The 130,725-nt window shown below is 42.3% G+C and overlaps 1 protein-coding gene across 5 annotated transcripts; it reads left to right on the forward strand.

Annotated features, from left to right (window-relative positions):
• Window positions 1-39,219: 39,219 nt before the first annotated feature.
• On the forward strand, window positions 39,220-120,755 carry SNRK (SNF related kinase). Of its 5 annotated transcripts, none has more exons than XM_037890353.2 (8): window positions 39,220-39,549; window positions 43,211-43,426; window positions 44,063-44,205; window positions 49,885-50,578; window positions 98,468-98,609; window positions 102,472-102,684; window positions 107,772-107,906; window positions 116,845-120,755. In XM_037890353.2, exons 4-8 carry the CDS (start codon window positions 49,990-49,992, stop codon window positions 118,061-118,063), a joined length of 2,298 nt encoding a protein of 765 aa, XP_037746281.1. In that variant the 5' UTR covers window positions 39,220-39,549; window positions 43,211-43,426; window positions 44,063-44,205; window positions 49,885-49,989; the 3' UTR covers window positions 118,064-120,755. The 5 variants fall into 5 exon arrangements, with proteins under 5 accessions (XP_037746281.1, XP_037746283.1, XP_037746284.1 ...); XM_037890355.2 differs by having other exon boundaries at window positions 39,263-39,549; window positions 43,334-43,426; XM_037890356.2 differs by having other exon boundaries at window positions 39,263-39,549; window positions 43,337-43,426.
• Window positions 120,756-130,725: the final 9,970 nt, after the last annotated feature.

Below are 130,725 nucleotides of genomic sequence, written 5' to 3' on the forward strand. Positions count from 1 at the left end.
CCGCTACACCAACATTCCACACAAAGATGGACTACAAGCTATCAGGAACAGTATCCCCGATAATGTCAAGGCAAACCTTGTGGCTGACCTTTGTGACTTTGTCCTCACCCACAACTATTTCACATTTGGGGACTATATATACCTTCAAGTCAATGGCACTGCTATGGGTACCCGCAGGGCCCCACAGTATGCCAACATTTTTGTGGCTGACTTAGAACAATGCTTCCTTAGCTCTCATCCCTAACGCCCCTACTCTACTTGCGCTACATTGATGACATCTTTATCATCTGGACCCACAGAAAAAAAGCCCTTGAGGAATTCCACCATGATTTCAACAATTTCCATCCCACCATCAACCTCAGCCTAGACCAATCCACACAAGCGGTCCATTTTCTGGACACTACTGTGCTAATAAGTGATGGTCACATAAACAGCACCCTATACCAGAAACCTACTGACCCCTATACTTACCTACATGCCTCCAGCTTCCATCCAGGACACACCACACGATCCATTGTCTACAGCCAAGCTCTACGATACAACTGCATTTGCTCCAATCCCTCAGACAGAGACAAACACCTACAAGATCTCTATCAAGCATTCTTACAACTACAATACCCACCTGCTGAAGTGAAAAAACAGATTGACAGAGCCAGAAGAATACCCAGAAGTTACCTACTACAGGATAGGCCTAACAAAGAAAATAACAGAACGCCACTAGCTGTCACCTTCAGCCCCCAACTAAAACCTCTCCAGCACATCATCAAAGATCTACAACCTATCCTGAAAAACGATCCCTCACTCTCACAGCTCTTGGGAGACAGACCAGTCCTCACTTACAGACAGCCCCCCAACCTGAAGCAAATACTCTCCAGCAACCACACACCACACAACAAAAACAGTAACCCAGGAACCTATCCTTGCAACAAAGCCCGATGCCAACTCTGTCCACATATTTATTCAAGTGTCAGCATCACAGGACCTAATCACATTAGCCACGCCATCAGGGGCTCGTTCACCTGCACATCTACCAATGTGATATATGCCATCATGTGCCAGCAATGCCCCTCTGTCATGTACATTGGCCAAACCGGACAGTCTCTATGCAGAAAAATAAATGGACACAAATCTGACATCAGGAATCATAACATTCAAAAACTGGTAGGAGAACACTTCAACCTCTCTGGCCACTCAGTAACAGACTTAAAGGTGGCAATTTTGCAACAGAAAAGCTTCAAAAACACACTCCAAAGAGAAACTGCTGAGCTTGAATTAATATGCAAACTAGATACCATTAACTTGGGTTTGAATAGAGACGGGAATGGCTGGGTCATTACACATATTGAATCTATTTCCCCATGTTAAGTATCCTCACACCTTCTTGTCAACTGTCTAAGTGGGCCATCTTGATTATCACTACAAAAGTTTTTTTTCTCCTGCTAATAATAGCTCATCTTAATTAATTAGCCTCTTACTCCACCTTTTCATGTTCTCTGTATGTGTGTGTACATATAATATAATATAATATAATATCTTTTTACTATGTGTTCCATTCTATGCATTCGATGAAGTGAGCTGTAGCCCACGAAAGCTTATGCTCAAATAAATTTGTTAGCCTCTAAGGTGCCACAAGTCCTCCTGTTCTTTTTTCATTACAGTTGTCAGATAAAATTTAAAAAAACTCAGAGGCTAGAAAAAGCCTTTGTCTAGGCTAAAGAAAATCTTTTCATGCAGGCGCAAGTTCTGCTAGGCTTCCAGGGTAAATTTAGTCTTGACAGACTGAAACAGGCCCCTGCCTAAACCAGCTTCACTAAGGCTATGCCTCCACAACAGATCTTACAGCAGCACGGCTGTGCCACTGCAACTGTGCTGCTGTAAGGTCTCCCACGTAGCTGCTCTATGCCGACGGGAGAGAGCTCGCCCATCCACATAATTAAACCGTCCCCAACGAGTGACAGCAGCTATGTCGGCGGGAGAGCGTCCACGGGGTGGCAATATAGCACTGTCCACACCAGCACTTCAGTCAGTTAAATTTATGTCGGTCGGGGGGTGTTTTTTTTTTCCACACCCCTTACAGACAAAAGTTTTACCGACAAAAGTGTTAGTGTAGACGTAGCCTTGGATTTCCAAAGGCGGAGCAAGCCTCCTACACTAAGGGCTTGTCTACACACACAGTGCTGCGGTGGTGCAGCGGCATTGATGCCGCTCTGCTACTGGAGTGTGTCTGGTGAAGACGCTGTGCAGGTCTGCTCACCTCCAGATCTCCTACCCAAGTGAGCTAATTCCCTGTCTTTTAATTCAGCCAGCAGATGGTGCATTTGCTGCAGGTGTGGCGGAGCAGGGCTGGCTGAGCCCAAAATAATCCCTTAACCCCTTGTTGCTCAGTGTGGGGTGTGTACACCCCATCACAGATGATAGAAGGCCAGGGAGTTTGGAGGGGGGCTTCCATAGATTTGAATTATTCTTCTGATAAATAGCCAGACTTCTAGATGCTTTTCTGAACTTTTAGAGGTTCCCTCATAAACTAGCTTCTTCTCCTTCCCCCACAGCACTGAGACTTGCTTATACTTTTACATGTATCATGTGATGGGGAAGCTGTGTATTAAACCCTATTTCATATAGATGGGCAATACTGACAGTTTTTATATACAGGGGGAGCCTGACTTACCATGTGCTTAAGGAGACCCCATGCCCTTGAATTCCAGGAAAGTCTATGCTAGGGTGCTTGATGGTTTTACAAAACTCAGTATTTTGTCCCAGTTTTTGCAACCTCATGAAGTCAGTGGCCAGCTGAGGCAATGAAATTAAGACCAGCCTGGTTATGCCCATTGACTGTAATGGGGCTTTGCTGATTTACACGAGCTGAGGATGTAGCCCATGTGTCTCAAGAGCTAACACATACAAAGCGTTTCACAAGACACCATCTTGCCCTTTCCCCTCTATAAGTGTGCTAAAATCCCTGATTGTTTAAAGAATAGGCCTTTTCATGCATTCAAGAAGCAAAGAACTCCACTTATGCCCACACACACACAGGGGGGCAGCACCAGGCCAAAACCTGCTCAGTAAATCCAAGCAACAAACCCCAACCTCTGACATTTTGTGTGCCTTTATCTACTTAATAATAGGCTCACCACTGGAAGTGCAATTCATAGATTCCAAGACCAGAAAGGACCTATGTGATCATCTAGTCTGACCTCCTGTGTAACACAGGCCAGAGACTTTCCCCAAAATAATTCCTGAGGACTGCAAAGCACTATAATTGCCAGAGTATCATAATTAGGGCAGTGATTTTTTCGCTTATGGTGTGGGGGGTTTTGGGGTTTTTTGTTTGTTTGTTTGTTTTTTTGTAAAATTGCAAACTGTTCACATTGTTTTAAAAAATGACACTTTAGGCCTTGTGCTGGCCCGCTGCACAGGGTGAATTTCACCCTACATGAATAAAAGCACTGCGTTAGGCTAACTCAGGGGTGAATTTCACTCTATATGGACAGCCATCTAAAATAAACCTTCAGCACCATATTAGTCCCATGTAAGCCCTATTTTGAGGTCTTGAGTGGTGCACAGGCCTTGTGCTGGAGCTTTGCACAGCTGCAAATTGCGCCATTTGATTCTTGAGCTCATTTGTGACACCAGACTCTGCCACTTGCCATGAGTGTAAGCCACAAGTGAACTGTAAGGCACAGATCCTCAAAGGTATTTAGGCAGCTAACTCTCACTTAAATCAATGGGAGCTGGGTGTCTAAATACCTCTGAGGATGTGAGCCTAGTGTCTAGGTACACTAACTAAGTAAATATTTATATATATGAATAACCGATTTTTGGCTCTTGTAACACCTGCTTATCCTTATCCCAGGCATCTGAAAACCACTTATATTATTAAAGAAAATAATAGAACTGGCATTTCCCCACAACCACAGGTATTTAAAATATTTAAGAAAATAAGATAGCATGCATAAGCACTCTGATGGCCATCTTGCAGCCTTAGGGCAAGAGCAAAAGATTTCTTCCTGAGGGATAATTTTGTAAGAGTTTAGTATTAGAAATTAGTATGTCCCCTCCCCACCCACAATGGTAGAGACTTTGCAAGTATATTGATGATTTTCAATAAACTTCATTTACTTTTGTGCAAAAATATAAGAGATTGATAACCAATTTAAAGTTCCCAATGCAAAGTGGGAAATAATTTTCACTAGGAAGTGATTGGCTGATGAAAGTTCCAATTGTGTTGGTATCTGGTAGAATTACAGGTGTGGGGATTGGCTTGTTGAAGGGATTGGCAATAGAACACTGAGCCCTTCACTGCTAGATCACAGTGTGAATATGTCCCAGAGCAGCACCAATTGCAAAGCACCTTCTGCTGTCCTGTCTGAAACATGTTACTAGGGCTCATTCCAGTTCCTAAACGGTAAGAGCCATTGAAATCAAAGGAAGTTTATTCCATGAGACACCTATCTGCATCTTTAGGCTAAGGCCCAGACTCACAAAGGTAGTTAAGTGTCTAAACTTCAGATTTAGGCACCTATGTCCCAGTATTGGCTTCACTGCGATCCACAGAATTCCCACTAAACACTGTAGGGGCCTAAACTCACCCAGCATCCAGGTTTTCAAAGTAAGAGTTTCCTAGATAGCTGAGTTTCAGCTTCTGGGTAAATGTCCCGCTGACCCACTCTAGGCATCCAGATATCTATCTCTCACCTAAGCCTCAGAGTGATGCACAGAGCAGGGAAAGCTAGGCATTTGGCCACCTAACTCACATACAGGGGCTAATCTGGGAGGTATGCCCACAGGCTGCCTTTCAAATCAGATCAAGGAGGAGGTGGTGACACCCACCATACATATCCCAGCAGTTAGAGCACTTGCTTGGGAAACTAAGATTCAGCTCCCTGTCGCTGCGGGAAGGATTTGAACAGGGGTTTCTTACCTCTCAGGCAAGTGCTTTAACCACTGAGCTACAGGACGGTCTGTTGGGAGAGTTCCTCAGTCCCCCCTTTTGCAGCTATACCGTGACTAAATAATGAAAGAGTCATTGGAGCAGAGGGACTGGCCCCAGGATCTTCTACCTGGCAGGTGGGTTCCCTAGCCACTGGACTACAGTGTCTCTCACTCTTGCCCCATGACTTTTCTACTGTGAATAAATATTTAAACAGGCATTGGGCCAGAAAGAGTGAGAGAGAATGACTCTGTAGTGCTAAGGGCATCCACTTGAGAAGTGGGAGACCCTGAGTCCAGTCCCTCTGCTCAAATCATCCTTTTATGATTTATCCACACTGAAACAGCTTCCACAAAAGAAGCCCAATATGAGATTAGCCCAGTAGTTAGCAAGCTCTCCTGAGAGGTCAGAGACCCCTTGTTCAAATCCTCCCACCCTCTGCCAGTGAGGGGAATTGAACCGGGGGCTTCCACATTCCAGGCTAGTGTGCTAGCCACTGAGAGAAAAGTTTTAAGATGGGTTTCCCCCACCCCTATTTTGTGTGCAGCAAGGCAGGGACCTAACTTATTCCCTCAAGAAGCAGCTTAGGCAAATAAACCACCTGAATCTAGGTGGTGGGTTCCCATTTGTGGATCATTAAGCACAGATAGGTGCTTCCCCGCAGTCCAGATTTAGGTACCTATCTCCAAGAGAGGGGTGGGCTTAGCGCACACCCTTATTGTCCGCACCTTCCATTGGCTAACTTAGGCGGGGAGCCTCCAAGCATAATGGCTTTTGTGGATCACATTCTTAGGTGCCTGTCTCTCCCCACTCATAGCATAGGGCACCTAGATATCTAACTCAGGCTTTGTGAATCTCAGAGTTGTTCTTCTGAACTTCTAGGTGCCTAAAACTTAGGCGCTGTTGTACTCAGTGTTACAACGCTTCAGTCTCTTTGTGGATCTCACCTGAAGTGTCCACATCACAATGACCATAATTACAATGGACACTAACTGGCTCATTTGTTGGTCTAAGATGGAAATAACATTAAAAACTAAACTACCATTTTATCACTCACGTACATCATTTATTCATAAACATAGATTTATGCATCAAGATGTCTGCCTTCAGTTATCATTTAACAGTTTTGCTAAACATGGTGTTTCATTTAAATGATAAACTCTGTACTGGACCTTTATCTATCTAACAAGGAATGGCAGGAGCCTTATTAAATAAGGACTACAAATGGACTAAACAGAATTCTGGATTTGATAGGCAATATTACATAGCAAAGAGTAACTAATTCCACTGCAGGAATTATTGGGTGAAAATCTATGGCCTGTATTAAGCAGGAGGTCTGACTAAATGGTTATAGTGGTCCTTTCTGGCCTTAAAATATATTAATTTATTCACTTTGCAGTAACAAACAATTCAATCTATACATATTGGATTAAGAGGAATTAATTTGCTGGTCAGGAAAGATACATTTTAGGCAAGTTTTCTTTAGATATAAAATGAAAATAATGGGTTTATAGATTACTAGTTGATCTGAGCTGTGAATCCCAGGTACATTACACAGTGTGGTGGCTACCACGCAAAAAAGACTTCTTTTGATATGGTGCTGTGAAACTGAACCACAATATGAATTCTCAGTCCAAGAAAACCAAAAGTAGCTTTGTAAATAGAAAAACTCCTAATTGTTGTTCTGCCTATTAGAGAATTAATAATATTGGATTTCTAGAACTTCAACAAGGTTCTTTGACAATGCAAAAGAAATATGTAGGTGGCAATACCCAGGGAATGATCAAGGAAAACCTGGATATAAGAAAGTTGCCCCCTATATTGTCTCCTACAGACTGGACACTGTGCGTTAACTGATCAATCTACAAGTTTTGGGAAATTACTATATGATGGAACAAAGCTTATGCGCATAGTAAATACACATGAACATTTGTTATACATCCTACCTTCTTAAAAATGCCAACGCCAATTTTTTAAACAATGGTTGGCATCTTACCAAGAAAAAATTTGCCTACCATAATGTTCAGAGTGAGTAAGACACTAATCGAACATGCTGACATCAACTAAAAAGGCCAACCATCAACCCAACCCTGCTTTTTACAAGCCTTATGAATATAGTGTGTTGGTGTGAGGCAATATTTAAGAGATCCTATCATCAGACAATAAACAAGCTCCAAGGCAGCCCCTTTGGTGAACCATGAAGTTCAGGATTCTCTCTTGGTTCAGAATTTTTTTTTGCTGGTATGTTGCACAGAAGATAAATCACACTATGTGGCATCTGGTGGTCCAAGCAGTGCAAGAGATGACAAACAAATGACTCTTCCATGTTCCTTCTTTTCTTTTTAAATACTGTATTTTTATGTCATCCACAGTTGTGCAGTGACATTAAGTAGAACAATAGCATTCAGGTAATAGGTCTGCCTATACAGTACCCAATCCCTGGAGATAGAAAGGTTACAGATCTGTTTTAACAATAAAGACAGATTTGCAAACAAACAAACTTGGTTAAAAGAGAGTGAAGGTTGGAATACCCAAAAGCAATATTACATCTGCTCTAAAACACTTTACACCTTTAAAGAACAAATAAAAACAAAAAACTTAGAATGTCTGGAAATGAACAACTAAAAGATCCAGTCTAGTCTCCACTGCCATATAGCCTTTCATTGCTCATGTACACTATCTACTCAGATTTAACTTTGCCCCCTTGTTTTGTTCTGTTATGGAAATGTGCTGTAGGGTATATACAGTAGATGCTGTTATTACTGACATTGCTGTTTGCAGGCAGAGATACAGATTGTAAAACCCAGATCTAAGGAAATATCTAGTCTAACTACCTGCCTACTTTTCCCTCAATTGTTCAGGTGAAATTGATGTCCCCATTCAGGGAATTCTTCCTTAAAAAAAAGTCTTTCACATTAGCAGACCTCTGAAAATAGTTTAAAACAATAACAAACAAAAGCCTCTTGAAATCAAAAGTCAATGCATGAAACACCGAGAAAGCAATCACACAAGAATGGTGCAGGCTTTCATTTCTTTCCAGCAAAGTTTGGCTGCTTATTAGAAAGAAATGTGGAGGGAAATGTTATTTGTATGAGGTACCATGCTTGGAGTTTCAACCTGTTTAGTTCTGAGCTCCCAATGTTCAGAAAGATGCCTGGCTGAGTGGAATAAGATATATGGAGCTAAATTCTGTTATCATGAGTGGGGCTGCATGTGTATAGGTGAGTGGAGAATTTGACCTACTGAGTGCATTCTGATTTACAAACATTTAAGTGCCAAACTCTCTAACTATTCTCCAAAACCTAGCCTAGATACATCTCCCAGTTTGATAGCAAACCATTGATAACTACTCTTTGACTATAGTCTTTCAACCAGTTGTGCACCCACCTTATAATAATTTCAGTTAGATGAATTTCTCTAGCTTGCTTCTGAGAATGTCATGTGGGATTTTGTTAAAAGCCTTACTAAAATCAAGATCCTGTATATCATGTCTGCAGCTTCCTCCAAACCACTAGGCAAGTAACCCGGTCAAGGAAAGAAATTAAGGTGGTTTGGCATGATTTGTTCTTGAAAAATCTATGTAAATCTAATAAAATCTAAAATTTATTATCCTCTAGGTGCTTACTTCATTCCAGTATCTTTCCAGGTGTCTAAGATAGGCTGACTGCTCTTTAATTCCCCAGGTCCTCTTTGTTTCCCTTTTTAAAGTTAAGTACTCTGTTTGTTCTCTCCAGTCCTCTGGAACTTCACAGCCCTACACAATATAAGGTTTATGAAGATTAAATTGATAAGCCAAATGATATAATAGGACAAGTGTGTTTGCAAAAAAAGCCTTACAGGATGTAGTGTCATATCTGATGCTTCTGAGGCTTTCATTCTGGGTATGAACATGATTTCAGTGGGTACAATACATTTTTAGCCATTTCAGTTATAAAGCTACAGAAAGTGCCCAGTTCTTGACAGTTCTATTTTCTAATGAGCAGGGAAGAGCATTGTGCATAAACAGCCAGTCATTAGCTTGGTTTTAACCAAGACAAGTGACTATGGACCAGCCATGTGCTGTCCCCTGCCATAGGCCCCACCACCTTGGCACAACTTGCCCTAAGAAGGTTCCCTGATGAAAGGGAAAATCAGTGAGTTCAGACCTCCAGGGGTTGCCTAGAGAGGCCTCTCAAGATCAGCTGAAAACAGAACTAGAGAGAGTTGGTCCTCTAGCACCTAGAAGGGCCAAGAGCAGGCAGAGACCAATCAGAGCCCAACAGGCAAGCTAAAAAGGTCTATTTCCTTTTACTAGGAGCCCCAGTTCTGGGTGAAGCCAACACAGGACAGGGCAGCACAGCCTAACCCAAGTTACCTGGCCAACTCAGGTTCTTAACCTTGGTAACATTGACCTTGGGTTTCTATGAAGGACTAGGGTTTATATTATGGACTTTAACACCCAAGTGGCTATTTTGAGTTGAGATTTAATTTGTCTTCCGCTAATCCTGGAGGAGGTCTGGACTGAGAGCTGATCTATCTGGAAAGTTAGGCCATGGAGTTGGCAGACCAATGTGGAATCAGGACAGGAGGCAGTGTTCTAGAGGAAGAGTTCCTGTCATGCTGCGTCCTGCCACTAGGGGCTGCTGTGTTGGTGAGTACACACTATAATAGGAAGCCTTTTAAAAGTTATCCCTTTAGTTGCCATCACACTGAATATACACAGCCACTTGAAAACATGGATGTTCTTTCTATCTCCATTGAGACTATCAGTTAACAAAACCATCAATATCACACTGAGTTAATTTGACAAGATAAGAACAAAGCTGAGTGTTAGTCCATGAGATGCTGGAGTAGAGATGTCTGTCTTGAATTACCCATTAGGTGCTTCTGTCCATTACCTGAAGAAAAGTGGGACATCTGTTTGGTAGCAAACACACTGTCAGCAAAACCTTAAGCAAGTAACAGATCTAGTTCTGTGGTACTGCTGTTTATACTGTGCAATAATTACTTTAGGGAAAGTTAAGTCACAATTACAATTGGTTGAAAGATGGTAATTAAGTGACATATTCACTCCTTATGAGCAACAAAAATGTTGAGGTCTGGTACTGAAACAGACAAGGATCTCACACATGATCACAGGTAATTTTCGAACGTTGTTAATCTTGTGCATTAACTCAAATGGAAAGTGTGTTTATTACAAATACTTCAGTTCAGGCCTGCATAAATTCTCCTGCTCTGATTCCAGCATAGCCTGCAGGAGACATAGTCAGTGAGGGCAAGCCACATCTTGCAAATCATGGGTGCACAAAACAATGCTGCTTGGCCACCTCTATCATTATCATTGCACAGTATATTGATACTGCCTTTTAATAGGTGTATACTTTGGCAATTCTAGTAACAGCTGTACAGTCAATAAAAGGAGTGTTGACTAGGTGCAAGATTCAACGCAAGATAAATGTTTATCACTGAACACGTCCTTGCTGAGGTTTGCTGTTTGACTACAGCTAACCTGTTTCTAAGATCTGTTCTTGCTCTTGCCTTTTTCAGAGCTTTCCACATATTTTGATGTAATCTACGCATGCATTTTAGTGAAGCCCATATTTCAATAAACAAACATTTCCCATTAAGGCAAAAGCAAATCTCCCACTGATTCCAAGGAGTGCACATTCAAGCCCAGGCTGTAGATGTAGTGCCAGGAGAACTTCAAAAGGTCCAACAGATTCAGTTCAGATAAGGAGAAAAAAAATTCAGACACTTATCTATTTAAAAAAACTAGATAAGTTCATGGAGGATAGGTCAATCAATGGCTAGTAGCCAGGATGGATACGGATGGTGTCCCTGACCTCTGTTTGCCAGAAGCTGGGAATGGGCAACAGGAGACGGATCACTTGATGGTTACCTGTTCTGTTCTTTCCCTGGGGGGGCACCTGGCATTGGCCACTGTTGGAAGACAGGATACTCCTGACTGGACCTTTGTTCTGACCCAGTATGGCAATTCTTATGTTCTTCTACTTTTGGGTCCAGAAACTAGGCTGGAAATACCATGAGAACATCCTCTTTCACTGTATTTTGGCTCTTCTATTTCCATCAGGAAACTTTTATGAATCTTAGAAATAATTCAGTTTGGTTCAAATTATGGGTGAGTGTTCAGGTCAGTGTTGATTTAAGATGAACAGATTTTATCCTCCCTAACAGATGCATTTATAGGGAAGAGAGCGGTAAGCAGTGGGACTCAGATTCCACCTGAATTATAAGAGCAGCTCTGATCAGTTTTCTTGGTGATGGAGGGCAAAATCCTGTGCTCCCATGCACTTCACACAGTAATGGAATTGCCTGGTTGTAAATGAGAGCAGAATTTGACAGGAACTTTTACCTGAAGTTCCTTATAATATTAAAGTTGTTAATGGAGATTGGGAGAAGTTTTTATAATCCATACATTACACTAATGGCTGGTCTACATGGGGAGTTAGTCTAGAATAGCTATTAATTCAATGTGTGGACTCTCTTATTCTGCAATGAGTTCCTTGTTCCAAATTAGTTTACAGATCAAGCTACTTCAGAATAAGGGCACTCTTATTCCAGAATAAGCATCCATATATGGAGTTAATCAAGAATATTTAACCTGCTTTAAATTCACGCCCTGCCTGCCAGATTCCAGATTAATTTTCATGTGTAGACAAACTGTCAAATATACCTGAGCCAAGTTTAGAAAATCAGATTCTAGAGGGTAGTAGTGTTGCCTCAGAGTTTAGATTGCTATTGGAACAAAATAAATTACTCTATTCAACAGTAAAAAAAAGCATGAATAACACTATCACATACTGTAACAAGTTTGACCATTACTGTAAAATCTTACGGTATTGTTATAAGGGATGGGTGATGTTAGATTTAAAGGAATGATCTCCAGGCTGAGTTACAAAAGTTTTTGTCTCCTGCTGATAATAGCTCATCTTAACTAATTAGCCTCTCACAGTTTGTATGGTAATTTCCAACATATCTGTATGTATATATATCTTACTATATGTTCCATTCTATGCATCCGATGAATTGAGCTGTAGCCCACGAAAGCTTATGCTTCAATACATTGGTTAGTCTCGAAGGTGCCACAAGTCCTCCTGTTCTTTTTGCAAGAAGCTGCTGTTCATACACATGATAAACAACCACTAGCCAATATCATCGTTGGCGTGTTGTCAAGAAAAACACTTGCCTGTTCGAGCACAGTCGCTTGAATGGGTGCAGGCGAATGTACATCATCTGCTTAGCCGTGTCGTGAAAGGCAGGTGGGGAAACGATTATTATGGGATATATATTATGTCTAATCAGATCTCAGCATATGGGACGACAGAGGTGTAATGTATATATTTTTTAAATCCAAAAGTAGTATATTATCCAATCAATAGGCATAGGACACTTCTGAGTCCATTTATGCACTTTACCAATATCATCCTGCGTAATAGCTGTATCCCTCTGATTTTCTTTGGTTTGCATCAGGTTAAAAAAATGTAATCAACATTAAAAAAAAAATGAACAGGAACTTTGATCCAGGCTTTCAGCTACAATTATACAATTTGTGTTGATAAGGGCTGACGTTTTTCAAGAGTAGCCATTGATTTTGAGTGCCCAGCCTAAGACATCATTTTTCAATGTGCTGAGTACATGCAGCTCCCATTGACTTTAACTGGAATTGCAGATGTTCAGCGCCTGCCTGAAAGTTTGAATTTGGGCACCAAAAATTAGTGTCTATTTTTGGCCTAAATCCTTTCTTCCCAAATTATTGCTTGTGTCTAAGGAAACACTATAAGAAGTTATTTTGCAATTATTTACTAATGACTTAGGAAACCAAGCATATAGATGACTGAATCTTCACTGTACCGAACCTATATATCTCATTAACATATTTCCATTACCATATTCCATAATGAATGGGTAAAGGAACCAGAAAGCTTTGATTAGTTGTTCAAAATGCTGCAACTTTCTTACTTCTAGCAACAAACAAAAAACCAGTCTAGCCTGGCACATATACATATCATTTATACCTGCTTTAAAACAAGGAAATTTATCTCCTAGACTACAGCAATGACTTAGTGACACTGCCCGGATCTTGGTCTTGGTCTCAGCTTGACTCCCCAGGCCAACAGTTGCTGAAAGTGCTGCTGAAAAGTACTGGTCAGCGCTGAAAAGGGAAGGAATGCCACTCAACAGCAGCCCCTCAAACTGACTACACTTTGGGTGGAATCCACAAAGAGATCTGGGTGTTGCAATGCTGAGCGTTTGAATGCCTAACTTTAAGGTGCCTCAAAAATCACAGAAACAACACAAAGCCAAGTTAGGTGCCTCCTAGCCTCCTACACAATGAATGGAGAGAGATAGGCACCTAACAGATCCACCAAAGCCAGCATGCAAGGCGGGGAGCCACCTAAGCTAGCCAAGGGGGGTGCATCCTAAGCCCTGCCCCTCTCTCAGAGAGAGACACCCAAGTCCAGGCTTTAGAGAGGTGCCTAGCTCTGCATGTGCTCCATGAACTGGGAGAAGATAGACTGGCTAAATTGCATGCAGGGTTTGAAACAAAACAGATGCAGCCTGGAGAGAAGCACCCTTATAACCTTTAGCCTCCATGTGGGACACCCCCAGGTAAAGTCCCTCTCCTCCTGAGCAGGGATTTGAACCAGGTATGCTACCGCCAAAGAGCATGAATGCTCTGTTGTGGGACTCCTGCAATCTTCTCTACTGAAGTTGTTCCACTGTGATTAAACAATGGACTACTTAAATGTTAATTGGACCAATGAACGAGTTAGAATGACTTTGTAGCCTAGTGGATGCTGTGGCCTGAGAGATCCCAGATCAAATCCCTTCTCCTGCCCACATCCTGTGTAAATACTCAATCCACTACGCTAAAGATTATAAGGAAGTTCTCCCCATTGCCCACTGGGTGTTTTGTGTGAACTTGCCTGGGGGGCTTGATTCAGTAGGCACCCTCTGAGCATGACTATTAGATTGGGCCCCTGCATGAGATTTAGGTGGCCGAACGCCCCTCTTTCCTGGTTTGTGAATAGCTCAGGGGCTTAGGCAGGAGAGAGGCATCTGGACACCTATTATGAAGCACCAGTGCACATGCTCAGGCAGGAGATAGGTGCCTAGTGTGAGGCTGCAGCATACATACCCAGAGGAAAAAAATTTAGGCACTAAGCGAGTTGAGGCATCTGCCAGATCAGGTGGCAGCCAAGCAGGAGTTTTGTGGATCGCAGTGGTGCCTAAAACATGGACTTAGGCATCTAAGTACCTTTGTGGGTCGCACCCTTAGCCTCACATTGCTTAAATAGCTCAGCTGACAGTCTCCACATGTAGTCCTGTTCAGTCTTTCTTGGATAGCAGAAGAAATGTGGGTTTTCAAGTGTGGTGGGGGAAAATGAAAGGAATGTACAGTGTTCATCAGGGAAAGACCCAACTCCCAGGGAAGCTAAACATAATTAATTAGTTTGAGACAGTTGTGCTGTATCATTGCATGAGGTCACTAGTGGCTCTGTATTTGGATACAAGACAACACAGTTTTGCTACCTCCTATTTCTGTTCTGTCTCACCAGGGTAAAATTGCCATTATACTCCCCACAAGACAAGCACTGGCAATCATGCCAACTAAACCAGATTAGTGTTCAGGGGTATTTGCTGTACAAGATGCCAAATTCATCCTTGATCCTAATTATATGAAATATGCTCCAATAATTTTCCACTCGGTGAATACAAATAATGCCAGAACTGCTGCCTTTTACTAAACCTCTGTTAAAGAGGCATTCACTAATCCCAAGACATATCATAGCTTCTTCCTGTGTGATTACATTCCTTTTTTATAAAATGGTGTTTCCCCAAAAGGAGATGATTAGCTCTGTTCCTGGCACCAAAATTCTAGGGAGAGAGAGAGAGAGAAATTATTTCAAGCCTAATTTGTCTGGGCCAAATCCTGAAGTCTTTATTCAGGCAAAATCCCCATTTGTAGGTTGGTGTTCACATACAATTTAAACCAATAAAAATTTCAAGACATACCTCTCTATACAATACTTCTTCCTGAATCAAAAGAAGGAAAAACACCTTAACTTGGGAAATAAAATCAAAATACACAAATTAGCATTTAGTACTTAGCATTGGTGAAATATTTTCTCTAAATTAAAAATGCTACATGCTGGAGCCAATTCCAAAATTGTATTCTGGAAATTATTTGACACTAAAGTGGGAAGAGTGGTAGATACACGGCAGGGTAGGGATAGGATACAGAGGGACCTAGACAAATTAGAGGATTGGGCCAAAAGAAATCTGATAAGGTTCAACAAGGACAAGTGCAGAGTCCTGCACTTAGGACGGAAGAATCCCATGCACTGCTACAGACTAGGGACCGAGTGGCTAGGCAGTAGTTCTGCAGAAAAGGACCTAGGGGTGACAGTGGACGAGAAGCTGGATATGAGTCAGCAGTGTGCCCTTGTTGCCAAGAAGGCTAATGGCATTTTGGGCTGTATAAGTAGGAGCATTGTCAGCAGATCGAGGGACATGATTGTTCCCCTCTATTCGGCGTTGGTGAGGCCTCATCTGGAATACTGTGTCCAGTTTTGGGCCCCACGCTACAAGAAGGATGTGGAAAAATTGGAAAATGTCCAGCGGAGGGCAACAAAAATGATTATGGGGCTGAAGCACATGACTTATGGGGAGAGGCTGAGGGAACTGGGATTATTTAGTCTGCAGAAGAGAAGAATGAGGGGGGATTTGATAGCTGCTTTCAACTACCTGAAAGGGGGTTCCAAAGACGATGGATCTAGACTGTTCTCAGTGGTACCAGATGACAGAACAAGGAGTAACTGTCTCAAGTTGCAGTGGGGGAGGTTTAGGTTGGATATTAGGAAAAACTTTTTCACTAGGAGGGTGGTGAAGCACTGGAATGGGTTACTTAGGGAGGTGGTGGAATCTCCTTCCTTAGAGGTTTTTCAAGTCAGGCTTGACAAAGCCCTGGCTGGGATGATTTAGTTGGGGATTGGTCCTGGTTTGAGCAGGGGGTTGGACTAGATGACCTTCTGAGGTCCCTTCCAACCCTGATATTCTATGATTCTACTGACTAATAAGGACAATGTTTTTAAAAACAAGTGTTCAGGAATAATGATTACAAAATATAAACTCATAGGCATTCTAGTTGCACAATAAGAAAAGGAGGACTTGTGGCACCTTAGAGACTAACAAATTTATTTGAGCATAAGCTTTCGTGAGCTACAGCTCACTTCATTGGATGCATTCAGTGGAAAATACAGTGGGGAGATTTATATACACAGAGAACATGAAACAATGGGTGTTACCATACACACTGTAACGAGAGTGATCAGAGCTATTACCAGCAGGAGAGCAGGGCGGGGGTGGAGGAACCTTTTGTAGTGATAATCAAGGTGGGCCATTTCCAGCAGTTGACAAGAACATCTGAGGAAGGGGGGGGAGGGAAGGGGGGTGGTCAGGGAATAAACATGGGGAAATAGTTTTACTTTGTATAAGTTTTTTTGTTGAAGAATTGCAGCTTTTAGGTCTGTAATCGAGTGACTAAAGAGATTGAAGTGTTCTCCAACTGGTTTTTTAATGTTATAATTCTTGACATCTGATTTGTGTCCATTTATTCTTTTACGTAGAGACTGTCCAGTTTGACCAATGTACATGGCAGAGGGGCATTGCTGGCACATGATGGCATATATCACATTGGTAGATGTGCAGGTGAACGAGCCTCTGATAGTGTGGCAACGAAATGCTTAAAATACACCTTTATTTCCATTTGAAAACTTTTCTTTGGTACATTAAATGTTGCACCTGAAATAAACTGGCTGTATGTGGGGGAACCCATTTACCAAAACAAACTGATAGCAAATTTGTTTTTACAATGTATAATCAATCTAATTATTACTTCTTGCAGGATCTGTGAAGAATAGTGCATATTTAAGATTAAATGGGAAAATTTACCTTAAAGCTATTTACCATTCATTGCCAATATAAGGCCTTTGTCAACTTGGAGGGATTTAATAGTATTTGACCCTCCTGTTCTTTAACTTTGCTATTACCCTTTTGTTTTGTTTTGTTTTGTTGAAAGTCTAATGATTGTAAGGTTAGTTTTACTGAAATAGACATCACGTTTTATAACTTCTTTCAAACCACCTAAAACAGCACAGCAGAAATAAGGGAAAGTCAGGCACTGATAAGTTAAAAAATGAAACAAACAAAAAAAGCCAAACCAAAACAAAACCCTCTAAAGAATAAAAACTCTTAGGTATGAATAATATGATGTACTTGAGTAGAATTATTGTTTGAACTAAAGCACAGTTTAAATGGCACTAAATTTGTTACTATGGTAGATGAAAATAGTCTGATGGTATTGATAGATCTAACACTTAATTTTGTGTCCAGGTACAGCAGCAGTAAAGAAAGCTAATAGGATGTAAACATCACCAGTTTTGGTCACCATATTTAAAAAAAAGATAAAATTGGATAAAGTACTGTACAGACAACTCCAGTAACATGAATGTAATGGAAAGGTTTATATATGACAAGAGACCAACAGAACTGAGATCACAAGTCTTCAGAGAAGAAAACTAGGAGGTGAAATGACTGAAGTATTTAAATTAGCTGAAGGTTACAATATTAAACTTGATGATCTGTTTGATACAGCTAGGCAGACCTGAATTAGGGGACATAGCTTTAGGTTAAGAAATGGGCTGCTCATTTCCTAAGTAGTGCATCACACAAACAGCATGTCTGTTACACAATTAGTCCATATTCTGAACTGTGAATGGGTTTTCAGGGGGAAGGCTTTAAGGTTGGTAGTCCCATGGTTAGGGCGGTAGCTTAGCATTTATGAGAGCTGGGTGCTCAATTTGCTACTCTGCTGCCTATGTCCTTGTAACTATTAGCAAGTTATTTGGTCTCTATGCCCCACTTCCCCATCTGTAAAATGGCAATAACAGTACTTTCCTCCCTCACAATGGTGATGTGAAGATAAATGCAATAAAGATTGTGAGTTGTTCAGCTGGTAGCATTGGCTTCAGTACATAAAGCCCTAAATGGTTTGGAAACTATTTATGTAGTGAAGCTCATTTTCGCCACAGTTGTGAGCACCGGAAGTCCCTGGTCTGGCATCCTCTTAGCTTAAATGGGAGGAGGCTCCTGGTAGGACAGTATCTGTGGAAAAACCCTTGACTTTGAAACTTATTTCTCCCTGGATTGACCAGAGCCCAGTTTCTGAACTCTCTGACCAAACAGCAAAACCCATGTTTTCTGGTGGACATCCGGCAAGAAGGTAGGGTTGCCAACTTTCTAATCACACAAAACCAAACACCCTAGCCTGGCCCCTTCCCTGAGGCCCCACCCACTACATTCCCCCTCCCTCGGTAGCTCACTCTCCCCTCCCCACTCACTTTCACTGGGCTGGGGCAGGGGGTTGGGGTGCGGGAGGGGGTGAGGGCTCTAACTGGGGTTGCAGGCTCTGGGGTAGGGCCAGAAATGAGGGGTTCAGGGTGTAGAAGGGGGCTCCGGGCTGGGGCAGGGAGTTGGGTGCGGGAGGGGGTATGTGTTCTGGACTGGGAGTACAGGCTCTGGGGTGGGGCCGTGGATGAGGGGTTCGGGGTGCAGGAGGGGGCTCCAGACTGGGGGGTGGGGCTGAGAGATTCAGAGTGCGTGATGGGGCTGCGGGTTGAGGCAGGTTGAGGCTGCAGGTTGAGGCAGGAGGTTGGGGTGCAGGAGGGGGTATGGGCTCTGGGCTGGGGGTGCGGGCTCTGGGGTGGGGCTGGGGATGAGGGGTTTGGGGTGCAGGAGGGGGCTCAGGTTTGGGTGGCTCAGGGCTGGGGCAGGGGGTTGGGGCTCGGGGGTGGGGCACGGGCTTACTTTGGGAGGCTCTCAGTCAGCGGCGCAGCGGGACTAAGGCAGGCTCCCTACCTGTCCTGGCACCGCGCTGCATCCTGGAAGCAGCCAGCAGGTCCGGCTCCTAGGTGGGTGGGGGGTGGGGGGCAGGAGTCTCCGCAAGCTGCTCTCACCCACAGGCACTGCCCCCCCCCCCAGCTCCCATTGCCCGTGGTTCCCGGCCACTGGGAGTGCAGAGCTGGTGCTCAGGGCAGGAACAGCACACGGAGCCCCGTGGCCCCCCTGCCTAGAAGCTGAATCTGCTGGCTGCTTCGGGGGCACAGCGCAGTGCCAGGATAGGTAGGGACTAGCCTACCTTAGCCCTGCAGCACCACCAACCGGACTTTTAGTGGCCCAGTCGGCGGTGCTGACCGGAGCCGCCAGGGTCCCTTTTTGACCGGGCATTCCAGTTGAAAACTGGACACTTGGAAACACTACAAGAAGGTGGGCTGATGGGCTGGTTAACAGGGTAGAGGGATGTGAGTTGTGGGATTTGTGTAGCAGTTCAAGTAATAAATTAATGGTCAAAATGTTGTACTGAATATTTTTAAATTTTGTAATGTGCCAAGGTTATGATATTTATGCTATAAAATCATAATAAATACATGAGAGTTATTTTATTTGAGCAAGGAATAAATTAAATAGATTTCCACTTCGTCGAGTTAAGTAGTATTTAGAACTAGTCAGAAAATGAGGCAGGGGAGAGTTCTCCATGGAAAACTTCAATGAAAACAGAAATGTTTTCCCTGAAACTTTCTGTGGAAAATGTTGACATTTTGTTGAATAGCGAAAAATTTCCAGGTGAAAATTCTAAAAAGTTGTCTGAAAACAAGTTTGACAACTACTTAAAATTTTCAGTTGAAAGCAATGTTGTTGTAGCCATATTGGTTCTGGGATATTAGAGAGACAAGGTGGGTGACAAGAAGAAGAACTCTTTGTAAGCTCAAAAGTTTGTCTCTCTCACCAACAGAAACGGATCCAATGGAAAATGAACAGTTTTCATGAAAAACTTCATTTAGTCCAAATCCAAGGAACACTTGGAGAGAAATTTTTTCATGAGACCAAATAGTAGTGTGTGTTTAAGTGAAACCTAGATATCAACATGGAATTTAATAAGTGAAAGGGGTAACAGTCAGTTTGGTAGCAGACCATCTTTCCTAAGGGTCAAAAGTAAATTTTCCATTGATCAGGCTTTTAACCCCTCACCGAGTTGGTGATGAGAATTTTTGGCTTGGGAGTAGTTTTACCTTCTTCTCGTACTAAAAGAAAATACTTTAACAGTTTAAGGTTTTAAAATGTATATGTGATCGAGATGGGAGAGCCTCATTACATCTTTCCAAACAGAAAGGGCCTGGGGTCTTCTTCTGGTTCAACACCCATCCTCCTTCAGAGCCTGGGACTAGACAGATGAGTCTTGTGGCATGCTCGGAGATCAACAGATTTGTAGTATTTAGACCAAAAGGCAGGCACATTGCAAAGTTGAGAGCTTCTCACAGAAAATGCCCCGCCAATTTTGTACCAAGAGGGCTCCAGACCAGACACCTCTATGGATCATAGGTACGGCACTGCATGAGAAAAGAGGTGATCTCTCATGTAGGCAGGTCCCAACCATTTAAAACTTTACTTGTCATAACCAATACCATCTGGAAACCAATAACAGATCCTGTAACATGGTTGTCATGTGCTCATGGTGAGAGAGCTGCTGCATTTTGAACTAGCTACGGTTTCTGGTATGATTTAAGGTATAACCCAATATAGAGCATGTTATAGTAATCTAATCCCAAAGTGACAAAATGCATGTATTTCAGTAACAAGGGTCTGCATCCAAAAGAAACAGTCACAATCTCCTGGTTTCACCACCGAGACATGAGTGGTCTGAACATAGGTGCTGGAACGAGGAGTGCTGGCTTGAAGCAGCCATAACAAACACCAAATACATGGCTTCTGCCTTCAGCACCCCACTATAAAAATTGTTCCAGCGCCACTGGTCTGACCTAGTGGTCAAAGAAGGAGTCAGGCTGGGTCAGATACCGGGAGGTCAGAGTCCAAGACAGGCCAGAGGGCAAACCAAGAGTTGAGCATCAGGAAGCAGGCAGGTTCGGGTTACCAGGAGATCAGCAGCAGAAGACAAACTTGAGAGCAGAACCACAGATCAATAACCAGAGTCAGGCCGGGTCAAGATACCAGGAAATCAAGCCAGGGGAGCAGGAACAGGAAGCACAAGGTACACAGTCCAGAGCAGGATTGATCCAAGATGAAGCGGGACCTAGCAGCCACATGGGCTTCCTCAGCTGTGCCCCCCTGCCAGCCCAGCTCCGGAGGCCGGCGCCTGGGGTTGAACCTTGCAGGCACCGCAGAGTTCCCGCTCTCGCAGCAGCTGCAGATGGCCTGGGAGCCTTTCACTGGCATCCAGGCATTGCCAACTTGGCTGAAGGAGAAGGCTTTGGTCAAGGGATCTGGTACTTGGGTGGCTGCCGTGACCTTCAGGTGGCAGGTGATGTAGATCAGGCGTCTCCAAACTTTTTGAATCGCGCACCCGCAGGGCCAGCTCTGGGGAAGTAAAAAAAAAAAAGAAGAGCTGCTGCCGGTGTGCCACCGAAGAATCAGAGGTCCAGGAGCGCTGCTGCCACCGTGCCGGCGGTGCTCCTTCGGCGGCGCCCCTCCTGCCGCGCACCCCCATGGATGGTCTTGCGCACCACACTTTGGAGACCACCAATGTAGATCACATTCTTGGAATCACCAGCAAATCTGAATGCATCAACCATGAACCAGAGGATGTCCTACCAGGACCTGGTTCAGCTACCAGCTACCAATGCTGAACTCCTGGTATCTGACCCAGCCCAACTCCTGTTTGATCACTAGGTCGGACCACCCACATCCTGGTCATGACAATTTCTATGGACAACAGGCCTGGTCCTGTGCTGAGTTTAAATAGGAGCTGTGGACCAATCAGGACCCCCAGTATCCTGCCAATCAGGTTCCAGGACTGGAGTCCTCTATCAGGTTTCAGCTTCTGCCCTAGCAACTGTTGGCAGGTTGCTGGGTGGCAGGTTGGCACTTACTAACTCCTACAAGTCCTGTAGACCCAGGTTTAAGACCTGTGGTCCCTGACATCTGGCTAGCCAAAGATGAGAAAAGGACTTCCTAGATATTGCTGTTCTTTGTGTAATGGCAGATAGGAATTCAATAATAACTCCCAGATTGCAAACCAATAAATGGCAGGCACACATCCTCAGTATTAAGAGGAAGATATAATCTTTGCCATATCTTCTGGTTGCCTCCCCTAACCTGCTAGCATCACCTCACTCTTATCTGGCTGAGCTTCAGCCACCTAATTCTCGACCAGGCCTCATTTTCCCTCAAACATTCAGCTAGGTGTTCAACAGCACTGGCCTTGTCACGTGAGCTAGCAGTGTAGAGCTGGTTGTTGCCAACAGACTGGAAACACTGCTGCGACTTACTCCTGCAAATCCTCCTAACAGCCCTGTGTACGAACTGAATAAAGGGGAGGCAAGATGGAGCTCCACATGATAGCATCCAAAACCGCCGCTGAGAATGTTCAGCAAGGAAGGAGTGGGAAAACCTGGATAGCAACCCTATTTGCTCCTGCTGCTGTCCACAGGAGACTCAACAGTGCCCCGTGATCAGTGGTATCGTAGGCTGCAGATAATAATAAATATTTAATACAGCTCTAACAATATTAGCATGGACACTGGGGGTTACAAAAAGTAATTCATGTATGTCTGTAAAGAGTTACAAGATCCTTAGACAAAAGGTGCTATAGAAGCATGAAGTATAGCTATTAAATATTACTGTTTACAATTGTCTGTTTACCTCATACACTGTAGTAGCCCGAAGTCTGTCAGTGGAGGTAAACTACAGCAAAGATCAAAACAGAGCTGTCAGGAAGCAATTTTCCCCTGGAGAGAAGAGAGGAGAATTTCTTTTCTTTAAACACTCCTTTCCTGCTGGCATCCATTGAAGCTTCTGTTGGAATGTTTGCACTTCAAATGCTATGCCTGGTGTAATACAAGCTTAGGGCTTCCCCGTGTATCAGGCATGCTGGGTAAATCTGAAACAGTTAAAATGAAATTAAGAGTTTTATTTTTATCTGCAATGGCCATGGAATTATGGCCCAATTTTAAAACCTGAGTGCCCAATGTTAGCCTCCTAAATTCATCTTTAGACTCCTAAATCTTCTATTTAGTAGCCTAACTTTAGGCCTTCCAATTTTGAAAATATTGGCCTATATCCTTGAATCACTCGGTTATGTCTAGATGTTGCATGAATCTCTAAACCATAGGTGTTAAGAAATACCATATGCTGCAATACCAAGTTACAACAGGGTGAGGTAAGGACAGAGCGTCATCCTTAACTTTGAATTTCCTTCTCTTTTCCGAATGGTGTTACAACTTTTAGCATTACTTAAATGCATGTTTTGTGCTTTAATGAACTTCAGGCACAAATGTTTTATCTAATATTAAAGCTGACAGAAAAATAATAATGTTCACTGTCAGCACAAATAACATTGAAAGACAATGAATCATTGACTTGTAAACTATAATCAATTGAAGTTATTTGCCTCTATAAAGGTAGATCGTTAAAAGGCTAAATGTGATTTTAAATGGTTACAAAATAGAGAGTAGAGATACATTAAATATGGATTATAAGAATAAGGAATAAAACCAGTGAAGGAAAAGCCAGGATGTTCAACATATTCATAAATGATCTGGAAAAAGGGGTAAAGAGTGAGGTAGCAAAATTTGCAGATGATACAAAACTACTCAAGATAGTTAAGTCCAAAGCAGACTGCGAAGAGATACAAAGGAATCTCACAAAACTGGGTGACTGGGCAACATAGTGGCAGATGAAATTCAATGTTGATAAATGCGAAGTAATGCACATTGGAAACATAATCACAACTATACATATAAAATGATGGGGTCTAAATTAGCTGTTATCACTCAAGAAAGAGATCTTGGAGTCATTGTGGATAGTTCTCTGAAAACATACACTCAATGTGCAGCAGCAGTCAGAAAAGCTAACAACACTGGGAATCATTAAGAAAGGGATAGATAATAAGACAGAAAATATCATATTGCCTCTATATAAATCCATGGTATGCCCACATCTTGAATACTGTGGTCGCCCCATCTCAAAAAAGATATATCAGAATTGGAAAAGGGTCAGAAAAGGGCAACAAAAATTATTAGAGGTATGGAACAGTTTCCATATGAGGAGAGAATAATAAGACTGGGACTTTTCATCTTGAAAAAGAAATGACTAAGGGGGGATAGGATAGAGCCTAGAGGTCTATAAAAGCATGATGGGTGTGGAGAAAGTAAATAAGGAAGTGTTATTTACTCCTTCTCATAACACAAGAACTAGCGGTCGCCAAATGAAATTAAAAGGCAGCAAGTTTTAAACCAACAAAAGGAAGTATTTCTTCACACAACGCACAGTCAACCTGTGGAACTCCTTGCCAGAGGATGTTGTGAAGGCCAAGACTATAACAGGGTTCAAAAAAGAACTAGATAAATTCATGGAGGATAGGTCCATCAATTTCTATTAGCCAGGATGGGCAGGGATGATGTCCCTAGCCTGTGTTTGCCAGAAGCTGGAAATGGGTGTTCATTCCCTCTGGGGCATCTGGCATTGGCCACTGTAGGAAGACAGGATACTGGGCTAGATGGACCTTTGGTCTGATCCAATATGGCCGTTCTTATGTTCTTATGTTTCATTACATGAAACAGAAGTGACAGTGAACACTTCTGAGTCAGCCTAAGGAAAGAAGTTTTTTACAAACAAAGCCATGTCTCTGACCAAGTATCTCTGTCCATCTCTATCCATCTAATGCAGATGCAGTATATCATATGTATTACAACAACTTCCAAAATTTTTCATGTCATAGATTGCAAATGACTGGGAAATACATTATACACATGTCCTGGCTCCCATCTCTTCTTCAGGTGGAATCAGTAAAGCCTCAGTCTGTCTTGACAAATGTAGTACTAAGACATCTGTGACCAGTAAGTGTAGAATTGACAACATGAAGGTGCACATCAAGTAAATGTCTGTGTGGTGGGATCTCAGAGCCTCATCAGACATGTGAATACTATGTATTGGACTGATCACAATTTTTCCATCACAACATAGTTTTTCTCAAAAAGTGTCTATTTTCTGCAGAATATTTTGAGTTTTAGTTAAAAAAACAAAAAACTTTTTGGCCAAAAGCCCAAATTTTTTGGTGTTTGAGGTAAAAATTTTCTGCAGAAAAAAACCTCCATTTTTCAAACAGGTCTAATGCATATACACAGGAGGATGGATAGGGTAGGTTGAGTTCTCTGTCTCAGAGTGGATGGGAAAGGCACTGTCTCTGGACTTTCTATGGAATGATTGTGATTGCTGTACCATATTAGGAGTGTGGGTTGTGACGGATTTGGGTGTTTGGAGAGTAAGATACAAGATGTTGGTATCTCTGGCCCATAATGGGCAGGTGGATAGGAAAAAGGCTGCTTGTACCTGGTATGTGGTGATTGAATGGTGGTCTGCAGGTCAACAGGATAAGCGTGGGAGCAGGCAGTAAGGGTTTGGAGCCCATACTGGAAATGTAGATGGATTAGCTTATGTATGATTAAGGAGGTTTCTGGCCTACAGAGGAAGGCTCTGGAATGTTACAGAAAGAAAAACAATCAGCTTTCTATGTTCAGTAATTCATTTTACTGTTTTAGAAATTTGTAAGACTAAGAAATGCAAATGTACTTTTGATGTGCTGATTACTTTGGGGTGCACAGAAACATGAAAAGTAACTGTAATGAAATATCTCCTGGGTGTCTTGGAACATCCAAAGGGGATGCAGGAGGAGTTCCCTAGGAAACAAGAGATGCACTGACAAGCATTTTTAAGCTTGGACAGCTGACAGCTAGTCAATTGAGCTCTGAACATCATTGCTAGAAGGTATGTGATTCCACTCAAAAGTGTGGTTGGTAGGATTAAATGTGGAGAGCCTTAGATTTCTGAGAGAACCTACAAGGGAAGCAGGCTGGATAGATTAGTGTCCATAAATCCTTTCTGAAACCACTGAGAAGGATAAAAGTCTGATCACTAGTTTATCCAAAAAGGGATTTGGTGACACCTTAAATAACTCTAAAAAAAGATTATAGATCACAATTCTGCCACTTAGGCACAGACCACATTGGAAGCAACAGAAGTCACACCATATGTCCTGGAGCCCCTTGACACCCAGGGGGAGTGTGTCAATTGCACCACACCTTGGCAAGGGGTAATATGCTCTGCTTTCTGTAGCTGGCCAGCTCAAATCCATGTCCTCTTTGGGCTTGTTTAGGAGACTGTAGACAATTTAATTGTGCCTGATGCATCTATGGGGTGCAAAGGGAAGAAAATATCTTGCTGGCCAGGAAGTGGGTAAATACAACTTGTCCTCAATAGTTTTCAAACAGTGGCCTGAGTGCCATCAATGGTCCTTGGGGTCCCTCTTGGCGGTTCACAGTATGAAACATTTTGAGAATCAAGCAGTTGGAATTTGGGATGTTAGGAGAGGAGGTGAACTAGGAGAGACTCTCTCTTTTACAAAGGTGTCATAGAAGTGAGAAGTCGGAGAACTATTGCTCATAAACTCCCACACCTTGTTCCGAGATGGTTCCTGCTTGGAAACAGATGTGCCAGTAAATCAAATAGAAGTAATAAATGCATTTAATAGCTAGATCAGTATAATTGCTTGCCTCGTCAGCTAGTAAGCAAAGAGAACGAACAAGTACCATAACAGTTTTATTACATGTTCGTGCTTGTGTTTCCTTGAGACGTATGATGTAAGCAAACTGTATGATACAGTACACTTCAAACAAGCAGTTAAAAGTAAGAGTTCGCAACAAGCAATTTAAAACAAATGTTGGGAGAACTAGGACTTCAAGAAATCTTTTCCAGGTTAAGTTTTAATTATAGTTTACGATTTGATGAGGAGAATAAGATGATGTGAAACATCATACAGGATATTAACATTTAGAAAGACATCCTTTAAATATTTTTTCTCTTGTTTGCTTGTAAGATGTGTTTCAGAGAAGTAATATATACTACTATCTGTAAAATCATCAGGCATGACTCTGTATGGAAATTTTTTGCATGAGTGATTGGTTGTGAAATATCCCCACCCTTTCTTAGTTCAAGTAACATATAAGGAATGTGCTTCTTATTTCTCAAGTAGAGTATTTTGTTTCTTGCAGATAAGAGTATAAAATTCATTTTGAAGTGCTTGAATATTAGTAAATTGGAATTAAGATGTTAAATACATTTCTGACAATCTACGACAGTTTTAAAAATATTGCATGGATTATTACAAGGGAATGCATCTTTGATGTTACATCAAGATATATTAGGCTGCTAAATCATGTAAAGTAAGCCCTTAGATTTTTTTCATTTTACAGCATAGCACATTGTGATTGTTATGTTGTACTGTAGTGGAAGTGGACAAGAAGAGGCTGAAATAGTCTGCCAAAGGAGCTGGGAGCAAGAGGCGCTAGGAGCTGAGAGTGAGAGCGCATACTGTTGGAGGACTGAGGAGTACAAGCATTATCAGACACCAGGAGGAAGGTCCTATGGTGAGGATAAAGAAGGTGTTGGGAGGAGGCCATGGGGAAGTAGCCCAAGGAGTTGTTGCTGTCGCACAGCTGTTCCAGGAAGCACTCTAGACAGCTGCATTCCACAGGGCCCTGGGCTGGAACCTGGAGTAGAGGGCGGGCCCGGGTTCCCCCCAAAACCTCCCAACTCCTGGTCAGACACAGGAGGAGTTGACCTGGACTGTGGGTTCGTGAAAACGGCCAAACTGAGGGCTGCTGTGAATCATAGAATCATAGAATCATAGAATATCAGGGTTGGAAGGGACCCCAGAAGGTCATCTAGTCCAACCCCCTGCTCGAAGCAGGACCAATTCCCAGTTAAATCATCCCAGCCAGGGCTTTGTCAAGCCTGACCTTAAAAACCTCTAAGGAAGGAGATTCTACCACCTCCCTAGGTAACGCATTCCAGTGTTTCACCACCCTCTTAGTGAAAAAGTTTTTCCTAATATCCAATCTAAACCTCCCCCATTGCAACTTGAGACCATTACTCCTCGTTCTGTCATCTGCTACCATTGAGAACAGTCTAGAGCCATCCTCTTTGGAACCCCCTTTCAGGTAGTTGAAAGCAGCTATCAAATCCCCCCTCATTCTTCTCTTCTGCAGACTAAACAATCCCAGCTCCCTCAGCCTCTCCTCATAAGTCATGTGCTCTAGACCCCTAATCATTTTTGTTGCCCTTCGCTGGACTCTCTCCAATTTTTCCACATCCTTCTTGTAGTGTGGGGCCCAAAACTGGACACAGTACTCCAGATGAGGCCTCACCAGTGTCGAATAGAGGGGAACGATCACGTCCCTCGATCTGCTCGCTATGCCCCTACTTATACATCCCAAAATGCCATTGGCCTTCTTGGCAACAAGGGCACACTGCTGACTCATATCCAGCTTTTCGTCCACTGTCACCCCTAGGTCCTTTTCCGCAGAACTGCTACCTAGCCATTCGGTCCCTAGTCTGTAGCGGTGCATTGGATTCTTCCATCCTAAGTGTAGGACCCTGCACTTATCCTTATTGAACCTCATCAGATTTCTTTTGGCCCAAACCTCCAATTTCTCTAGGTCCTTCTGTATCCTATCCCTCCCCTCCAGCGTATCTACCACTCCTCCCAGTTTAGTATCATCCGCAAATTTGCTGAGAGTGCAATCCACACCATCCTCCAGATCATTTATGAAGATATTGAACAAAACTGGCCCCAGGACCGACCCCTGGGGCACTCCACTTGACACCGGCTGCCAACTAGACATGGAGCCATTGATCACTACCCGTTGAGCCCGACAATCTAGCCAGCTTTCTACCCACCTTATAGTGCATTCATCCAGCCCATACTTCCTTAACTTGCTGACATGAATACTGTGGGAGACCGTGTCAAAAGCTTTGCTAAAGTCAAGAAACAATACATCCACTGCTTTCCCTTCATCCACAGAACCAGTAATCTCATCATAAAAGGCGATTAGATTAGTCAGGCATGACCTTGGTGAATCCATGCTGACTGTTCCTGATCACTTTACTCTCATGTAAGTGCTTCAGGATTGATTCTTTGAGGACCTGCTCCATGATTTTTCCGGGGACTGAGGTGAGGCTGACTGGCCTGTAGTTCCCAGGATCCTCCTTCTTCCCTTTTTTAAAGATTGGCACTACATTAGCCTTTTTCCAGTCATCCGGGACTTCCCCCGTTCGCCACGAGTTTTCAAAGATAATGGCCAAGGGCTCTGCAATCACAGCCGCCAATTCCTTCAGCACTCTCGGATGCAACTCGTCCGGCCCCATGGACTTGTGCACGTCCAGCTTTTCTAAATAGTCCCTAACCACCTCTATCTCCACAGAGGGCTGGCCATCTCTTCCCCATTTTGTGATGCTCCAAGGTGAGCAAATACGCCAATAAGCGCAAGACCCACCAAGGTAGAGGAGGAACATTGTCACAATATATAAAAAATTAAGGCTAGAAATAGAGGGCCTGATTTTTCCACTCTGTTATACTGGCTTAAAACTGATATAACAGAATGGAGAATGAGGCGCTCAGATTTTGCTGGCTAACACTAGTCATGGACTTTCTCTGGATCAAAGGCAGAGGAATTGCCTCATGCTACAACTTGCTCAATTTTAGCTCTCAGAGAAATTTTTCTTTTTGATTCACAGTTGTGTAGTTGTGGAGGAAAGAGCTTATAGGGCTCAGTATGACGTCAAAGTAGTGTCAACATCACTTTCAAGTCTTCCATGATGCATGCATTTCAGATATAGAACAGTCATGCCGAAAAACAAAGAAATCCACAAATTTAGCTTCAAGCTTGACAACCCTTTAAAATGAATGAACAGCCCAGTTATGAATCAAAACATCCTGTTTCTTTTTTTATATTATAGCTGCAAATGGACAACAAATGCTAGATGCCTGTGATTGGACAAGAGGATGTTACTGTTTTAAAGTAGAAATTGAATTTAAAGTTCTGTGTTTAATTAATTACTTTTGGCTTTGCCTTTTATTTTGAATTAAAGATGCTTTGCCTGGAGATTTAAAAGAGAAAATTTGTAGCTTTCAATATTATTTCACTTTGCAGAATGTGGATGTTAAAGAATATACACAAGTTGCTTTAAAGAGTAAAAGATTATTTGAAACATAAAAAAATTGTTGTTTTCTTTTAGCTGTTCAAATAAGCAAGTATTGTATAAGGTTAATTATTTTGTGTTGTTTGAATTTTCATTTGCTACACTATGTGTCGGATTTTATAAATTAGAAGTCCCTGCAGTTGCATTGCTTTTTTAAAAAAGTATATTTCTTTCCTGCAGTTCTTTCCTTTTTTCTTTTTCACTTTACTGAATGCCTACTCAGCATGTCAAGGTCACAGTCACTGCAGCTGTTTTAAGAAAATTGAATTTTTCTTTTTCAGCCTGAATTGAGAAAATGTGTATATCTGCTGGCAACTTTGTAAATGAGACTCTTGCGGAGTAGACCAACTGCATTCTTCTAATATCCCACATATCTAGAGGCATGTCACAGAAAGAGACAGAATGAAAGAAATGAAACTAACTAAAGGGCTAAATTAAGACACAGCCCAGCTTGGGAGTGAGGTGGGGTGGAGGTGGATCCTGTTCCTCCAGGGCTTCTAGGGAACACAGGCCACAGCAGGAGTTCTGCTACCCTTTTAGAGACTGCAGCTAATGCCTCCTTAAATTATTGAAACTGAATACGTTAACTTGCTTTCAGCATTTCATTCAGTTTGGAGAATGAAACAATTTCACTTTCACTTTCTGGTTCTCATGCACTAGCACTAGCTAGTCTCATGACTAGTTCTTTTGTTTACATTTCCAATGCTGTAGGGGAATGTTTAGCTTTTTTTAAAAAATTGGTTAAATGTAAAACAAAGCAAACCTTTCTGTTTGTATTAATTTTGTAACCTCCCTCTTTGTATATTTCAAAATCTAATTGTTAAGCCTGTCAATTACCTGATGCTGTCCCTTTATGGTAAATATCAGCTATATCATGAAACACTTTTTCCTGTGTAAGACATGATTACTGTTGCTCCATGACTATAATTACACTCAAGACTCAGTTCCAGCATATCAAGCTTTCTTTCTAAGAAATGGCTCCTTTTTAAATCCATGATATTATGTTGTTTGTTGAGACGTGAATTACAGGGATTCAGCCACACATCTTCATGCTTCATCTTGTCATTTTCTACACTGCACTGTATCTGCTTAAAGTTTCTGACAGGTCCATAAAAAGAACTGATGCTGTTCAAGCAATAGTGCATGTTGGACAATATCCTGAGGCCACTTCATTAACTAATACATGTGTTTCCTTATACCTAAAAATAAATAACACTCATAATATTGTAAAAGATTTTTAATATTTGCCTTAATAGGATACGTTGATCATACTTCATTTACAAAGTGGCACTGTACTGTATATAGGTCATATCTTAGCCAGTAGCACTTATGCCTCAGTAACACACATTGGGGTTAAGTGATTTGTCATATGATCAGAATTCTAATTTTCTTTCTTTCCTGCTTATAGGAAAGACACTGAAGTAAGCCTGATTTACAAAAATTAATTGCTATTGTTTGTGCTGGAGCAACCAACATACTATTGGTTACTTCCTGCAGTTTAGTTTAGTTTAGTCAAAACTATTATTGTATTAAATAAATATAAATAATCTTGGTCTTTGTTATAGTTTATTTTTAATGGCTCCTGCATTTGCTCCTCAGAACCCTGAGGATTCACCTTCATTTCCTCTATTAATGTTATATTGCCTCCTTCCTTCAAAGTCTATGCTTTGTTAATCTTTCTTCTGGCCATGGAGAACTAATTGTGGAGCACATTAGGAATCACTGAACAGCAATGTGTTGTCTCCATCAGAAACCTTTTCAAACTTTCCAAGAACAGGAAAAGAAAGACAGTATTCCAGAATCACACTCATGGCAATTATATGGCAATATAATTGGGGAAATTCCATTTCCAGAACTGGGCTCCACACTTTTACTTTGTCTGACTTCCAGGAGAGTTATTGGGAATCCTTCTTAAATAACTGGGGCCCAGCCCTGGATCATAAATGCAAATTACCTCTACAGAACCATTCCTAACTTTACCATGTTTAATTAGTTTATCACGTCAAACACTTTAAGGCATGCCTGTGGACACTCTTCTGCTATCTTCCCTTAGAAGACCATATGCTTCAATGCCTCAGCCCAAAGGGATAATGACATCTACTTTTGGGGTGAGGGTATTGTTCATTCTTTATGCATCCCATTTGCTGAGACTACCAACCAAGATGCCAATTTGTACTATCTTATGCTGGTTTTGGTAACATGAACTCCTGTCAGATAGCAACTGGACTGAGACTACAGGCTTATTTCCCATATATCACTGAATGGCTGTCAGAGATTAATGACTTTTTGTGGTTATTCAGACTAGAAACTTTGAGGTGAAAGGTGGCCAGTTTCCTGAGCCATCCAATTTCCAGTCCCATTGTGTTACTTCATATGTTCTGTGTCTTGCAGACTTTCAGTATACATCCAAAAAAGGGCATTGTATGATTCCTTTGGATATTTACTGCAGTTCCTCCTATGCCATTAAAGCCTGACATGCTGAGACTTAGTAGTTCTTGTGACATTTTCAAAGCTACTGTATGGTTGGGTGTTTTACTTATTATTTGCATACTTCGGTCATTGTTGCTGTGTTTTTCCAAATTAATGCTGCATTCCCTCCTCCCTGAATAAAAGTTTTCTTTTATTATACAGTACTTGTGAGTGGGGAAGTATTGCCTATTAGGGGAGCCCAAGAGAGGTATTTAGTTTTTCCAGGTTTCTGGGTGGGGGTTCAAGACAGTTTTGTTTTTCTAGTTTTAAGAACCCCAATATTGAACCTGGCCTTGTTGCTTCTGACAAGACCTAGCAGAAGGTTTACACTTGCATACACTGCATCAGTGGCAAAGCTGAGAATAGAAGCTAGGGGTGAAAACCTCACCCTGACTCCAACTCCTTTTCACCAAGTAAAAGAGGGAGTGGCATGAAGGTGCCTAAAAGCCCTATGTCCATTTGGGGTAGGATTCTCCTGGCACAGTAACTGTGGAGACAGCCTTTTAAGCTACCTCCCAAGGACCTGCTTGCAATCCCTGACATGGGGGCATGCTGGGTAGGACCCCAATACACAGTGCTGCTATCCATAGGATAGCCCAGGGAGGCTACCACAATTTAGGTCCAGGGATTATCTAAATTATGCTGGGGGCATCTCCAGCCCCAAGAGCAGCCTAGGATTGGGAAGATGCAAAGGTGGTTTATAGACACCATGTCCCCTTCCCTCTCAGCTGCATGTTCTGTGCTGTTCCTCTTAGACATGCAGCACAGAATCTCCCACAGGTCTAGTCTAGTTGGCAGCTGGTATCAAGTGGAGTGCCCCAAGGGTCGGTCCTGGGGCTGGTTTTGTTCAATATCTTCATAAATGATCTGGAGGATGGTGTGGATTGCACCCTCAGCAACTTTGCAGATGACACTAAACTGGGAGGAGAGGTAAATTCGCTGGAGGGTAGGGATAGGATACAGAGGGACCTAGACAAATTGGAGGATTGGGCCAAAAGAAATCTGATGAAGTACAGCAAGGACAAGTGTAGAGTCCTGCACTTAGGACGGAAGAATCCAATGCACCGTTACAGACTAGGGACCGAATGGCTCGGCAGCAGTTCTGCAGAAAAGGACCTAGGGGTTACAGTGGACAAGAAGCTGGATATGAGTCAACAGTGTGTCCTTGTTGCCAAGAAGGCCAATGGCATTTTGGGATATATAAGTAGGGGCATTGCCAGCAGATAGAGGGATGTGATCGTTCCCCTCTATTCGACACTGGTGAGGCCTCATCTGGAGTACTGTCTCCAGTTTTGGGCCCCACACTACAAGAAGGATGTGGAAAAATTGTAAAGAGTCCAGCGCAGGGCAACAAAAATGATTAGGGGACTGGAACACATGAGTTATGATGAGAGGCTTAGGGAACTGGGGATGTTTAGTCTACGGAAGAGAAGAATGAGGGGGGATTTGATAGCTGCTTTCAACTACCTGAAAGGGGGTTCCAAAGAGGATGGCTCTAGACTGTTCTCAGTGGTACCAGATGACAGAACAAGGAGTAATGGTCTCAAGTTGCAGTGGGGGAGATTTAGGTTGGATATTAGGAAAAACTTTTTCACTAGGAGGGTGGTGAAACACTGGAATGCGTTACTAAGGAGGTGGTGGAATCTCCTTCCTTAGAAGTTTTTAAGGTCAGGCTTGACAAAGCCCAGGCTTGGATGATTTAATTGGGGATTGGTCCTGCTTTGAGCAGGGGGTTTGACTAGATGACCTCCTGAGGTCCCTTCCAACCCTGATATTCTATGATTCTATGATTCTTCTGACTCCCACTCCACAGCTCTAACCACTGGCCACATGCTGCTTCTCTTACTAACAACCTGCTGAATGCCTTGACAAAATAAACTGCTAAGGGCTAACTTCATATTTGTTACAGGACCTTTACTGTGAATTTTCCCCTTTCTTTTTTCTGAAGTTCTTTGTTCAAAATTTAACTTATTTTTGGAATTGGTCTGATGCAGCTCACTAGTGGTGCATGAAAAAGCCAGTGTTTAGAAAATTTCTAGAAATTAACCTAAAGTGATCATGTGTTGATCACTTGTAGCGTGTTGTCTTGCGACTGTACAATAGACCATACCTTCTGTATATATGCAACTTTCTATCTGACACAATAAAAGATTATAATAAAACAACACTTGGCCAAAAATGTATTCTCACCCAAATATTGAATATAATACTATGCATGTGCGGGTGTCCGTATATACTACCCACGATTTTTTAAGAATAGCTAATGCTTTTGGTACATTAGTGTTTGGGTTCCCAACCTGAGACATGTTAAAGGGGCCTGATTTTCAGAGAATGGATGTGAAGCACTTTCTGAATATCAGGACCCTTTAAAATGTCTCAAGTTGAAAACCCAAAATCTCTAACTAAAATCTTGGATACAAGAGAAAGTTGTAAAGCACTTTGGGATCCTTCAGGATGAAAGGCCCTATATAAATATAAGATTATTAAGGCCCTATATAAGATTATTTCTATGGCCAATGGGAACTGTGGGGGCAGCGCTTGGGGAGGGGGCAGCGTGTAGAGCGGAGCCCCCTGGCTGCTGTCCCTACGCGTAGAAGCTGGAGCGGGGCCATGCTGCTGCTTCCAGGAGCCGCGTGGAGCGGCCCCCTACCCTGCTCCCTGGCTGGAGCACCGGAGTGGAGCAAGCCCCAGACCCTGCTCCCCAGCAGGAGCTCAAGGGGCAGATTAAAATAGCTGGCGGTCCGGATCTGGCCCCCAGGACGTAGTTTGCCCACCCCTGCCCTAGCCTCTGTTTGCCAGAAGCTGGGAATGGGCAACAGGGGATGGATCACTTGATGATCATCTGTTCTGTTCATTCCCTCTGGAGCACCTGGCATTGTCCACTGTCAGAAGACAGAATACTGGGCTAAATGGAGCTTTGGTCTGACACAGTATGGCCGTTCTTAAGTTAAAAGATTGATGAGGCATGATTTCCTTTTACAAAACCGTGCTGATTCTTCCCCAACATATTGCCGTTCATCTATGTGTCTGATAATTCTGTTCTTTAGTATAATTTCAACCAATCTGCCTCATACTGAAGTTAGGCTTATCGGTCTGTAATTGCCAGGATTACATCTGGACCCTTTATAAAAATCAGTGTTACCTGAGCTACCTTACCTTCTAAAAGTCTCACACATACTTTTACACACACAATCTTACCATAGGAAGTAAATGTACCGTATTTGTCCATACTAACGACCCAAAATATGGTAATAGCAATACTGCAATGTTTGGGGGCAATTACTGTAGCATACAAAAATGTTAGAAAAATACCCTCTTTCACCTACCCTTCCTTTCTCACACCACACACACATACATGTGCACACAATTTGTAATATAGTTGTTTTATGGGTATGTGCATTTGGCCATGCCACTCTCTCATGGCTGGCCCATAGAAAGGATAAGGGTACTATTACCCTAGAAGCTACAAAAGCTCTCCTTTAGGCCAAATTGTTTTTTGTTTTTGTTTTTTGCAAAAGGAGAATTCTAGTCTCTTTGTGTTGCTGAATTATTACAATCGTCATATTCATGTACCCTCTGTAAGAATGTGAGGAAGTGAAACCCAAGAGAAAACAGAACAGGGAATCAAAATATTTATTAGTTAGAAAGGCGAGAGGCACAATCTACAGCAATCTGCTATAGAACAATACTAACAAACATTAGCCTCCAGCTGGTTGTCTTTCTTAGGACCAACTATCAGAGTGAAGCATGCTGGGAAATGCCTTGATACAAGTGTGAGTTTAAAATTGAGAGCCCAGTGGTGACCAGGCAGCCAGAGGCAATGGGGCTGGTCACTCTGTTACAACAGATTTATGATAGTGTAACTCCATGGTATAAAAGTGGTGTAACAGCAGTAGGGTGACCAGATGTTCTGATATTATTGGGACCGTCCTGATATTAGAGGCTTTGTCTTATATACGCAACTATACCCCCCACCCCTGAAAAAAAGTGTCCCTCAATTTCTCACACTTGCTATACGGTCACCCTAAACAGCAGAGAATTGGGCCTATTATCTGTAGTAAATGCTGATGTAAAAGGGAGAAATTCCCAATTCTGCTGAGGATAAGTGACTGGAATGTATGATACATTAAGATTACTATAACCAAAGACTGGTTTATGATGAATCTGGAGTATTTATTTTTTGTGTCCTGTAATTACGTTTATATTACAATAAAAACAGAGTCTTTTTTGTTATCCTCCACACTTACAGAATTTCAGTTTAATAACTCTTTCAGAAAGCTGTACTCTAGTTTAACCACACGTTATTGGGCTCAATTCAGGAACTTTTGGATAATTCAGTGGCCTGTACTATCCAGGTCAGATTAGCTGATCATAATGGTGCCTTCTGGCCTTAAAAAAGAAAAATCCATAAATCTACAGTATTTTATTAGCATGATATGCTGTATCAGTTTTGTCAAAACATAAAAGAGACAAGAACCCAGAGTCTCCTTCAGAGATACATGCTTCTGCCTGGAAGTGGTCTTCACTGTAGTTGGTGTTTTATCCTATCTCACCATTTGTCCGGATTGGCCATTTCTAATTGAGAGGCCGGGTGCTATCCAATCTGCCACTATCTCTGCTTTCTCTTAGGGTTATGAAGCTTTCCTTTGTTGCTTTTTGATGGAAAGTCTTATCATTTCTAATAATTTAAACATGTTTTTGTCACTCTCCTGAGTATCTAGGAGCCTGACTGCTCCCACTGATATCAAGGAGAATTTTGTTTCTGTTTTCAATGGAAGGCAGATCAGGCCTTTGGACGGTGCAGTAGAAAATCTCTCTTAGTTTCTATCTCTCATCTATGATATTAGATGCACCATTATTTCTCTCTCAAACACCCTTCATGCCTTCTCCTCACATCTTTTATCCACCCGTAACCTCATCTTCTCCCCCAACTTCAGCCTAATTCTCTCATCCATCAGTCACCTCATTCAGCCCCTCATTCCGGGAGTGGAATTGCACTCTGCCAAGCTCTTCTACAAACCAAGCCCAATCCATTTGAGATGCTGAAGTGCGATTCCCTTTTCCTTTCTTTTTTCTGAGTTTATTTAGAGCCAACACAACATTGCTTCAGGTAGACAGAGCTGCATCACCTTATGCTCCAGTCATAGTTTCAAGGATTTTTTCACAATCTCCATGGCTAGGTGCTTAATATTTTGAAAGATCAGATTCCAGAACCCAAGATGGCAGCTTCCAGGAAAGAAACACCGATTCAATTACAACCCACAAGCCGGACCCATTTGGCTGCTGTCCTTCCCTCCTACCTTCCCTCACCCATCTTTGTCACATTCTCATCCCCCACCTAGTTCTTCTCACTCATGTCCCCAAACCCTTACACTCACCTTCTCACCTCACAAACCCTCTCAAGCTCTCCCCCTACCCCAAATCCATCCCTACCTCCAAACCCTCCTCCTCCAACCCACCCCAATCCCTCCCCTTCAACCCCAGCCCTACCTCCAAACCCTCCTCCTCCAACCCACCCCAACCCCTCCCCTTCAACCCAACCCCACCCCACCTCCAACCCACCCCAACCCCTCCCCTTCAACCCAACCCCACCCCACCTCCAACCCACCCCAACCCCTCCCCTTCAACCCAACCCCACCCCACCTCCAACCCACCCCAAACCCTCCAACCCCAGTCCTACCTCCAAACCCTCCTCCTCCAACCCACCCCAACCCCTCCCCTTCAACCCCAGTCCTACCTCCAAACCCTCCTCCTCCAACCCACCCCAATCCCTCCCCTTCAACCCCAGTCCTACCTCCAAATCCTCCTCCTCCAACCCACCCCACTCCCTCCCCTTCAACCCCACCCCACCCCACCTCCAAACCCACCCCACCCCACCTCCAAACCCTCCTCCTCCAACCCACCCCAATCCCTCCCCTTCAACCCCACCCCACCTCCAAACCCTCCTCCTCCAACCCACCCCAATCCCTCCCCTTCAACCCCACCCCACCTCCAAACCCTCCTCCTCCAACCCACCCCAATCCCTCCCCTTCAACCCCACCCCACCTCCAAACCCTCCTCCTCCAACCCACCCCAATCCCTCCCCTTCAACCCCACCCCTACCTCCAAACCCTCCTCCTCCAACCCACCCCAATCCCTCCCCTTCAACCCCACCCCTACCTCCAAACCCTCCTCCTCCAACCCACCCCACCTCCAAACCCTCCTCCTCCAACCCACCCCAATCCCTCCCCTTCAACCCCACCCCTACCTCCAAACCCTCCTCCTCCAACCCACCCCAATCCCTCCCCTTCAACCCCACCCCTACCTCCAAACCCTCCTCCTTCAACCCACCCCAATCCCTCCTCTCCAACCCCCCCAATCCCTCCCCTTCAACCCCACCCCACCTCCAAACCCTCCTCCGACCCCCCCCAATCCCTCCCCTTCAACCCCAGCCCTACCTCCAAACCCTCCTCCTCCAACCCACCCCAATCCCACCCCTTCAACCCAACCCCACCCCACCTCCAATCCCTCCTCCTCCAACCCTCCCCTGCCTTAAACCCAATCTCCAAATCCTCCCCATCTTCAAACTCGCCCCCCCACGAGCCCTCCCCTCACCAATCCTTTCCCCTCTTCCATCCCTCCCCCCCCCCGGTCTCTCCCCAACCCGCTACGCTCCTTTAGCCGAGGTGTGACGGCAAGACGGTAGCTCCTCCCTCCGGCGCATGCGCAGCGGCGACCCTTTCTCTGTGCCGGTTGCCCCTCCCTGGCCCCGCCCCCAGGTCTCGGGAGCCGCCGGCCGTTGTTGTCAGTGCGTCGCGCTCGGAGTCGCCGCAGCGGCAGGAGCCGGGGCCAGAGCAGGCGGCGGCGCTGGGCGCGGGACACGCAGAGCCGGACGCGGGCACAGGTCGAGCTGCTCCCCGCCGCTGTTTCGCTGCCCCGCCTGGGCCCCGTTTCTCCCGGGGGCGCCTCCAGCTCCCAGCGCGGGGAGCGGCCGGTGACAGGGGCCGGCGCCGCTGCCCATGTGGGGGGTGGCGTCCGGAGGAGCCGCTGCTGCGGGGGTACGTTACTGGCGCGGCGCGGGGGAGCGGTGTCCCGGGGCTCCCGGCCCGGCGGGGATGGCGGAAAAGTAGGGGACCGTTCCCCGGGTCCGGCCTGCCCGCCGGGGCCCTGGCTCCCTGCCGGCCGGGCAATGGCGGCTTCGCCCCGGGGAGGCGGCGGGGCCCGGTGGCGGGGCAGTTCCCTGCTCCTGAAGGTCGGGGCTGCCCGGGCTGGGGGAGCCACATCTTGTGTCTCCTCCTTCTCCCGGCTTAGGCCGGCCGGGTGAGGGTTGGTGCGGGGCTGGAAGCGCCTGGGCAGGCGGGAGTGTGACACAACGACCCCGTCCCGCCGCGCGCGCGCGTGCGTGTGTGTGACACGACGGCCCCCCCTCCCCGGGCACGCGTGTGTGTGACATGATGACTCCCGTCCCGCCGTGCGTGTGTGTGTGTGACACGACGATCCCCGCACGCGTGTGTGTGACATGACGACTCCCCTTTTCCCCCACGCGTGTGTGTATGTGTGTGTGTATGTGATTTGTGGTACTATCAACATCCAAACACGGGCCAAGCAGGCTCTGAGGGAAGAAAGTGAGGTGGAGTTCACCCTCACACCCTGTGGAGGGCAGGGACACCTATTGTGCTTTGCCTGTTCTATGCTTTGTGTTAAAAGGGTGAAATCTTTCTAGCTAGAGAAATCCTTAAACCAGAATCCTGTCCACATTTTGGGGGGGATGATACTATACTGCCTCTTACTTTTTCAGGCCAGAGGCATAGCCAACAGGTTTGTTCAGAGTGAGCTGACATTCTTTCTTTGCTTAGAGGGAGTACCTCAGACAGACAGACAAACTGTAGGTGTCTCTCTTCCTTTGGCAACAGTTGTATAATCATGCCATTAACATTATTTCATTGAACTGCTGTTTCTAGGTTACTATCGAAATTAATTTGGCAAGTAGCCCTGTACTGGACAATGGCTTTTATGGACCTTAGTGGCTAGGTTCTGACACCCAGAAGCCACCCCACTAACTACATCCATGAAATGTATCTTTTAAAATCTGTTTTATTGTTTTTAGTTATTCATGAAGTCCTAGGGTAACTAAGGTAAAATCCATGCTATCTTGAACATTGTATGTAGTTCTGATTGCCCCATCTCAAAAAGATGTATTAGAATTGGAAAATGTTGCCATTCTCTTGTACAAAAATTATTATGAGTATGGAACAGTTTCTGTATGAGGAGAGATTAAAGAGATGGACTGATCATCTTAGAAAAGAGATGACTAAGGCCATGTCTGCAATTACAAGCACAGCTGTAAGATCACTCGTGCAGTTGTGTTATGATGACAGGAGAGAGCTCTCCCGTCGACATAATAAAACTAGATCAACAAGCAGCTGTAGCTGTGTCCGCAGAAGAGTGTCTTCTGCTGACATAGCACTGTGCACATGAGCACTTACACCAGCAAAACTTACGTAGCTCAGGGGGCTGTTTTTTTCACACCACTGAGCGACAAAAGTTTTGCTGACATAAGTGCTAGTGTAGACATGGCCTAAGGAGGAGGGATATGGTAGAGGTCTATAAAATCATGAATGGTGTGGAGAAGTGAATAGGGAAGTGTTGTTTATCCCTTCACATAAAGGGAAAAACTCTGTAGTGACCTGGGAGATGCTGGAGACAAACTTGACTTATCTCCAACTGGATTTTTTTACTGGTACATATGATAACTAGAGCATCTGTGGAGGGGCGCTTTCTGCACACACAAAGATTACTGAAGGGAGAAAGGTTTAAATTGTGGTATAAAAATGTTTGCTCATTACGGGACAATTTTACATCTGTCCTCCTACTCTATGCATCCTGTTAGAACTCAGATTGCAAACAAGTGACTTCCTCAGTGGTACCAGAGCAGTTCCTGAAACAATAGAGGTGTGATCTAAGACTTATAGCCGTCTACTGGTGTGGATAAATTGCATCCAAATGATGTGAGTTTATGCCTTCCCTCTCTGGTGTACATGCTACTTAGTTATTATATAGGCTGCTACATTTTTGTTTTTGAGCATTTTTATGGGGAATGCTTTTAGACCTCCAAAGGCACTTTTTTCCATGTGTAGGGGGAGGAAGAAAATAAGGATCTTAGTAAAGTGGAATTTAAAGATGTGTTGAGACTGACTTATAGATTATAAAAGGGTTAAGGGCATCTTGCAAGAAATGTGCCACCAAGGAATTGATTAGTACTGAAATATTGTTGAAATCAGCTGAATTTTCGTTTTACGTAATGTGCTCCAATTGTCAACTACTGAGACTGAGGAGCCAGTTGATTGTAGTGAGTAGCAATGATGGTTAGTTCTTGTAGGACTTGAAACAGATCAAACATTAAAATACTATACAGTAACATGAGTCCATATGATTCCTCAGAGCTGCCAACAAAGCCAGAGAAGACCAGATTTGACATTTCAAATGTATTTAAGGTAATAAAAAGCCGGAAATCTTAAAACAAACAAACACAACCCCCACACCCTTCCTCTATTCTTTATATAACATAAAGAAGAAGGAGGGGAGGGGGGAGCACAGACCCAATTTATTCCCTTAGTATGGTGGATGACATAAATTACATTTAATTCTTAGTGATATTCCCTATATTTAAATCCTGTTAGAACTGAAGTAAACTTTTTAAGTGTGCCTAATATAAGTGACTTAATGCTTTCTTTCTTGTCTGATTGTGCAGTAGATCAAACAGTTTAAATTCTGGTAACTGAAGTGAATGCAATGTGAAGACATATTGGTACATCATTTTTAAACTGGACATGTGCATTTGTTATACTAAAACCTCTAATCCTCACCTTTCTCTCCTTCAGTCTATTCATACTGTTACAAAGAGAATCTTTCTCACACACTGCTCTGACCACCTCATCCTCTCTTCAAATCCCTCTTACTTCCTGCCTTCTGAATCAGGTTTAAACAGCTCTTCTCCAGTCTACATCTTCATTTGAATCTTGCTCCCTGTACTCTGCCAATACCTTGTGTCTGACCACTTCCTCTTTATCATTCTTGCTTTCTTGTCTCTCTTTCTATGCTGTCCCTTACGCCTAGTATATCCTTGCTGTCATGGTGTGCAACAAGCTTCCTCTCTTTCCTCTTTCATATACATCCTCAAAACATACTTTCATGACACTTACCAGTCATACTCCCCAACTGTCCCCCACTCCAAGAAATCCCCTGAAGTACTATAATTAATTTAAAAACTTTTTTTGCTGCACTGCTGTGCATCCAGTCATCAGGTGGTTTGTGTTATTTTAGAGGGTAAGTTCCTGGGAGCAGGGACTTGTCCTTCTGTATGTTCTATACAGAGCTGAACTTACTGTGTGCGGCAAATAAATAAATACTGTCAGGTAAGTTAACAACTTGAGTGGTAGTACAAATTACTTCTGAAATGTAATTGACATTGAAATTCAACCACATCTGTAGTATAAAATAGCTGCTGTTTTAAGAGCACATGACAATAGTACACAGCATTTCAAGGATGTGCAAATTTGTGCATACAGTTGAAATTTCAGAGAGAATATAGCTAGTCAGTATGTAGACACCCACACGGAAATCTGGCCAGGACAATGGGGTTAAGAACCCTGTTGCAAAAAGAAGGTGGCATGCAATCTTTACTAATCACTAATGGACAAGATCTCTCTTTCATCTTAGACTGCATCTGTCAACTGCACAGTGAATGCTACTACCATGATGGGGCATTATATGAAGTTGTATGGAAGAGTTTCTATTCATTGATTCACCAACATGACTCCTGCATCATCCTGTTTTCTTCAGCAGGCTTACATCCCATTGGTGACCAGGCATAACCCAGCTTATCTTGAGATATAAGATCTCAGCTCAGGATTTTATGACTAAAGTTCATATATAGTAAGTAAGGAATGATAAATTTCACTTTTTTGCCAATTCTTAAGTAACTTAAGATGTTATTAATGAAGGTGTAGTATAGAAGCTGAGTAACTGGGTGGGGAAAAACTATGTTATTGAACTTTAAGGAAAAGCAGTTTGTGGCTACAGATCTCAGTGGGAAGGTTCCAGTATTATAAAGGCATATGTGTCCAGGCTAAGTTGGTATTCTGAACGTTTATGGTATCCAACATTTATTAAACCAGTAATGCTCTAGGATTTAGTTCACAAGCATACTGTGGAAATCTTACGTTAGCAGGTGAGAGTGTGGCTTACAATAGGTTTTATATGTACTTGTTTCAGTATTCAGACATGGGACAGCATTTGACACTTCTAGCTCAGTCCACGTGGATTAAAAAAAAACTTGATTTGTGCTTGTTTATTGATGTTACCTTTTGTCTGAGTATGCTTACAATAATGGATTAATCTCATTTGTTTTTTTTTTTTTAAATGAGTCCCCATTGAAGAATCAGCTGAACATCTGTTGAAATGTTTTGAAGTCCAAGTATTTGTGTCTCTTATCTTTGTATATTCTACAAATATTTACTAGCCTTCCAGTGGAGGGAAATAATTTTTTTTTTTAACTCTCTGCTTACCTAGGAGCGAGGGAAAGAAGAATGCAAAACTGGCATCAGTACTTGATATGGAAACATCATTAGACATTTGGAAAGGATGAAGAAAGTCTGAGACTTCATGAACAAAGAACAAACCCAAATGATATCTCTGAAAGGGGCACTGTCAAGGTTGGTGGAACCCAAATTTGATCAGTCTTTTCCTTCTTTTACAAAATCTTTGCAAGTAACTTTCTCAAAATAAATGTGTTTTCCCCATTTAAAAAATAACCAGCGCTGCCATTCACGATCAGACCTACAATAATAAAGTATATGCATGTTGCACAAGGGTAGATTTTCATCAGAGTAATACATCATTTCAAGCTTCCAAACAGTTGTTCTAAAATGGTGGGTCGGGAGGATGAAGAGGGAAGATGTTGAGGGATTTATAATTCTGAAGTTTAGGGAAAAATACTTGGTTAATGCCAATTAATCTTCAAAGCAAATCTTGGCTTGAGAAGATCATATGGTTTTATTTCTAGATTCAGGAAAGACTGACCAAAATGCTTGGTTTCTGGGCTGCTTCTTAGATTTGCTTTTTCTTTGTGGATGAATTGTAGTCAATTAATTGTTGGTTGGATTATGGGTAGCTGAGGTCTACTGTGGGTTTGTTGTGCTAGGGGAGAAGCTGTTTGCTGCTCTAGTGAATATTATGGTATGCTGCAAAAAAATGTTTGGGTATGTGAACTGTCAAAATGGATTTATTTCAGTATTATGAAGATTTGGTATAACTGAAGAAATTTTATAGCTAAGAATTTCTAGGTCTGGCTGTTCACAAAATAATGGACCTTTATAATTACATCATCCTGGCTACCATCTTGCTTTCTCCCCTGCTCTGTTACTTTTGCAATTACTATCTTAAGAGATAGTATTAGATGTCAGCAGTTTACACCATTAATGCTTTATTTTTTTGGAAAGCTTTCCAGCCTTTCACTGTAAAAGTCTGTGATAAATCTGTCAAAATTGAAGTGAGGTTGGAGAACAAATTATGATCAGAATCGTGGGTATTTTCTGGTTAACTTTCTCACCACACACAAGGGCTATAAATGAAGGATGTAAACTGCTGGAAGTTGAGATTCCCAGCTTTCCAGTGGTGGTATGACATTTCTTTCTAGCTGTGATGGTTCATAAGATATCAAAACTTAATATTTTCTAGATTGAGGGACCAGTGAAATACAGTGGTGGTGCTTGTCTAGGAAAGACCATAACAAGTCTGAGACTTGCAAAATTTTCATTCTTTGCTGTTTAAATATAAGACTACAGCACTTCACGTGCCTAGCTTTGGTACTTGGAATTCTCTTCCCAAACCCTTTGTATAAAGAGAGCTGGGTAGGAATGATATTAACTGATGTGCCCCTCCCTCTGTTGATTCTATGTGCTATTCAAAATATATTGGTGATCAGTGAGATCATGAAGAGTTGGACACTTCCCTTGTTACATCTAATCTGATTTAGTTCCCTGTGGTTGACTTTTGAATAAAATTTCATCTGTTGCTTCCCTCAGGTGTAAGAAATCACTGTTGGGATGGAGTGGGCCATTTCAATTGCCAAAGGTGAAAGAGTGTTTCAATCAATTGGTTACAAATCTCTATTTAATCTTCCATCTTTGTGCCCTGTTGATATATGTTGGGCTACACATAGTGGTCTTCCTGAGCCTGCTATACCAGAGATACCTTTATATCCATCCCTTTTACCCCTGAAAAATACCTTCTAATGCTGTTATTTTTAGATTGAAATAAAAACTAAATACATAAGTGTTCATCCTGCAGGATGGTTCTCCAGTTTTTCAAACAGACTTGCGATCAGGAATGTCTATTGGATGATATGTTTGACAGTCCTCTCTATTTTCAGTCAAAACTGGGTTTTGTTCAGCCAAAAATCCCTCATAATAAAACATTAGCTTTGCTTTTATACCACTTTAACCAAATAAACATAAGTAATATTTTCTCTTGAGCTATCTTGAAAGCCATGTTTTGACCAAGTATATTTTTTTGTGTCCCAGTTAAGTACAGAAAATAAGACCTAATGGAAATGGATAATGCTTTCCATTAGCAGATATCAAAACACTTCACAAAGGAGTTAAGTCTCATTATCCCCATTTTACAGATGGGGGAAACTGAGGCATACAGTGGTGACGTGACTTGGCCAAGGGTCACCTAGTAGGCAAGTGGTAGAGCTGAGAATTAGAACAGAGATCTCCTGAATCCCATTCCAGTGCCCTTGAAAGCATTAATGAAAGAATAGTAGTTGAATTTTTCAAGCTTAGAATATTTGAAATTTTGGTAGTGCACGCATATGATGAAATTTGTGTATTATAATAAATAATTATGTGCCTGTTGGCTACTAATGAATACTTTACTTTTCCTCTCAAACCTTGTTAAGTTTACGGTTGATGTCCTGTGTTTCAATTTTCTAAGACTTAACCTTTTTAAACTGTTTTTAAACTGCCATCAATTATGAACCCATGACTTTAGATTAAGTTCACAATTTTGGGGGACTCTATTGCTGGATTTGCAACTCAATTCTAGCTCACCTGTTATGTAAAAATGGGAAACAAAAATACAGCATTAATATGGAAAGTCTTCGTTATCTTCCCCTTGCTCTGACCCTATTTTTTTCCTTCCCTTTTTGTGAATATTTGTCCCATTGAAGGTGCTGTCGTTTGAAAATTTCTCAATAGCTAATGCATAGCTGACTTTTGATCAAAAGCTTTTTGTGACAGGTTGAAGTTTAAAGACAAACTGTCACCTTTTAATCAGATTTTACAAAAGTGCATAGTTGCAGGTACTACGCTTGGTCTTGAGCCCTCCTGCCAACATTTTAGTGGTATTGGAAATCGTTCTCTTTTCTTTCTCTGTTGCTGTTAGTGAGATGCACAGAGAATAGGGGAAAATCTCTCTTCCTATTTGTTCACTTTGTACATTTTCAGAACCTTGGCGTATGGTCAGTTTCCCTATTTTCTCCCAGTCTTTTAGTTATAGTAATCTTAAATGCAGTAGTAATAGTTGATTTAAATCTCACTTTTGTCTCATCTCACGGTCTGTCTAGGTTTTTTACAGTGCCCCATCATTGTGGTCTGAGCAGTTCACACAATTAAAGTTTGTGTGTGTTTAATGTGTATATATAAGCTTCTCTTTTTCCTCCAGTGTGCAGAGAATGGACTATTTTGGGTTTTTCTTGTTGATGTTAGAGGAAAGTTAGGTCAAAGTGGATTTTGTATTTTTGACCTCAAGGTTAGCTTTACCTCATGCAGTACCAAGATCTAGTTTTATGGGCCAATCACTAAGAAAGGTATTTCCCATGCACATGAAGCACATTCCAGAATTTGACATTACTAGTGGAATGTAGCTTGAGGTGGTGATCACTGAGTGAGGTGGTCAGATGATTTGAGCCAGTCACATGGAGGCTTTGGGGGAGGATGACTAAAACCTTGGGTCTTTTGCTATTTCATAGGAAGCCAGCAAAAAGAGTGGAACACTGGGATAATGTGCATTGGCAGGCTGTGTTGTTGAGCAGTTGGGCTACTATGTTCTGAACCAGTTTTAGCTTTTAATTTAAGATCATCAGTTTCAGTCCTACACATGAAAGAATAAAATAACTGAGCAGGGAGTTTGAGTATAAATTTCACTGTGGGTAAGTTCAGATTAGATAGAAGGCGCACAGTTCTTGTCAACTGTATTTAGAAATGACTTTTTTATGGCTGTAGGCTATTTGCGTACAGAGAAGCAGTGGTTGTGAGTTCTTTAACATGCTTCATTCTTCTTGTAAGCATAGCTTTAGTCTTTCTAGGATTTATCTTCCAATAGCTGCTCTAACACAAGAAGTAGGGGCCACCAAATGAAATTAATAGGCAGCAGGTTTAAAACAAACAAAAGGAAGTATTTCTTCACACAGTGCACAGTCAACCTGTGGAAGTCTTTGCCAGAGGATGCTGTGAAGGCCAAGACTATAATAGGGTTCAAAAAAGAACTAGATAAATCCATGGAGGATAGGTCCATCAGTGGCTATTAGCCAGGATGGGCAGAGATGGTGTCCCTAGCCTCTGTTTGCCAGAAGCTGGGAATGGGCGACAGGGGATGGATCATTTGATGGTTACCTGTTCTGTTCATTCCCTCTGGAGCGCCTGGCATTGTCCACTGTCAGAAGACAGGATACTGGGCTAGGTGGACCTTTGATCTGATCCAGTATGGCCATTCTTATGTTCTTCATCCAGTTGCTGGTTGTGCTGTTTAGTGTCTTCATATAGATGTTGAACAGGTTAAGGGAGAGGATAAATTGTTGTGGGAATCCACATCTGAAGGCTATTGAGGTGAAGGAGCATGTGCCCATCACAACTTAGTTTGATGTGAGATGACCAGCTGAAGCCATCTCCGATCCAGTGCTGCTAACCATGCCTGCATATGAAATGGGGAGTAGGATTTTTGATAGGAGTACAGATGTTTCTTTTTACTGTTCAAGAAGAGCACATTCATCAGTGCCATCATATCTCTGTTCCATGTCCAGCCCTGAAGCTTAATTGGATGGGGCCCAGAATATTGGCAGAATCTAGGTGGAGTTGGAGGTGACCTTGCTCAAGAATAGAAGGCTAGATACTGGATAGTAATTTCTTAACTAATGGTCAGATTGTGATGTGGTTCATGAGACTGTTAGGTCTCTTTTTAGAGGAGGTATTAATGAGCTCAGTTAGGGGGCAAAGACTTTCTCAATACTTTCACTAGCTGACAAGAGCATGGATTAGGGTTGCAGCCTCCCTCATGGCTTTGTTTTCTTGCAGTGCTTCCTGTTTGTCTGTGAGCATAGACTGAATTTGGATATAGAGCGTTTCTTGTGCTTGATTCCTGGTGTTGTGAATGAATGACCTTCTCTGAGAAGTAGGCTAATTGTTCTTTGAAGTGGGAGGTATTGGGGTCTGGAACTGAGTGGAGACTTTCTGGGTTAGAAGACTCCTTGTCCCCTTTTTAAGACTTGTTCTGTTTCTTTTACAGTCCCATGGCTATGTTTTTGTAGTGCTTTTTTTAATTGCCAAATACACTTGTTGAAATTTTAAGTAACTTTTTAAATACAAAAGGGACTTTCATATATTGATAAACGATCACTAAAATTTGAGTTAGAAAGTGAAATCTAGTACCTCATTCTGAGCGGTGGTAAATGGGAAATTGTTACCCAACATATTTTAACGTCACTGCAGTAGAACATTGATCCAAGAAATGAGGATGTTTCACCTCATGTTTTGGCATATTTTAACACTTATGTTGCAGCACATAACAGTTATTCTGTGATTCAAAGTTCTATTGGCATTACTTTGAATTCTGATGATTAGCTCCCCTGTTTTAACAAGAACATGTAGACTTCAGCTTTTAAGGGCTTCTATAATTGACCATTTTTATACTGTAGTCATGTGGAAGAACTAATTTATCCAAACTACAGCTTCCTTGAAGTGTTAATCACACATTGTATTTTCCAAATCCAAGGCACATCAAGGGTATCCAGTTTTTGAGAGAAGTTTTTGGGTATCATGAGATTCCTCTAATGCCCTTTGAGTAAATTTCTCTTGAAATTCCATTACACTTCATCCCATTGTGCCTTTGAAACTCACTTTCATCAAACACATGGGCAGCATGGTTTTCTGACCAATGCTGGTCAGCAGTGCATTGCTTTAGTTAGAGTGTTGGCAAAATATTCTTTTTGAAGAACTCATCTGCTGAATAACTTCAGAAGTATTCTATAAAGCCCACGTTGTAATTATTTTTGAATGGCTTACACTAAGGATGAAGTGAATATATGTAATCATGTTTCTCTTTCTATGTTTTAGATATGTTTGGCAGTGAAAATGGATTACTTATTTGGAAAAAATATTCTTATATGAGAAGATCCCAATACCAAACAGTTTAAACATTATTCCTTCTTCAGGAACAGTATGGCAGGCTTCAAACGAGGGTATGATGGAAAAATTGCTGGACTGTATGATTTGGATAAAACCTTGGGCAGAGGCCACTTTGCTGTGGTCAAACTTGCCCGGCATGTCTTCACAGGTGAAAAAGTAGCAGTGAAAGTAATTGACAAGACCAAACTGGACACTCTAGCCACTGGGCATCTTTTCCAAGAAGTTAGATGCATGAAACTAGTGCAGCATCCTAATATTGTTCGACTGTATGAAGTGATAGATACCCAGACCAAACTTTACCTTATCTTGGAGCTTGGTGATGGAGGAGATATGTTTGATTACATCATGAAACATGAAGAGGGACTTAATGAGGACCTGGCTAAGAAATACTTTGCTCAGATAGTTCATGCTATATCTTATTGCCATAAACTACATGTAGTTCACAGAGACTTAAAACCAGAAAATGTTGTCTTCTTTGAAAAACAAGGACTTGTGAAATTGACTGACTTTGGCTTCAGCAACAAATTTCAGCCTGGAAAGAAGCTTACTACCAGTTGCGGATCTCTAGCATATTCTGCTCCTGAAATTCTACTTGGGGATGAGTATGATGCACCAGCAGTGGGTAAGTCACTCTTCTTAAATTTGACCAGTAATGTTAACTTATGTACCTCAGCATTTTACCAGTTAGACGTTTTCCCTTCCCAAATAATGCCATCCTTAGAAAAGAAGTCTTATAGTAAAGATTGGATCACTGAGTCAAGGTTACAGTAGCTTTATTTGAAGGAGACACTATTTAGTCTATTTAAGAAGAACTTTCAAACTGCTTGTTAAATCTTTTATTTTTATCTTAAACCTCATAAAAATGGAAACCCATGCAATATATGGGCTGGATTAAAATAAACTATCAATAGTACGGTGTATGCAGTATGCCTTCTGGTATATAGTGATTCAAACAAAATCCAGCTCCTTTCATAGGGAACAGAAAGGTAAAATTAAAAACAAAACAAAACACCCCCCAAATCTAAACACACAAGAATCCACTTACCTCACAAACAGAAGTAAACTTTGAAAATGAGCAATTCTTCTTTTGAGTGCTTTTCCGTGTGTATTCCATTCTTGGTGAGCATTTGCTTGAAATCAGAGTCTTTTGGCCAGCAGTGTCTGAGTCCTCCCATGCACCCTGAGGGCCCTTGTGCTCCCATACCAAGGGCATAAAGGGCAGCATGGGACCCTACTGCCACTCAATTCCTTTTTACCTCCTGTGGCTTTGAGACGGTGCATCCAGAGTCCACGATCGCTTTCTCTCTTAATAAGGAAAATTTGGATTTAGTGTATAAGTACAGTAAATTTGGTTTGGTTTAGTTGCCTATTGGCATCACCTCTTTGATAGGTTTTGCTTAGTTCTGAGAAGTCTTTAATATTTGTACATATTCCCAGCTGGGATCTTTCAGTACTAGTGCTTAAAGATGTTGCAGCCAAAGTCTTCTGGATTAAATTTTGCCCCCCTTGTGAGGCAGCCGTTCCCATTAATGATGGGCATACAAGATCTCATTGTTTTGAGGGGGTCACATGTCCCCTTAAATGCACCATGTGCAAGTCCTTTTCAAGAGGGCTTTGAAGTCTGAGAAGCGAAGCTTAAAATGTTCCACTTAACCACTCCATGCAGCCTGCCTCAGATCCAGGTCTGTCTGACCCATTCCTGGTCATCAGTCTGTTGTGTCCAAAAGTGCCCATGTCAGCTTGGCTTCAGTTAGCTGCAGGGCTGCAGTAAGCAAGCTGCAATTTCAGAGATTTTGGTAGGACTGTCCCTGTTAATGTTCCTGAGGGTAAGGAGCATTGCTCCGCCTCTAAAATTAGTCAGTTCTCATATCTCTAATGTAAAGAAGTGGTCAAAACAGCCTCTTGACTCCCAATCTAAGGAGTCTCCACAGCTTGAACTGAATACTGGAGGAGATTCAAGGGAACATGGTACTGGCTAACTGATACTGCACACTGCAGGGTACAGTGTTCTTGAGTAGTACCAAGACAATGGTTATTTAGGTTATTTCGGCACTGTGTGTGTCTTTATTGGTTGCTACCTCTTCAGCACTGATGAAAATATCAGTACCAAGCATGTCAGTACCAAGTGAATTGACTCTGGGTACCCTTATGGGCTGCACATTAGATTTGAGATTTACAGCACCATATATCCTGGTGCTGATGAGGCACACATTACTGAAGAAGCTCTACGTTATGGAGGAGCCTAAGTCTCTCTTATTGTCTCTTGAGCTTAACGTTCCATCAGTACTCATGCCCGCTGCTTCAGTGGTACCAACCTTGTCTTCAGCACCACCTGCTGCTGGGTTACAACCTATTAGTGCTGCCTCAGCAGCCCCACCTTTAGAGATGGAATTTTCGTATTCTTCATCTGACTCACAAAAAAATGAGGCAAGTTCTCCAACTGTTCCCCTAGGACTCCTTTTCCAAGTTCTGTGGATCAGAAAGAGTCTAGAGTCTCCTATGTGTAGATCTGTAGGAGTTATGAGGGTAGCTTTATGCCCTTGTACCCTTCCCTTTTGGCCCATACTCCTTTTCCCTGTACTGTTCCTGCATGGCCATACTGGAACCTTGGGGTCCATATTGGTTTATCTCTTATGCACCATCTCAGAGAGAGCAAGAGCTACTGAGAGGCAGAGAACATTGTAACCTCAGACATCCCGTGATGACCCTCTGCCTGCAGAGGAAGAACAGCCCCAAGACAAGATTAGGACATGCAGGCACCAGTGGCTATCTCTTCTTCGTTTCCAAATGTGTCAGTAATCCTTTCATCTGGATGTCTATAAAGGCTTCCAGTATTTGGTGAGAAAGGTAACTGAATCACTCCATATTTCATTTGAAGAGGTGCAGGAGGCCCCTCATAAGTTTTTGAACATTTTGCACACTTCTTGCCATTAACAAAGCCGTATTGGAATCTCCTAAAAATATCTGGCAGACACCAGCAACTGTTGTCCCAAATTCAGAAAAGCAGGTCAGAGGTAGTATGTACTGTTGGTAAGAACAGAATATTTTTTCACATCTGCTGCCAGGGTTTTTAGTTGTTGCTGCTGTGAATTGAAAGCATAGGCTGCATCAACCTAAAGTGACTCTATCTGAAATGGAAATGAATCTGTTCAATTTTAAGAGTTACCTGGGCAAGTCTGAGAGGTAGAATTTCAAACTATCAGGCTCTTCTTGCTCTCTGATGTTAATTACAATAAGTTTAGTCTGCAGAGACAAACTGTCACAGAAAGAAGACTTCAGGTCCCTGATTGCTATGGGGCAGTTAGATGCAAGAACATCTCTGCAGGCAGCACTGAATGCTGTGGGTACCACTAGTTGGTTCATGGCATCACCTATAGTGACAAGACACTTTTCTTGGACTCTAGAGTTCTGGGATCTCAAGAGAAGTACAATATACAGTGGAGGATGTTCTGTTCATGGGCTCCAGTTTGTTCAGCAGAAAGACGGATGATGCCCTTCACATCTCGAAGGATTCCTGTGCCATACTTTGTTCTTTAGGAATCTGCATGCTGCAGTGAAGAGGAAAGAGTAGATCCCATTCTTACTCTAGTCAAAAAACAGCATCAAGCACTGTCCAAGGTCCTCAGAACTTCCTTGAAAGTGTCAGTGACTTCAGAAGAGAAAATCTTTTAGATCAGCTACTTCTGCCTCCCAGCTGGCTTCAGCAAGTAAGCAATCCTTTTGATGGGCTTGTGGAGAGATGCAAATTAATCACTTTTGATTTTCCTTCTTTGCTTCCCTTTTGGAAACTACCTCTTTTTTGTGGGGGGTGGGGTGGTGGTGTTATGAAACTTGGTAACAATGCAGGAGAAATGTTTCTACTATAATTCCTCATACCCAAACAGTGTGATCGAAGCCATTTATGGATTTGAGTGTGTCCAATACCTACATCTGCCAGAAAAAGTTTAGAATGGTCACCACAGCCTCTGTAATGCCAGCTCTAGATCCAGAAAATTGTTTTGCGGCTCTCGCCCTCTATAGTGCTTGCTTTCATATTGCCATACATCTTGCACACAAGAAATACTTAAGATTCTTGGTAGGTCATAACCACTTCCAGTACGGAGTTCTACCTTTTGTCTCTTCGTAGCACTTAAGTGTTTAACAGAGTGTAGTGGTAGGAGCTGCACACAATGGGGTATGTCTATATTTGATTAAAAATCTGCAGCTGGCCCATGCCTGCTGACTCGGGCTTGTGGGGCTTGGGTAAAGGGGCTGTTTAATTGTGGTGTGAACATTCGGGCTTGGGCTGGAGCCTGGGCTCTAGGACCCTGTGAGTGGGAGGGTCCCAGCACTCGGGCTGCAGCCTGAGACCAAATGTCTACAATGCAATTAAACAGCCCCTTAGCCTGAGCCCTGTGAGCCTGAGTCAGCTGGCACAAGCCAGCTGTTGGTGTCCAATTTCAGGGTAGACATAGGCTATTATCCCCTAGCTCCTTAAGGGTATCCACAACTGGCTTATCAGAGGGAAGTCTCAGCATCATGTGCAGAACTCCATTCAGTGAATTCTTCAGCTCTTCATGTCCTTCAGTTGAAAAGTCCATTTTGACACTAATGCAACAGATTTTATAAGGATTGTTTTGACTCCAAGACAGCAAGAGCTCATTTACCCCAGGATAGGTTTTGAAACGGTGCGTGCACATCATGTAACTTCAGACAAATTCTCAAACAAGAGAAGAATTTGTCTGAGCCTGCTGGGATCACATGGTGGCCTGCACTTTTGCCTCACAGGTTTCACACACCACACGATCCATCGTCTACAGCCAAGCTCTGCGATACAACCGCATTTGCTCCAACCCCTCAGACAGAGACAAACACCTACAAGATCTCTATCAAGCATTCTTACAACTACAATACCCACCTGCGGAAGTGAAGAAACAGATTGATAGAGCCAGAAGAGTTCCCAGAAGTCACCTACTACAGGACAGGCCTAACAAAGAAAATAACAGAACGCCACTAGCCGTCACCTTCAGCCCCCAACTAAAACCCCTCCAACGCATTATTAAGGATCTACAACCTATCCTGAAGGATGACCCAACTCTCTCACAAATCTTGGGAGACAGGCCAGTCCTTGCCTACAGACAGCCCCCCAACCTGAAGCGAATACTCACCAACAACCACATACCACACAACAGAATCACTAACCCAGGAACCTATTCTTGCAACAAAGCCCGTTGCCAACTGTGCCCACATATCTATTCAGGGGACACCATCACAGGGCCTAATACCATCAGCCACACTATCAGAGGCTCGTTCACCTGCACATCCACCAATGTGATATATGCCATCATGTGCCAGCAATGCCCCTCTGCCATGTACATTGGTCAAACTGGACAGTCTCTACGTAAAAGAATAAATGGACACAAATCAGATGTCAAGAATTATAACATTCATAAGCCAGTCGGAGAACACTTCAATCTCTCTGGTCACGCAATCAGAGACATGAAGGTCGCTATCTTACAACAAAAAAACTTCAAATCCAGAGTCCAGCGAGAAACTGCTGAATTGGAATTCATTTGCAAATTGGATACTATTAATTTAGGCTTAAATAGAGACTGGGAGTGGCTAAGTCATTATGCAAGGTAGCCTATTTCCCCTTGTTTTTTCCTACCCCCCTCACTCCCCCCCCACCGGCCTTCTGGTTAAACTTGGATTTATGCTGGAAGTGGCCCACCTTAATTGTCATGCACATTGTGGGGAGAGTGGTCAGTTTGGATGAGCTATTGCCAGCAGGAGAGTGAGTTTGTGTGTGTGTGTGGGGTGGGGGGGGGGTGGGGGGTGAGAGAACCTGGATTTGTGCTGGAAATGGCCCACCTTGATTTTCATTCACATTGTGAAGAGAGTGGTCACTTTGGATGGGCTATTGCCAGCAAGAGAGTGAGTTTGTCTGTGGGGGGGCGGAGGGTGAGAAAACCTGGATTTGTGCTGGAAATGGCCCATCTTGATGATCACTTTAGGTAAGCTATTACCAGCAGGAGAGTGGGGTGGGAGGAGGTATTGTTTCATGGTGTCTGTGTATATAATAATGTCTTCTGCAATTTCCACAGTATGCATCCGATGAAGTGAGCTGTAGCTCACGAAAGCTCATGCTCAAATAAATTGGTTAGTCTCTAAGGTGCCACAAGTACTCCTTTTCTTTTTGCCTCACAGCATGCCAGGCTAACCTGTATTCTACATGCAGGCCTTATGAAATCAGTTTACATTCTGAGCAGGCCTAACTTGGACATGCCTCAGACATTCAGTAAGATGTTTTCTCCTTATTGAGCTGTTGGATGGACCCTAGCAAGGAGTGCAGAGGAATTCCCTTCTCTCCACTCTTCCAGCCAAAACTGTAATGGCAGATGCCTCACATCTGGGTTTGGGAGTGCGCCTAGAACACCAACCAAGCATGAGACAGGTGGACTCATGAGGAGACTCATTCACACAACTATATTGGAACTCGGAGTTGTTTGCAAAGCGTACATACACTTCTTTCCTCTGATTCAAAGACTGTACATTCAGATCATGACAGACAGCATAACTGCTATGTTTTATATAAACAGGAAGGAAGAGCCGTGGTCATCTCCTCTGTGCCAAGAGGCAGTTCATTTATGAAACTAGTGCCTTAGGGTATGTTTACACCATGAAATTAGGTTGAATTTATAAAAGTCGTTTTTTTAGAAATCGTTTTTATATAGTCGATTGTGTGTGTCCCCACACAAAATGCTCTAAGTGCATTAACTTGGCGGAGTGCTTCCACAGTACCGAAGCTAGCGTCGACTTCTGGACCGTTGCACTGTGGGTAGCTATCCCACAGTTCCCGCGGTCTCTGCCGCCCATTGGAATTCTGGGTTGAGATCCCAATGCCTAATGGGGCAAAAAAATTGTCACGGGCGGTTCTGTGTACATGTCGTCAGGCCCTCCCTCCCTCCATGAAAGCAACGGCAGACAATGGTTTTGCGCCTTTTTCCCTGAGTTATCTGTGCAGACGCCATACCACGGCAGGCACGGAGCCCGCTCAGCTAACTGTCCCCCTACATCTCCTGGGTGCTGGCAGACGCGGTACTGCATTGCTGCACAGCAGCAGCTCATTGCCTTGTGGCAGCAGACGGTGCAATAGGCCTGATAACCATCGTCATCGTGTCAGAGGTGCTTCTGGCCGCCTTGGTAGGGTCGGTCAGGAGTGCCTGGGCAGACATGGGCGCAGGGACTAAAATAGGAGTAACTCGACCAGGTCATTCTCTTTAGTCCTGCTGGCAGTCCTATTGTACCGTCTTCTGCCGAGCAGGGAGGAGATGAGGATGGCTAGCAGTCCTTCTGCACCGTGTGCTGCTAGCCAAAGATGTAAAAGATAGATGGAGTGGATCAAAACAAGAAATACACCAGATATGTTTTGTATTCATTTGCTCCCCCCCCGCCATCGCTCCCTCCCTCTGTGAAATCAACGGCTGACAATTATTTCGGTGAGGTCTGTCACGGGCACCTTGAAAAGTTTAATGGAGATTCAGTCCTGCCTGAAATACTGGGGGGAGGGATAGCTCATTGGGTTGAGCATTGGCCTTCTAAACCCAGGGTTTTGAGTTCAATCCTTGAGGGGGCCATTCTGTGTGATAGTTGTTTTTGTTTCTCCTTCCTGTAAAGCCACCCCCTTTGTTGATTTTAATTCCCTGTAAGCCATGTTGTCAGTCGCCCCTCCCTCTGTCAGAGCAACGGCAGACAATCATTCCGCGCTTTTTTTCTGTAAGCATGGAGCCCGCTCAGATCACTTTGGCAATTAGGAGCACATTAAACACCACGCGCATTGTCCAGCAGTGTATGCAGCACCAGAACCTGGCAAAGCGAAACCGGGCGAGTAGGTGACGTCAGGGTGGTGACGAGAGTGATGAGGACACGGACACAGACTTCTCTCAAAGCACGGGCCCTGGCAATGTGGGCATCATGGTGCTAATGGGGCAGGTTCATGCGGTGGAACGCCGATTCTGGGCCCGGGAAATAAGCACAGACTGGTGGGACCGCATAGTGTTGCAGGTCTGGGACGATTCCCAGTGTCTGCAAAACTTTCGCATGAGTAAGGACACTTTCATGGAACTTTGTAACTTGCTTTCCCCTGCCCTGAGATGCAAGAATACCAAGATGAGAGCAGCCTTCACAGTTGAGAAGCGAGTGGCAATAGCGCTGTGGAAGCTTGCAGCGCCAGACAGCTACCAGTCAGTCAGGAATCAATTTGGAGTGGGCAAATCTATTGTGGGAGCTGCTGTGATGCAAGTAGCCAACGCAATCAAAGATCTGCTGATATCAAGGGTAGTGACCCTGGGAAATGTGCAGGTCATAGTGGATGGCTTTGCTGCAATGGGATTCCCTAACTGTGGTGGGGCCATAGACGGAACCCATATCCCTATCTGGGCACTGGAGCACCAAGCCGGCGAGTACATAAACCGCAAGGGGTACTTTTCAATAGTGCTGCAAGCACTGGTGTATCACAAGGGACGTTTCACCACCATCAACGTGGGATGGCCAGGAAAGGTACATGATGCTTGCGTCTTCAGGAACTCTGGTCTGTTTCAAAAGCTGCAGGAAGGGACTTTATTCCCAGACCAGAAAATAACCATTGGGGATGTTGAAATGCCTATAGTTATCCTTGGGGACGCAGGCTGCCCCTTAATGCCATGGCTCATGAAGCCATACAGAGGCAGCCTGGACAGTAGTCAGGAGCTGTTCAGCTACAGGCTGAGGAAGTGCAGAATGGTGGTAGAATGTGCATTTCGACGTTTAAAAGCGCGCTGGTGCAGTTTACTGACTCGGTTAGACCTCAGCGAAACCGATATTCCCCTGTTATTACTGCTTGCTGTGCGCTCCAAATTATCTGTGAGAGTAAGGGGGAGAAGTTTATGGTGAGGTGGGAGGTTGAGGCAAATCGCCTGGCTGCTGGTTAGGCGCAGCCAGACACCAGGGCGGTTAGAAGAGCACAGGAGAGCACGGTGCGCATCAGAGAAGCTTTGAAAACCAGTTTCATGACTGGGCAGGCTACGGTGTGAAAGTTCTGTTTGTTTCTCCTTGATGAAACTCCCACCCCCTTGGTTCACTCTACTTCCCTGGAAGCTAACCACCCTCTCCTCCTCCCTTTGATCACCGCTTGCAGAGGCAATAAAGTCATTGTTGCTTCAGAATCATGCATTCTTTATTAATTCATCACACAAATAGGGGGATAACTGCCAGGGTAGCCCGGGAGAGGTAGTAGAGGAGGGAAGCACCGGCAGGGGTGGTGGAGGAGGGAAGGACAAGGCCACACAGCACTTGAAGAGTTTAAAACTTATTGAATGCCAGCCTTCTGTTGCTTGGGCAATCCTCTGTGGTGGAGTGGCTGGGTAGCCAGAGGGGGCCCCCCCCACCAAGTTCTTGGGCGTCTGGGTGAGGAGGCTATGGAGCTTGGGGAAGAGGGCGGTTGGTTACACAGGGGCTGTAGAAGCGATCTGTGCTCCTGCTGCCTTTCCTGCAGCTCAGTCGTATGCTGGAGCATATTAGTTTGAACCTCCAGCAGCCTCCGCGTTGAATCCTGCTTCCTCTCATCACGCTGCCGCCACCTTTCAGCTTCAGCCCTCTCTTCAGCCTGCCACCTCTCCTCCTGGTCACTTTGTGCTTTCCTGCACTCTGACATTGTCTTCCTCCACGCATTCGTCTGTGCTCTGTCAGTGTGGGAGGACAGCATGAGCTCAGAGAACATTTCATTGCAAGTGCGTTTTTTTTTTTTTTTTGCCTTCTAATCTTTGCCAGCCTCTGGGAAGGAGAAGATCCTGTGATCCTTGAAACACATGCAGCTGGTGGAGGGAAAAAAAAGGGACAGTGGTATTTAAAAACACGTTTTCTAGAACAATGGGTACATTCTTTCACGGTAAACCTTGCTGTTAACACTACATACGTAGCACATGTGCTTTCGTTGCAAGGTCGCATTTTGCCTCCCCCCACCGTGTGGCTAACCCTCCCCCCCCCGCCTCCCCGTGGCTAACAGTGGGGAACACTTCTGTTCAGCCACAGGCAAACAGCCCAGCAGGAATGGCCACCTCTGAATGTCCCCTTAAGAAAAGCATCCTGTTTCAACCAGGTGACCATGAATGATATCACTCTCCTGAGGATGACACAGAGAGATAAAGAATGGATGTTGTTTGAACGCCAGCAAACATACGCTGCAATGCTTTGTTCTGCAATGATTCCCGACTACGTGCTACTGGCCTGGTGTGGTAAAGTGTCCTACCATGGTGGACGGAATAAGGCTGCCCTCCCCAGAAACCTTTTGCAAAGGCTTTGGGAGTACGTCCAGAAGAGCTTTATGGAGATGACCCTGGAGGATTTCCACTCCATCCCCAGACACATTAACGGACTTTTCCAGTAGCTATCCTGGCCGCGAATGCCAGGGCAAATTAATCATTAAACACGCTTGCTTTTAAACCATGTATACTATTTAAAAAGGTACATTCACCAGAGGTCCCTTTTCCGCCTGGCAGGTCCAGGAGGCAGCCTTGGGTTGGTTCAGGGGGTACTGGCTCCAGGTCCAGGGTGAGAAACAGTTCCTGACTGTCGGGGAAAACCGGTTTCTCCACTTGCTTGCTGTGAGCTATCTACAACCTCCTCCTCATCATCATCTTCCTCGTTCCCCAAACCTGCTTCCGTGTTGCCTCCCTCTCCATTGAAGGAGTCAAAGCACACTGTTGGGGTACTGGTGGCTGAACCCCCTAAAATGGCATGCAGCTCATCATAGAAGCGGCATGTCCGGGGCTCTGTCCCGGAGCGGCCGTTCGCCTCTCTGGTTTTCTGGTAGGCTTGCCTCAGCTCCTTAAGTTTCATGCAACACTGCTTCAGGTCCCTGTTATGGCCTTTGTCCTTCATGCCCTGGGAGATTTTGACAAATGTTTTGGCATTTCGAAAACTGGAACGGAGTTCTGATAGCACGGATTCCTCTCCCCATACAGCGATCAGATCTCGTACCTCCCGTTCGGTCCATGCTGGAGCTCTTTTGCGCTTCTGGGACTCCATTATGGTCACTTCTGCTGATGAGCTCTGCACTCACCTGCAGCTTGCCACGCTGGCCAAACAGGAAATGAAATTCAAAAGTTTGCTGGCCTTTTCCTGTCTACCTGGCCAGTGCATCGGAGTTGAGAGTGCTGTCCAGAGCGGTCACAATGGAGCACTCTGGGATAGCTCTCGGCGGCCAATACCGTCTAATTGTGTCCACAGTACCCCAAATTCGACCCCGCAAGGCCGATTTCAGCACTAATCCCCTTGTCGGGGGTGGAGAAAAGAAATCAATTTTAAGAGCCCTTTAAGTCAAAAAAAAAAAAAAAAAAAAAAAAAAAAGGGCTTCGTCGTGTGTACGGGTGCCGGGTTAAATCGATTTAATGCTGCTAAATTCGACCTCAACTCCTAGTGTAGACCAGGGCTTAGTTATCTCTCTCTGCAATTCATCTTCTAGGTCTCTGGAACATTCTGGTGGATGACTTGAGCAGACTCTTTGTTAGACCACAAGTGGATGGAGAATTCACAATTCAGTGGTTTGTCAATTTTCAAGGAATGTGGTCGTCCATCATTAGACTTACTTGTGAGGGACAGGAAAAAGAAGCGTCAAATTTTCTGTTCCAGAGGTGGACAGAGTTTCACTTTCACATGTTTCTCATTTCGTGGTCCAATGCACTGAAATGTGCTTATCCAGTAATTCCACTGCTCCCAAGTGTAGTTGAAAGTTCAGACAAGATGAAGGCAAGGTCATGCTGATAGTTTCTGCCTAGCTGAAATAGTTCTGGTGCACAGAAGTGATGCAATTATTTTTGTCCTCTGAAACTAATTCCAGACCTGCTGTCTCAGAACGAAGGAGCCATCCTCTGTTCCAACCTATCCACCCTATATCTCACAGCATGTTTTCTAGATGGATCTCAGAATAGAAGTTATGATCAACTGATGTACAGAACATTATAACAAATAATAGGAAAGACTCCATCAGACAAACTTACTAAGTGGAGAAGATTTTTGGCTTGGTGTGAACATCATCACTTACAGCCTCTTGAGATGTACATTTCTGCAGTGATAGATTATCTGCTCTCTAAAGAACTCTGGGCTTTCACTTAGCTCTGCCAGGTTGCATCTTTCAGCTGTTTACCCCTGTAGATGAATGGTAAGTGTTTTCTGTTTTTTTTCCCCATCCTACGATGTTCAGCTTCCTCAGGGGGGTTAAGGGTTTTTCTACTTAAAAGGGAAGGCAATCCCCACATGGATCCTTAATGTAGCACTGGGGGGCCTCATGGGATCCCTGTTTGAGCCCATGGCAAATTCCCTTCTACACCTATCCATGAAAACCTTTCTACTAGTAATTACATCAGTTAAGAGGATTGTGGAGAGAGGGGCACTCAAGGCATACTCCATCTATCCTGTTTTCCATTTTGAACTGGTGTTTCTTAAGCCACACCCTAATTTCTTACTGAAAATATTGTCAGACTTCTGTTTTTAAATCAGACTGTCCATCTACCTACATTTTCCCCAGACCTCAGTCTAATCGCAGGGACTTTTAATGACATACCCTTAATGATCATAGGGCTGTAGCCTTTTACTTACAGAAAAGAAAAAAAAACCCTTCAGGGCCTCCCTAAGGCAATTGTCCTTTGCAGAGAGGATGAAAGACCCTACTGTTCACTTCCAGACATAATCTAAATTGGTTATTGAATTCTGCTGAAACTAGCAACATTATTCTCCATTTAATATTATAACGCATTCCACTAGAATGCAAGCAGCTTCTGCTGCTTCCTTGAGAAGTAGTACGATAATGGACATTTGTAAAGCATCCACCCGGGGTTCCATACATACCTTTTAATAAACACTGTTCTTTAATGGAAGGTTTCAGAGCAGATGCTGCTTTTGGCAGGGTTGTTTAGAGTCTAGATAAGACTTTAACCACCCACCACCTTAGTTCAGGTTACTGCTTGAGAGCCATCGAGTGGAATATGTATATAGACAAGCACTTGAAGAGTTGCTTTACCTGCACAGTAACTAGAATTCTTTGAGTTGTATAAAATATATATATGGGCAACACAACCTGACCTCCTTTCCCTTTGCTAGGGGGGTCCTAGTGTAAATTGGATTCTGGGATTGGCCCTGCACTGCCCTTTGTGACTTTGGGATGGAAGTGCAAGGGGGCATTTGCTGCACATGTGGACCCAGTGGGCACTATTGGCCAAAAGACTCCAATCTTTAGTGAGTGGGGAACATGTGCAGCAATAGTAGAAAATATATATATGGATCAGTGTTTCTCAACTCATGGGTGGCAACTCAAAAGTGGGTCGCAAGAATGTACGAAAGGGTTGCAAACAAATTTTAAAATAGATCATGTTTTGCGTACAACTTTTTAAAAAATAGATTCCGCTTGTGCTTCACTGTATGTTAATGCTGTCCATACCAATGATATTGCCATGCTTACTTCTATGCTGCTGCTGGCGGCGGTGCTACCTTTAGAGCTGGGCTGATGGAGAGTGGCGGCTGCTGGCTAGGTGCCCAGCTCTGAAGGCAGTGCCGCCACCAGCAGCAGCGCAGAAGGAAGCGTGGCAAGCCATGATATTGCCACCCTTACTTCTGCGCTGCTACTGGCTGTGTAGCAACTTATGTGTTGTTTGTTTGTTACATGTGGTGGGTAATAAGTATTTTGGGGCCAAAGTGTTTGTTTTCTACTTAAGCTATTTACTGGGTTGGAACTGGCCATCAATGTTTACAAATGGGTCCTGGTCCAAAAAAGTCTGAGAATCATTGATATACACAACACACCTTAAGCTCCAGTTACTGTGTACACAATTATTGTGTAATTTGTCTTTCACATGGTGACTATTGTGATTTGTCTTGGAGCGTAATGTAATAAAATCTCATTCTGTGTTCAAGTTAGTCATAGAAAGTTAAGGGAGGAGTCATTGGATTCGTACTAATGTATCATAATTTCCTTGATGTCCTCTGTGGCGTGGTGGGGGGGGACTCGCTTCCAGCTGTAGGTCGTCCTGTTGGTGGAAATTTTTGATAATGCAATGTCTTTGGAAATGGGTTGAGTTGGGTATCATTCAGCCCCTTTTCCAGTGATCACAGTGGTACCAAACATGACAAACCTAGAATAGTTACGTAGATATATATTGAAGAAAACGTTTACAAATTGAATTTTTTAAAAATTCTACTTAAACACAGGTATACATTGCTGACATTAAAAGGACATTGATCTTGCCTAATCCTAGGGAAGTTGTCCTTGACATGTAGGACTGAAAATATTTATTCATCAGTGACATCTGTCTGGGGCACCACTACTAAACATGTTGTGTCACTAATCCTTGTTCAAGCCACACTCGCACATCTCCATACAAAGCAGGGTGCCAGCCAAACATTTGCAAGATAGTGAGCACCTAGTCTTTGCATATGAGTGTTTGATTCGCTGAAAGATTGATTCAGGAGTGCATAGTATTTCACATATAGCTGGTGTGATTAGTCCATCCTCCAAGACCCATCCATGTGCGATAGCAGAGGGTAGTTTTGGATGCGCTCGATCATCCTGGAGCCATTCTGTTGCTTGATAAATTTCCCTCTTATTAGCAGGTATAAACGCACCCTTGTCCATGTTGATTTTTCTCCTTTTGTCTGCTTCTTGGAAAACATCCACCAACTCTGCCAGTGTCGTAATGTTGGTTTTTAAACAGTAAACTTGGTATATGAATGCCTCCAGTGCATTTTTGGCCTCATCAGTGATTGTCTGAGCCATTCCAAGCAGCCTCAGAGTGAGGAGAGAGTCTTCGGAGGCAGAATCAAATGCCTTTCAGTAAGATAATTTTGGTCTTTCCAGGCAACTTTCCAGTAGTGTCACATGCTGAAAGATGTGGAAACCTGGCAGTACGGTGGCTTTTAACAGTTTGAGTGATAGGAACACATCTCTGAGGGATATACAGAAATTCTGTTCCTCAGCAGCAGGCACAAAAACAGAATCTTGCAGAAGTCTTGGGTAGCATCTCAGAGAGAGCACTAGAACATCTGTCTTGTGCAAAAAGTCTGGAGTTTAGTTGCACTTTTCTCTGTGGCATTGATAGCATGAGCCTCCTTATGGGAACTATGAGGAAACTCCACTGACCATTGCGAGGCAGAAGCTTCATTATGCCATGTGAAGATGAAATTCTTTGCATGCTGGAGCATTTTTCCTGCTAGTTAACGCCTCCTTTGTGGGTATATAAAGCAGTAGCTTCTTCATTGTGAGATTGGAGAAGTTTGTGGAGTCAGGTTTCAGAGTAGCAGCCATGCTAGTCTGTATCCGCAAAAAGAAAAGGAGTACTTGTGGCACCTTAGAGACTAACAAATTTATTTGAGCATAAGCTTTCGTGAGCTACAGCTCACTTCATCGGATGCATTCAGTGGAAAATACAGTGGGGAGATTTATATACATAGAGAACATGAAACAATGGGTGTTACCATACACACTGTAACGAGAGTGATCACTTAAGGTGAGCTATTACCAGCGTGGGGGGGAGGGGGGAGAACCTTTTGTAGTGATAATCAAGGTGGGCCATTTCCAGCAGTTGACAAGAACGTCGGAGGAACGGGGGTGGGGTTGGGGGGGAATAAACATGGGGAATTAGTTTTACTTTGTGTAATGACCCATCCGCTCCCAGTCTTTATTCAAGCCTAAGTTAATTGTATCCAGTTTGCAAATTAATTCCAATTCAGCAGTCTCTCCTTGGAGTCTGTTTTTGAAGTTTTTTTGTTGAAGAATTGCCACTTTTAGGTCTGTAATCGAGTGACCAAAGAGATTGAAGTGTTCTCCGACTGGTTTTTGAATGTTATAATTCTTGACATCTGATTTGTGTCCATTTATTCTTTTACGTAGAGACTGTCCAGTTTGGCCAATGTACATGGCAGAGGGGCATTGCTAGCACATGATGGCATATATCACATTGGTACATGTGCAGGTGAACAAGCCTCTGATAGTGTGGATGATGTGATTAGGCCCTATGATGGTGTCCCCGAATAGATATGTGGACACAGTTGGCAATGGGCTTTGTTGCAAGGATAGGTTCCTGGGTTAGTGGTTCTGTTGAGTCGGTGTGTAGTTGCTGGTGAGTATTTGCTTCAGGTTGGGGGGCTGTCTGTAAGCAAGGACTGGCCTGTCTCCCAAGATCTGTGAGAGTGATGGGTTGTCCGTCCTTCAGGATAGGTTGTAGATCCTTGATGATGCGTTGGAGAGGTTTTAGTTGGGGGCTGAAGGTGATGGCTAGTGGCTTTCTGTTATTTTCTTTGTTGGGCCTGTCCTGTAGTAGGTGACTTCTGGGTACTCTTCTGGCTTTGTCAGTCTGTTTCTTCACTTCCGCAGGTGGGTATTGTAGTTCTAAGAACTCTTGATAGAGATCTTGTAGGTGTTTGTCTCTGTCTGAGGGGTTGGAGCAAATGCGGTTGTATCATAGAGCTTGGCTGTAGACAATGGATCGTGTGGTGTGGTCTGGATGAAAGGTGGAGGCATGCAGGTAGGCATAGTGGTCAGTAGGTTTCCGGTATAGGGTGGTGGTTATGTGACCATCACTTATTAGCACCGTAGTATCCAGGAAGTAGATCTCTTGTGTGGACTGGACCAGGCTGAGGTTGATGGTGGGATGGAAATTGTTGAAATCATTGTGATTTCTGATTTGGACAGGTGCAATGCCATGGAGTCACTACTTTCTGGTAATATTTTTAATTGAATCCTCTGCATACATGTCAGCTATGAGGTAGACTTTGTCGTAGGCCCAGTATTTTCTCTGTAGCCTCAGGATGAAAAGTTCAGCCAAATCTCAGCAGGTATTAACAGTTTCTGATGTGTTAAGAGCTTGTACCTCAGCTATACCATCGATGATTGCTAAGGTGAAAGTCCTCTGCCAGCACAAGATACTGGTCATGTTGTCAGTAAGTGCTGGCTTAGGAAGACCATGTAAGATGTGCATTAGTTTGCTTTTTGCCTGGCATATATACATTGTTTTGTCACATTGAAACATCAATCATGGTGTGACAGGTAACTCAGAGTTTCCCAGAGTCTCATGTTGCTCAACATTATGCTGAGATCTGGATACGACCAGGAGATGAGCCAACAATGACCTCTCTGTGGTCAGCCCTATAAGGGTCCCTGCCACCTTCACTCTGATATTCTTTGCATTCAAGCACAGCTTTTGTCTGTTCTTAATTGGAGCCCATAGAATGATGGAGCCTTAGATAATTCTTTGGATTTTGAAGGCTTCATACAAATCATAGCCCAAAGTATTCATTTGACTGACATCTTTAGCTGTCTCATCACTGAAGACTGCTTTCATCATGATACTGATGAGCTTCAGTCTGTCATACACGAATGGGTTGCCAGTGCAAGTAAGCTCATCCTGTATCTTTAAAATTACCCCTCACCCCCTCCTCTAGCATTTAACACCACTTAATACGTCTAGATGATGCTTGGTTACTTGTGAGGAAGTCGTATAAACTACATCCATGTCCCAGAGTTCATCTTCAATAAATACTTTACGTGCCTTTCTGCTAAGCATTTGTTCCTCTTCAATCCCGATCAAAGCACATATTTCTCTGTATTTAGCCTGTCATTGCCACTCCTTTAGAGCCTCTGCGAGAATTTAAGAACTCCAGCTGAGTCACACAGTTTGCTGTAGTAAAGTCAGTATTTGTTTCTGTTGCTTCTACCTTTTGATGCATCACATTACATATGTTCATGGCGTAGCACTCAAAGTGCAATGTGGTATGTGCTGAGTGTCTTTTGGGTCAGTTGCACGCATTTTACTTTCCATGCAATGTTCTTGCTAAGAGTGACTGCTTCATACAGTTTCTCACCTGTGTCACATGTTGAAATCATGTTTAATGACCGCTGTTGGGTTTCTGGGTTACAGCAGAAAGGTAGGGTTCTTCTTGAAATGCACGCCATAGGACCTACTATAAGGTGCGTCTCACCACAGTTGGCACTTGTCCTAGCACTTTCAACTCTTTCTTGATGCTTGATGTACTTCCTCTCCAACCTTGCCAATGCAGTTTATGGATGTGCTTGTTATATTGTGTAAGGTGCCATCGAGTGTTGTGTTTAACCAGGTCCTCCATGGTGGTATTCTTCAAGGATTCAGCAACTAGTTGGTACTGCTCATCTCCCCACTGATGCCTAAAAATGATCAAGACCAAAAAAACCAAGGATTTTGTAATAAATTACTTGGTAATCATAATTAATTGTTATGTAATGTATGATATGTAACTTGTGTATACCATTTACAGATGGATTCCAGTAATTTCTACCTGGATACTGATGTCTTAATTACTCATTACAATTCTTTTTACATCATAAAGCTGATAATCAATATCGCTGAACTGCTTCTTTTTTGTTGATGATGGCAAATCAACTTGAAGCACACCTTCCATTTATAGTAATCTGTAACATTAAAAAGTTCAGAGATCACGTTCTGAGCATTAATTGATAACACAGTACTGTCAATCAAGGACCACAATTTAATTTTGTGAAAGCTGCATATTTGACATGCCTGTGTTAAAGTATAATTAAAAGTTGATATGTAAACATTTTCTCAAATATATATCTACAAAATTGTTCTAGGTTTGTCTTGTTTGGTACCATTGTGGGAGAATGGGCTTTCGAATTATATCCAACTTGACCCATTTCCAATGACATTGTAATATCAACATTTTCACCAACTGGAGGACCTGGGGGTCCACCTGCCCACCATGCTGCAGAGGATGATGCCATTGAAATTATAAATATTTACGAATCAGATGACCCCTCCCTTACCTTCATATCATTAACTTGCCCACAAAATTACACATGCTCCCAGACAAATGATCTAATGGGAAGTGAGAACCAGCAGTTTAAGGATGAGATGCTGACTTGACCTTTAAAAGTAGCAGAGCAGACACAATTAACTAAAGAAAAATAAAATAACAACGAGAAAGCACTAATGTCTAAGAATTAAACTCTGGAGATGGCTAGTTTCTCCTACCTGCTGGAGATGGAAATAATTGGAGATTGCCAGGGTGTCAAATGATAATTATAGTTATTACCTTTGAAGTTCTAGTTTTTTTGTTTCCTCCTACTGGAAGGGAGGGATCATGCTAGCTAGCTAACATATTAAGAAGGGTGAGAGAACTCTTACTTCACTTCTGATATTACTCCTGAGGGAATTCTGCGCCTAAAAATTATGCACACAATATTGCTAAATTCTGCAAATGTTTGTCAATAAATGTGGCTCCAGCATGGCAATGGGGAGCACAGGCCACTGGCTGCATTGAGGTGGGAGATCACCCTGAAACCTCACCACCCCTGACACAGTGCAAGGGCTAGGCCTGACCCCGATCCAACTGTGGAGGGGCTTAGTGTGGTGGGATCCAGGTGTGGGCTGAGAGGTTTCTGTATGGGGCAGTCTGGATATGGGCAGCTCAGTGGGAGATCTGGATACACAGAGGCTCATTGGGGGGTTCCGGGTGCAGGGGATCTAGGTGAAGGTGGTTTGGGCTTGGGGGACGGTCTGGGTGTGAGGAGATGGGGCTCGGTGCGGGAGGATGAGTGAGGGGGTCCAGGTGCTTGGGGAGTGGAGCTTGATGGGATGGGGGTCCAGGTGCAGCTGGCTGGGGATCAGTGGGGTGGGGTCTGAGGGTGTGTGGGTGGTAGAGCTTGTCGAGGTTCGATGGGCCTGCATAACGGGGGAGCCCCAGCTGCTGTCGAGGGGATGCCGCATGCCAGGCTCTGGCTCCCTCCCCCCCTCCCCCCCCCCGTGATTCCCCCATCCCCTTTTTTCTCCATCCCCCTCCCTTCTCCCCTCCCTGCCCTATTTCATCTCTCCTTCTTCCCCCACTGCCTCTCCCCCCCACCCTCTCACCCTTCCTTCTCTTCCCTCATTTTCTCCACCCCCGTCTTACCCAGCCCCACCGCAAGCACTCACTGTTGCACTGAATAGAAAACAGGAAGGCTCCCAGCACACAGAAGGGGCACATGACTGGCACTAGGACCCAAGAGGCAGCGTTCAGCTGCAGAGTCAGTGGAGCCCAGACACAGCCTCCTTCAGCTGGGCAGCTCAGCAGCATGTAACCCCATGTGCCCCCCCCATGCCTTGCCTCGTTTGAAAGGGGGAAGTCCCCCCAAAAACTGTGCCCATGGTCGCCCCCTGCACCTGTGCAGATTCCCTTTGCTTCTCTGCCATTTTCTGCAGGGAAAAGAAGGAAATCTGCAGGGGCAGGGGGTGTGTTCTGCAGGTGCGCAGTCACGCAGAATTCCCCCAGGAGTAGATACTAAATGTGCTGAACTTGCTTGGCCTTTTTGGGAGATAAGTAACTTCTACAGCTGTATAACACCATGGAAGAGCAGATCCACTATAGTTCACTGGGGTCAGATACAGGCTATCCATGTCCACCGGACAAGGCATGAGCACTGGCTGCTTATTTTTTTTTTTTTTTGACATGTTATTCTGAAATTGAGAACATCTGAAAAAGGAGGTTTGGCATATTTTGGGTGTTTTGAAACACATTTAATCATAGTTAAATACCTCCTGTCCTTACATGCCTGATACGTTACTTTACTTTTTTCATAGTACACTGTAGAACTCCATACATAACCAAGCATAATCAAAGTTACCTTTTTCAGGGGTGAATTTGTGATGTTTGTAAGCAACAAGTTGAAGGCTGCTTCATTGCTAGCTTTCAAAAGTATTTTGATTTTTTTTCTGATAAGTAAAACTTGAATATTATCCTAGGTAAAGGGGCAATTGCTGTAGTGTGGTGGGGACATTTCTGAAGAGTAATGTTATAGGTCTTAGGACTGATTTTATTGATTATTTAGCATATCCGTATTCAGACTTCAAGGTAGTGTAGTTATTGATTTCCATCCTAGAGCTGGGACCCAGTTATTCAAGTTACAAATCCTGTTTGCAGTTTTGGTAGTTACACCTAAGAGTTGATGACCAATTAAGTCCTTTCTTGCATAAGTCACCTCTTTAATTATCTGAATTTCTTGAAATACAGGTTTCAAGTAAGTGGTCAGAGTAGCCTGTGACAATAGAGGAAAAACTTATCTGTTGTGTAAAGTCCATTGCAGGACAGTTGATTTGAATATAGTTTTTTTTTTTCTTATACGGAATGGAGAGAACAGAAGCCAGACTGCAGATGATTGAGGAGGTAGTTATAAGAAGAGAAAACTGAGGTCCTGGTAATACAGCTTGTTCAAGTTTTGGAGATAAAGTGGAGGAAAGAAATGGCATGAGAGACATGAGGAGCACTTAGAAATGACAACATGCTTAAATCCAGAGAGAAAGGAAACAGTTGTAAAGAGACAATGGAGAAGAGTAAAGGGGAGAAGGTAAGGGATGAAGGACAAAAAGTTGGGGGTGCAAGTGTGACATCAACATGAGAAGTTTGGGATGCTTGACAATCTGAATAGGATAAAGCCCTAAGAGAATAGAGTCAAAAGATGGGTGCATGGTGCTATTTTTACGTGGCTACTTTTCTGACCATATTGGTAGTGTCTAGATGCTACATTGCTTTCATGTTTCATTACCATCCGTGTTCTTTTGTAGGCCCTATTGCATTTTTACAGTGCACTGGAAGAGAAGTGGTGACCAGCATCGAAGAAACAATTTTCAGTGGTGGTTCAATGTGGTTCATAATGACTGGCTTAAAGTTCACTTAACAGGAGAAAGTTACTCAGGGTTATTGGAATATATTTTGGACTAGATCAGTATCATGGAATAAGTAGGGGATTAGATTGGGTTTAAATTTCTGGGCATTGCCCTTTTAGGAACAGATATTGTAAAATCAGTATGTTTACATTCTTGGCTCAAAACTTTATGCAGGAGGGCAGCTTAGGCTCTCTGTAAGGTAGTCCCTGAGCTACCTGTATCTCCAAGTTGATTGTCAGAGAAGAAAATATGTTCCAGTGTTGTTTTGCAAGAGACTTTTTTTTTTCTCATCTCAGAAGTACAATGTGGAAGTTTTAAAATACAGGGTTTTATTTTAATTCTTATATTGGTGGTCTGATCCAACCTGCACTTAAAAATGTTAGGTGCATTGAATGACCACCTGCAAATGAAAATAGACTCACACCTTATATCTTGTAAATGCTACTGTACCACTTAAGTCCTATACTTGTACATGGTAGAGAAGTGCCTATATAATTAGCTATGCACGCTAGTCCTAAAGGGCAGTATGATATGCAACTGATTGAGCTGATCCAGAGCAGGTATCCAACACAATAATGAGCAGGACATGCAGAAGATGTGGCCAGAAGAAAACTAAGTCCACAGAAAAACTTGAGCAGGAAACTAGTTCTCATTTTTTAGCCTCAGGTTAATATGCCAGCCAGTCTGTGACCCAGGAGTTTTAAATGCAAGTCAACAAATAGTTTGGCAGAAAATAAGTAATTATATTTAAATTGTCTGGGCTGCTGGACAATAGGATTTTTCCTAACCTTGCAGAAGGATTACTAATTTTGTATTTAAAAAAACTGTTCATGTCCCAGTTTTCATCATTTTTAAAAAAGATTTTATAGTGAATTACAATGAAGAGTGCTGTCATCAATCTTTCGTGTATGGCAAATGAGTCTAGGTTGCCTGAGAGGAAATGTAGATTTTACCGTACTGATTTCTGGATTGCATAGTCCACTATTTTGCCTCTGTCACTGGCCATTTACTTGTGCTTCAAAGGAAGATGTAAACCCCCAAAATACAACTGGCTAATTGTGCAACGCTGTAAGTGTGTGTGAGAGAGAGAGAGAAAATGGGGAGAACTTTCTTTACCTTTGCAGGGGATAAACTTTCATGAGACCAGCGTCCTGTGTATTGCGACCATAGAATTTACCACAGAATTGGTAAAGATTATTTTTATAAAAAACAAAAACTTGTAGCCTTTATAGGTGTAAAGAGAACATCCAAATGTGAACTGAATGTAAACTAATGCAATGTTTTCTTCCTGAGTCTGCACATAGCCTGAAACAATAGCAGAGCAGTGTGAACTGCTCCCATGCAATGGCAAGCAATACCTAATTATTTCACTGTTAATCAGTGTAGCAGAAAGTTCAAATGCTGGATACAGTGGTGACTAAGGGCAGTGGAGTACTAATAGTTCAGCCCCCTCCCTGGATTTCAGGTCACCTCTGCCCCTGTCCATGATGGGGTTGCAAGAGGAGCTGCACTCCACTACCCCATTGCCAAAAACCTAAACTGTTTCCTTGGTGCTGAAAATCCAAACCTCATTTCTTGCCTTCCTGGATGTCAGAAGTTCAAACTGTTGCCTACTTAGCTGCCAAAATTTTCAGTTCCATCCACTCCTTCAATTTATACAGTGTGACTGAGTTCTCATTTCAGAATCTACAGTAAAATTGGGGTGCAGTATAAATGAATGTAAAGTTAATAAAATAGAATAGAAAATGAAGTGGGGATAGTATTTGTCTTCATACTTCATTCAGTATAAATCCTTCCTCTTTGAATTTGCCTGAAGTTGCTGTCAAATTTAGCAGTAATTTATGTATACTTAGCTGCAGAATATATAAGGACTTGACTATAAGCAACGCTGGGACTAATTAGTAAATAAAAAAATATATATATATATATATATATATATATATATACTTGGTGCAGTTTCCCACCGCCAAGAACAAAATATTTTTCTTGAGAGTAGAAAGAGGTTGTCCTTGTATGTAAAATAAGCTGTGCATTACGTAAAATGTTTATTATATATTTAATAGTGCAAAAGTAATTTTGGCTTGCATAAGTAAACTGAATCAACTAGTCTAGTGGAGAATAATCTCCAGATCACTACTTTATAATAACTTAACAATTGAAACACTCAGTTTAAGGAATAGCTTTTATTTTTCTTTTTTTTAAAGCACATACGCTGATCCCTAGTGATAGCAACATCTTTTCAAGTAAAGGTTGTTAAGGTATTGATTCTGTGAATCCAATAACATTCCCTTTGGTGTCTGAGGTTGCAAATAGCTAGAGGAATAGTAAGCACTGGTCACACCTTCTGTACGGTTACATCAGGATTTTTACTTGCTCATAACTTTCTGAAAACTTCTCTTGGGCAAAAACTTTTCATGTTTTTCATGTTTGCAAAATCTGTGCAGCTGTTGAGTCATGGAAAGGTGACCGAAAGTTCTTTGCTGATGTATATGAAGTTTAAGACCGTTTCTCTCACAATGCAAACTTTAGTTAAAAAATTTCAGGCTTTCCTTTGAGTGATTGCACGTGTCTGTTCCACTTCAGGCATGTTTGCACCCAGTGCATTGAAGCTGGAGATTTTTCCCACAGTGGTACCTGTTGCGGCGGCCCATGTGCTCACCGCAAGCTCATGCTGTTAGCTGGTGGTATAAAGGGGTTGGAGCCACCCTGATCCTCCCTCAGTTCCTTCTCACTGCTTGTGGTTGGTAGTTGGAGCACATATGCTTCCTTGCACAAATCTTCCTGTTTTTCTCTGAGTGAAATCCATAAAACTTTATAAATAGTTAAATTAGTTGTTTAGTGTTTGTTTAGATAATGGCACTTGTTACTTTTATTTTTGTTTGATTTTGGACTAGCACTTAGGAATGCCTCAGTACTGGGCATTAACAACACTAATTCCCTAGGCTTTAAACAAGCCAATGCCAGTCATGACCCCTACTCTTGTTGTCTAAAGTGTTTGGGTGAGGGCCACATGCTATTTCCAAGTATCAAGAGATGATGCCAGATTTGGGTGAGTTGTGTTGCATTCCTTGTTCAGGTAGACTCTGAAACCCTCCTTGCCAGTCACCTGAAGTGGATTGGACACATGCAATCACTTGAAGAAAAAATTGTTGTTAACCTGTTCTGTAACTATTGTTCTTCAAGATGTGTTGCACATGTCCATTCCATGACCCTCCCTCCCTCCACTCCATATTGGAGTCTAACTTATTGGTCTCTGGTAAGATAGCAGGAGCATGGAGAAGGTGCATGTGCCACCCCAGTGGACACTGCTGTGGGGAAAAAGATCTCTGGCTTCAGAGCAGTGGGCATGCACACACCTGAAGTGGAATGGACCGTCCAGCATATCTCTAAGGGCAACAGTTACTGAACAGGTTAGTAACCATTTTTAGGTAGTTCTTACTGATGGCTAAGTTTGTTTTTTTTTTAACAAAGTTAAAAATATGTCATTGCTAAGCACTGCATGTACTGTAGTAACTTGTGGTGACCCTGGGAACAAAGATACTCTTGTGCATTGTTGCTACATTGTTGCTACAGTATATCTGAAAACAAATTTGGCTTTATAACTGTTGTTCTGTAAAGTTTTCAATGTAGAAACTTGTCATATCTATCAATTCTCTCATCTGAAACTCATATGGCTAGCTCTCTGCAGGGATTGTCTTTCTGTTATGTCTTTACGGTTCCTAGCCTAATGGAATACTGGCCTCTAGGTGCTACTGCACTACAAATAAATAATAGAAACATTTTTGTAAACATCACCGCAAATGGCACATGATGGCATGTATGTGATATATTACACAAAGTAAAACTATCACATATATGCCATCATGTGCCAACAAAGCCCCTCTGCCATGTACATTGATCAAACTGGACAGTCTCTATGTAAAAGAATAAATGAACACAAATCAGATGTCAAGAATTATAACATTCAAAAACCAGTCGGAGAACACTTCAATCTCTTTGGTCACTCGATTACAGACCTAAAAGTGGCAATTCTTCAACAAAAAAACTTCAAAAACAGACTCCAAGGAGAGACTGCTGAATTGGAATTAATTTGCAAACTGGATACAATTAACTTAGGCTTGAATAAAGACTGGGAGCGGATGGGTCAGTACACAAAGTAAAACTATTTCCCCATGTTTATTACCCCCCCACGTCCCCCGTTCCTCCGACGTTCTTGTCAACTGCTGGAAATGGCCCACCTTGATTATCACTACAAAAGGTTCCCCCCTCCTCCCCCACCCCCCGGTTGGTAATAGCTCACCTTAAGTGATCACTCTCGTTACAGTGTGTGGTAACACCCATTGTTTCATGTTCTCTATGTATATAAATCTCCCCACTGTATTTTCCACTGAATGCATCCAATGAAGTGAGCTGTAGCTCACGAAAGCTTATGCTCAAATAAATGTTAGTCTCTAAGGTGCCACAAGTACTCCTGTTCTTTTTGTATTTTAACAGTAACTCTTGTGTGTCTGTTATATGCCCCATAGTCTGAATAACGGGTACTGTTAACAGTCCCTTGTAAATTAGTAATGGATACATCTTGACATGGCAGTTATTCTTCTAGTTAGAGACCTTTTATTAAAATTCAATTTTAAAATATGTACTCATGGAATATTTGTAAACTGTGCTGTGTTGAATACTTAACATCCAGCATTTTGGATTTTAACGTACTCAAAATGATATTAAAACGACACCTTGCTAAAATAAAAGCTATCATGGATGATATTCTTTGCTGGGAAAATTAGACCGTTAAATGTCTTTAAAATCCAGTCTGATTTTTTTCTCTCTTTAAGCTCCTTTATTGCTATACATTTGGAGGCTTACTTTTTGAGAGGCTGACTAATCAGTGTAAGGTAAATTTCAGCGCTTGACTAAAACTGATGGGAAGGAATAGTAACAAATGATCAGATGAAAAATAAGAATATAATTTGAATATTTTGCATTTTTGGAAGGTTTTAGTTATTATGTTTGAAAAAGTGGCTGTTATGCACTTTTTAAACATTCTTTGCTTTTGTCTCAATTGTGAAATAATTTACATGTAGTATGTTTAAAAAAAGAAAAATCATGTCCAGTATTGGTATAGAATTTTTTTTTTTCAGTCAAGATTTAGCCAGTTTCAGTACATATACAAGTAATGGAATTGTTGGTCTGAGTGAAGGGGGAACCTAAATTTCACCTTAATACAGAAAACTCTCCTCTTTCATGCTGCCTTATCTGAACCTTCTTTATTGATCTAACAATGCTCTTTATACAGTCTTGAACAGCTTGAGCCATTAAGGTAACAGATAATAGTGTCTTAGATGTATACAGTATCTTTTACTCAACTTAAATCACTAAAAAATGTACATAGAGATCAGTCCATGCACCATTAAATTCAACCATCATCTCCAGGGGAAGTGAAGAATAACTTATTCAAGTGAAATGCCAGAGGAAACTTTTCAGAGCTGTGTTTAATTACCAAAGTTAAATTTAGCCAGTACACCAAGGCAGTCCATTCCTCTTGCTTATCTTGTACTAAAAAGGAGTTCTTCCAAGAGCACAATACATCCTCTTGCTATTGTGGGGCAGTGGTTCCTTACTGAGAATACCAGATGAAGTTGTCTCTTGCAAACATACGTTATTATTATTTATGTAAGACTGCATATGTAGGTCTGATAGTGTTATAGTTGCTTATAATTCGAATACCCATATGCTAAATTTTTAGAAAAGAGTACTTTTCATATTTGTCACAAAGTCAAACAAATTTTCAAGTTGCCTTATGATTGCTATGAACAAGCTTATCTGTATCTTTCAAATAAATAACATCTGCTATATATGTTTATTTCTTAAGAAAAAAGCAAAAATGAAGTGTTTGCTCAAAGCTTTTCATGTAACATGACATCTTTTGTTATGTCAGATCAATATACCTGGGGATCTATTCTTTTCCAAGGAAAAACTGCTCCCACATATAGTTGAAAAATTAATATTAATAGAAAAATTGATTTGTGTACTGGAATAATAAGTAGTTGGAAAGTCATACATGGTGAAAATTTGTACTTTTTCAAATTATTTAATTATTAATAAACTCAGCATTGTGTGCCTGGGCAATAGAAATCTATGAAAACAGTTTTCAGAGTAGCAGCCGTGTTAGTCTGTATCCGGAAAAAGAAAATGAGGATTTGTATCGCCTTAGAGAAAATGAGCTGTAGCTCACGGAAGGTTATGCTCAAATAAATTTGTTAGTCTCAAAGGTGCCACAGGTCCTCCTTTTCTTTTTATGAAAACAGTGTAGCTTGAACTGCAGAACTACATCATGAATAGAAACAAACAAATAACCCCACCTTAGTCTTGCAGTGCAAACAGTTTGGGAATTAAATGAGGTTTAAAAAAAAAAAAGGCAGGCAAGTCCCTTGAGTAAGTCCTTTTTGTTGATAGTCTTCTGTAAACATGCCTCTTACGGAATGTGAGCTATAGATGTCATTGGATTATGAGTCAAAAGTGCCTGAGTAAAAACATGAACTATATTTCCATCTGTCTTTAAGCTAATAGTTTGATATAGGCTCTTTGATGGATATTTTAATGTTGTTTGTTTTTTTTTGTTTTTTTTACCAAAGACAAGTAATGTTTGTTAGTTTGTACTGAAAGCAGGAGCTGCGTATAAACGTGGAACTGATCACCTGGATTTTCAGTCATGTGCTTCAATAAGTAAAATATATTGCTAGGTTACAGAGAAGCTAATCACCAAAAATATTAATCTGGTGAGCTTCAGTGCTTTTTTTCAAAGGAACTGTATCTGAGTTCTCTTGGCTACTAATCCAACTATTGGTGATTAATAGTAGCTTTTTAAAAAAGGAGAAAACCCTGCAACCTTTTGAAAGTGTGTGTTAGAGTGGAGAACATCCCTAACTCTTTCCATCTGCTGGAAAAAAAAATTTAAACCCCTGCCTTTTTACAGGGACTAAAATAAACAGCTGAGTTAAACATGAGACTGTCTCTGAATTATATTGATGTTTTGGTGTGTGCGTGTTTGAAGCATTTTTAAACGAAGAAAATTCCAGCCATCTAAAGATTTGTGTATTTGTAAAAACAGCAGTATTAGAAGTTGTTCAAATGGTGATGTTAAACAAGACATTTGAACTAATGTGGTCCTCTTCCCAAAGTTCATAAGTCAGCACATGTGAAGTCTGAGTATTCACAGATCCTATCTCTGTGTGTGTACGTTATAGTAGAAGAAGCATTTCCAATACATACGATGGCTGTTATTACTGTTATTGTTAACAAAAGGGTTACAGTATGTTGTCTTGATGTTCAAAAAGCCTAACAGATACTTCCTGCCAGGAATACAACTTTTTTTTTAAAGGAATGTGTTTTGAACAACTTTGAACACAGCATGATGCAAATGTGCTTTCATTTTACTCTGAAGAATAAACTTACTTACAAAAAGCATACACCAAGCAGTATTTGTATATTTCAGTTCTCAGAATTAATCAGCATTTGTCCACATATTAGATTTTCTGTATTTTTTTAAAATATTCTCTTCAGTTAGAAAGTTCTCAGTTTCTACTGATTGGTATGCCAGGGTCTAATCCTGCCCCTTCAAAGAAAAAAACTCATGAAATTTTGGCTGACCAGACACCTTAAGGGCAGTTCAGTGTGCACCAAAATCTGTCCTTTCTTTTCATTCTCTTTTGCAACCCTCGGTGTGAAAAATCTTTGCCTGTTTACCCTTCTTAGGGTATGTCTACGCTACGAAATTAGGTCGAATTTATAGAAGTCGTTTTTTTAGAAATTGTTTTTATATAGTTGATTGTGTGTGTCCCCACACAAAATGCTGTAACTGCATTAATTCGGTGGAGTGCTTCCACAGTACTGAGGCTAGTGTCGATTTCCGGAGCATTGCACTGTGGGTAGCTATCCCACAGTTCCTGCAGTCTCCGCCCATTGGAATTCTGGGTTGAGATCCCAATGCCTAATGGGGCAAAAACATTGTCGCAGGTGGTTCTGGGTACATGTCGTCAGGCCCTCCCTCCCTCCATGAAAGCAACGGCAGACAATGGTTTTGCGCCTTTTTTCCTGAGTTACCTGTGCAGACTCCATACCACGGCAAGCATGGAGCCCGCTCAGCTCACTGTCACGGTACATCTCCTGGGTGCTGGCAGACGCGGTACTGCATTGCTACACAGCAGCAGCCCATTGCCTTGTGGCAGCAGACGGTGCAATAGGCCTGATAGCCATCGTCGTCATGTCCGGGATGCTTCTGGCCACCTCGGTAAGGTTGGTCAGGAGTGCCTGGGAAGACATGGGCGCAGGGACTAAAATAGGAGTGATTCGACCAGGTCATTCTCTTTAGTCCTGCTGGCAGTCCTATTGTACCGTTTTCTGCCGAGCAGCCAGGAGATGAGGATGGCTAGCAGTCCTACTGCACCGTGTGCTGCCAGCCAAAGATGTAAAAGATAGATGGAGTGGATCAAAACAAGAAATACACCAGATTTGTTTTGTATTCATTTGCCCCTCCCCCATCGCTCCCTCCCTCTGTGAAATCAACGGCTGACAATTGTTTCGGTGACGTCTGTCAGGAGCACCTTGAAAAGTTTAATGGAGATTCAGTCCTGCCTGAAATACCGGGGGGAGGGATAGCTTATTGGGTTGAGCATTGGCCTTCTAAACCCAGGGTTTTGAGTTCAATCCTTGAGGGGGCCATTCTGTGTGACAGTTGTTTTTGTTTCTCCTTGCTGTAAAGCCACCCCCTTTGTTGATTTTAATTCCCTGTAAGCCAACCCTGTAAGCCATGTTGTCAGTCGCCCCTCCCTCCGTCAGAGCAATGGCAGACAATCATTCCGCGCTTTTTTTCTGTAAGCGTGGAGCCCGCTCAGATCACTTTGGCAATTAGGAGCACATTAAACACCACGCGCATTGTCTAGCAGTGTATGCAGCACCAGAACCTGGCAAAGCAAAACCGGGCGAGTAGGTGACGTCAGGGTGGTGACGAGAGTGATGAGGACACGGACACAGACTTCTCTCAAAGCATAGGCCCTGGCAATGTGGGCATCATGGTGCTAATGGGGCAGGTTCATGCGGTGGAACGCCGATTCTGGGCCCGGGAAACAAGCACAGACTGGTGAGACCTCATAGTGTTGCAGGTCTGGGACGATTCCCAGTGGCTGCAAAACTTTCGCATGAGTAAGGGCACTTTCATGGAACTTTGTGACTTGCTTTCCCCTACCCTGAGGCGCAAGAATACCAAGATGAGAGCAGCCCTCATAGTTGAGAAGCGAGTGGCAATAGCCCTGTGGAAGCTTGCAGCGCCAGACAGCTAACAGTCAGTCAGGAATCAATTTGGAGTGGGCAAATCTATTGTGGGGGCTGCTGTGATGCAAGTAGCCAACGCAATCAAAGATCTGCTGATATCAAGGGTAGTGACCCTGGGAAATGTGCAGGTCATAGTGGATGGCTTTGCTGCAATGGGATTCCCTAACTGTGGTGGGGCCATAGACGGAACCCATATCCCTATCTTGGCACTGGAGCACCAAGCTGGCGAGTACATAAACCGCAAGGGGTACTTTTCAATAGTGCTGCAAGCACTGGTGTATCACAAGGGACGTTTCACCAACATCAACGTGGGATGGCCGGGAAAGGTACATGACGCGCTCATCTTCAGGAACTCTGGTCTGTTTCAAAAGCTGCAGGAAGGGACTTTATTCCCAGACCAGAAAATAACCGTTGGGGATGTTGAAATGCCTATAGTTATCCTTGGGGACCCAGCCTACCTCTTAATGCCATGGCTCATGAAGCCATACACAGGCAGCCTGGACAGTAGTCAGGAGCTGTTCAACTACAGGCTGAGCAAGTGCAGAATGGTGGTAGAATGTGCATTTGGACGTTTAAAAGCGCGCTGGCGCAGTTTACTGTCTCGGTTAGACCTCAGCGAAACCGATATTCCCCTGTTATTACTGCTTGCTGTGCGCTCCACAATATCTGTGAGAGTCAGGGGAGATGTTTATGGCGGGGTGGGAGGTTGAGGCAAATTGCCTGGCCGCTGGTTAAAGAATGGATGTTGTTTGCTGGCGTTCAAACATACGCTGCAATGCTTTGTTCTGCAATGATTCCCGACTACGTGCTACTGGCCTGGCGTGGTAAAGTGTCTTACCATGGTGGACGGAATAAGGCTGCCCTCCCCAGAAACCTTTTGCAAAGGCTTTGGGAGAACATCCAGGAGAGCTTTATGGAGATGACCCTGGAGGATTTCCACTCCATCCCCAGACACGTTAACAGACTTTTCCAGTAGCTGTCCTGGCCGCGAATGCCAGGGCAAATTAATCACTAAACATGCTTGCTTTTAAACCATGTATACTATTTAAGAAGGTACACTCACCCAGAGGGTCCCTTCTCTGCCTGGTAGGTCCGGGAAACAGCCTTGGGTGAGTTCGGGGGGGTACTGGCTCCAGGTCCAGGGTGAGAAACAGTTCCTGGCTGTTGGGAAAACCGGTTTCTCCACTTGCTTGTTATGAGCTATCTACAACCTCCTCCTCATCATCATCTTCCTCGTTCCCCAAACCTGCTTCCATGTTGCCTCCTTCTACATTGAAGGAGTCAGAGCACACGGTTGGGGTAATGGTGGCTGAACCCCCTAAAATGGCATGCAGCTCATCATAGAAGCGGCATGTTTGGGGTTCTGACCCGGAGCGGCCGTTTGCCTCCTCTGGTTTTCTGGTAGGCTTGCCTCAGCTCCTTAAGTTTCATGCAACACTGCTTCAGGTCCCTGTTATGGCCTTTGTCCTTCATGCCTTGGGAGATTTTGACAAATGTTTTGGCATTTCGAAAACTGGAACGGAGTTCTGATAGCACGGATTCCTCTCCCCATACAGCTATCAGATCTCGTACCTCCCGTTCGGTCCATGCTGGAGCTCTTTTGCGCTTCTGGGACTCCATTATGGTCACCTCTGCTGATGAGCTCTGCACTCACCTGCAGCTTGCCACGCTGGCCAAACAGGAAATGAAATTCTAAAGTTCGCAGGCCTTTTCCTGTCTGCCTGGCCAGTGCATCTGAGTTGAGAGCGCTGTCCAGAGCGGTCACAATGGAGCACTCTGGGATAGCTCCCGGAGGCTAATACCGTCTAATTGTGTCCACATTACCCCAAATTTGACCCCGCAAGGCCGATTTCAGTGCTAATCCCTTTGTCGGGGGTGGAGTAAGGAAATCGATTTTAAGAGCCCTTTAAGTCGAAAAAAAGGGCTTCGTCGTGTGGACGGGAGCAGGGTGAAATCGATTTAATGCTGCTAAATTTGACCTCAACTCCTGGTGTAAACTAGGGCTTATAAATATGGTCAGCCATGCCCCCACAGATGCTTAAGTTTTCAACAGCTGCGCTAAGATGCGCGCCTGCGCGGCCGTGCAGTATGTTACTAAGGGCCATACACTTAACTCCCCCAGCCCTGGAGCTGCTGTGGTGGGGAGAGGCTCCTCTCCCCCGGCCCCACCCCAGAGCCTGCACCCCCAGCTGGAGCCCTCACACCCTGTGCTCCAATCCTCTGCCCCAGCTCTGAGCCCCCTCTCACACTCCAAACCCCTTGGCCTCACCCCCAACACACATCACCTCCATATTGGTGCACATAATGAAATTCATTCTGCACATGGATGGGAAAAATTAGAGGGAACATTGTTGCCAACCTCTGTGTCCAATTCTGGCTGATCTTTCTAGCACTAACTTCCTGGTTATTTTTATTGGCCCAGGCCTGGTATAGTAACTGATTTAGATTTATATAAGGAATAAAAACTTTCAGCTGAAACTATAAGGTCTAAATAGCTTAGAATAGCAATTCCCAAACTTTAGTGGTTCATGTACCACCTTTATTAAAAAAACCTGACGTTTGAAGTACCACATGCAAATTTCTTTGTGTACATTTATTTTATGCCTTAATACTGTTATATATTTACAGACTCATAGTAAAAGAAGCATTTGAATTTGACTTACGGAAATGTACTTGGAAGAAATTAGATGTGGGTTTGGTTGGGGGAGTCCATGTACAAGGGCTAGAGGACATGAGGTTTAAAGCTGATCAGGGATCTTTTGATAAAACTCATTTTTTGTTTGAAAATTCTGACTTACCTAAACTCATATTTTGCAGAAACCTACTGGCTTTGATGAAACTTTCATCAGGAAAGTTTCTTTTCAGGTGGAGGATGAAATTTTTGGTCAAAGTAGAGAGACAAATGCCAGAAAAGCCTGGTGGTTAGGGCACTCACCTGGAATGTGGGCAGACCCAAATTCAAGGCCTTGATCTGCCTTATTCAGATGAGTGCCCTAACAACCAAACTATTGGCAATTATGGGGTGGGTGGATCTCTCTCGTTCTGTTGCTGTTTTGTTGTGGAAAAACTTCAAAAGGTCTCAGTTGCATCCTGATGCAGATTGGGAATTCCTGAAATTATGAGAAGTTTCATAAGACAGGAAAAGAGTTTCCTGCCCGGCTCTAACCAGGTTAGACAGAGGATAGGGTCAGGGATTGTGTCTGGGGTGGAGGGAGGGTTAGAACGGTGGAAGAGCCTTGTCTGGAATTGAGGAATTTTACCTGGGTATTGAACAGTTTCCATTCCAATTCAGCTTTGTTCCCAGTTCTCTTCCTGCTCCGTCTGAACCGTGGAGCTGCGTGCAGTCACCCTACAGTCTCTGGCCTGTCTGGAAAGTCTTTCCCACATCTCCTTCTGTCTTGGTCTCACAACTCCTTTCTGTTGGTTAAGGCATTCAACATGGCTCTTTCCTGGAGCTGTGCTTTGAATCAAGCCTTCCCCAGCTCATTAGTATCCAGATTCCAGCCCTGTTCCATGGATCCTCTCTTGGTCCTTGGACTCTCACATTTTGTCCTCTTGATTTCTGGGGCCCTACATCTTTCCTTCCTGGGGTTGGGTTGTGATTCAGGCAGCCTTTCCCAGCACACCAGTCTCTCTTCTGATTTCCATACCATGGTGTCTCTCTCATGGCTTAATGCTTCCCTGCAATGCTGCCCTCCAGGCTATCTGCACTGTCCCTTTTTAATCTTCCTGGAAGTCATCTAACAGCTGGGTTTTATCTTAAGGAGGTACCTTCCTCAGCTAGTCTGCTGTTCCCTTGAATACCTTGTTCTTTAAAGGGGCCATATAATGCAACAGGGGTTGGCTGGCCCCAGGTCCCATTATCTGTTAAAGGGGACATACCAGCTATTACAGCATACCACTTCCAATAAGCTCATATACCTCAAGTGATAAACATACTGCAGTCTCAGAATCTTAAACAGAAACACCATAGGAATGACCAGAAAATGTGAATATATTTGTTCCCGTTTTTTACACTATTTCTAAGTGCAGTAACAAAATATGTAAAGTAATATAATGGAAGTATAATATACAAAACATAGATATGCAATGTACTTGACCACAATGTTGAGGAATTACATTTTATTGCTGAAGCCTCTATTTCCCCTTCCCACTTCCCTTCAAAATGTTAGGCTGTTTTGTTTCTATTGCCTGCCTTCTTCATTTTTTCAGTCAATAGTGCTCCTTCAGTTAGCCAGAGATGCTTGTTGGAGTGATTCATGTCAGATCTTCTCTTCCTCTAGCCTTTTCCCCTCTGCCTTGAAGGTAGAAAGTGCTTTCTGTACAGTGTTTCTTATTCCTCTCAACCTGGAAGAAAGGGATTGAAATTAGTTAATTTGAATGATCATTGGACTAGCTATACAGTTCTACTTCCTATTGTCTCAATAGTGTGCATTCATGTCCTCACACCTTTTTTTGTTCTTTCCACTCTCCTGTCTCTTTTGTGTGTCTTAACCCCTCCTTCTACCTTTCTGGGTCTCTGCTTCCTCAGGATTGCATCTATGCTTGTGCCATCACTGCTATAACAGTGGTGAAGTGATGCAGTCAGTCCCAGCCAGTTTGCTGGGAAAGCACTACGCAGGAATAATACTGACATAAAAGCAGCCCTCCATTGCTGCAGGCCTACTGTAAGAGAAGGGGGGGCGTGGATTGAAGGGGAAAATGTAGTCTTTTGTCCACATTCCAAGAAAAGAACAGTGGGGAAAATAGTACTTGTGCCATTGCTGGTGTTGCAGATTGGTTGTCTACTAGTAGCAGTATGTGAAACTGACTGACGGTATTCAGCAAAAACAACGAGGAGTACTTGTGGCACCTTAGAGACTAACAAATTTGTTTGGGCATAAGCTTTCATGGGCTAAGACCCACTTCATCAGATGCATGGAGTGGAAAATATAGTAGGAAGACATATATACATAGTACATGAAAAGATGGGAGTTGCCTTACCAATTCTAATGAGACCATTCAATTAAAGTGGGATATTATCAGCAGGAGTAGTTTCACTTTGCTCTTGAGTACTGCTGCTCTGTGAAGGAGCAGAAACACAGCCGTGATTCTTGTCTGTGGAAAGAGTTCTGTAATATGGGATTTCTATGATCTCTGTGCCAAATTCAACCCTTGGTATCTTACATCACTTTTGTAAACTCAAGTTCTGGTCTGCCTTTTCTCACATGAGTTTAATTAAGTAAAATGAATTTTTTGTTTTTGTTTTTAATAAAGAATAGTTATTAATAAAACTGGTACGTATTTGCTTGCTTAAAATTAATTTGAATGTTTACTGTAATAGATGAGAACTTTATAGACTCTGACCGCTACTCCAAGTGTTACTGAGTAGTATACATTGGCCTTTGTTTTACCCAACTGAAAGATTAGATCAGCTATACATCTAAGGTGTTGAAAGAGCATTGCCTGTTCCAACAAGAGTCTGGAATAAATTGCTTCAATAAACAGACTCCAGATTCACTCATTTCATGTGGTTGAATGGGAATAATGTGACTGCTTTGTCTAACCTATGCCCATTTTCGGAGACCTGCAATCACTAATGTACCAATATTGTGTGATGGTCTATAACTTTTGAAATGTGGCAGAAATTCTAGCAGATAAGCTCTTGATATAGAAGCTACAGACAGCCTTTGTAAATCATAAATTGTCACTTTCTGAGAGTCATAGTGAGGACTACATCATGCCCTCAGAATGGAATAAATGTTTAAGTTAACTTTAATCAGATCCTGGAGTTCTGTTCTTAAGCAATATGAAAATAGATACCCTTTATGCATTCTATGCACTTAAATACAACAGATGTGCTCAGCTTCTCTCTGGTGCTCACTTGATCTGAGGCAGCCAGTGACGTAGCTTGGTTTCCATGGCAGTGACTTCGTGTTATGTAAGGAAGTTGAACGTACACTGCCCTGGTTGTTAAGGTTCTGAGAATCTTTCTTGGACAATCCTTTCCCAATCAACCTTTTAAAAGATCATTAAAAGTATGTGAAGTGTTTCAGGTTCTGTTAATTGGTTAGTAATTAATACCACTTCTATTTTATGTTAGTAATTACAGCAGTGAATATGTAGGTCAGTGATCCATGGTTCTAAAGGTCAAATCGGACCCTGAAATCTGCACTGTGGTTTTCACTAGAAAATCTTGATGACTCTGTGTACACCTCACAGGAATTAATATAGATATAGCTTCAGTCTACCTTTCTGAAATCAGTGTATATTTCCAGTCTTGTAGCCCCTGTGTTAGTGCTGTAAACATCAAAAGGTGCACCCTAAATTTCACAATTTGCTCCCTGTACTCCCCCCCCCCCCAAACTCCTCGTCTCTTGCTAATTTGCCCTCCTCAGAAATGGATGCTTTAACTTTGAAATGAAAAATTTATTCATCATATAGCCTTCTTTTGGCTCGTCACTAAGATGTTAACTATTTTTGTATATAGCAGATTTTTAAATTTTCGTATTTTAAATGCAGAATTTTATTAAGTACATTACATCACAAGTTCTTAAACTGAGGGTTGGGAATCCTAGGTGAATTGTGCCCTCAGAGCGAGAGCATATAGGGAAGAGTGGACTCACCGCTACTTCAGTTCCTTCTCAACTGCCTGCAGCTCAAGATGAAGTAAGATGAAGCAAAGTGTCTGCTGCTTCTTAGTAGCTATTACCAGTTCTTTTTTTTTTTTTAGTTTATTCTTTTATTTTTTGAGTATTTATTCCCCCTGCCCTTGTTTGCAGAAATCTCTGGGTTTTGGGGGGTGGTTCTCCCCCATCGATTTCCTGGTATGTGACTAATTCCTTGGCCTTTCAACTGGTCTTACTGTGGGGTGTGCCAAAAGCCCCAGGATTCAAAGCCTGCCAGACCTGCAATAGACTTTTTCCCCTAGATTGTCGAGCAGTCTAGCTGTCTCCGGTGTCTCAGAGACTCCCACATCCTGTTGAAGTGCAAAGCTTGCACTGGGTTTAAGAGCAGATATCCCAAGGAAAAGGTGGTAGGAGTAAAGCTTCTCGTTTAGGAATGCGCTCTAAAGCCTGCAGTGTCCAAGTCATGTCCCCCCAGTACTTCAGTGACCGCTTCAGAGATGAAGCGCTCTAGGAAACAAAAGCATCCTTCTCCTCGTAGAACAGCAGTTCTCAAACTGTGGGTCAGGACCCCACAGTGGGTGCTGAGCCCATTTTAATAGGGTCACCAGGGCTAGCTTAGATTTACTGGAGTCCAGGGCTGAAGCTGAAAACCTAAAGGCTTCAGCCTGGCATGGCAGGGCTCAGGTTACAGACCCTTTGTCTGGGGCTGAAGCCCTTGGGCTACTGCTTTGTTCCCCCTGCCCAGGGCGATGAGGCTCAGGCTTTGGCTTCGACTTCCTTCCTCCCCCCCCCCCCCCCCATGGTGGGCTCAGTTTTGGTCCCCCCTCCTGGGGTCATGTAGTAATTTTCATTGTCAGAAGGGGGTCACGGTAGAATGAAGTTTGAGAACCCTTGTAGAACCTTCAGGAAAAGAAGGAGATCACTGCTAAGAACTGAACCTGGGGAGACCTTATGCCCTGGAATGGGTACCTCCGAGGCTTCAACAGACATTGGCACTGGGGCTTAGGTATTGTCTAAATAGATAATTCAGGATAAGCCTGCTAATAAGCACTGGTGAGAGTCATCTTCTCTAGTGCCATCTAGGCATTGAGATCCCTCTAATTCTAAAGACTCAAGGAAGTACTCAAGGTACTGTCTTCCTCTCTGGTGCCACTGTGAGAATCATATCACCTGGAGTGTAGAGACACCACCTTGACAATCACTTTGGAACCATCCTCAATGGCATCTTATTTGCCATTTCCATTACCACAGGCCTGTGGCATTCTCAAGGTTCCTGTCACAAAAGGACCTGTTTGTGTTGGAGGAACTGGAGTCTCCCCTCTTGTGGGTTACAGAGAGTCTGGGGTATCTTTTAGACTCCATTGAGTCCTCATCAGGGTACACCTCTTGAGGTGTCAGGTAGTAAGCTGAGGAAAAGCCCCACACCAAGATTTCGGAGTCAGAGGTGTTATCCCCAGAGTCCAAAAGGAGGGATCTAGGCATTGGTGCCAGAGATGGTACTGGAGGAGCTGATAGATGGGTAAGTATTGGGAGACAGACACTTTCTGCAAGGTGAAGAGAGGAGGTGCCTGATAGGCATGGCAGTAGCTGTGGAGATCTTGTGGATCTTGGGCTGGAAGATGTAGATGAAGGAGCTCTTTTAAGAATCTTGCTACCATGGCATCGGAGAAGATTGATATTCCCTGAATGGGGGAATGAAATGCCAGTATCACTGCTAGATGCACTTTCAGTGAACTAACTGCAAGCCCCAATGACTGAAGGGGCAGCATAAACTCCAAAATGTCCTGGATAGAGGTCAGTGTTGGTTGGATTCTGCAGGCTAATAACCACACCAAAAATCACTTTCATTTCACCAAATAGGCCATCTTGGTGGAGGGTTTTCTATTGAAGGAGGACTTGTTGGACAGCTGCCAAACACAGCTCTTCCTCCTCATTCAGCCATGCAGCAGCCATGCTCTGAGATGCAGGGAGCTGAGCACAAGATGCAAGGTGTGGCCTTGGTTCTGAGTAAGTTGGGGTGGGGACAAAGCAGTATGGGAGTCTTAACAGACAGTCCAAGAAGGTTGGAAAACCAGCACTGTCTTGGCCATGCCAGGGCAGTGAGAATGAGCTTGGCCTGATCCGCCCTGAGCTTGAGGATAACCTGAGGGATGATCTTGATTGCAGGAAATGTGTACAGGAGAGCTGACTGTCAACTGAGGTGGAAAGTGTCGGACAGGGAGTGTGGACCGAGGGCCCCTTGAGAGCAGAACAGATTACCTTGTATCAAACAGGTCAATTATTGGGATGACCCAAGCTATGAAGATCACCCACACTTGTCTTCAGGGACCATGTGTGACTCAGGGAAAAATACCTGCTGAGATGGTCACAAGATGATTCTGAACCCCAGGCAAATGAACAGCTATTGGAGTAATGTTCTCCTCGATGCAGAACTGCCACAGCCTGATCACATCTAGGCAGAGAAACATGGAGTGTGCTTCCTCTTGCTTGTTCACAGCATTGCTGTGGTATTACCGGTAAGTATGCGAACCACTGAGTCTCTGATACAGTCCTGAAAAGTATGACATTCATTTTTAATGGCCTGAAGCTCTAGCACGTTGATATGGAGTGAGGCCTCCTGTTCCGACCACAGCCCCAGTACTTCCAGTGATCCGAGGTGCCCCTCCGAACCCATTAGGGAGGCGCTGGTAAAAACCGACCTGGTTGGCAAGCTCTGGATAAAGTGAATGTCTTGGCAGACACTGCAAGGAGTCCAGAACCAGTGGAGGAAGGCAAACCAGTCTGTCTTAGAGGGTGAAGAGTAGGACAGTAAACCATCCTGAGTCACATTTGAATGGAGCAAAGGTGCAACCTTGCAAAACTGGATCACCTGCGTGCAAGCAAACACGTGGCTCAGGAGTCTCAGATGTATCTGAACGGTCACGGAAGGCTGAGACTGCAGACTGAGGCAAAAGTGCAAATTGTCTGAAAACAGTTGGCAGAAACGCTTTCAACGTCTTGGAATTTAACAGGGCCCCAGTGAACTCTATTTTCTGAGTAGGAGACAAGTTTGACTTCCTTGTGTTTCAGATGAGACTCAGATGGTTGAGCAAGCACAGTGTGATGCTGACATGAGCAAGAACTTCCTCTCTGGATCTGCCTCTCCAATAATCAATCATCCAGATATGGGAAGATGTGAATTCCCTTGTTCCTGAAATACTCCCTAACAATGACTATGCATTTGGTAAAAACGTGGGGAGCAGAAGAGAGGCTGAATGGAAACACTGTGTATTGAAAGTGGCTCTCTCTCCAAGTAATCAAAGGAATTGTCTGTGGCTCAGCAAAATCGACACATGGAAGTATGTGTCCTGAAGGTCCAGAGCAGCAATCCAGTCATTCTGAAACAATGCAGGGAGAAAAGTCGAGAGCGACCATTCAGAACCTCATGTACCTGATATAGTTATTCAGGTGGCAAAAGTTGAGGATGGGTCTTTCCCCTCCCTTTGACTTCACTGCAGGGAAGTACTGGGTGTAGAAGTCGTAACCCCGGTGTTCTGGCGGAACCTCCTCTACTGCTCCCAAAGCCAGTAGAATGGACCTGCTTGAGGAGCGGTATTTTGTGAGAGAAATCCCTGAAGACAGACAGGGAGGAAGGTTGGGGAGGATGTGTGGATAGGAACTGCATGGCATAACCTGATTTGATGACACTTAGGACCCAGCATTGTGAAAGTGAGATGAGGAGCGACGACTGGAACAGTGCTCTGGACTAAGGATTCAAAATGGGTACTTTGGGAGGTGCTGGAGGGAGGGCATGTGGATTGGCCAAACCCTGAGCCCACCTGCTTCCTCCTGTGAGATCTGTTCCCCTTTCTGGGGTAGTCCCATTGTGCTGGAAGAGGGAAAGCGTGGAAACGTGCTGCGGATGCTGCTGCTGCCGCCATTGCTGTTGAATGCTGTAGTTGCACCATTGGTGTGTACATCCCTCTCGCAGAACTGTAGGATAGCCCTGGAATCCTTGCAGGCGTCTCATCAGTTTTGTCTGAGAACAGTGGTTGGCTGTCAAAGGGCAAATCCTCAATGGCTTGCTGGACATTGGGGCAGTGCCTGAATTCCACAGCAAGGAAGCTCTCCCATGGTAACTGCAGAGGCTATCACTCTGGCTGAGATGTCTGTGATGTCTAGCAGAGACTGCAAGGACATCTTAGCCACCAAGCAACCCTTGGTGACACATGCCTCTCATGAGGCCTCGGCAGCTGGTCTGTGAACTTTGATGTAGCTGACCAGTTAACAAAACCATATTTGGACAGCAAGGCTTGCTCATTAGCAATTCACATCTGTAAGGAAGAGGAGGTGTAAATCTTCCTGCCCATCAGGTCTGTTCATTTAGAAACCCTATCCTTAGAGGTGGACTTAAACCTGCCCTATCGGGCTCTGTCGTTCACTGCAACTAGGGAATTTGGGGCTGGAGGGAAGTAAATGGGTATTCTCCTGCAAGAACTGCCTGGGTACTGAGGGAAGCAGCTACACGCTGCAAAAGGTCTTGGTACTGTTTAAAATCTCCGTTACCAAAGGGAAGGATGAACCAGGTAGCATGGAATTGTTCAGAGATGAAGGGCATCCTGTTTTAGGGCTTATAGACCGTGGTAGGATGGCTCTGGAGGCTCCGCAGAGAGGTGCTCTGCTGGTGCCTTGGCTTGTGGCAGATGGATGTTCACCACCACACACCTGGCCAGCAGTCACACCTTTGAGCGAGACAAAGAGAGGGACCTCCATGACAAGGAGCGTCCCATGGATTTTGTGGAGGCCACTGGCATGGATAAGGCATTCATGGCCAGTAGGCGCCAGGCCAAGAGCCTCTGTCCTGACCATGAGACAAATGCCAATCCCATAATAGTCCAATGGTCCCGGATGTGGTCAGGTAATGGAGAGTGGGAGGATGGTAACCCAAGTCAGATGCTGAGGAACTTTGGGATTCTGGAGATAAGGGCAGATAACAGTACAATAAGGAACTGTCACTCTTGAGGATGATAGAAACAAATATATAAAGAAATGACAAGATTGTGTGGTAAAACTAATATGCTATATGGAATGGTAGACGTGTAAGAAGATTCCAGAAATGTGTAGCAGTGCATTTTGTCCGTGGCATAGAAAAGATTAATTTGATACTGCTGGCAAGCTGTGCTGTTATAAATATTTTGGGTTGTGAGTTCTAGTAAGAAAGTCTGTTTCAACTCTTTTTGGGAAAGGTGTTTAATGGTGTGTCCTCTTTCAAGCTATAGATGGCTAAAAAACAGGAAAGAAAAAACAAAACAAAAACCAAGCAGATCTAAAATCTCTAAATGTTGAGAGACCAGCACTGAGTTTTACTCTATTAACTACACTTGATCTTAGCTGAAAACAGCCGAGAAGTGCTAATTTGTCCAACATTTCTTACAATATAGAAAAAAGTGTAGACATCTTTCTAGACTGGGTGGGTGAAAAGATACAGTTTTAACCAGAGGATCTTGTTTGATGTTGGGGTCATTCATTGCTCTTTGACTAGTTGTGGTAGTTTGAAATCAACTCAATTCTATGCAGGCTCTTCCATTATCTATTTTAAAGTGTCTTTGTCTATGAAATTACTCTGAAGAGTTGTTAAACATTTCCTGTTTTTCTTCAGTTTTTTACCACTTCCTTTTGCATTCTGCTAATTGTCTCTTACAAAGTGTTTGGTGTGAGCAGTAAATATAACATTTGATCTGTTTAACTGTTTTCTGTAACACATGGTTTTAGCCTGATTTGAATGGAGTCTTCAAACTTTATAGACTCATATTGCCTAACTTTTATTTTTTGATGTGCTCTCTCACCATTTCCCTTTGCCAAAAAACCCCACTCCTGATGAAGCCCTATATACTAAATTGGAGGCAAGAGAGGAAAAAGTTCAGTAAGGTCTATTGCTGTTGAATAGTCTAGCAAGAGTAGTGGAAGTCTCAATGGTTATTTTAACCCTAAACTAAAAGCACTCAAAGTATACTCTATGCAACAGTCCTTCTCTTTTGGAGATAAGTAAGGTAACCCAACTACTAATTGGCATCTTTTTCTTGAAAAGTATGCCACTCTCTAAGACTCCTGGAAAAGAAAACAGATTGGGCACTGAAAAGGTCTTCTGGATTTGTTTGTTGGTCAGCTTGCTGCTTCTTTTCATTCTCTCTGTGGCATGGTCACTAGCTGAATGCTTAGGAGAGATTTAGCCACCTTAAGAGGGAAGCATTGAAGTCCATTTTGCCGGATGTGCAGTTTCTTGCTGCGTCCCTCCATGCAGCCCACAATTCATTCAGTGACTGACAATTACCCTACTAAAGAGAGATTTCTAATAATGTCCTGGCTTTCAACCTCATGGCTCTTGGGGTGGGAAGGATGCCCTTCAGACATTTTTAATTCTTTTTGTAACAACTCAGTTCTTCCAACTCCTCTTGTCCTTGCAGTAGACCAGTAAGAATTTTAGGCATTCTTCTAACGCCATAATTCTGTAAAGGTCTGCTCCCTCAGTAGATGCATTGCTTTCTCTGCAAAAGGCTTTAGACAAAAGGCCTTGCTTGTCAGTAAACTGAGTTCAGGACTCAGTACTCTGTACCATTAAAGGAGGGGAGTGTGCCAAGTCTTCCAGTGGTCTCATAACTTCTCTAATTGTCTGTTTCCTTTTAGGAGTTAGGCTTAGGCTTCCTTTCAGATATATTATTTCCACTTAGATACTGTTGCTAGTTCTCAGAAAACTCTTAAAGTTCCATTCAAGCGAGTAATTTGTGTCCCTGAGACTCCCGGCTAAGTCATTTTGCCTGTAGCTTCTGATGTGAAGAGCAAGGAGCTTAAAGTTCTGTCTCTTCAACCACAGTTTCTATAGAGAAGGGGTGGGAGTGAAAACTGCGCCTTTGTTTCTACCCGCAGTGATTTCCCGGTTGTATTAGAACACAATGTGTTACAAAACTCCAGAGTAAAAAAGTACAGATTGTTATGAGGAAATAATATCACATTTGCCTGGACTATTTCAAAATACAACACTGTTAATTAAGTTTGGAATAGTTTATAGTTCTGAACTTTGACAGCACAGAATTATTGCAGCTACCATGTTCAGAGAAGGTGTTAAAGTATCAAGGCAATGCAGAAAGTCTTCAAGCCCTGTTTTTGGATCTTTGTTAAACCTGTTCTTTGTTTTGTACATATGTGAAAGTGATGGCTTCTTTAGTAACATAAAAGTATGTAATGATAAAATATTATGCAGGCAGTTCAGTACTTCATTGAAGTTTGACTATGATCAAGAATTTGTCTTGTTTTTTCATGTGATGGTATTAAAAACCAATCTTTTCCAACTTCATTACTAGCAGCTTTTATTAGGGCTGTTGATTAATCGCAGTTAACTCATGTGATTAACTCAAAAAAATTAATTGCAATTAAAAAAATTAGTCGTGATTAATTGCACTGTTAAACAATAGAATACCAATGGAAATTTATTAAATATTTTGGATTTTTTGTACATTTTCAAATATATTCATTTCAGTTACAGCACAGAATACAAAGTGTACAATGCTCAATCTATATGATTTTTTTATTACAAATATTTGCACTGTAAAAATGAGAAACAAAAGATTTTTTTTTCAATTCACCTCATAAAAGTACTGTAGTGCAATCTCTTTATCATGAAAGTGCAACTTACAAATGTAGGGTTTTTTTGTTACATAACTGCAGTCAAAAACAAATCAATGTAAAACTTTAGAGCCTACAAGTCCACTCAGTTCTACTTCTTGATCAGCCAATTGCTAAGACAAACAAGTCTGTTACATTATGGGAGTTTAATGCTGTCCACTTCTTAATTACAATGTCACCTGAAAGTGAGAACAGGTATTCGCATGGCTGTTGTAGCTGGGGTTACAAGATATTTATATACCAGATGCGCTAAAGATTCATATGCCTCTTCATGCTTTGGCCATTGTTCCAGAGGACATGCTTCCATGCTGATGATGATCATTAAAAATATAATGCGTTAATTAAATTTGTGACTGAACTCCTTGGGGGAGAATTGTATGTCTCCTGCTCTGTTTTACCTGCATTCTGCCATATATTTCACATTGTATCAGTCTTGGATGATGACTCAGCACATATTGTTCATTTTAAGAACACTTTTGCTGCAAATTTGACAAAATGCAAAGAAAATACCAATGTGAAATTCCTAAAGATAGCTACAGCACTTGACCCAAGATTTAAGAATCTGAAGTGCCTTCCAAAATCTGAAAGGGATGAGGTGTGGAGCATGCTTTCAGAAATCTTAAAAGAGCAACAGTTAGATGCGGAAACTACGGAACCCGAACCACCAAAAAAGAAAATCAACCTTCTGCTGGTGGCATTTGACTGAGATGATGAAAATAAACATGCGTCAGTCCGCATTGCTTTGGATCATTATCAAGCAGAACCCATCATCAGCATGGACGCATGTCCTCTGGAATGGTGGTTGAAGCATCAAGGGACATACGAATCTTTAGCGCATCTGGCATGTAAATATCTTGCAATATTTGTGGGTAAAAAGACTACAAAGATATATTTCCTCAAAAGAAATGTGTGGTCTTTTAAATCTAGTTAATGAATATTACTTTATTATTCCAAACATAAATTTGTAATACTTGTCTGTCCTATTATGGATAAGATGTGAAATCTTCTATTTAAAGTTAAACATTTTGCAATTTAAAGCAGACAGACTATTTTATTGTGTGTGGGAAGGGACGGGTGGGGAGAAGGAAGGTGTAGTATTTGCTTAGCTCTCTTAAAAGGCCAATTAGAATATAGAAATACAGAAAAATTGTAGATAGTGTGTTTAAACAAGATTTTAAGGCAAAGTAGGTTAATTAAAACATATTTCAATAGTACATTGAACTCTCAAGAAAACGATGCAGTTGTCTGTTAATGAAACACATGAACGGAACATACTCTATGCATGAAGAGAATGGGCTCTTACAGTGTGTATTTGTGTATGGGGGGAAGAATATTCCATGACATCCTCTTCAAATTTCTTGCAACTCAACTTTACAGTGAAAGAAAATCACTTGTTTAGACTTACACTAGGAAAGCATTCACTACAAATTACCCCCCATCCTGTAGAACTTTTAGAGAAGTTAATGTTGTAGGAGTTGATCCTGAAAAGTACTCTGTCTGGAACCACTCTGGTACCACTCTGGCAAATTATTGAAGCACATTTTAAATGTGTGAATAGTCCCACTGAATTTACATGTATTGCTGTAGTGAGGCCACAGTGCTCAGTGCCTGCAGCATAGAGCTCACAAGCCATCATTAGCAGAAATCAAATGATTCTCTGGGTTAATATTGATCATAAATTAGAATTCTAAAGAAAATTAGGTTGAATTGTTCCTATTTATTTTTCAGCTAAACTATGTAAAGAATAAATAGTTTATAACTAGTAACATGAGTGATTGATTGTTCTAAAAATGAATAAATGCATATGATTTACACACGATTAAGTGAAACGTAGTTGTCTCTTTGAGTATGTTAACTACTCTGACATCTGTACTGCAACCCTCCCTCTTCCCATGACCTCCATGGCAGGGCTCCACCCTGACAGGGAACGTCTACACTGCTTGTTTAGCCCTGTAGCACGAGCCCACGTCAGTTGATCTGGGCTCTGAGATTCACTGCTGCTGTGTGGGGTTTTTTTGGTTTGTTTGCAGTATAGTCGTACCCTGATTAAGCCACAAATGGAGCATTTTTTAATAAAAAAAATCTTATAGCATTGCCTTCACTCCTATATATAATCCGTTAGTCGGTACTATACATATCTCCTGTTATCTGCAACACTTCAGATCTTTGCTGACTATCATTTGTCTTGTGAAGTTCTTTAGTAGTGCTTCCTTCTGAGAGTTAACTTTTTAAAATTGACTGAATAGATTGAAGTATTTGCATGTTGTAGAAAAAAGCGACATACTGCTCAGATGTACTACTATGATTACTTTTAATCTTTTGGTGTATGTCACCTTATCAGGAAATAAGAAAATTAATGCTTTGTTTTTCTACAAGATGTAATTGGAAGAAATCCATGTGTTAACTGCATTAAATGTTTGTTCCTAAATAATTTAGAAAAATTTAAATCTAACTGAAGATAATACCAATTACAAGCAGTGAACTAGATTAAAATATTTATAATAAAATGAATAGAGAAATGTAATTTGGGATTTACCAGTAAAATAAAAAATCTAATTCATCGGTATCCCCAAAATCTTAAAAATGAAGGTTGTTCCAGTGCTTCATCCAGTAACATGTAAATACTGAGAATTGTTTATTCTAGTCCTCCAGAAGGGGCAGATACAGTAGCTACAAACCTTTCCTTTTCAGTAATATGTACCCAGTTATAAGGTAGTCTATACATTTTCTAGTTTTGAATGAGCAAAATAGTCTGACTTTGAATAAATATTTGCTACAAAATGAGAGAGGACTCTGTTAACAAATTCAGATGTTTTTTTCACAATTAATTGTAATCATGAGCAATCGTAAAGCTTTAACAATGGAAAAAGGTCAACTTTTATTGAAATTCAGTATAAAATGCAGCAAAAACGGAGGTGTCAGGAAATAGATATGTATTTAAGATTGTAATGCACTCCCATATTTTTCTGCATGGCTTTAAATCATAAATTTTGGTCCTTCCATCCAAAATCTTAAAGCTGTCAGTAAAATGTAGAACCTATTGTATTTTGTACTTCATTACAAAGGAATTGTAAATTCCACAGTTAATGCCTATAAAGACAGTCTGATGATGATACTTAAGTTAGTTAGAAACCTTAATGGAAATTTAGCAAACACTTTACATTGGCAGTATTTTTTCTGTCTCTCTGGCAATAAGTTTAAAACGTGTATTATAATTTACAGATATATGGAGCCTGGGTGTTATCCTATTCATGTTGGTATGTGGACAACCACCATTCCAAGAAGCAAATGACAGTGAAACACTGACTATGATCATGGACTGCAAATACACAGTGCCATCGCATGTGTCCAAAGAATGTAAAGAGTAAGTAAAATATTAAGTAATTTGGTAGCATTCATAGATATGTATACTACCAACAAATTATCTAGAATCTGGTTTCTCAGGTGCCAGGAAGTTTTTATTGATACTATTTTTACAGAGCTTCCAATGCTAAAATTCCCTGCTATGTTACCAGCAGTTTCCTTAACTTGTTAATTCTTCTGTTAGCACCAGTTAAATAGCTTCTTGCGCAGCGTTACTACATCTTTAATCTCTTTGCCTCTTTCAGTCTTTATCAACGTTGACTGAATTTGTTCCTTTGAAATGTTTTGAGCCTGAGACTCTCCACACATTTGTATTAGGCAAAGTTGTCACAGATTTTTGGGTTGGGGCGGTCATAAGTAAACCATTATTTGTCTGAATAGTTGTTCAAGGATATTGTCACTAGTTGTTATGCTCAAGAATACGGCATCAGGCTTTTGCTTATCTCCTACTAAAATTGCAGTCCCAAAATCAACATACTGGGTGTCAAGGAAAAAATATCTATGTAAATAGCACATGCCACTTAGGAATCATGACTCATTTTGAGATGTTTATTCTGGAATGTTCACTGCAGCTCTTTGACGATTTTGAATCGTTCAGTACTCCCCATATGTTGAAGTCAGGTTGATGCATGTAGGCTTCAGCCCCTAAATGTAGATCCCCAAGATGTGAGATTCCCCCTTTCTGTTAGAATCTTTATTCAAGCATAGCTAGAGTCCTCAGTAAATGACAGAATATTTTACCACTCCATACGCCTTGAATATCCTGGTGCAGTGGTGCCCAAACTTTTGCTTTAGTGTCTCCCCTTACCAGAAATGTAATGTGTCCGCGCCACTCCAGGCCAGGAGCAGAGGTGGGAGCTGGGGGCAGGGGCTGGGAAGGGACCTGGGATTGGGGCAGAGCAAGGCTGGGTGGGGCCCGGGCCCTGCTGCGTCTCCCACTTTGGGGACCATTGGCCTAGTGCATGTATAAGATTTCAGGTTTCCTCTTATGCCAAACACTGGAGTTCAAGCAGAGCCTGATCTTTTGCATGGACCAGGTGAATGTCTTCCACCTTCTGGTGCTTGCTGTAATAGCCATACCTGCGTTCATATATGACGTGGAGTCTAGTGCATTTTTTAGTACTGCACTCGGTGTCATAAGTGAGCTGTAGTTATTTTTTGTGCTCTAGCTCTCAGTATTGAATTTGGCTCTGCTGATTCTGCTGACTTAGCATAATCAGTAATGCAGAAAAGCTGTTCTTGTCACATCTTTTAGAAGTATCAATAGTTAACAATCCAGGAGAGGCATACGAGAAAGAATTAATCAACTGAGCACTACTAGAAGAAATTCCTTGAGACCCCATAAACCAATAACTATTTTTCCAATGAATGTATTGGGTGAAATTGTCACTGCCAAAACCAGAATTGGTAGGTCTGATCATTCTGTGCACCAGCCTCTCCCTCTCCCTCCCCCTCCCCTGTCTGTCTTCTCCCAAAAGATAGGATTTGGTATGCCACATCTACTAGCCTCTGGTCAATAATCTGTATCAGGAAATACTAGGTCCTGTGTCGGTGGGTTTCAATTCTAAGTGTGCAGTAAAGATTGTGATTTTTTTTCCCTCCACCACTTCTGCCCATTTCTCCTGGGGAAGAGACTTTAAGAATCTCAGTAAGTAAGATATAGAGATGGTCCTGCTTTGGGTGAAAGCATCTTTGGATGTTTGTGATGCATTAGAAAGCATAGCAAAGTTGATGGATAAGCTCTGCACCTCTTTGTACTTGCAATACGAGGTAGAGTGAAAACTTTGGAAACCTGCTATCTATACATAACACATCTTTTGGAGACAGAGACCATATTGGCAAAGGAGAAGAAAGCTGTCCTTTATTTTCCTGTGTCCCACCCAGCCGTCCTCTTTGAAATTTAAAAATTACAAGGGAAAAAGATAGACTAATGATATTCGGTATATGTCCCTCCTTTTTCTTGGCAGTTTTTAGGAGTCAACAGTGCAGGCAATATAGGACCTCCTCTTTCCTTTGTAACTCCTTTCTCTACTCATATCGTGATTCCCATATTTAACAAAAAACAACTTGTGGAATACATTGCATTATAACGTGTAGTTAGATTGTTGTCCTGCCTAGCATGCTTGGTACGTGAGTTCAAGCATTCCTTCATAGCTGTGCCCCTTACCTTTTCTGCTACATTTTGAAGTGCTAAAGTTCCAATGGAGCATCAACACTAAACATCCTCCATCACCAGCTCCATGTCCTGTGCAAAGCAGGTAATTTGGGGCAAATGCTGTCATTTGCCATGGCATAAACTGAAGTTCTGCATACATTAGGCAAGTAGAAATGTGCTAGTCATACAATATCCATTCTCTATACATTCTGTGACAGTTTGTGCTTGGGTTACACTTCTGCCTGCTCGCAGTTGGAGACATATCACTTGATTTAGCATCTACCCAGAAAGAAAAAGCTTGTCATTGCAGAGTCCTCAGCTCTTTCTCTCGACAGCTCCCCTTCCTCTTGCTGATACTTAAGAACTTAGGGCCTGGTTCCTACTTTAAAATAAAACACACTTTTCTTTGTTTGCAGTTTTGTTGTAGCTGTGTTGATCACAGAATATTAGAGACATCATGGTGGGTGAGGTAGTATCTTTTATTCGACCAAACTTCTGTTTGTGAAAAGGACACATTCATTTGAGAGCATAGTGATTGTCTTGTTTCATCCACACAGTTGTTGTTGGGGCATTTAAAGCACTCGATAAGGTGCACCACATGGTGTGATAAGCACATACAGGACCCAATTATCTTAAAAGGTTTGTTGTGGAGGTATTGATTATTGTAGCAGTGGCGATACGTCTGCAAGTTTTGCATCTGTTGTTATGAGGGGCTGGTGCTGCTTAGAATTGGTATGTCCTGGTCTGTGGGTGACATGAAGTAGTCACTATGCTCTCAGGTGAACTCTCACATAAAAAAGATAAAAACACCCAATCACTTGTGGGTAAACGCTTTCTTCACAAAACAGTCTCTCCATATCTGACTTCTGAGTCCTTGTTCTCAAAGGAAACCAGCTCAACACCTTCAAAAGACAAGCCTGGGAACTGAAATCCATAACTTTGCTAGACACCAAAAACCATGGACTCAATGAAGACACTGGGTTTATGGCTCATTACAACAATCTGTAACCACTAATCCTGCTTTGTCCTATGATTGTAGAGGTATTAACTGCCCATTTCACCTTGAACGGTCTCTTGCAACATGTGTTAACTCCTTATCTCTTCCACCCTTCTATTTAGTTGTGACACTGAGTACCTTTCCCAGATCTGAAGAAGACCTCTGTGTAAGCTCAATAGCTTGTCTCTTTCACCAAGAGAAGTTGTCCCAATACAAGATATTACCTTTTCCACCTTGTCTTTCTTACATTCTTTGTAATGCCTTACATTTGATGACAATAGCAAAAAATGTATTAATAATTTTAAACAACATTTATATTGGAGTAGCACCTAGAGGCCCACCTAGTTTGGGACATGACTGTGAAAAGTACTGTGCCAACCAATAGAAAATGAAAGTCCAGAAGAGTGTAGAGGTGAAAGAGCTCAAGTAAATCAAATGGAAATGGTGGCGTTTGCTATGTCTGCAGTTTTTATGATTGAGTTGCTTTATTCATTTCAGTTTTGCATTGTCATTTAGAGTATTTTTGTGACTGCAGATTCAGGTTCCAGTCACACTGTACTTGCATTATTTTTACTGGAAGGTCTGAAAAGAGGCTAATATGAGCTCATAGTAACAAAAGGAAAACAGTCTTCTTCCTAGTGTTGCTGTTGTGATGGCTACTTTCTGAACATATTAGTACGTTTTGTTTATAGATTTATTTTTTGTTCCTAGTCTAATTACACGGATGTTACAGAGAGACCCAAAGCGAAGAGCATCTTTGGAAGAGATTGAAAATCATCCATGGCTCCAAGGAGTTGACCCATCGCCTGCAACAAAGTACAATATCCCTCTGGTTTCATACAAAAACCTTTCTGAGGAAGAACACAATAGTATAATACAACGCATGGTCCTTGGCGATATAGCAGATCGAGATACAATAGTAGAGTAAGTTACCAATTTTCTACATGCAATTTGATGATTTTAATGTTATATTTAACTTGAGAATTACTAAAAAATTGAATGCAATCACAGAAAAATGACTTTCTGCTTCTTCCTAAATGCTGAGACAAAGCCCCACAAGAGATATTGAGCCTGTGATAGAGTTCTTTACTTGAAGTAGTGTAGATTTAATCTGATGAATTAATTTTAAGTGCAGTTCTATTCTGAAAAATACTTCTGCAAAGACAGGATTTTATTTTTAATGTCTCACTTACTCCTTATCAGATCCGTTCAGTTTACGAGTAAAAAGTGTCAAATTCACCATGAGCGCCAGTTAAATTGGATTCTTCTTCGAATGCTTGTTCATGTCGATTCCAGGTAGGTGTGTGCACACCACGTGCACAGTCGTCAGAAGGTTTTCCCCCTATCGGTACCTGTTGGGTCAGCTGTGGAGCCCCCTGGAGTTGCATCTTCATGGCAGCGTATATAGGTCCCTGCCGACCTGCCACCTCTTCAGTTTCTTCTTACTGCCAGTGATGATTGTTAGAGCAGCTCTTCTCTTGCTACGGCAAGTGATCCCCTAGTGGACTGTCTCTAGTGTTTCTGTATAGTTAAAAACTTAGTATTAGTTAGGGTTTTTGCGGGGGAGGGCGCACACTTAGGCAGACTCAAGGCCTTTGGTTCCAGGCAGAACTTCCATTGCTAATCAACGTCAGGGAGATAAGAGCGGTCCGCCTTGCTTGCCAGACGTTCCAGGCCCATCTGCAGGCGAGATGTGTGTCGGTCAATACCAGTAGGCAACACATCATCAGCGACATTCTATATAAACAGACAGGGTGGTCCTCGCTCCTCTCCCCTGTGCCGGGAAGTCCTCCAGCTGTGGGACTTCTGCATTGCCCATTCGATACATCTAGAGGCATCATACCTTCCAGGTTCCCAGAATGAGCTGGCCAATCATCTCAGCAGGTCATTTTACAATCATGAGTGGTCCCTCTGCCTGGATGTTATCAACATCTTTTAATGGTGGGGGTTTCCCCAAATAGATTTCCTTGTAAGGAAGTACAACAGGAAGTGTCACCAGTTTTGCTCCTTCCTGAATCACAGCCTGGGCTCGCTTGCAGACGCTTTTCTCTTCCCTTGGAAGTACCACCTACTATATGCTTCCTGCCCTTCCCACTTGTACACAAGGTATTGCTGAAAAATCAGAAGGGAGAGAGCATCAATGATCTTAATAGCACCAGTGTGGCCTCGCCAATGCTGGTTTACCATGCTTCTAAACCCGTCGGCGGACACGCCAATAATTCTGCCTCTGGTCCCGGATTTGATCACCCAGGACCACGACTGCCTCCAGCATCCCAATCGATAGTCGTTCCATCTCACGGCATGGAAACTCCGTGGCTGAACCCCTTGGAGCTTACATGCTTAGACCCTGTTAGAGAGGTCCTCCTTAACAGCAGGAAGCCATCCATGAGGGCCATCTATCTGGCCAAGTGGAAATGATTCTCCATTGCGGCATTACAAAAGCACACTCCACCCTTACAGGCATCAATTTCCTTTATCCTAGACTTTTTGCTGCATCTAAAACAGCGAGGTCTGTCAGTGTCATCAATAAAAGTGCACCTGGCCGCTATTTCAGCTTTCCACCCCAGTGCAGCCAATCAGTTGGTTTTCGCGAACCCCATGGTGAGCCGCTTCCTCAAGGGATTAGACAGATTGTACCCTCAAGTAAAACAGCCAGCTCCTCCATGGGATCTCAACCTTATGCTCTCTGGACGGATGGGACCTCCTTTCTAGCCCTTGGCAACATGCTCCCTCCTCTACCTCTCCTGAAAAGTAGTGTTCTTGGTAGCTATATCATCAGCCAGGAGGGTGTCTGAGTTTAAGGCTTTAATTCGGATCCCCCATACACGGTCTTCTGTAAAAACAAAGTGCAGCTGTGACCGCACCCAGCCTTCCTCCCGAAGGTAGTTTCACAATTTCACGCAAACCAGGACATTTTTCTTCTTGTGTTCTTTCCTACGCCCCATGTTAGCAACAGGGAACGAATGCTACACTCCCTGGATGTAAGATGAGCATTAGCCTTCTACATTGAAAGAACAAAGCCATTTCAAAAATCAGTGCAACTCTTCATTGCCATTGTGGAGTGTATGAAGGGGCTTCCAGTCTCGTTCCAAAGGACCCCTTCTTGGATCACGTCCTGTATCCAGGCGTGCTATGACTTGGCAAAGATACCTGCTGCCACGCTGACAGAACACTCCTCAAGGGCGCAGGCATCCTCAGTGGTGTTCTTTGCTCAAGTTCCTATCCAGGACATCTGCAGGGCAGCAATGATCCACGCCTTTACATCGCACTATGCCATTACACAGCAGGCCAGAGATGATGCAGCTTTCGGCACAGCGGTGCTATAATCAGCGATCCCATAAACTCCGACCCCATCTCCTAGATAAAGCTTGGGAGTCACCCGCTTGGAATCGACATGAGCAAACACTCGAAGAAAAAACGGTTACCTACCTCTTGTAACTGTTGTTCGAGATGTGTTGCTCATGTCCGTTCCAATACCCAGCCGCCTCCCCTCTGTCAGAGTATCTGGAAAGAAGGAACTGAAGAAGTGGCGGGTCGGCAGGGACCTATATATGCTGCCATGAAGGCGCGACTCAAGGAGGCTCACAGTGACCTGATGGGTACCGCTAGGGGAAAAAACCCTCTGACTGTGCACGTGGCATGAACACACCTACTTGGAATGGACATGAACAACTGTTACGAAAGGTAGGAAACTGTTTTTTCTTTCCCTCTCACACATTGCCAGTAAAATATTTTGTAGGCCAAAGGATGTCCTCTTACATTTCTGAGACCCCAGTGAAGACTGATGGTGTACAGGGTAACTAAAGGCCTCATTTAAAGCCTGATCCAATGCCCACTGAAGTCAATGGAAAAGACTGACTCCAAGTTAATGGAAAGACAAGACTCCTGTTAAATTCACCGAAGCCTTTGAAGATAACACGGATTGCACAAAGGTTAACTGAAGGGAAAATTTGGCTGTGAGAATGTTTTGATGATGATGATGTGTGAGAAAGGAAGAACACAACTTAACTGCCAGAGCACACAGTAAATTTTCAGGGCTGGTAGTTAAATAGATATAATTGTTAAAATTGCTTGCCATCAGATGTTTGCTGTTGAAGAAAAAAATCCAGAATACTTAACGTTTGTTGTTTTAGTTAAATAAAACAATTTAAATGTCTGTCTTATGATGTTCTCCTCCTAATACAGCATGGCAAGAAAATCCTCCAAATATCAATGATTAACCTGTTGAATTGGAGATAGTTCACCTCTCAGTGACTTCATAAATATCTGCTTCAGTTACCTTTGGTAAATGAAATAACCAAACAATCATTCATTTTCAGATATAGCTGTAAAACTAACCTGAAAAGTTTTCAAAATAAATCACTGTTTAAAAATGTATACTGTGTACCTTCTAAAAAATGAAACCTACATCTATCTCTGAGTTGTGAAGAGTATGTATTAAGGTTATAACAACGAACAAGAATGCACTTTTATGTAGAAAACCATGATTAAATCGAGTCTTCCTGACTAGTTATTTAAATCAGATCCACCCTGTTACTGGTGGAGCTTAACAAGTATTTACGATGATGGGAAATTTTAAAGAGAAAATGGCTACTATAGACACAGACTTAGAATAAAGATTTTAAAAAATCAGTCTGAGTGGTGTTGGATTACTCTAAAAGCTTTCTGTGGTTTTAAGTAACTCTTAGATCTCTTTAAAATGTAAAATGCTTATTCTGATTTGTGCTACATCTGTTACCTTAAAAAGCGAGGCTGTTTTTGTGCAACTAGTTTATTTTGGGATTTTCCTTCCAAGTAATTTTTGCAAACATTGCTTGCTTATACAATATTACTAAAACTATTACTCATCTAATGATTTTAAATTTAAATTTTCAATTTTTTTCAAAAGTTATTGTGTTATAAAAATAGAATGTTATCCAGTCAAATTGTAGGAAAGCTATCTACTTTGCACCAGTAAAACTTTTTTAAAACAATGAATGTTTAATAGCCTTCCAAGGGGTGCAGGGAGGGGGGCAGAAAACCTAACTGGCTTCAAGACAGAGCTTGATAAGTTTATGGAGGGGATGGGATGGTGAGATCTCCTACAATGAATGGCAAGTTGCCTATTGGTGACAGCCAGTAGCAAAAATCCCCAACAGCCAGAGACAGGACACTAGATGGGGAGGGTTCTGAGTTACTACAGAGAATTATTTCCCAGGTGTCTGGCTGGTGGGTCTTACCCACATGCTCAGGGTCTAACTGATAGCCATATTGGGGTCAGGAAGGAATTTTCCCCTAGGTCAGATTGGCAGAAACCTGGGGTGGGGGTTGCCTGCCTCTTCAGTATGGGGCATAGGTCACTTACAGGTTTAAACTAGTGTAAATGGTGAATTCTCTGTAACCTGAAGTCTTTTTAAACAATTAAAAAAAAGCACATTTAGGATTTAGAAGCTTTAAATGTTTTATTTCTAAAAATATTTTATATATATGCAGTAGCTTCGGAAAGGCCTCTTAAACGTTCAAGGGCCATGAAAGACCCCATTAAACCCATTATTTTAGATCTTCTGGTAGATTATAGTGTCTAGGAAACTCCTTTAGTAACCTTAAAAGCTCAATTTTGTTGCAAGTTTGCTACGACAACACTGAGGGGAATGTGAGATTTTGCTCCAGCTGCTTCAAAACTATATGTTTCCACTTCACCTCAGCATTTGTCTGTAAGTGGGAGAGGCCATTTTCGGAACACAAACTCGTATTCAATTAATGTTATTGCTTAAATATGTGTAACAAAGGAAAACTTATTTAGCCTTTGGATGCTTTTCTAAATATATCCAAATCTAATTACTGAATTTGCCATATTTGGTTGCCCCATTTCTAATAAGTCAAAAGCCATGTTTCAAGATGTCAAAAATATTAATTTCTATTTTCAGGAACTTTACTTTCTGTGTGAAGCACTCTAAGTTGTGTCAGCTATGTGTCCAGTTCTAGAAAATCGTTGGTGTGTGATGTGTTCCATTTTTCTTTGTTTCCCTTAGGGCCCTGGAAACTAACAAATACAATCATATCACTGCTACTTACTTCTTACTAGCTGAGAGGATTCTGAGAGAGAAACAGGAGAAAGAAATTCAAACCAGATCTGCAAGCCCTAGCAACATCAAAGCTCAGTTCAGGTGAGCATTTAGACACTTCAGTGCTTTAGTCAATTTAATCAGAATGTTTTGAAATTCCAAGATAACGTTAAAAAACAGAAAAATATTATTTCATTGCTTGTTCAAAACATTTTGGGGGAACATATAAACAAGCTTTAGAATAGATTTTTATATCTGCCATGGGGAGGTCATGTTCAAAGTGTCATACCTGTATTATGTCTGATAGAGAAATTATTTGGTATGATTTCCTTCTGTTGGTTTAAATTCCACTTTGTAAAAACTATTCTGATGGTGTAATTCCCTAATTGCACTCCGGTGCTGATGGGGATCTATCATAAAGGAAAAGCTGAACTGAAGTTTACATAAGGATTTAGTTGTCAGGTCGTGTTCTGGGCTTCAGTAAATCTAGGTTAATTCAAGTACTTCTCAGGACGAAGCCCTTAAAAAGGACATACGTTTTGAGATTTTTTTTAACAAGTTAGATGTATTTATTAAGGAAACATGTTGAAATGGCTGTCTTCACTCTACTTGATTTATTTCTTAGCTAAACTGATTTTTAGGAATAAAAATGTTTTCAACATAGATCAGTAAGTTCCGTTTATCTGTCAGTGTCTCTCAACAACTGTTCCGTGGATGGGTACTGGTCCCTGGGATTTCCCTGACACAGTTTAGGAAGGCAGCAAGCCAGTCCCTGGTATCGAAAAGGTTGAGAAACACTGATCTGTATAATCCTATTAAAAATTACTCCTGGGGAGATTCTGCTGGACTGCTCACCAGCAAACCCCTCACCCCCATGCAGATTTCCTTCTTTTCCCTACAGAAAATGGCAGGGGGGCAAAGGGAAGCCGTGCGGGGGTGGAGGCATGACCGAGTGCAGTTTTTTTGGCGAGGCATGGGGGAGCACACGGGGTTATGTGCCACTGCCCCCTCCCCCATTTCTGCAAATGCAGAGCTGCCCAGCTTGGAGGCTGTGTCTTGGGCTCCGCTGACTCTACAGCTGAACACAGCCTCCTAGGTCCCTAGTGCCAGTTGGGCTCTCCTTCGGTGTGCTGGGAGCCTTCCTATTTTCTGTGGAACAGTGAGTGTCAGCGGTGAGGCTTGGGGGGGAAATGAGGGAAGGGAGGTGAGAGGGGAAGGAAGAGGGGTGGAATAGGATAGGGGGAGGGGAATGTGGCAGTGAGGGGAGGGGGATGGAGAAGAAAAGGGGATAGGGGAATCGGAGGGGGAAGCGGGAGCCCAGCATACGGCATCTCCTCGACAGCAGCTGGGGCTCCCTTGTTAAGCAGGCCCATCGAACCCTCACCTTGACAAGCCCTACACCCGGACCCCTCGGACAAGCCCCCCACACCCAGACCCTCAAGCCCACTGAGCCCTAACCAGCTGCACCTGGACCCCCACCCCATCAAGCCCCACTCCTTCAGCACCTGGACCCCCCACTGAGCCCTACTACCATCACCTGGATCCCCTGCGGAGTCCCATTGCCCAAGGAACCCCCCAATGAGCCCCTGTGCATCCAGATCTCCCACTGAGCTGCCAGCACCCACATTGCCACACACAGACATCTTCACTGCACATCAGGACCCTCCCACACTAAGCCCCTCCACACTTGCATCCTGCTGGCTGAGCCTGCCCAGCCACGCCTGGTGCACCTGGCACAGAGGGACAGGGCCCCGGGATGTTTCTGGGGCAGGCCCAGCCCTTGTACTGTGTCAGGGTCAGGTGCAGCCTCACTGCCGAGTCCCTGTACCAGGGGAGGTGAGGGCTTCAGGCTGATCTCCCACCTCAACGTAGCCAGTGGCCTGTGGTCCCCACTGCCATGCTGGAGTCACATTTATTTATTGACCAATAAAATTTGAAAAACTTTGCAGAATTTTAAAAAATTGTACACTTAATTTTTTTGGCGCAGAATTCCCTCAGGAGTAAAAAATGTAATAACTGTCAGCAATGCTCCTGAAATCTGTGGTCGCTCCATCTCATGTGGAAAAGATAGGAGAAATCTGCTGCTGCTTTTGTGTATGTAGTTGGTATTGGTGTGTTCACCCAGCCTTTAATTCTTTTGCATTTTTAGATTTAGGATCAAATTTATGCTGAAGAAAGAAACGGAGAGGATTTTAGTGAGAACATGCTAAACTGAAAGTTTCTGCTATATTTAAAATATTCACGGGGAAGAGGTACCCTCTCCCCCTAAACTCTGAGTTTTGTTTGGTGGCGTTAATGTGTTGATTGAGATGAAGGCAGCAAGCCTGCTGCTGTTAGGGGTTCCCTGAGCAAGGATCTGTTGACACTGAGAATCATCTTTGAGTTATTGCCCTGTCTTGATTATCATTTTAGGAAAGATTATCGAGGTTGTGCTGAGGTAGTTCCATCAATATTTGTATTCCTGAAATCTTTGATTCCCTCCCTTCCAGTGGCTGTGTCTTTAGGCCTGGGTATAGTACAGAGTGGTCGTCACTAACTTCCTTCCAGTGATGGATGAAAATCAGGTGCCTGTGCTGATTCTTTTTTATCTCTTGCCTGCCTTCAGAATGGTTAACCCAGGTCTGGACTCCAGGGGGTGGAAATGAAGATACTCCTGAGAGGCTCCATCCTTGGATTCCAAGGATGGTATCAGGCAATTGCTCTTCTGTTCCAAGGGTTTTCTCAAGCAGGATTCCATTTTGTCATCCTTACCATTCAACATATATAGGGAGTCATTAGGAAGAATAATGGGGAGATGTGGGTTGTGACATCTTTCCATTTTATACCCCCACTTCATTGAAGCCAGCTGGGGCAGTTGAGGGCTAATTAACTGAGACTCAACCCATACAAGCCTGAAATTACTGTAGACTGGGGGATACATTTGTAGAACTAGTTAACACTAGTTCAGCTCCCTTGACTGGAGGAGTTTGCCTGCTGTTTCTGATCTAGGTTTACGGCTTTGGTGGCTTTACACACTGTATGCAGCTTCTTCCAAAGGCCATTTGAAAACTTCAGTTCACTTACTGAGCTCACTTAGTGGTCTTTGCTGCAGGAAACGTATTTGTACTGCATGGTCTGCACTGGCTGACAGTTTATTTGCTGGGTGCAATTAAGTGTTCATTTTTAGCTATAAACCCCTAAATCATTTTGATCTTGCTGCTGAAGAGATTATTTCTCTCCTGCTGTGGTACCATGGCCTTTCATTCTGACACTCCCAGGATACCCTGTTCTTATTTTACATGAAATAAGATGAAAGAATCTGTGCATTTTCAAAATAAATCCAAATAGAATACTCAAATTTTTCAGTGTTTACTGTTAGAACAGTCAAAAAAACTAAGCACCATAAACTGAAAACCCTGAATATGCCTTTGAAATGACAGATGTTTTTAAAAGATTGTTTTATAGCACTGACTTTCAGACCTCCCAGCAGTCCTGGTTTTTGCAGGGCTGTCCTGTAAAACCCCTGTTCCAGTTGAAGTGGCTCTTGTCCTCTGGGGTTGGTGGGGTTTGGTTCCCTGCTCCAGGTGTTACAACCTGGCCGTGGCACATGAGGTTGCAGTATCACTCACTCAGATTTGCCCTGGCCATATTCTTTTCTCTCCCGGCTCCTCTATCAGTGGGGCCAGGCCAACCACCAGAGAGAGGAATTGAGCCCAGCCAGCCCCATGGAACAGGACAGCTGTGGGGCGAGAGCAGGATAGACTTGCAGTGCAACCCCTCTTCCCACTTCTGCGGCTGCACTCAATTCCCCATCCATTAGAGGCAGGACCCATCATGCTTTACCGACCTGAAATGTGGGGAGGTATGCAGTGCTGGAATTCTGAGTTGAAATATTAATGTGGACCAAAAAAATATTTCATTATACCTGGTAGTGTCTGCTTAGGAGATGTCAAGAACTGAAGTAAGTTATTTTATATCAAGACTGAGGTGAGCTGGTAGAAATGAATGGAGTAGTTTGTTTAATGCCTGCCCTGCAAATATTCCTTTGCTCCATGTGACAAGCAGAGCTACGTACTTTTATGGATAGTTGGTTCTTACAGCTCCAAGTAGTTTTGAGAGCGTTACTTGTTGTGTAGATATTGTCCTTGATCCGAAAGATCTACCAAAATAAAGGCCCTGTAGGGAAGAAGATGGACTGCTGCATAACTTTGATTTTGCAGTTAAGACATATTTGGAAACTTATTTTTAACTGACTCACAGGTTGGAGCTTTTCTGTCATCTCAAACCTATTGGAAATCACAGAAAATAAGAAAATTGTTGTAGAAATTATACAGTCGCTATTTCCCTGTTGTAATTAATGAGAATAAAATGTTGCCTAGTCATGATGATGATACTATCAAGATCCCATTGTTCTTCTTTTTGTCTTTATCACTGACAACACACAATGTCTCAAAACTCCTATTTCATTGACACCACAGTCCATTCTTAAATCACTGTCTATTTTTGCAAATGTTTTAGATATTCATTTTCTAAGCTAAGTATTATGTGTCATTAGTTTATTTCTTAAGGTCTATTTTGTGAACTAGTGATGTTTGTGGACTAGCATTTTAAAATACCAAGCATGCAACATATCAGAACTCTAGCTTGTTCTTACTTGCTAACAGAATGAATGGCATGTTACTGGCTAGAGGGAGACCTTGATAACACATGCTAATATTACAAATATAGAGGGCCAGATCCCCAGCCAGCTCCAATAGTCCTCTGTTAAGGGAAACTTCCCAAATAGCATGAAGCGAACATAGGGGTTGGGAGGAGGTGAGGCTGCAGCATGCTCCCCAGTGTGCTATTACAACCTGGCACAACTTAGAGGGCCTTTGTGACTGCCGTACCCAGGGCTCACATTCAACTGTTACAATGTAATGGCCCTTTCATACTTCCACCTTGTTCTTGAAAATACCATTGATGTGTAGTGACATTTTCCTACGTTTGCAGAGCCTGAAACCACACCTCTGAGAGGTCTAAACTATCCCATTCATCTCACTGGGTGCTAACTTAGTTGCCAATCATACTTTAAATGTCCAAGTCACCAAAGCGCATCAGAAAGGAGAAGAGTCTATTGTGAACATTTCCACAGGGGCACCCCCAGTGAGTGGCTTTGGAAGATATCACCACTTTTTCTGCCCCCAAATCAAGGAGGAGTCTAGTAGAGCTCATTGGAGAATCTGAGCCCTTCCTAAGGGGAAGCCAAGCTCACGAAGGCCCAGTGGGACACTCGAGCCTCCCAGAGGGGAAGCCGAGCCCAGCATAGCCCATGGATGCATCTGGACCCCACTAAGTGGAGCTGAGCGCAGAGAGCATACATACATGATCATAGTATGAAAATCTGCTTAATCAACTGTGAGCAGTGTCTGATGTAGGTGGAGCACAGAAGAGTACCACTAGCTTCCCCACCTCCCAGTTTGTGTCAGAAAGCCATGTTTGTAACCCATCCTCGGGTGAACCAAGCACTGCTCTGATGTACTGAGAATCATACTGGGTCAGACCAATGGTCCATCTAGCCTGTCTTTCACCAGTGGCTGGTGCCAAATGCTTCAGAGGGATTGAATAGAACAGTGTACTTTATTGAGTGATCCACCCCTGGTTATGCAGTCCCGGTTTCTAGTAGTCAAGAGTTTAGGGACACCCAGTGCATGTGGTTCCATCCTGACCATCTTGGCTAATTGCCATTGATGGACCTAGCCTCCCTGAATTTATCTAATTCTCTTTTGAACCCGGTTATACTTTTGGTCTTCACAACACCCCCTGGCAATGAATTCCACAGGTTGACTGAAGAAATACTTCCTTATCTTTATTTTAAATCTTCTGCCTATTAATTTCTTTGGGTGACTCCTGGTTCTTGTGTTGTGTGAAGGGGTAAATAACACTTTCTTATTCACTTTCTCCAAACCATTGGTGATTTTATAGACCTCTATTATATCTCCCCTCAGTTTTCTCTTTTCCAAGCTGAAAAATCCCCAATCTTTTTAATCTCTTCTCATGTGGAAACTGTTCCATGCCCCTAATCATTTTTGTTGCCCTTCTTTGTACTTTTTCCAATTCTGATATATCTTTTTTGAGATGAGATGACTAGAACGTCATGTGTATTAAAGGTGTGGGTATACAATAGATTTATAGAATGGCATTATGATATTTTCTGTTGTCTTATCTTTCCCTTTCCTACTAGTTCCTAATATTCTGTTAGCTTTTTGAATTGCCACTGCACACTGAGAACTAAGTATGACGACTCCAAGATCTTTCTTGAGTGGTAACGGCTAATTAAGACCCCATCATTTTGTATGTATAGTTGGGATTGTTTTTTCTAATGTGCATTACTTTGCCCTTATCAATACTGAATTTCATCTGTCATCTCATTGCCTAGTCTCCCAGTTTGGTGAAATCACTTTGTAACTCTTCGCAGTCTGCTTTGGACCTAACTATTTGAGTAATTTAGTATAGTCTGCAAACTTTGACACCTCACTGTTTACCCCTTTTTCTGTATCATTTATGAGTATGCTGAATAGCACAAGTCCCAGTACAGATCCTTGGGGGTGATTGGGGGTGGGGGACTGCTATTTACCTCTCTCCACTGTGAAGACTGATCCTTTATTCCTACCCTTTGTTTTCTGTCTTTTAATCTGTTAATGATCCATGAGAGGACCTTCCCTTTTATCCCATGACTCCTTACGATGCTTAAGAGCCTTTGGCAAGGGACCTTGTCAAACGCTTTCTGAAAGTCCAAGTTTACTATGTCCGCTGGATCACCCTTGTCCATGTGCTTGTTGAACCCCTCAAAGAATTCTCATAGATTGGTGAGGCATGATTTCCTTTTACAAAAACCTTGCTGACTCTTCCCTGACACGTTGTGTTTATTTATGTTTGTTAATTCTGTTCTCAACAGTTTCAACCAGTTTGTCTGGTACTGAAGTTAGGATTAATTGCCTGCAATTGCCAGGATCACCTCTGGAGTCTTTTTTAAATATCAATGTCACATTAGCTATGCACCAGTCATCTGGTACAGAGGCTGATTTAAGCAATGGGTTACATTCCACAGTTAGTAGTTCTGCAGTTTCGTATTTGAGTTCCTTCAGAACTCTTCGATGAATACCATCTGGACCTGGTGACTTATTACTGTTGCATTGATCAGTTTGTTCCAAAACCTCCTTTGATATCACAATCTGAGACATTTCCTCAGCTTTGTCACCTAAAATGAATGGCTCAGGTGTGGGAATCTCCCTCAGATCCTTTTCAGTGAGTACCGATGCAGAGAATTCATTTAGCTTCCCCGCAATGGCCTTGTCTTCCTTCAGTGCTCCTTTACCAGCTTGATCGTTCAGTGGCCCCACTGATTGTTTGGAAGGCTTCCTGTTTCTGATGTACTTAAAAAAACCTGCTGTTAGTTTTTGTGTCGTCTTATAGTTGCGCTTCAAATTCTTTTTTGGCCAGCCTAATTATACTTTTGCACTTGACTTGCCAGAATTTATGCTCCTTTGTATTTTCCTCAGTAGGATTTGACTTCCAATTTTTACAAGATGCCTTTTTGTCTCAAACCACCTCTTTCACTCTTGTTTAGCATAGTGGGATTTTTTGATGGTCTTAGTGTTTTTTGTTTTTTTTAATTGGGGTATGCATTTAGTTGGAACCTCTTTTTAAAGTTTCTGTGCAGTTTGCAGGTATTTTACTCTTGTGACTGTTCTATGGTACTGTTCAGTTAAATTAAGATTTTTACTATATTTGACACTTTGTTCTCTTTCAGATATAGTGACACTCCCCCACCAGCGTAACCTACTCTCATTCCTGTATATTTTATACCCTGGTATTACCGTGTCTCATTGATTATCTTTGTTCCACCAAGTTTCTGTGATGTCAATTATATCAATATCCTAATTTAATACCACACACTCAAGTTCACCCATCTTAATATTTATCTGCCTTCATGGGACATAATTGAATGGGACTCTTTTTTGTTGTTGATTGTTTCTATTCAGTTCCTACCTGTACTTTGTCAACTTCTATCCTCTCTTTTTTACTGTGATTTGGAGTAACCCCTTTAATAAATACTCCTCTAATGGATGTGTCTGTCCTGACGGTGTGCTCCTCTGCACCTGTTGGCTTCCCCCAACCTTTAGTTGAAAAACTGTTCTGCAACCTTTTAAAGTGTCACTTCTTTCATAGCTGCTTTGATTTGAGGTTTGTGCTGAATACGCAGTCATATTACATTCAAAGTTCCACTCAATTACAGATAAAATGTCTTTGGAAAATATCATGTTTTTTTGTTGCCTGGACTCATATGACTTGTTGGTTGAATATTAAAATGACTAGGAGAAATTGATTTAGTCAGTGGCAGTACATCAACCGTGTTACAGTTTAAATTCTAAGGTAAAAAATTTCTATCAGCTGTATTCGTGTACTTTAAGTAAAGGCAATTTTGTAAAAGCAAACTTAGACCATACGTTGAGAAAAAAAGACACTGACATTTGAAAATGTCATTTTTTTCTGAATTAATGGTTTAAAAATATGTGAATGAGAAGATGAAAACTAGCAATATGTCTGAGCAAATACAAAGCCATTGAATTGATGGCTTTTATATTGTTGATTGAAGACTGGAAAGAATAAAAAAGCTCCAGATTAACCTTGTCTACAGTACCGTCATTCTTAGATTGTGTTTGAAAAGCTCCAGGAACAGGACCCTCCCTGCCAAGTGCATACTGATTCTAGACCTCCCACAAACATTTGATTTAGTGTTTTCTGTGACGTTGAAGAAAGTTTTTTCAATTTGTTTTCTGAGAGCTGTCATGGATTTTGCAGATCTCTAAATTGGCAACAACCAATTTAAATTATACTTATCATTTTTCTTAAGTTTTCTTTTAAAATTACTATTTATAAATTGTACTGGCTTGCCAAGTAGGATAATTGCTGTGGCCTTTATGATCTCTCTATACTGTGACGATTTTATATTGTGTATTCTTAAGCTATCAGTCAAATCTAATTTTACCTTTTTTTCCCTTCACAATCTCTTACGTAGGCAATCATGGCCAACAAAAATCGATGTACCCCAGGACCTGGAGGATGACCTTACAGCTTCTCCTCTCTCCCATGCAACTGTTCCTCAGTCTCCAGCTCGCACTGCTGAAAATGTTCTTAATGGTCACAGAAGTAAGGCACTTGGCGATTCAGCAAAGAAAGAGGATATCCCTGAATTAGCTGGGCCAGCACTTTCAGTGGTTCCTTCAGTGAGCTTAAAACCCACCACTAGTGGCCGGAAGTGCTTGTTTAGAGTAGAAGAAGATGAAGAGGAAGATGAAGAAGATAAGAAACCCATTTCTCTTTCAACTCAAGTTGTTTTGCGCCGCAAGCCTTCGGTTACAAATCGTCTCACTTCCAGGAAGAGTGCACCAGTCCTCAATCAGATATTTGAGGAAGGGGAGTCAGATGATGAGTTTGACATGGATGAGAACTTACCCCCAAAGCTTAGCAGGTTAAAAATGAATATTGCTTCACCGAGCACAGTGCATAAGCGCTACCACAGAAGGAAAAGCCAGGGTCGGGGGTCTAGTTGCAGTAGCTCAGAAACTAGTGATGATGACTCAGAAAGTAGGAGACGGCTAGATAAAGATAGTGGGTTTACATACTCCTGGCATAGACGGGATAGTAGCGAAGGGCCACCTGGAAACCAAGGAGATGGTGGTGGACAGAGCAAACCAAGCAATGGAAATGGAGGCGTAGACAAAACAAGCCCTAGTGATAACAACAAAAGTGGGGGAAGTCCCTCCACAGGCTCCAGTGGTAGCACTAATAACACTTCAGGTTCTACTCGTAAATGTGCTGGATCTGGAAACTCAATGCAGTTATCTTCTAGAAGTGCAGGGGACCTGGTTGAAAGCCTAAAATTGATGAGCCTTTGCTTAGGTTCACAGATTCATGGCAGCACTAAATACATTATTGATCCTCAAAACAATCTGTCATTTTCCAGTGTGAAAGTGCAAGAGAAATCAATGTGGAAAATGTGCATAAGTTCTACTGGGAGTGCAAATCCAGCTTCATCTTTGGGCAGCATAAAATTCTTTTCTGACCAAATGTCAGACACAGCAAATGAGTTGGAACGGATAAAGAGTAAGAACTTGAAAAATAATGTGCTACAACTACCTCTCTGTGAAAAGACTATATCTGTGAATATTCAGCGGAACCCCAAGGAGGGACTGCTGTGTACCTCCAGTCAAACTAGTTGTTGTCAGGTCATTTGACAGTGACCTGACTTAATAGCTCAATCTACTTGACAACACCATTCTTCCTGTTCAGAGCTGTGAACACCTTATTTCAATGAACCCCTTTTTTTGTCTTAATATTTTAAAGTGGGCTTTATGAGCAGTTATTTATTACATTTAAATTTTGTGTTTGCTTGATGGTATGACAATGCATGGTCTTTGTGCATGCTGCTAGCCAATACATCTTTCTTTCCCAACATAATAGACTATTTTATTGTGTAATTTTTACACACATAATTTTACTATGGAAGATCTGGATTAAATTAAAATGTATATCTGGATCCTAGTGTAAATGTAGCACTTGGAAGTTTCATATTCTGCACTTAAACTAGAGAGAGAGAGAGAAGCTTTTGTTTGCTTGTGAAATGTTAATTCTTGTTCTGACCTTCTGTGATATCTAAAATATGTGATATGTGGCATACTTCTGTGTGTCTGAAACAGAACCAAAGCAATAATGTTTTGATGCTGAAAACTCCTCAGGGAGCTTTCAGATGTTCCAAGGCTTGTACAAAGCAAAGATGCACTGAAAATTAGTGATCTTAAACTATGATTTTAAACCCACACCTATTTGTCTTAAGCTATATGGTTAAAGTTGTGGCTCAAAATCAAACTGAAAAGATCTTGTTTTCCTATAGGCAAGATTTTTTTAAAAAGCAACTAGATTTGTAAGGCAGCTTTTTCCCATAGAAATGTGTTAGTATTACAAGCAGACAATCTTCTTTTTTAATATAACAAAGGTAAATTATAAAGTCTACTTCTGAGTTTTTACATTCTAACTGAAAATAAATAGTTTGTATACATTACTTCCGTTAGTAGTAGTCTATCATGACAATTACCTTAAATATTTTAGCATTTCTTATTCTGAGTGTGACCCTTAGATCTCAAAATGCAATAAAGAATGGAAAATGTTTAAATAATTGGATGCAAATTTAAATTAATCAGTATTATTGTCCGATAAAAATTTTCCTCATCATTAGACTTTTTGGCTCTTGTCAGGACTTAATATGTTGTGTTGTCTCCTGTATTTACTCTGTTTTGTTAATTTCCCTCAGTACTCTCATTTTCTATTAAAATCAAGGCCAATATTTACAAAAACTAAAAATTGGGCACATAAGAAAATACCCTTCCACGTTCTTTAAAGCTATTAGCTTTTCCATTTTGTGTCCCCATTGCCATTAAAATAATGGCAAATTCGTGTGTTAGAATATTTCTGTACAAAAGGTTACTTTTGAGCAGAAGAACTAACTTTTTTGTGGAATTTTATTATCTAGAATAAAATATATTGCAGATTCCTAATTTTGGGAAGGGCAAGAATGTTTTATTTTTTCATGCTGTGCACTGGGTCTTCAAAGCAATGCTAGTAAAAATTGGTGGTATTATGTAGCAGCACCCCAGCCAGACATTGAATGGTCTGCGAGGAGTTTACACTGTTTAGCATATTGTAACATTTTTACACAATGGTCAAATACAATGCATTTCATGGACACCGTAGAGCGAGTAGAGCACCAAAGAACTGCATTACATTTGGTCATAATCTCTGTAGTTCACACTGGCTTTTCTTAATTAGTATGATACATTTTATTAGGACAATCTATATTGCACCGAGTACTTTTACTGGCTAGCCTAGCTAGGGATTATACATTCTGCTCCCTAAACAAAACAAGTGATAAACATTTTACTTTATGGAACTTTTCAGTTTTAAGCTACAGTTGCAGTTCAGTCAGTGTGATATTTATAAACTGAAAGCTACAAGAAGAGATGTGTGGGTGAAGCCATAGAACACATTTGCTTGATATTTTTGAGCAGGGATCTTATAAAGGGCCAGAAATAAGATGTGTGGTTCACAGACAGTGAGCATAACATCTATATTAAAAGTAAGAGAAAAGTTTATAAAGGGCATTGGCAATAAACTATTGCAGCTTTTTTTTCCAAGTATTGTAAATACTTTCCTGATATTATGTACAGCCTTGGAATGGCACCTTTTAACTAACCCCAGGTGTATTTTGTTTCCAATGTTTTTATATACAGATGTATATATGGTGCTCACTTTAGAACAGCAGTGTTGACCATTTATGCTGCATAGCTGTATTATAGCCTTATTAGTTGTGTATGGTTGGTTGAACTTCTGGGTGTACAAAAGTTAGTCTGAGTGTTATCCTTTTATCCATTTGTTCATAGGTGAATGATTGTGCATGTGTTGTATGTTATATTATGTTGTCATGTAAAAGGAAGGGAGAGAATAACCACTACATTAAAATAATATTGGACCAAACTATTTAGAGCGAGTAAACAGTTTCTTGTACCCCTTAACCTGTCTTTAAAAGTTGCATATAGTTATGGTAGCATATAAATTAAATATTGTGGAAAAACAATTAGTCTTGTATTTTTCTCCGTGTGTATATATAAATGTACCTTTAGAAACTTTATCTGTATTTAAGATGTGACAATCTTGACACAGAATTTTAAGCGTAGCAGTAAAAATAAAATAGAACAGAATTAAATAACTTCTCACCAAGAAAGAATGTGTGTGTTAAGAGGGTACAGAAATATCAGCTGATCTTGTCGGTTGCTTCCAGCAATGTTTGGCTTTCTTCATTGTGTAAACATTCACGGTGTGTGTCAGAAATGGAAAATCCAGTTAATAAAAATGACATCTTGATTGGTGCATAAACTTTGTTTTCCATGTCAACTTTATACAATTTGCTAAATCAGACTATTCATTCTACACTATGGGGTGAAATAAAATCTCTTCTGCTCTAGTATCACTTATCAGAACATATGAAGTGGTGGTGGTGGTGGTGGTGTCTGGTTCAAACAGATGGGGAAGTCTTTGCAACATGAGGCTAGATTCACGGAAGTGCCTAAAGTAGTAGTTAGGCACTACTGACATTTACAAAACCATCACTCAGCTGTCCCCTATTCCTCTAGGTGCCTAAATTTTCGCTGGTTGGGTATGCGCAATGTCATCTAGCTGCTCAGCAGTGAAGCTCATACTTATGCCCTAACAGGATTGTCAATCTAAGCAGGGTCTGTCCCAGGAGATGTGCTCAGTGCATGCTTAACCTGCACAAGAGACAGCAGGCTACAAGCAGGCTGGGAATTTTTGGGTCTGGCTGGTGGCTAGGGTACTTGGGATGAGGGAAACCCAAGTTTGAAGCCCTGATTTATAGCATGAACTTGAACCTCACACTTCCCATAGCCAAAGTGCCCTAACCACCGGACTACCAAACTCTCTCTTTTTCTGGCCCAATAAATATTTATTTTTACAAAGTGGAACAGCTTCGGAAGAGATTGAGATGCAGAGTAGCTAATAGCCAACTGGTTGGGGCACTCCTGGGATGTGGGAGACCTGGGTTCAAGTCCCTGCTTCAAATCAGGCAGAGCAGGGATTTAAAAGCAGGTCTTCCATGTTGCAGGAGACTACCCTAACCACTGGGCTATAAAGGGGATAGGCTTTCCGTCTCTACTCCCCCCACCCCCTGTGCAGCTAAGCTGTTTTAGGTGCCTAATTCCAGCTGAGGGTTCGTGTCAGAATTCTGAGCAAAGGAGAAGGCATCTCCCTCCAATCTGGAGTTAGGCCCTGCCCCTTGGCATTTCTTACTGGCTAGTTTAGGTGTTCACAAGCTGAGGGGAGAGCTGCCGATCTTCTGTACCTCTCCCCACACAATGCATGGTGAGTCTGGGTGCTTATCTTGGACCTGTGAATTCCAGTGGGTACCAGGGCACTCGATGAGTTACACATTGCACTTGTGTATACTTAATATGGAACACCAGCGTTAAGGCTACAGAAGCGGTTAGTTGAAAGTCCCATGTTTTCACTGTGTCCACCCACACAGCTGCATTCGTTTAGTTACACTGGTGCAATTTTGGTGTCTAGACAAGACCTCAACTATTTTTTGTGCTTAAAATGTCTATGGCTGGCAACAATGGAAATGTTTCAGAGTCACAGCCGTGTTAGTCTGTGTCCGCAAAAAGAACAGGAGGACTTGTGGCACCTTAGAGACTAACCAATTTATTTGAGCATAAGCTTTTGTGGACTACAGCCCACTTCATCGGATGCATAGAATGGAACATATAGTAAGAAGATATATATACAGAGAACACGAAAAGATAGGATTAGCCATACCAACTGTAAGAGGCTAATTAATTAAGATGAGCTATTATCAACAGGAGAAAAAAACTTTTGTAGTGATAATCAAGATGGCTCATTTTGACCATTGACAAGGTATGAGGATACTTAACATGGGGAAATAGATTCCATATGTGTAATGACCCAGCCACTCCTGTCTCTATTCAAACCCAAGTTAATAGTATCTAGTTTGCATATTAATTCAAGCTCAGCCATTTCTCTTTGGAGTCTGTTTTTGAAGCTTTTCAGTTGCAAAATTGCCACCTTTAAGTCTGTTCCTGAGTGACCAGAGAGATTGCAGTGTTCTCCTACCGGTTTTTGAATGTTACGATTCCTGATGTCAGATTTGTGTCCATTTATTCTTTTGCATAGAGACTGTCCGGTTTGGCCAATGTATGTGGCAGAGGGGCATTGCTGGCACATTATAGCATCACATTAGTAGATGTGCAGGTGAATGAGCCCCTGATGGTGTGGCTGATGTGGTTGAGTCCTATGATGGTAACTAATACTTCTGAATGATGAGGGAACATAAGAATGGCCCTACTGAGTCTGACGAAAGGTCCATCCAGCCCAATATCTTGTCTTCCAACAGTGGCCAGTGCCAGGTGCCCCAGAGGAAATGAACAGGTAATCATCAAGTGATCTATCCCCTGTCACTCATTCCCAGCTTCTGGCAAACAGAGAACACTTCAACCTCTCTGGCCACTCAGTAACAGACTTAACGGTGGCAATTTTGCAACAGAAAAGCTTCAAAAACACACTCCAATGAGAAATTGCTGAGCTTGAATTAATATGCAAACTAGCCACTATTAACTTGGGTTTGAATAGAGACTGGGAGTGGCTGGGTCATTACACATATGGAATCTATTTCCCCATGTTAAGTATTCTCACGCCTTCTTGTCAACTGTCTAAATGGGTCATCTTGATTATCACTATAAAAGTTTTTTTTTCTCCTGCTGATAATAGCTCATCTTAATTAATTAGCCTCTTACAGTTTGGTATGGCTACTTCCACCTTTTCATGTTCTCTATGTATGTGTGTGTAAAATCTTACTAATGTTCCATTCTATGCATCCGATGAAGTGGCCTGTAGCCCACAAAAGCTTATGCTCAAATAAATTTGTTAGTCTCTGTTGCCACAAGTATGTCTAACAATTGAAAGGTAACTTTAGCTATTTGCTCCTGGAGGGTTTCTCTTCAGCCTCAATGTGTCACCTCACTCTTAAACATCTGAACTTTAAGAATGTAGCATATAAATGTTGGTCTCAGATTAAGCCATTTCATTCTTCTTCTGCCTCCAGTGAACTTGGAGAACAATTGATCACTATGCACTGTCCTCTTTGTAACAGCCTGTAATGTATTTGAAGATTGTATCAGCATCTCTCGCCAGTCTTCTTTTCTCAAGACTAAACATATCCAGGATTTTTTTGGGGGGGTGGACCTTTCATTATAGCTCAAATTTTCTAAAGCTTTTATCATTTTTGTTTTTCTCCTTTGGTCACCTTTGTGTTTGTCTGCATCTTTAAGGTGTGGCACCCCAAACTGGACACAATACTCCAGCTAAGGCCTCACCATTACCAAAATACTGCCAATATCTTATCTACAACACTCCTGTTAATATATCTTAGACTATTTTGCCTAGTTGCCAACTGCACATTGTTGGCCCAACTTCAATTTGTGATCCACTATAAACCTCAGCTCCTCTTCAGCAGTACTACCATCTAGCCTGTTAGTCTCCATTTTGTATTTGTGCATTTGATTTTTCCTTCCTAAGTGTAGTTCTTTTCACTTGTCTTTACTGATTTCATCTAACTGATTTCAGACCAATTCTCCTATTTGTCAAGGTCATTTTGAATTCTAATTCTGTCCTCTCCAAAGTGCTTGCACAATCCCTCCCACCGCGGTGTCATTCACAGATTTTATACTCCATTATCCAAGTCATTAATGAAAATGTTGAGTAGTACTGGACCTAGGACAGAAACCTGCAGGACCCCACGAGATATGCCCTCCCTGTTTGACAGAAAATTACTATGTTTTTTCAACCAGTTGTGCACCCATCTTATAGGAATTTCATCTAGACCACACTTCCCTAGTTTTCTTATGAGAATGTAATCCCCAAAAAATAGCTAATGGTTCCAAGATTGTTTCAGCTAGTTCCTTAAGTACCCTAGGTGAATTTCATCATGTCCTGCCAACTTGAATACTTCTAACTTGTTTAAATACTCTTTATATACTGTTTTTAAGCTTATGTTCCTTCCCCTTATTGTTAATATTATGTTAAGCATCTGATCACACTTACCCATTTAAGCCATGTCTACACTTACAAGCTGACAGTGGCACAGCTGTACTGATAGAGCTATGCTGCTGTTCTCCCATTGACATAATCAAATCAGCTCAATGAGCGGCAACAGCTATGTTGGTGGGACAGCGTCTCCCCCTGACATAGCACTCTGCTCACGAGTGCTTATGCCACCAAAGCTTATGTCTGTCAGGGGTGTGTTTTCTTCCCCCCACATCCCTGAGCAACAAAAGTTTTGCTGACAAGTGCTAGTGTAGATATGGCTTTAAATGAAGCCTGAAGCAAAACAGTCATTAAACAGCTACGCTGCATTGATGTCTGCCATTATTAGCTCTCCCTCCCCACTAAGTAGTGGACCTACACTTTCCTTAGTCTTTCTCTTGCTCCAGGTATTTATGGCATCTTTTCTTATGTTTATGTCCCTTGCTAAATGTACCTCATTTTGTGCCTTAGCCTTTCTGATTTTGTCCTTATGTGCTTGTCCTGTTCTTTGGTATTCATCCTTAACAATCTGTTCATGTTTCCACTTTTTGTAGAATTCCTTTTTGATTTTCAAATAGTTAAAGAGTTCCTGATGCAGCCATTTTGACGTCTTACTGTACTTCCTATCTTTCCTTCGCATTGAGATAGTTTGCACTTGTACCTTACTGCCAGCACTCCTTTTTCCCTTATATATTCTTCCCATGGGATCCTACATACCAGTCCTCTGAGTTGCTTAAATCTCCTTTTTAAAGACCATTGTCCTTATTCTGCTGCTCTCCTTCCTTTCCTTAGAGTCATGAAATCTATCATTTCATGATCACTTTCATCCAAACTTCCTTGAACCTTCACATTTGCAACCAGTTCCTTCCTGTTAGTCAGAATCAAGACTGGCTGTCCCCCTGGTTACTTCCTCTTGTTTGCACACTTAGAATTACCTGAGACGAAGCAGTTAGTAAGAGCAGAACAGAACTCTGAAATAATGCTAGCAAAAATTAAAATGTATCTATAAATAAATACAGAATACAGATTCTAACTAAGATGGAGAAAAGAGGGACCAAATGTGATTCCAAAAAGTGGAAGGAATCAGCCAATTTTTCCACCCTTCAAGGGATTTTAAATACTGTATAGCATTTCACTGTAAAATTAGCCCATCAGTACTGTCAATCCTAATGACCAATTTCAAGATATGTAGGCAATTATCTATGTATAAATCCATAATTTAGATTGACAGAACTGTGTCTCAATTTGTATGTCTGAAGCCTAAATCTTGGATTTACTTTTCTAATTTAAGTTTAACAAGAGGCTGAGGCCTGTAACTGTTCCTATATTCAGTCACACATCTTTTCTTTAGTAGCCTGAAGTATGAGTCTCTTCCCATTAACTGTTTTCTGTTAAAGCTTCAGTTATGAGAAAGTTTCAAATTTAGAGCACGTATTAAATATGTGCTTTATTTCATCACTGATTTAATCTTTTACCTAATGTGCACTATACTTTGATTTCCACTGTTAACCTAACAGAAGGATGCCAGGGGCTTTTTACTAACAAGGTAAATCTTTGTAAAAGTTTAATTGATTCAATTTACTACTGGCACCTCTTCACAGTGCATGTAATCCCCAAAGCTGGGTCCCAAACTGCAGTGTGTAGTGTCCCTGACGTGGGAGACTGACTCTTCAGGAACTGCTGATCGAGAACACAGTAAACAAGCACTGAACCATTAGGATGATTGAAAAACTTAAATATTCAAGATCAAATACCATGATGGCTTGCATGCATTGTTGTGATTTACCAACTCATTTATTTACCGGACATCTGCTTTAGGTTAAAAATGGCTGTTTCAAGTGTATTTGTGATCCTTATTAAATGACAGCAAGTCACATTTATTCCTACTGTATCATCACACTGAATTACACTAGGGAGGAATTTGGCCTAATAACTCTTCACGTGTGCAGCACAGAATGAACCTCTGACTTTGTTCACATTAGAAATCAATCTGTTTATAGCGTTTCAAGCAGGAAGGATATAAATATGTAGCTTGTTTTTTAAAAAGTGATTTCCAGTTTTGAATAGAGCCTCAAGCATAAATTGACTCTCCCATAGGTGTGTCAGTGAGCTTCTGAAATGAACAGTCAGAAGTAAATCAAGGAAATGCTTGTTTTCTGCATTCAGACTCTGCTACATTCACCTCTGTTTGTTTATTTGTATACATCTTACCAATATTTTCCTCTCTGGTTTGGGGAATAAATTCCCAACTAAGGAACAGATATATTCACTTGTTTAAAAAAGCAACTTTCCACTACCATCTAATCAATATGGTTATATTACAATGTATCAACTCAGATTTATTTTTCTTTAACACTATGAACTATGCTTTTGTAAATTAAGTAGTGTGGGATTTAGTCATTGTATTGATAAGCTTTCGGGATAACCTAGCTCATGGCTCAAAAGCTGACACTTCTGGCATCTCAGCTAAGGGAACACTGTGCTGGCAGAGCAGGCATCTTGCTGAAGAGATATAACAGAGGTCCTGATCATTTGTCTTATGACACTGGTTTAACACCATTTTCATGACTAAATCCCTAGGGAGGCATCTACATTGGGCCATCTTAAGTGTTCCTCGTAGTTGCATCTAAATCAGTTTTTTCCTCAGATAACCCCCAACCACACACACACCAATTTTGTAGGAGTGCTAGCACAGAGTATCTACCACATTCTCATCTGTGTGTGGGGGTGGGTGAAATGACCCTTCTCTTTACATACTGCCTAAGGTGTTTGGGCATCATTCGGGAGAAATTATATAAACGTGAGGTGATTATGTAGATTTTGTTCCACATCAGAAGTTTTGCAAACATTAACAGAAAGGGTTTGTGGACCAAGCACTGGCCCATACCAAGTTGCTTTTTCATAAAAATAGAAACGCCTCTTGCCCCTAGAGCAGTTTGCTACATGTGAATATTTTTTTAAAATGAAATACACCTCCCCTGCCCCCAATCTCAGTTCTACACAGCGTAGGGATTTTTCATGGTACAATGCTATCTCTACTGCACAGCTTCTGCAGAGTACTGTTGATGTTCTTTATGTCCTGGGGAGGGTGGGATTTCCCTGTGGCTCACAGAACAGCTGTATGTTTGGAGGAAGTTGGTCAAAGATGGTATTATCACATCATTATTCCAACCAAATATTTGGAACTGGACCTACTGGCATAAATTTGTGATTATTTGGCTGCTGCTACATTTTTCAACTCATTTTTATTTAAAGAGCCAACACACACAGCACTTTAGCAAAATGATCCTGTAAACAGTACCTTAACTAAATTAAATTAAAACAAAACAAAACAAGAAACCAAGTAGTATAGGAGGGACCAAATCCCCACAGTGTCTGTCCTCAGGCTCCTACAAGAAACTTCTCATGTGTTACCTTTAGCTCCTTAAGCTGTATTCTTTTCCATGAGCACTAGACATCATTCAGACAGAATCCCTGTAACATCTTATGGGAGGGGGGTCCCTTAGTTCAGGCCCTGTTTGTCAGGATTCCCCAATGCAGTAGGTTCCATCTTCCCTGGAAGGGTCTCCATGAAATTCCTGACGTTTAAGACTCTCAAGTAGTATCTTTAAACAAGATTTAATTTAAAAAAATACCAGATTGAAGCAAAATAAATGGTCTGAATCACACTGCTTTTACTCACTATGTTACTAGTTAAGCCAGATATATTCACAATGTGTTTAACTGAAGTTACAGCCTTACCTTTCTATATGGCGTGTTCTCCTTTTCTGTGGTTGGCTGTCCAGTGGCACATCTTCTTTGGTTTTGGATGTCTTGGTCTCCCACCGTCTCAGAGCCCAGACTATCACTATTTTTGATGTTAAAAGTAAAAGAATGCATTACATCAGATATTCCACAGTAAATAGTTTGATCAGGTGTTCCATCTGGGAGAAGAAGTGTAATAGTGCCTATTCTCTGTACAGAGGCCATTGTCCCTTGTATCATCTAACATCCTGCCATGTGGATCTACTTCCAAATTTCCTTTCTCAAAGCCCTAGCATTTCAAATGTCATTTTTAGGTGTTAGGTTGAATCAAGCTCCATCTATCTTTTTTGTATAGTTTTCTCGCACCATTATTTCTATTCTATATCAGTTATGTTATGTGACAGATTAAAATCCATCTGTTACAATGGGAAAAGATTATTCCTGCTCATTTTTTCAGAGGGAGGTAAAAAATAACTATACCATGTGGAAAATGCAAGAACCAACTGCACGGGGCACTTTACAGAAAGCACAAAAGTCTACATATTCATTGGATCTTTAATAACCTTACTGTCCTCTAACAAAAAGACTGTTCCAGTGTGATTTTTATTAAATAAATAAATCAATCAAGCTTAGTTCCTATTTATATCATGGCAGAATTATGCTGGGTCTGAAATCAGATCAAATGGATCATTGCTTTTTTGTCAATTGTGACAACCAGAACCTCCATTTCTCTGTCCTCCATACCCAGGGAAGTTACCAAGTGAGCTTCTAGGACACTTAGAAAAAAATAGACGTAAGTGTGATTACAACTGGGCTCTGTGGTTTACTTAGATTTTACTTTTGCAAGCACAGCACTCATCTTCATCCTTTATCTCCATGCATATTTATATTGGATTTTTTTGAATGGATTTACCACTCTAGTGCTCTAGCCTGTCATGTCTTTTGACAAAGTCTCCCTAGCAACCCTTGTCAATGATCCTATGGTAACCTTCTTCTTCTAGCTTCCCTCTTAATACCCTGGATTAAAAAATAAATATTCATCCTAATATTTTTAGCTGGCAACACAACTTTACTTTGTTAGGAATTTTCATACAAACTGTCTTCCCAAACTGTTTACAGAATTACACAAGACTGTTATAAGGGAGAAATAAAAACAACAGAACAAGAGAGAGATGAAGATGTATAGGTAGAAAGATTTCTTCTTCCATCAGGTGAGGTATGGATGAAGTCAATGAGGCAAAAAAGATGCAGTTCCAGAGTTCGAGATGGAGAAAAACTCCTACACCAAAGGGGATGAGACTGGATAAAAGGAGAGACAGCAGACTGCTAGGAGACGAGAGGAAGGGAATGGAAAGAGGTCTATGGCAAAATACTACTTGAGAGACAAGGTGCGTGAGGTACTATCTTTTATTGGACCAACTTCTGTTGGTGAAAGTGACAAGCTTTTGAACTACACAGGTCTGTGTTGGTCCAATACAACATAGTACTTCACCTACTTTGTCTCCCTCATAGCCTGAGATCAACATAGCTAAAAGAACACTGCAAACAAAATATTACTTAGCATTTTATGGGGTAACTAATCCTGCACAGCAACTAAATTTAAATTTCTTTACCATGTTTGTATGGCTCCTAGATGCCTCTCTGGGGACCCTCTGCACTACTCTAATATAAATAATAATAATAATCCCTATGAGATAGGTCATTGTTTCTCAAGCTTTGCCAGACTTGGTCCTCCCTACTGTTTTTCTGATAAGGGAAGGGCAGGGAGGTCACAACCCCTGGACACCTACTCATGACTCCCAGGTTGAGAAACCAAGAAATAGGTATTAACCCCATTTATAGATGGGAAAACTGAAGCAGAAGTGACAGGATTTGCCAAGGTCAGCGGGAGAATCCGTGTTAGAACCTCAGGATTTATTTCCAACATGTACTTAAATCCGTACTACGCCTCCCCCTGGTGGGCTAAAGTAAGCAGGAGGATTTTAAAGACCAGAATGACAGGTGAGCAATAGTCAAAAATACTCCTTGATATAAAATTCATCAATGAATATTTTTGTTATGTTCTCCAGGTGGCCAGGATCAGAACCTCCTTCCCACCCATTTATGCTAGAAAATCAGGAAGTTTGTAGCCAGCTTCAGTGGCTCATCATCCAAGCCAGTGTTCTCCAGGAAGCCCATTTCACTCACCCAGATTTCTGGTTTCTCTCTCATTCCCTAACTAGTTTACACTACTCAAACCCAGTGGAAGTAGGAGGTTCGCAAGTTCAGGGCAGGTGTTACGGGGTGCCAAGTGGGACAATTGCCCAGAACCCAACACTACAGGGGCGGCCCGTGAAGCTAAGCTACATGCTTCAGCCCCTGGTGGTAGGGCTTCAGACAAGGCTAAGTGAAAAACAGGCTCAAGTATCACAGAGAAATGTAATTACAATATTTATATTCCAGTTGATTTATTTTATAATTATATGGTAAACAGGAGAAAGTCAGCAAC

This window comes from Chelonia mydas, chromosome 2, assembly GCF_015237465.2.
Source record: "Chelonia mydas isolate rCheMyd1 chromosome 2, rCheMyd1.pri.v2, whole genome shotgun sequence".
In the NCBI taxonomy this organism is placed as follows: Eukaryota; Metazoa; Chordata; order Testudines; family Cheloniidae; genus Chelonia; species Chelonia mydas.

Bases quoted from the DNA above. Each gene is read 5' to 3' on its own strand.
- SNRK (XM_037890353.2), top strand. From the start codon at position 49,990: ATGGCAGGCTTCAAACGAGGGTATGATGGAAAAATTGCTGGACTGTAT. The intron at 98,610-102,471 runs GTAAGTAAAATA...TTTTGTTCCTAG, and splicing joins GTGTCCAAAGAATGTAAAGA to TCTAATTACACGGATGTTAC. The intron at 107,907-116,844 runs GTGAGCATTTAG...TCTCTTACGTAG, and splicing joins AACATCAAAGCTCAGTTCAG to GCAATCATGGCCAACAAAAA.